General features: G+C 38.6%; 1 protein-coding gene across 1 annotated transcript; it reads left to right on the top strand.

The window, feature by feature from the left end:
* Positions 1-43,619: 43,619 nt before the first annotated feature.
* On the top strand, positions 43,620-138,944 carry LOC128364940 (EGF-like repeat and discoidin I-like domain-containing protein 3). The gene is made up of 12 exons (XM_053325556.1): positions 43,620-43,695; positions 43,900-43,929; positions 55,626-55,754; positions 79,529-79,642; positions 87,162-87,343; positions 96,947-97,102; positions 98,121-98,265; positions 98,462-98,646; positions 121,484-121,639; positions 130,211-130,305; positions 137,413-137,533; positions 138,900-138,944. Exons 1-12 carry the CDS (start codon positions 43,620-43,622, stop codon positions 138,942-138,944), a joined length of 1,434 nt encoding a protein of 477 aa, XP_053181531.1.
* The last annotated feature ends 5,235 nt before the right edge of the window (positions 138,945-144,179 follow it).

The following is a 144,179-nucleotide window of genomic DNA, read 5'->3' as shown; positions in this document are numbered from 1 at the left end:
TCATCCTGAGGTCTTAAGGTCCAGAGTGGCAAGTTTGCAAGGCTCTTTAAGCACAACTCCACACTAAATCTGCTGTGGAGAAAAAGCATTGCTCAACTGACCTCTGGGTTTACAGGTTTAACTCCGTTAGACCTCACATCAGTTGTCTGTGGTCAATATTTATGCTTTTTGCAATACCTGTGACTCTCAATAGTAAAAAAGACTTTACCACAGGTTAAAGGTCATGATAACAATAATACACTCCAAGGTAGGACTGCAACTAAGGACATTTTCATTGTTGATTAATCTGATTGTTATATTTATCCATATTAATTGATTAAACATTTGGTCTGTAAAATATTTTTTTCACAAAGTGTGAAAAATCATAATTCATAATTCCCCAAAGACACAACATGGCATTTTCAAATGTCATGTTTAACCAACTATCCAAAATCCAAATATAATTAATTTATAATAACACAAAAAGGTAGATTAATTTTCTCTTCAACTAATTGCATTATTTTTTTTATTTTTTAAAGATTTTTATTTTTCGGCTTTTTACCTTTTTATTTAGATAGTAAGTGGCAGAGAGGGTGACAGGAGACAGAGGGAGAGAAGGGGACGACCTGCAGTATAGGTCCCTGGCCCGATTCGAACCAGGGACACTGCAATTGGCATGAGCGCTAACCCTACTCAAAAAATGCAGTTAATACATTCTACTTGTGCAAAGGTAATATTCTTACACAGAAAAGCCAATAGCATCTATGATAACCACCTATGATATGATAACTGCAACCATATACTGCACACACATTGTAATGGACACACTTGTGTACATCAGACACACAAACACAAATAACACACACACACATTTTTTTCATGGTTTGTCTCACCCAACATTTCACTCGTGTAAACAGCAGACACACACTCAGGCACACCCACGGGACATTGTATACATCACAACAATTCTGCCATCACTCCCTAGTTTGTTGCGTTGTTCACATCCTGTCCCCAGAGTGAGAAGCTGTGAGCGGAGAGTGAGAAAATAGAGCAGAGACAAAACATAGCATTCAGAGATATGAGAATTGCATTGCGCAGTAAAAAGGTGTGCAGTAGCAGTGCTATTGTTGTGTCCTCAAGGTCTAAAGCATGAATGGGACAATAACATAATTGCTTTTCATATCCATGCAACAAAGTGCCATTTATCAACAAGTTGTGTCAAACCAAGGTCACTAAAGGATAACACAGACCATTTGCAAGATTTGCACATGAAGTCACTGTGAGGTCGTGTGACAGTATTTCTTACTTCAGAATACGTTGGCCTTGATTGTCTGTAATGTTTACTTAAGGTTCGAGTGCTTTAACTTTTATTTAACACAGCATATTAATTACAGTATGCATACTGAGCATGTGATACTGTTTCCTAGCCGTGGGCTCAAGGCTGTGTGAAGGGTTAGTTCTTTTCCTCCTACAAGCTGTAATTACATATAGGACAGGGACTTCACCAGCATAGTCTTATGGCGCTTTTCCACTACACAGTTCCAGCACTACTCGACTTGACTCGACTCGACTCGACTCGGTTCCAGGAACGACCTTTTCCATTACTAAAAGGTACCTACTCAACGTGGGCGGGGTCGTCATAGCACGGTTCTGCGAAACTGCCGTGACTTTGTTTTATATGCGACACAAACACATAAACAATGGAGGACATGGAGGCGATGTGTACTTGCTGCTGTATGTGGCTTTCTGTCACACACAAAGCAAGAAAACTGAGCCATATGGCTGTAACGCTGTTGCCAGTATTTAAAAATGTCGGGTTTGATTCTTGCTCTTCGGCTCATGACTCTTTTAGCGACAACTCTTCTGACCAATCAGTGGCCGGCAGTCTGTTGACGTCACATTTAAGTATCGGCTCGGCACGCTTGGAACCTCAGCAGAGCAGATACTAAAAAAGTAGCAGGTACCAGGTACTACCCAGATAGCATGCGAATGTGGGCCACTTGAGGCAATGATCCGGCACTGTAGGCATTCTTCTGGCCCGGACAAAACCCATGTAGTAAATGCTACATTTGGGCCAAATATCACAAAACGAATATGGCCCATCTTTGGCCGAAATATGGCAAGTATGGCAATGACTAATCCGGATGTGAGCCTAAAGAGGCCCACATATAAGGAAACATACTTGGCCCACTTTTGTTGAAACATATTTGGGCCAGTCTTGGCCGAACTGGTTTATTTGGTGTGTTTTTGGTTGACATCTGGCATTGTGATGGCTTGGTTATGGCCCACTTTTGGCAAACATGAACGGACCGCCCAAGTGCCATCATTCCATGCTGTATGTGGGCCGGATGAACATGTCAGGTGTGGGCCAGATATGGGCCAAAAGAATTTTGCTATCTGAGTATCCCTAGTGGAAATGCAAAAAACAAAAACGAGCCGAGTCGTGCTAGAACTGTGTAGTGGAAAAGCGCCATTAGATAATCTTATCATTTTAAGTGACATTAATTTTGCAACTCAGGCTTAGAAAAGTAGAAGTAGAAAGTAGAAAAGACAGTTAAAATGAAGTAAACAGTTGATATGCAGTTAACAGTTTACTGAGAAATTGCCAGTAAGTGGATTTTATTACATTTGGACAGAGCCAGGCAAGCTGGTTCTCTTTGTACTGAGACTGGCTTTAGGCTTAACAGATCAAACAATTCAGATATAACATTCAAATTGTGAATTTAGGAGGTGGTAGGCAGATTTTATTACCTTTGCACTGAGCCAGGCTAGCTGGTTTTCTAGTCATGCTTTAGCCTAATGTTTAACATTGGAATGACTGTAGCCTTAACTCTCCTTAAGAAAGCAAATGTTTTGTTTTGTTCCCCAAAATATTAAACTACTGCTTTAAGCTTGCTTTTCTAGTTGTAAGGAATACTCTCCTCATAAAACAGACATATTTTTTGTTGTGCGTGTGACACTTACAGTCAAGAACTGTTCAATTCATGCTCAAGAAAAAACATTGTATAATTAATATCTCTGGAACTCAGATGCTCTTTTTGTGTTGAAGCTTCTTAGTTATCTGCAAACTGATTAGACATGCAGTTAAAGAACAGGGGCAAACAGGGTTACATTTTGTATTATTTGAACTTTCAGGGCGGTGTGATGCAAAAATGTGCAATGGTGATGTTTAACGATATCTCTCACTCCATAAGATAATGACAGCTCAAGTGACTCTTCTGTAATAATGTATAGGCAACCTAACATCCGCAGAGCATTTCAAATAATCCCCAACACAGAGCTAAACCATATGTCAAATGACTGTAGTATGTGTTCAGCCTTGGTGATTGCAGCAGAATCAGGATTACCCCTGCTTACAAATATAAATTATTCTGCATGTAACCATTTAGAATTTCTGCAGAGCAGGAAATGTGTTTCCTTCAGAGACACGTGGCATTCCCTTTAGTATTCGTCAGCAACCCCCACAGTATGCAAAGGCAGGATATTGCAACAGTATCCTGGATCAACAAGAATATTCTGCCTGTAGAGATAAAACCTTGTGTATGGCAGGAGCACCCACTGCTTCCTGGATATCATGGACCATCATTGGCTTCCAAGATTAGTGCATATTCTAGGGCACAATTTACATTTGTTTCTCTCTTTTTTTTTGACAAAGGGGTCCTATATTTGAGCTCCAATATATTCAGTGTTGGTGTTGGTGTCTACCCAGTACTACCCAGTCGCTAGATTTGACACATTTTACCCTCAAGTTTGATGTCACGAGTTATTTTGTTAGTTTTGAATGCCACCACTAAAAAGTTCACGTTTCTTTTGCAATTGTTTTTTTTAACATTGTGGTTGGGTTCATAGCAACTGTCTCCGCTAATCTGGCATGTACTGCCAAAGGGAGTCTCATGCCCAGTGTTAAGCCTCAGCACTTCCTCTCAGGCTGTCTAGTGCCCCCAACATGCTCACAGCATGAGACTAAGTTCTGTCTGAGAGTCTTAATTCAGGTCAAGAAAGTCTCCCTGACACATGTACTGCCATTGCTACAAAGTCCCAAAAGGCATGACTGGTACCTGGCGAGATAAAAATGCAATTAAAAAAACCCATTTTGCACAGTGCATTAACGTTGACAGAACTAAAATATGATAAGTATAAGAGGTACCAAACTAGCCTGTTTCCAGCCTGTGGATTCTCTGGCTACTTTTTTAAATCAACATCATCAACAGTTTTCTCTCAGGTGGAAAAACAACCGCCACCATGGGCACGTATGCAAAGGAGGGTGACTTACCGATCTACAATGTGGGCTGTATATCCCAGTGTTCTCAATGGTGATGTGACATTATGCATGCAGGCTCTGTGGAAATGAGCCGCCCATACTGAAGATGAAGTGGGCAGGAAAACACCAGTTTCCAGGGTTTGAAGTCGCTCTCACGACTGAGTGCCACTTCATTTCCTTGACGAACCTCCTTGAAGCAGTATATAGACTTTGCTGTATTATGCAATGAATGGGGCACTCAAACATGTCTGCTCATTCATTTCAATGTAAGCTGGTAGCATAACGCACACAAAAAAACATTTGTTTGGTTTTTTGGCTAACAAAAATGTTTGCAATGCTCAGAAAAAGTTAATTTAGTCAACATTATAATTGCTTCCTGTTTATTGGTCGTATATAGCGACACATAGTCTAGACAAGACAATGTTGAAGTGTCCATTCTTTGTTTTCGGTCTAGTCGTAATGGACTGAAATGGCATCACAGAAGAAAGAGCATTTTCAATCATTAAGAAGGGCATTTGTAGTCATTTCATTTTTGTTCTTCTTGTTGGATTTCCAGCTACAAAAGGAACTCTGATCTCAAGACATAACATCAATTAAGTCAGTTCTCTCCACCCACCTTGAAGGCTCTAATGTTCCTCCAAATTTTGCCAGTGGAAGCAAGCATATTTTTTTTTATTTACTGCAATTAAACTGCAATTTATTTATTAGTCCGTTTCATTGTTAATGATCCAATATATACACTTTGTATTATAATAGCTCAGTGCTGTGTACACTTTCGTTTCCATTTCAACAACATACAGTATACAAATACAAATTGTACAAAGTAGACTCAACTGAAATGATAATTGTTGAAGGTGATCACAGTGAGTTTTTTTATAAAAGCATATAGTATTATTTATAATCCACTACTTGTATATAACATGAATTGTAGTATGTGTTTCAAAATGACCTTTAAAAGAAACCATCCAGTGATATTTGAGTGTATTTTACAGTTTCAACGCATGTCTTGAAAACCACATGATACTCCAGGTGGGAATAACCTAAACTGCAGAAAGACCAGCTCATTATTCATCCTTTCGTGCTAATGCCATAGGGAAAACACCAGCTACATAAAAGAGAGATGGAGTGAAATGTAGACGCTCTCTTTCAAGGCATCCATTCATTTTCACCTCATACAAACTTTCGCTTTTGACCCAAGTGGTTTTATAGATTACAGTGAATTCCTATGTGACCCTGTGGTCTGGTAGGTGGATGATATGACACAGCTCTGTCTTTTTTGAAGTGCTACATGTTCGTGTTCAGTCTGACCTACAACCGACGCAGGGGCATCTCTCCTGGGTGACGGTTCTTGGGGAAGAAGAGAGAGAAAAAACTTAAAAGAGACACCATGACAGACACATTGACAGGAAAGGAAAGAAAGAGCTCAGTTGTCTTCAGTATTAGATTAGTGTACTGTGCGTATGTGTGTTTGTGGGGGAGGCTGGGAGGCTGGGAGGCTGGGAAGGCAGAACAATCAGATCAATCAGACAGAAATCATCATGGGAAGTTGGGATTTCACAAACAAGAATAATACCCATTGGCTATAGTCTTGAAAAAGGTCCTTGATTTTAGACAAAACACAGTGTTGAAAGGAGGTTGCTGAGTGGCAATTGAAGAGTTACTCATCAGTTGTAATGACAGATGTTTGTGTGTTCAACAGGGAATTCATTTTCTTAAAAACAAAAAAAAAGCTTTGGGGATTTAGACAGTGGTACATTCATCTCTGAGTCTCTGATGTACTCAAAGTATTACTGTGCTATCTAAATTGCTGTCAACAAAACGACCTCTTATCCCATTAACACTTTTGATTCCAATTATAAAAGCTTACAATGAAAATAACTTATTGTGTATATAATCCTAAGTATTGCTTCTTTTGCATGCAAACAGCAGTGCATTAAAATCAAAAAGTTATTTCAGGTATTCTACAGTATGGAAAAATAAGACCTCATCCATATTCAACCACATACCCTATACAGTACCTTTACCTATGGTTTTATGCTGCTATGCGAAGAATGCCTGTATCTTTCTCACCTTATCATAAAAGCGATTCTTTATGCACTTAAACACACTCACACACGCAAACACATACACTCAGCACACTTGTCAGCACCACATCTGACAAAAACAAAAACCTCTGTTCAACTCCCCGAAGTCTTGTGTTCATGAGCACTGCCAACACTTCATGAAAAAACAAGAAAGGGATCCAAACTTGTGAATCCTGCATAGTTCTGCAGCATGCAAAGTAGAGTTTGTCTCAGGTCAGTGGTTCTCATTGTGCTCCTCACTGTACACTACTTTAACATACACGAGTGCATCTCAATGCTCTGTGTGGTATTGTTATTGTTATCCTCTCTTTTGGTTTTGTTCTAGCTCAACTGAACATATGATTAATGAGGTTAGCTTTTTTTCTTCTTTTTTTTTTTTTTTAGTATGCCCTCGAGAAACAAAACTCAGCAGCAGTGACATAAAGTGGAATAAAAAACATGTTTTTGTATATGTAGTAAAACATTTTATAGCTCTGTAAAATCCCACACCCATACGTATTTTAATGCTTCATCAAACTCAACGAACTAATGTGATCCCTCACTAACTTTCCACCTGCAAACACTCCACATTGAATTCTTTGGAAGGCACAGCTAAGCCAGAGGTACCACAATGAATAGTTTCTACTGGGAATTTGTACACAGATACACATTTTTGCAGTTTGGGGAAGAGTGGATCTTATTATCTTTATCTGATTCTGGTGTTCTTATTTTTTATGCCAAAAAGAAGTAAAATCAACAATCTAATTTCATCTTTGGCCCGCTGGTGTCGTCCAGAAAGACATTATCGAGTCCGATTGGCTTTAACTGCTGGAAGCACTGTTTGAATTCTATCTTAAATTCAACTAAACTTGGAGTGATATTGATTCCTGTGTTCAGCAGGATTCAAGCCAACAAGACTCTCAGATCTTTAAACAATGAAACTTGAGATGGACTCTTGGACACTATTGGACACTTGTGCACTCTTCACTCAAAGCCTGGATTTGATTTCAGACTCCAAAATACTCTCAGCCCACTTCCTTTTAATTTTTTTTTTTTTTTTTTTTACGAATTACGTAGTGGAATTGAAAATAATGAATGACAAGAATATAAATCATATGTGTGGACTTTCATAATAATACAGTAATGTCAATAATCCATTAAATTGAACTTTTAGTTTCGCTCTTATCACTGAACCATTTAAAGTTTATAATATAAAGTTTATTATCTAGGCTATGATTTGAAAGACAGTCTTTTGTCAAAGTACCAGCATGAACTTCAGATCAAAGCACATTATTTGTGCTGCTGATCATTTATTGATCTAGAGCTGACATTTAAAAAAAGACTGACTGCTTGTACTGTATACATGTGTCTCTGTGTGTTTTGTATGAGCATGTGTGTGTAATTGTGTTCACACCTGTCTGACTGATGTCATTTTTTCAAATATAATATGTAAATGGCCGTACATATCAGCCATATGGAGGCTTACTGTGAACCACATGTGGGTAATCAACTGTGGTAAGAATGCAGAACAAAATCACAGATATGAATTTGTTTTGCTGTTTACTTCATACACACCCCCTGAGATTCATGGTTTCTATGGAGACAAACGTGGGTGGAGGTAGTGGGGACTCAGGAGAGACCTTTTACCTGCTCACGTTCTGCTATACTGATGGACCAGCTTTGATTCACAGTTAGTAATGCAATTTGCATTTGCAAAATTCAAAATGATCATTCAGAGTCTGGATAGAGGTAGAAATCCAAAGCTGCTGTGTTAAATTCATTTTATTTATTAATTTAAAATGCTTTCAATCTCTATAGGACATATTCTTACCAACACATTCTTAACTTAAAATGAAATGTCAAAACTTTATAAGTAAATATCTCTACACAATGCGATCAACTTATTAAACTCATTTAAGTCATGCTGCTGTTTGTAATTATCATGTATTTTATGTTTTTTAGTCATGTTTGCTGGTATTCAACAATATCAGCAATTTGTATATGTTGGTAATGTAGAACTTAAAATCAGCCATGGCAAAGAAAAAAATGATTATTTCCCTGCAAAATACTGTCAAAATACACTGTTTATGAGCACTAGGCTGATATTAACTGAACTTTACCCCAAATGATTCTATTATTCCTTGCATTGTAACTTAAAACTAAAAGCAGGTTTTGAATCAGCAGCCTCATTTCCAGCAGCAGTGTGCTAATTACCCTGCAGCGTCCTCGGTTCCCACAGCTGTTTTCCAGATCTCTGAGGGAAAAAAGAGACACATTTTGGAAGGCTTACGCTGCTAAAAGATGCCTCTTGAATTGAAATTGAAAAATGTCAAGTGTACTGCTTTGCAAAGAGGGGGATGTGAAAATTGAAAATCCTTCTTTGCCGAGCAGAGAATTTCTCTTTGCCAAACACAGGCACAGCCAAGACAATCCCTTGTTCTGAATTATTTACATATGCCGGCAGAGGTGCATAAACATTAGTGTTAAATGCCTGGCTGGGTGAGAATGGACACAAGCATTCCTTGACAGCTATCATATTACAGTGCTCAGCCTCAGACTGTGTGATGCTGGAAGAATCCATAGAGAAAAGGGGACATTATCCACAACCAGTGTCAATATATTGATCATAACCCAGGGACCAGTGGAACTGTCATGTCAGTGGCCATCCTGGCTCAGCTTAACTTATTGATCGTTTAATAGTTTTTGCCAAGGCAGTCAATGCTGATGCAGGGATTAATATTTAACTTCTACCTCCCCACTGTCTCTGTGAATATACCTGCTGAGAGCCTAATATCAATGAACTGCATTTTTCATTGCTTTCAACTAAAAGTGTTTCTTTATTTCTTTTGGCCAAGAAATGAAATTGAAAAGTAAATACAAAAAAAAAAAGTCAGTTCTCCTCTGGTTGATTATCTATCATGAAAAGGCAGCTTTTTATGGATGCTGGTCTCTAGGGCTCAGTTCTTTATCAATACCAGTTAAAGGAATGTCTCTGTAGCTCGCCAATACAAGGGCATTGGATTGTCGAACAAACTCAGGTGCTTGTGTCCATTATAAATGAGGCCCTTGGTTTGGGATGCACACTAAAACACAAAATAACCTTGGATTATTCTCTCCTTCTCCCCTCTTCCTGACTCTTTTATTTTACAAGACACTTCTCATCACAACATCCTCTGCAGGTTATGAGCCAAAATCTCCTTGCTTAGTCAGTCAAAAAATATATAGTTCACAGTCATTAGTTACATCACAACTAAACATCCTTCCACGAATAATTGAACGATGCAATTAAAATAACAGAGGAGCTGACATTTAGTAATTTGTGACATTTGCTGTCATTAAAGTTTGGGGGGGGGGGGTGTTTAAAAAAAAAAATGTTTTCACATGTGTGTATAAGTAAGCACTGAAAACACTGGTGTTTACTTTCTATAAATGGAAGCTTGATGTAAAGTGTCACCTCTTGTTTCTCTCTTTCATCTCCTTCCTTTCCGCCCACAGAGTGACTGCACGTTGCCTTAGCTTTAGATGTATCATCATCATGGTGCCTAGGCCTTGGAAAAAACAGCTTTATGAGTGCTCACAGGTACAGAAATATTTAATCATACCTTGAGTCAAAGGTTTAAAATACCACTGGCAATCCATAAGTTCCACACAATCCAAACCCAGGTAATCGCTCTCTATTTTCAGCAGTAAAGAGCTACAGGGCCATAAGCTCATTACCTCTAACCATGGCGTGTTTTCACTGTGGTTGGCTTTTCTATCCCTGAGTAATCTTTTGAAAAGTATAAAAAAAGCCCTTTCAGTAGTTGCAGACAGGTAAAATGTGGTGCCCACTTACCTGATTGAATAAGGTAAATGGACTGCACTTATACAGCTCTTTACTATTCTATACCCTCAAAGTCACTCAAAGTGCGCTAAATCTCTATGCCAGCATTCACACACACACATTCATACACTGATGGCAGGGGATGCTGTGCAAGTTGCCAACCTGCTCATTAGGAGTGATACAGCACTTACTATCCAAAGTGCCCATCAATATTTCTATGTACAACCACACAAACACTCACACATGCCAGGAATCAAACCATTGACCTTCTGATTGGTGGATGACCCACTTTGCCCCCTGAGCCACAGTCACCCCATTTGAGGATTGATTATTGAGTTAATGTCTGGAGGAATGTGTGTAATTCAGAGTAAGGGACTATGAACTTTTCAAGTGTTAATGTAAAAATGTAATGTTAGTTACTGTAACACAAAGTGATTTTTCTTTGTAATTGCTTTTAGACATGCAGCTTTTTGTGTATTTCAATCCCATCGTCTAACCTTTATGCTGCATAGGAACATTTAACACAAACATTACGCTCAGAGACACTGTGCTCTTCCCATTTAATATTTGAGATGGGATGGCTTTTAAACTTGGTCAATTCTCTTTACACAATACGTGCTTTTAATTAGTCAAACTTGTAAAAAATTCAAACTAAATTTGAATTCCTTTTGAAATTTGTAGTTAATTCTGCCTGTTACAGTACTTAGTCATTCTGCTCTGTTCCTTCCAGCCAGAAAGCACTATGAGGCTGCAGTTGAGTAGAATCAGTTGTATTAACCACAGTATAAGATAACACTCACGCTATAAAACAGTATGACTTGAATTAATTTGTAAATGAGAGCTTCAAAAGTCTCCTATTTAAAGTGAGTGTTAACTATAACCCTCAAGTAACAATATTATCTTGTTGTTCTTTGCTATTATAGGAGGCTAAATACTTGTTTTTGTCTAAACAAATTTGCAGCACTGACCCTAACCCTATACATCCTAATGGACATAAGCAGTGCCCCCCACACCCCTCCCCCCAAAGAGTAAGGAGCTAAACAGTGTGAGTAAAAAAACAGCAGCTACATGTTCCTGGACTTTCTTTACTTTAAATAAAATGATCAACATTGCTGTCAAACTAACCTTACCTTACCTCTGAGTTTAAAGCCTTTTCACATTTTCTCATTTATTATTGCAATTAAATGCAGTATAGTGTTAATAAGCATCGTTCAGTGATAAGATGGGGGTTTGATCACAAACATGGAAGTCAAAGCAGATAATTACTGATTTGATTTGGAGGGAACAGTAGCACTTACTTTGATTTCAACCTTAAATTGACTGAGATAACATGAAATTGCTTCTTAAATCTGATATCAATATACTTATAGTGTGAATGTGTTTGCATGCAAATCATGTGTGTGAGACTTTTAGATAGGTAACTAGTTGGTGAAATGGTGAAATACTCTAGATAGACAGCTATGTGGCTCTATTATGACACTAAATACCCCACAAATACCCCACAAATACCCCACAAATACCCGCTATCACAAGCAAACAATGCACACACATACTTAAGGAATAAATACACAAATACTCATTTATGTGATTCCTAAATACCTTTTGTGTGCAGCTTGATCATATGTGAGACCCTCTGGGTGTCAGTAAATACTTTCTATGGTTTCACTGAAACAGAGGTCTTAAGTAGCCTCAGTAAGTGGTTTTATAAACGGCTCACTGAAGCGTGGTCTTCTTACCTGAAACCCCTTACCATTATCCCTCACATATTACCACTGATACAATTTATTTTCAGGCAATTGTGGTACAGACCAATGATTCCCTTGATTGATTCTACTGCATAGGCTCTCCTCCTTGAAAGCGAGCGAGTCACCCGCGTGTCTGTGCCCTTACAGCAATCCTCCAGGAACTCTTACATTTAAGAAATTCCAAATCAAAGCACGATTTCTTTGTGACTCAACTTTTCTCCACATATTTTTTATGGTCTTGGCTGAATAGAATTTAAGAGGTTTGTCTAGACTGAGGTTACTGCAGAGGGCAAACAAGGGACAACTGCTACTACTACTGAAAAGCAAACGCCAAACAAGATTTATCATCACTGTTGTTGACATGGGAAAACAATTACTTCAATTATAATACCTACATTTCTCTTCCTGTTTCCTGTCATGTAAATAAAAGCATATGAGACCATTTACAAACTCACTGAAAAGACAATTTATATCAAATGAAACACATTGCTTGAGATTACAATGTTTATCCTTTATCATTGTTCCTAGAGCCTAGATTTTTGCCCTATCTCCTGTATCTACAAATGAAAAGATTCAGAGCAAAGAGGTGCCAGATAAATTGATCAACCTGCCAGTAATGGAACAGTTGACTTATTGAAATGCTAATCAAATCTACCTGACAAGTTGTAATTCACTCAACATCCCAACAAAACAAGGTTACTGCTTTAATCAGTAAAGACTCCTCTTGGCCTATACACCATAGCTTTTAGCTGGCCTTCTGATAGTCCTAACTGTTAATGACATTTGCAGATGGGGCACAATCAAGGTGGTTGAAGAGGAGGAGGACGACAGGAGGACTTCCTCATAACTCAGATTGTTACATTATAAATCCTGGTTGTCTTGCAGAGGTGAATAGCATATTGATTGTTTCACAAGAAATATAGTCCTCCCAAGCCATTTGCCTTTTGTTGATGTGTGGTGGTATCATGGTGAGAATGAAGAATGTGTTGCAGGGGGTCTTCAGGAAGAAAATCAAACTTGCTATCACCCATTTTGTATGAAAGGATACTGTAACATTAGTTGCGGTTGTATGATTGCAGTGTGTGCTTACATAGGCTTTTTGAACTTAAGTCCTCAGAAGAGGTTTGATTGCCATCTCTATAAATTGGACCTTCAAATCCTCAGCTGGTGAAATAAAAAGCATTGGCTCAATCCCAAAGTGAAAACGGTTTGAGTTTGAGTTGCAAGCTGCAGTTAAGGAACATGAACAAAATCAAAATTTGCCAAACTATAAAACAAACTATAATCACAAGTGAATCCTAAAAAAATCAGAGTAAACAAAGCTGTCAGTAATTAAAAGCTGTATAAAGCACAAGAAATGTAGTCATCTTGTTAACTCCTCTTGATTTGAGGAATTTGTTGAATTAAGTCCAAAAGACCCTTGCTGAGCTTGACAAAGAATATTAAATTGATTGTTTGAAACATTTATTTGTTATCCTAAATTGAGTGATTATAGCACATTCAGCTATTTTTTAATCTATTTAATCTTAATCTACTGAATAAAGGATGAAAAAATACCATTGATGCAGACGTAGGCTCTTTCGGCAAATCTATAAGATTACAACAGAAATGTCTAAAATGTTAAATTCACAAATAATTAAATGATTGCAGTATGCTATAAGAAGGAAAATATTTAAATAGTGTGAATGCGCATGTCATTCATTCAATACAACCTGATATGTATCACCATTATGCATTCAGCTCAAACTGACAAAAACACAGCAGAGTGGAACGTCAGCCGAGCGTAGCTGACTACTCAGCAAACCCAGCCAAATATTATGATTTCCAACTGGTGTTTGAATAAGAAACGCAGGTTTGTAGATGTGGAGGCTCAGGCCAGTGTTTCAGGAAACCGCCAGATTGTTGCCTTGGACATATTACTAGTGGAAACAGATGGGATGGGGTGCACAGTGGCAGATCATCGCTATTATGGTCACACAGTGGGAGCGAGTTATGGAAAATGTTCCTTGTGAAGCAGTGTATCATGGTTCATTCACTCTCGAAAACTAAAAAAGAAAAAAAAGATGAATGACATTGTAAAAGCGGAAAAAAAAGGGAACACTTTCAATAGGAATGCAATATCATGAAAGCAGTTTTTTTTATTAGTTTGAAAATGAAACACCCAGTGTTGTTATAGCTTTTGTGCAATTTGGCTGATGACAAAATGGCCAAGATGCTCAAAGTAGTCAGACTGAACATTACGATCATAGCTCAAATCAAAAACTCATTGTCAGTGCATTTGTAACGTTAGCACTCGGTGTATTTGCTGCAGAAAATGTATAATAATAAGCAGCCATAGAGAGGGAAAGCATGAGCTGATGCCAGTGAGATCAACGGCCTGGGACTAACTGAAGAGGGAAGAGAGAAATAGAGAAGCCTGCTGGGGGAACATAACTCCTTTCTGTGTCCCAATGCTGAGAGAGGAAGGGAAAAGAAGACACAATGCAATATTCTCTTTGGAATTAATTCATTGTCTCTTCTCCAAGAGCATCTAATTTAGTGTTGCTTGCCTCCCTTACTGTCTCAATCTGTCCCTCGCTCTCTCCATCTCTCCCACTTTCTTCATCCATCTCCTTTACTATCTCCCTGGTTCCATCCAGCACTGTGCCCCCCCCCCCTTTCAAACCACCACCAACTCTTTCCTTTTACTGTCTCTTGCTCTCTCTTTCTCTGCCTTAGGCCTTTGTTAGACCATCTTTGTGGCAAGTGTAGAGAGAGAAAGAATGAAAGAGAGAGAGAGAGAGAGAGAGAAAGAGGGAGGCCTTGAATACGACTCGAGCAGTCTGATTGGGAAGGAGAGGACGAGAACCTGGAGACATGGGAGATGAGAGAGGGGAGTGAGTGGATATGAAAAACCCCCTTCTCCCCCCCCTCCCCCCTGTGAGAGACAGAAAGAGGGAGGGAGGGAGGAGAGGGAGGATACTGATAGAAATACAGACAGGCAAGTGGAAAAAAAGTGGTTATCCCCGTATCCACTGTTTTAAAGAGGTTAACCTCATTAAAATCGTGGTTATGAAAATGCTGAGGGCGCGATAGATAATAAAGTCTCATGCCAATAGTGCGGACTCAGTCTGAATTCATAGATTCTTCACCCATTAAGTTTCAATTTGAGATTATTTCTACGTCTTGTACTGTTAGGTGCTTAGCCCTCCTGTCTGTTTGGATGAAAGGATAACATCTTTGCGCCCTTGAAGGTGTGGATTATTGCTGGGACAGAATGAGTGGGCTCTTCCCCATCCAAGTCCATAAGTTTTGCAAGAAATAAAAACACCATGCCCATTTTTTTTAGTGGCTGGAATAAAAACAGCAGTAAATGAGTCAAATATGAGAAGGTCACTGTGTTTTCCAGCCCGTTGCTCATCCTAAATGGGTCCCCGTGGCCTAAATGAGGATGGATGTGAGCTGAAGAGGATTCACTGGTCTGAGCTCAGTCTCTCGACAAGCCAAGGGAAGACAAGGGCAAAAGAGACGAGATGAGTTTGAAGACGGACTGGCTGTGGCGAGGTTTAGATAGTGTGGAGGATTTACAGAATACAGTTGTAGGGACTGTGTAGGCTGGCAGTGAGAGACTGGGAGTGGGTCAAGGGGCTTGTACTTAGTGTACAGATTTACCAGCAAGCTTTGGTGCCGGTGGCCAATCCTCTCTGATCATGTCTCTGTTTGATTTATTTTCTCTTCTTTTTTTTTTTTTCCTCTGGCTCACATAGAAACAGAAACCTAATGAGGAGTTTTGTTTCATTTTTCTGACTGTGTCAAATGAAAAAAGAGACACTATATATAGTACATGTGATTTAAAGACTCAATTCTTAGTCCAAGTTAAAATGAAAGGTAATACCACTGAAACAATGCAGTTTAATTGATGTCTTGATATGCAGGCTTAGCGTAAGCTGTCGTCAGTGGATTCATATGTTGAGGTTTCAGGCACAGTCATTGTTTTTTCTTCTCATTAATAATCCTCCTTGGTGATAGTAACGTTTAGAGAGATTTCCCACTAAGACGGATCTGCTGTGAGGGTAGAACCCAGAAAACCTGAAACAATGAGAGGTGCAGTGATTGTAGGAATAGAGGGCGGCGTCTCATTAAGATGATAGCAGACTTTACTGTGGCTACTAGGGGTGATTTATTAGTCTTGACCAAGTGCATACACTTATAGGTCTCTATCTACATTAAGCCATAAGACACTTGATATCTTTCATGATTCATGATGAGGAGAACAGAAACACCTCAAGGTCAGACAGATTATTACGGGATGTTGGACGATGACGTCAGCTTCAAAATATCTTGTCTTGCTTCGTTCTTTTGGGCGGTTATGTTAAACTCTCACTACAGCTTGTACAAAATTAAAAACCCAGCCATAAAACATTTCAGCAGGATGCATGGTGTCCCCTAAAAATGATGCATTTGCCTTAATGACCAATTATTGACCTACAGTAAATGTCAACTGACAAGAACATCAAATCCAAAATTGTGTTTCCTTGCAAGAGGAGACTATCATTAAACAGGTTATTAAGGACAATCAATATGCAAGAAATCACAGTGTAGAATAAAGGTTGAGTTGATCCACTATTATAATGCCCACTGTGGGTTAATCAGTGTAAATTTCAAACAGCTAAAGTGAAAATGGCATATTAATTTAACCCCAAGTATCATCAAAATCCATTCAGGGGTGGCTGAAACATCACACGTGACACATGATGAAACAGTGTGGAGCCGCCTTCATGCAAAATAATCTCATTATGAAATGCCAAAACTCAGTGAGATACCTACAGCAGTGTAATCCAAGTCCTGTCGCTGAATGCATCTGAATGGATGGGTGGATGAAATTGGGCGACGTCATCATAAGTAATCAACCTTCCACCATGCGTAATTTCTCTAAGTAGCTGAAGTGACTTTTCAAGAAGAAAAAACAAGGTCCAGGCCATGAAAGTGCCACGGCTGCTACTTTCATCCATTCTGGAGTCATAAAAATCACACTACAGCTTGGACGCACACCTCTGACATCCCACAAATCAAAGTCACTTGCATGTTGTTATGCTGTGTTTGGTGATGTGTACTGCAACTCACGCATTTTCCAGTAACAATAGACAAAATCACAATACTAACAGAAGGCAACTTGAATGTTATAATGAGATACAGTTTACAAGAAAATGTAGTTATGAATGGTACTTCCTTCTAAGTAATTTTGTAGCCTTTTAACCTGTGGCAAATTTCACTGATAAAAGAGAAATAAATCATTTTGAGGAGAAGAATGACTGTTCAAAGCATGACTTCAGCACTCAACAAGACAGAGGCTTTCCAGAGAAAAAGGTACTTGAAACAGCTAAATTCATCAGTGAGCAATCCAACTTCGTGGGGCTTAAAAGAGGTACCATGTGGAATGAACAAGAGGTTAGGGGAAGGCTGAAGAGGCTGATTATACACAATTTTAAAGTCGTAACCCGGCAGGCTTTTAGAGTAGGGGTGAAGGCGAGACAGCGCCCCAGTCGGTTTTACTTTGACAGACCGTGAAGTGCACATCCTCCGGTGAACCGAGCTGGAAGCTGCGTCAAGTCACGCTAACCGTCCCGGAAGTTAGGTGTTTTTGGACCTTCAAAACTGTAGCGTAACATTTTTCACTTTGAAAACAGAGTTGTTAAAGTGCACCTAGGGTTCAGGCTTCATTGCTTTAAAAATGTTAGTCGCTAAATGAATAAGTAATGGCATGAAACGCCATTTTACTTTATATGCTTTGAAGACTTGGCATTACTGAAAACACAACAGGAAAGGAAATAAAATGTATCAATGGAAACACAATTGACCGTAAATGCCTCGTTTTTGTGTATTAACAGGAATGAAATGTTGGCGTAATCTTTATGAAAAGTAACGCATTCGCGCATTTTATCGTGGAGGTGGTAGCGGAAGTGTTGGTGGTCTTCACCCGGGGTGACTTGACGTCAGTTGTCTGGGGGCAGTGTGCGCACACGTCGGTCTCTCCACAACATCGCACCACTGCGGTAGGAGCGGGGAAAGCAGCAGCAGCAGTAGAAGGGGACCCGGCAGGCACAGTCCAAAAGAGAGGGAGAGAGAGAGAGAGAGAAAGAGAGAGAAGAGGGAAAAAAAATCCAGGTGGTGTCTCTCAGCTGACTTTGTCACACAGGAGGACTTTTCTTGAGAGGACATACACAGCAGCTCTCCGGGCAAGTCTGCACAGCCCAGCGAGAACGTACGGCGGGAGAACTTTTGGCTATTGCTCCGTGATTTTACAACATCTCCACAGTAATAACCTTGGAAGTCAGACCTGTTTATTCCGAGAGAGAGAGAGAGAGAGAGATAGAGCGCGCGCGCGAGAGAGAGGATGGGACCGCTACTCCTTTCTATCGCCCTGTGTTTGAGCGCCGCTGTCCCGCAGCGTGTGAAAGGTGAGAGCAAAAGTGACTGACTGTCATTACTGTAATCAAAACATGTTTCTATTATCTTGCACGGATGGCCTCTTTGCGTGAGAGAGTACCACAGAGTGATAGCTACACACCGAACCATGTTCCCACACTGAAGAAGTGCATTGGTTAGTTAAAATAAAAGGAGAAAGCCCACACGAATAGCTGAGTAAAATGTAACGTGTGTGTGTGTGTGTATGGAGAGCCCGTGTTGTTTGCGGATAACGGACTGCGCGGTTTGGCAATAGAAATGTAACCCTTGTGATCTGCCTCTACGCAGGGCTCCTTATTTAATTGGGTTAGTTGGGGTTTAAAAGACACTTGTTTGAGTCCAGATGAAGCGATTTTCGTCTGTGCGTAATGTCTCTATGGTATCAGCCCGTTCATCAGGCACGCACATTCAAGGTAGAGATGTGCACTGCTCCAGTATCTTGTGCGCCCTTGCAAGCTGTTTTTTATTGGCTCGTCTTTGATGCTTGCACAGGATAATAAGAAGCGTGCATAGCCCCTGTCAATCACACAGAGCACAAGGATGTCACTTCTCTCTTCTTTAACGAAGTGATCTTTTTTTTTTTAAAGAGGAGGAAAAAGAGATAATTGGAAAGATTGCACATATGTGGGTTTTAGTGAGACTCAGATGCTATCACAAAGGGGAGATAATGGTAGAGAGCCTCCTGCTTTAGTTGTAACACGTACAATCATTGACTGGGATGACACCACAAGAAGGTCCATTGTGCATTACAAGTCAACACAAAAACCAACACACAATTGTCAGTGAGTTATGTTGATGTAGTAGAAAGCTTATTCACTGGACTCACTGGATGAGCATTCAGATAATTTCACCCATCCCTCCAGTTGATTCCTAGTGATAGGAATATTTAAATATTTGACTGTACAGTGCAGAGCAGGACCTGTGGGATTTGTATACAGAAACAGTGTAGCCCTTATGGGCCTTTATAGAAGTGGGTCATGCCATCCTTTCTGTTTCTACTCATTTAGCAACAAGCTCGCCTCGGGAGTCACACATGTCAGACCTCAGTCTCTACACCAGGAGTGTGCCTTCTGCAGAGTTTATAAGGCTCCCTAAGCCTCGCCGTGTCAACTCAAAAGGCAGCCGTTACAAGACATAATACTCCCTGGTAGGCTGGTATAATGAATGCAGAGGAAAGCAGGGAGCTGTGGTGCCGTGAGTCGACTTGTTTCAAGGCTCAGCGAGTTGAAAATACACCTTGAACTAGTCCCTCAATTAATCATATCCCAGTTAAATTTGTGGAATTGTAAGGGGATTTTTGTACATCTGTTTTGGAGTACAGCTGTAATCTCCCCCACAGTCAGGACCAGGTCAGAGGAGGAGATGGAGGTAGATAGAGGATGCTAACACTGATCTGAGTATGAGCATCCTTAGAGTTGTAATGGTCACTCTGGCTGCTATTTTAGCAACATAAGCACTTAATCAGACTCAGATTGAAAATGGCACTGAGGATCCAACAGCATTACAGCTCCATGTCCTAAAGAAGAAGAAATACTTTGCCGGGGTCATTAGCATTTTTGTTTTCTCTTGGCATACAGCTGATGTTCTGCGTATCTTTATTTGTTGCTCAATGTAGCGGCTGCCTTCAGAGACAGCTGCTAACAAACACTCTATTGAGGATGTGACAGGGTGCCTCTGTCCACTGAAACAAATTGATGGGGTAGAAACATTCGCCTTCAGGTAAAACAGACTGCATTGTTCCAAGTGAGTGTGCAATACATCACTTCCTCTGGTTGGTTACTGGTGCTGACTATCACACATTGTTTGGGATGCTGCCTGTCCGACTGGACAAAGCACATGACTGCACCCGTGGGCCCCTCTGTATGGAAATGCAAGATGCTTTTGTGCATGTTTAGAGAGTCAGTTTTAATGAATTATATGCATCTTAATTTTATTCTCAGGCTTATTATAATGGCTGCAAAATTGGAGCCTTTTAGGCAAATGGAAAGCCATCTGGAGAGGTGATGTGATTGTGTGGTATTGGTGAATCATGATTAGTTTTAATAATGTTTGCCACTGTTTATTTCACTGAAACTTTTCATTTGCTTTACACAGTTGAAGACGATCCATATTGTAATTTCATTTCTACAGTGATTGTGGTTTTGAGTCGGCTTGATCAGTTGCTCCTTGTGATTTGTGGGTATACAACTTGAGGGGAAGACTGATAGATGGCTACTTCTTTGCTAGCAGGAATGACATCTAGTACATTTGGATAAGCAATAGACCACAGTGGAAATAAGAGGGAGGGGCATATCTGCTGGCTGTAACTTGGTACAGCTTGGGATATCATGGATTCACCTAAGACAAATGAATTCACTTACTTACTTTCCTCTTGAGTTTATGTTAAGTGGGTGATTTTGTCATTTGTAGCATCATTGTACTACAGTATATGCACAGCAGGCTTTAATTTTCAAACATTATTAGAAGTTGGTCAGTGCAGATATATAAAAAAATCATGTTTGTAAACAAATGACTGCATTAGTACACAGTGAAAAAAACTTTTATAATTTGCTTTCTTACCCTTGGAGAAAATACACAACTAAGTTGAGCACTTAATTGCTCGGTTATCCTTGGTTTACTTTAAATTACGTAATTTGAAGTCAACTGGTTGCCTCTGTGCTGAAGCTTGTGTTTGGGTGCATATTAATAGAAGATGGGCTGCTTAAATGGATGCAGATGATAACAATTTAAAAGTTAATTACATTTAGTGGACACTGAAGGTTATGGTTGATGTACAGGTGACTTTTAAATAACAATGACTTGCTACCTACCTCTACAGTGCCCTTCATTCTGGTTTTTAAATGGCACAGTGTTCAATCAGTGGGGAGAGGTCAGACCTCTGTCAGATCAGCAGCTATGATAACCAAAGGAATCAAAGGAGCTCAATGGATGACAACCCATGCACAGGGGGAAAGCAACATGGTGAATCAGAACATATGAATCAAAGCCTTCTGCTTTTCTGTCTTTAGTGTTCTGTGTTTATGGAATTTGATTGGGCTAGTCATTGTCAGTGCAGATTTTCCTCAATCCCATCAGTATTTCAAGGAGAGTTCATTTGTGTCCTACTGTATGCTGACAAGTTTGTGGATATAGTGCTATTTGTCTTTGCTGTAGTCAGGCCTTTGTTGTCCTGCCCACATTTCAAGCTTGACTCATTGGGAGAGCACTAGGGGGACAGTTATAGAGATTACAAGGACACACGTTAAGGAAGAGCTTACTAAAGAACTTTAGTACGGTCCTGGGATCAGAATAGGGGCAGCACAGTGGTGAAATAACTCATCGAACTTACACTCATATACACATACACTCATTTACACACTCATCTGCTTTTGAACACGGCCAGCAACAGAGAGATGGTGATCGACTTCAGAAAGAAAAGGATGGCTACACAACCCCTGTGTATTCTGGTAGAAAATGTTGGTGTGGTGGATTACAAGTACCTGGGCGTCCACATTGACAACAGTCTTAGAGGCTTATGACAGGCTTATAAGAAGCGGATGAGCAGACTCTATTTCCTGAGGAAGCTAGGATCCTTCAGCATGTGTAGCAAGATGTTGGAAATCTTTTGCAAGTCTGTTGTGGCCAGTGCATTGTACTACACTCTAGTCTTCTGGGGGAGCATCCAACTATCCAACCATCTATCCATCCATCCCTCCATCCATCCATGCCTACATACATTTCCAGACAGAAACAGGATGACTGTCTCACTGTTGTCATGTCTTTGTATCATACTAGTGTAGTGCCCATTCAAAATATGCCTGTTCAGAATAAGCTGATTTCTCAATACCTGGAGAGAACAGAGCCCGTCCTCTAAAACACCTCTGAGAAGACTATCAGTAGAACCTACAATTTATTGATGCTCCCTAAATGCCTCAAATTCAGGCTATTGGTCAACACTACAGTTTACCAATGTTCTCTAAACGCCTCTCATGCAGACCATGGGGAGACTACAATTTCGAGCTGAGCTGAAATTGATTAGAATTGAAGCGCCCGTTCAAAACGTGCCTGAGACATCCTGCACTATGTCTTTCCATGCGTGAGGAACAAGAATAGTTGAGCTCAACTCTCTGAACCTTTTCTATTCATTCTCCATGGTAGTTCTTATCACTACAGATATATTCCCACCTCTGACCACAGTGTGGGTTGCAATGGCAGAGTGGGACTGTATTTTTGCTCGTTGACTCCACTGGTAGAGGAGCAAGCAGAACAATGTCCTTTATGCGGTATTTTTAAGTATTTCTTGAGAACCTCTCATCCAAACAACACCATACTGCACTTCCTTGGGTCCTCGGCAATACACCCGGCAAGTGTAAAGTCGATCAGATGAATGGTTGTCCAGACAGACAGACAGACAGACAGACAGACAGACAGACAGAGATTCCCTCCTTTATAGTTAGACTTTGATTCTTTCTGTTGACTAGGCTTACGTTGCTCACTCAACTCGAGTATCACAAAAGCAGAGGAATAACACTAAGACTGATCAGCAGTTAAAAAACAAAACAAAACACACACACACACACACACACACACACACACACACACACACACACACACACACACAGACAAGCCTGGTTTTCTTTCATCCTTAAATCAATGTCAGATGTTTCTATTCATAAAGCACTGGAAACATTAATTCTGAATTTTCCCAGACATGTTATAGGTCCATTGTTGACTCAAAGCAGCACATAGCATTATGGTGGCTGGCTTAAGCAGCAATCTTCTTAGCATCCTATTAATGCTGGTGTCAAAATTCAGACCGTGACTGTGCCAGGAAAAAAAAATGCAGAAAGAGGCCTCTGAAACAGGAAAAAAGATCATAGGAATGTTTGGTTTGTAGCATCAGTTCATGTTGTGTGCACTTCACTTTTTTTTAAAAACTAAGAACATGCAGCAGCCCATCCCTTTCATAGCTTGAGCACTATGAGACCATATGCTGGTTTTAAGTAATCCCAGTGGGTCAAGGTTTATGACTTAATTTTTGGAGGCACAAGTAGATCCACGCTGCAGGTTCACAGTGTGTGTGTGTGTGTGTGTGTGTGTGTGTGTGCGTTTGGCAAAAATAGCACATAATGAAGTTACATCCTGTCTTGTTTCAAATACACGTATTGTAACAGCTGTAACAATAGTATTGCTAATGTGTTGGCTTAGGTTCACAGGTCTTTTAACAAATATTATATCATGAGGTAAGAAATACAGAACAAGCACATAAAAGACAATAATACAATTTTATGGTGCTGTTAGCCTTTAATTGTTGTTCAGACAAACATTTTTTGTCCTGTAACGTGCAGCAGGTGTCTTAAGATGACTGGATTAAAGAAAAGTTGAAGGACTTCTTTGAAATTCATCCTGGAACCAGAGAGTGAAAGTTAAAGCCAATCATGATCCTGTTTCGCAACAGGTTGGACTCACTGCTGTGTGCAGCTGAGAGAGGATGAATAGCACATTTCTGTAAGTCACATGAGCCGACCTCTGCCTGTGCATGCATGCAGGGAATATGGCCAAAGTTATTCTAAAATCATGATTCCTTTTATTATAATTTCCATTTGAAGCAGTCTGTGCTATGGTTTCCTATAAAGGCCCCAGTAAATAGACTCAATGAGTTCAAATACAAATACAAACACAAACATGGCTTTACATTCAAGTAAAGCTTGTTTTATTTGATACAATAAGCAGCCATGATGTGGGTGCATGGTGCTAGAAAACTTTTGACTTATCTACCATCCTCTCTGTATCCTGACATCATATTAAAAATCACAACTAAAGTGCAATTACAGCTCTCATTCTCAGACGAACAGTCCAAAGCATTTTAAACTGGCCTTATTTCTAATGCTGCATTCCTTATCCTCATTTCCTCATTCTGTTTTTTTTTGCTTGCACAATGAAAATGAGAAAGCACACAATTCATCATTTTTGGTTCTTGCTAACATATACTGTATAATTATATTGCAGGAACCCAATTATTCCTTTTGGAAATCAAGAGTAAAACACTGTTATTTGATGGAGAAAAGTCAGACACTTGCATGGGAGAAAAAAGAGAGTGCTATCTATTGATTTGTATGTCTGTCAGTTATTTGCAATTCTTTGAAAAACCAAGTGTCTGCCGTGTGTATGCCAATTTGACTGTATATAATTATAATATATATATAATAATATAATTTAATGAGTAAGGGTACAACTTAGACAGGCTGAGTATTAACTAAATAGCTATGTTCATAGCAAACAAAAAAACACATTGAGTTAAAGTTGACACCAACAACAAGGCCTGGCTATAGACAAAAAAGGGAGTCGGCCTGCTAAGATATTACTGTGTGTGTGTGTGTGTGTGTGTGTGTGTGTGTGTGTGTGTGTGTGTGTGTGTGTGTGTGTGTACTGTGCAGAAGAAGGGAGTTGGAAGGCAGGAATGCAAAGCTCACAGACGAGCATCAGGGTGGATTTTCATTGCATTCCTTATGTGAGCCAAACAATTTTTGTATTGTAGTGGGTGCGGCTGCAGAGGGCTGTGGACCCACCCGTTTTGCTTGGGAGGTGTCAGAACACCATCGACCATCATTCATTATCAGTCCACCTTTACACAGTACCGTAGATCAATAGGCAGAATAAATTATTTTGAATTAAGTGTGGGAATGCGGCAGCCTGTACATCTGAAGAGATGTGAGGAGTTTCAGCTAGTTTCAGCTTTATTGTGAGCTCAAAGCCTCAAGACAGGAGGATTAAAACTGGAATATTATTATTTTTCAGACATTGGCATATAACATGTTGATCTTTGAATGTTTGATCTTAACACAATTTTTTTCTGCTTTCTGAGAGGATAAAATCTCCTTTACCTTTTTAGTGTGTGCCTGTAATTTATTTATTTATTTTTCCATATATCTCAGACTCTTTCCTAACAACATGTGCGTAATGCCTTCAGTTTTATAGCATTGCTCTTAGCATTTATAGCCTCATAATAAGTTTGCAATAGGAGCTTTTTGGGTAATTGGAAGTCAAACCTGCTTTAAAATAAAATCAAAAATAACATTTCAAAATAAAATTGAGGACTTAAATTTAGCTTGCTTGCCTTGCTTTGCCTTGGTCTGATAAAGTCTCTCCATCGGGCTTTGGGACACCACTGCATTTTCAATAAGGCCAATCTACTTATTTGAGATCAGATGGGTGCAGGTGGCTTAAGTTCTTACTTTAAACAAGCCCTACATAGATGTGGGCCACTCAATCCTCTCAATAGTAGCAGTTAGAGCATCAGGGTTCAACAGGCAACTGTAACATTTAATAATCTTCTTTAGCAAAAAAGCAGCACAGACAACTGAATTGATCATTTGTTAATAGTCAATAGTTAAATCTTAAACTTAATTGTGCCAGGTGCCATCTATCCTATTATCTCTCCATCTATCTGTGTATCAGGTACAGGGCTTATTCCAGGATTTGTTTGTGCATTTTTAACTCATATTTGATTACTGTACTTGTACGGAGGAAGCCATGTGCTGTGTATGTGTTGCACAGCGGTGTTGATTTGTGTGCTCGAAGCTGGGAGAGGTAACCCAGAAATGTCATCACACAAATTGTAGGCAGCAGTTCTTGCTCTATGCACTGTGCGGCTGTGCAACCAAACTTCACTCATTTGCGAAAATACAAAACATCCATTTATTTATCTTGTCAGCCTGCCTGCTTTTACACTAAATTGTGCTGAATGCCAACAAAGGGGTGTGTTGGTGAGTGATTGATTGAGAACAAGAAGGGGCATATCCGTTAAAATAATTGTTTAAAAAAAAAAAAGTTTATCTGTGCTCTGAAATGACTGAACTGAAAGCCTGTTCTTCTACCACAATATGAACAACCACTGGACTAATGCCAAGTACTTTTCAGAAGGGTAATTTGAGGTAGTGGCATAAAGTAGTCTATCCATTGTGCAATTTTTCTAAGTGGGAATATCTCCAGTCCAGATGTTTTAGATTACCCTTGGGGTGTGTGGTAGCAGAGAAGGAGAAAGAGATGGGAGCCAGAATGAAAATTCCCTTTAATGTGAAGTTCAATGAACGGCAGCCACTCACCTTCAAACTTCAAAGAAAAGCCCATTAGAAAACTAAAAAACGATCATCATCTTGTCCACTGTATAATCGTAGGCCATTGTCACTTTTAAAGAAGGGCAAATGGTTTCAACAAGTTGCACCATTTTGGTAATTGTTCAGTGCAGGTACTGTATAAAAAATCATCTTTATAGGGGTAAGAGGCAATCATATGCCAACTCAAGCATTAATAAAATAAAACATGTGCAGGCTAGTTCCTGTAAGTCTGAAACCGTGACAACAATTCACTGATTCCAGATGAGAAACAAGCAGTTATCAGTACAAATGCTGGTCAGACTCAGCAGCATTGTTTTTCCCCTGCTAAAGAGCTTTTTACGACTTCAATTTAAATAAGAAATACATAATAAAAACAGGATTACTCATTTCAAAAACAAAGAAAAAAGAAACAATTAAAAACAACAGTTCAACAGCATTGCAGTCAGTTTTCTTTGTGAATTTCCTGCAAGATTTCTCAGTATGGACAGCAAAGCCCACAGAGGACAGCAGACACACTGGTGATAAGATACAGCTGGAGAGCTGCAGGGGAGAATGCACCGTGAACTTCTAAACAACAGTCTTTGTTTGTTTCTGTCTTTAAAGCCATCACGCCAAAGCCATGCCATTCTTGCAAACATCTGTCTAAAGTGGAGGATCTATGAATCCATTAACCAATTTCCTGTAGCGGCTTATCCCATTCAGGGTCACGCTATAGTCAGGACACGTCCAGGACAAGCTGTCTCCTGGTCGTGTCAGCACAAAGATAGAAAAAAATTAGATACTGATAAATACATGATTACATAATAAGATCATTATTAATACTGCCATGTTTATTATTTAAAGTAAAACAATGAGAAGGACTAGAGGAAAGCATGAAGAAGGACTAGAGGAACAAACAAGGAGCAGAAGATTGATCATGGTCTTCTTTTTTTGGTTTCTAATCCATGTAGTTCGACAGCACGGTCTATTATTCACCACTGTTTCAGGTGTATGAAATATTTACCGATGTCATCTCTCTAACCTGCCTCAGCTATTCGAGGTAGGTGTGCTACCCTGCAGACACGGGCAAAAGTCTCATTGAAGTACACGGCAAACACCGTACGGGTAAATCTTGTTTTTGGTGTCGAGGCTCTGAAGTTTCTGACAAGTTAAATTAGCAGCTGAAGAAGTTCAGTAGTTTAAATCGCAGAGTGTATTTTTAACCAGGTTCAGCTCACTGAAGTGGAATATATCACCCTGTCTCTTTCTTTCTCCCTCCTTTACACACACGCGCACACTCCAGAAGTTATAATTATACCACATCAAACCAGGGTTTTTAGGTGGCTGCTGCAGCTGGTCCAAGATTAAGTTTAATGTTATGAATACATCTGTTGGATAGGTTTTGCCTACACTGTGTAGTAGACTCATGTGTTTAATTGTGGAGCATGTGCTGCAGTGTATAGAAGATTAACAGTATTCATTTCCAATATACTGCATGTCTACTCTATGACACTAAGTCTGTGGTAAAGTATTCACATTCTGCTGCTCACTTTTGCTTTTACAACCGATCTTCTTTAAAATACCACCAAATAAGCACTGAAAAGTAACTCCAGTAGAATATTTAAATGTGCATTAATCGGCCGTGACTGTGCAACTTCATTGATAACGTTACTGTACACTGAGCCTTGTCTTGCTCAACACTGAGACTCTTTGAATGAGCAAACGCCAGCTACATGAAATTCACTGACCATGGGGTAAACAGGATGAAAAAATTCAATTTGTCAGGGTCTGCCCTTTTCAGTGCACACAATGCACAGCTTAGGCCAGTGGGTGTGAAGGATGAGTGGAACATGGATCAGAAGATATTTTGTAACTACTCCTACTTGTACTATAGTGTACTACAGTATAGTGTACTATAGTGTAGAAGAGCAACATCTTTCAGTTTAAATTGCCAGTATGGCTTAACCAGATAAACAATAGTAACATGTGAAAAAGAGCTATGTTTCTTTCATATCTCTTTCAAACAGCTGATTCTTTCTGAAGGGAACAAAAATAATCTTTTTGGGGTTTTTTTCTGAGCAAAAATGAAAGTGATAAAAAACACGAATTACACTCAACTTTCCCTGATGCATAGCAAGATACTTGAAGAGGTTGAAGGGTCAGGTAGGTAGGGTCATAGTTTGTCCTGCTGATTTGGACAGTGCAACAACATGGTCAAAAGCTGTATCAGCAGCTATGGCTGTGAACAGTATTAATAAACTAGTCCTCAGTATGACATACATGAGGATATTATTATATCTGATGTTCATCCATCTTGAATAAATATCAACAACATCTGCTCAGAAATTAAAGAAAATTACAAGAAGGAACTGCTAGTGAAATATTTATAACATTTAAATGATGCCAAATTGCTAAAATGTAAATAAATACAAGCAAAAACAAACAAATTAATAGTTGTAGAAAGATGTAGCCAACACACAATCTTATTTATTTATTTAATGTATTTATTTTTTCTTCATTATTTTTATCATTTCACTATTACCCTTTGTTATACATGGGCACTGTTGTATGATCACTGTCTCTGCTGCTGTATTCAATTTATTTGTGGTTATTGTTTTTATATATATATATATATATATATATATATATATATATATATATATATATATATATATATATATGTGTATATATATGTGTATATGTGTGTGTGTGTGTGTGTATATATATATATACACACATATATACATATATGTATATGTGTGTATGTATGTTTAATGTATAATTTATGTATGTACTGACGCACCTCATGCCCAAGACAAATTTCCCCGGCGGGACATTAAAGTATATCTTATCTTATTTTATCTTATCCTATAATACAATATAATAGTAGGAATGACAAAGCCCATTAGTATTAACTTGACATTACTAAAGCAATGTCTCATCAGCATGTTTCTTATATCCCTGAAACACTGACACTCTCCTGCTTTAATGTAATGATCAAGAAACCAAAATCTGGATATATTCAATTAAATTCCTTTCCTGGATTCATCAGACTTATAATTGGTTCTTTGAAGCTATCTCTGTGCCTCACTGTTTCTCACACATACACATACGCACAAAACACAGCAAAAAAAAGACTAAACATTTGAGTCTGCCATACTTGTGCATTCTTTGTGAATTTTTAATCAGAGGGTTGCTCAGTCACAGAGTGCATTTGTGTGGCACAATTTCCCTTTCATCCAAAACGCCACATGAAAAACACCATGACAAGAGAACTAATGAGGTAAACATTTAACGAACAGGGTCACAGAAATGCCTTCATGCACTGTTGAATATGCATAAATCCTGTGAATTAGTGACACAGTTTTCAAGTGAAATCCATTTTTCCCCTTTCCCGTTTTTTCTTTCTGTGCCTGTTAAACTGCAGTGGCACTTCCCATCACAGACACCTTCCTCTTTACCAGTTACTGTGAAGATTCAGATCAGATGTGAGCTCCACTTCTTTATGCATGTTTGATGAGTCTTTTTATGCTACTTCTGGGATACAAGCATGAATGTGGGAGATCTTGTCTGGAAAAAAGGTACAAAAGATGGGAGGTGTCCAAGTTTGTAATGAGGCTAGCAAGCCTCTCCTGGCTCACGAGCAAACTAGGGCATCTGTAATGAGCGTGCAGAGAGAGACAGGGGGGGGGGGGGTGGGGGCAGAAAAAAGGGAGAGAATCATGCTGCGAACCTGAATTGAGCCACAAGCTGTAACATCAGTTGTCCAGTGGACATTAGGAGGAAGGAAATGTCAGGCGTAGCTCCCACTCATCAAGAGATACTGAATGAATCTGATAGGTACCACTCTCTGCAGTCCTAAGCAGATTGGTTTCCCAGAACATCAGCTAGCTTTATTTTTAACAGGGCATAAAGATTTTTTAATGGATTGTGCAAGGCTCAGTGCTTCTCAGTGGAACAAAGCATAGATGCTCTCATAAACTGGTTAAAAGAAACGTTGGTCAAAATATTAGTAGATATCCTATATTTAGGAAATCAGTGATTTGTTTCAGTAGTGTTGCACTGACATGCACAGTATACATACAGTAGGTCATGATAATCAATGGTTATAGTTATTGCTAAATGTGGACATGTAAATTCAGCTTATTGGAGATATATCAGTATCATTGTTTATGTTAGCCGATAAATGACAAGCAGCTGAATTACAGAAATTGCATATTTTATTGTGGTTATTGGGTTGTAATAATAATAATAAAAATGATAATGGTAATCATAATAATGCTAATACTAATAATAACTATTATTATTATTATTATTATTATTATTATTATTATTATTATTATCATTATTTGTTGTAGTAGTAGTAGTAGTAGTAGTAGTAGTAGTAGTAGTAGTAGTAGTAGTAGTAGTAGTAGTAGTATCATACTACATGAGTGATGTCTAATTGCAGCCATTATCTTATAACTGCAACTGAATGTCACTGTGCTGCCAAAGTGAAATTATCTGGTGAATCCAACTAAATATTTTCTAAAATATATGTGAGCTTAGTTAGCAATTACCTGAAATATAGAGTGAATATTAATTTTTTGATCCATCAAAGGTTCATAACTACTTTTTATTTCAGAGTTTGGGATATACTGTGTGTCTATTTGTCATCCCAGTCTTCTAGTCACACCGTGTGCAACACATACACAATCATGTGATAATTTAAGCAGTTCAATAATCATCATTAATCACTCTCTTTATAAGCCTATAGGTATTGTAAACCTAAAATAGATGCTGCTCCAGCAGTTAACTTGCCTCTGAGCAGTTTTATCAGTTACCTGCCAAGGCCATCACATAAAATAAATCACTTTACAATGTAAAAGCAGCGAGGGGCAGGCAGAGGTTAGCTAACTTATAGCTCAAGTTGATGTTATGCTCACAGAGACTTAGATAGTATGTTTTATTGAGCCTGCAGTGTCATGGGAGGATGCTTTATATGAAAGCAAAATGCTTAGCATAGCGAGTGTACTGCAGAGTTGGAGCATGGTCTTTGCCCCTTTGGGGTTGAGTCTCAAAGGTTGCAAACTCCATGTTTTACATTCATTTGACATTCATGGAAGGAGTTTGATGCAGGCAATAAATAATCAACCTTGTAATATTTATATTAGTGCACCTAATAGTGTTAGAATTATAATGGCCTATGATGGCATGGCTAAATATCCTTTTTTAATCACCTTATGTTATTCAATCTAATTCTTGATGTATGAGTTCATATCTTTAAATTTGACCATTTAAAATCCTAGTTTGTTTTTTTAAATTTTTATTTCTTACTGACTGTTTCACCTCAGGAAAACTCAGGTCCTTCGTCCCAGGCTGCTGTGAAAGTCTGTCAGCCCTCTAGGCCCTGGGCTGAGTGCATTATCACTGCCCCTGGCCTATGATGAGGAGAGGTATCGATCTTATCCTCAGACGAAAGCCTTGCGTGCACCTCTGCAGGGCTTAGAGTTGGCTGAGGCAGGATGTACAGTAATGAGAGCAATAGAAGCCAGAATTGGGTACCAGCTTATTCCTAACAAGGATGGAGACCTACACTAAAGAAAAGAAAGAAGCTAGCTGGGTCTCTCACTTCAAGCTGCTCTGTTCTTTCTTTCAGTAGAGTTTAGATCTTCACCACCCCATGCATGCACCATACCCTTGATGGCCATGATTGGAATTTAGGACTCCTGTGGGACGATATCTCAGCACACATTTCCTGAAAAGTAAATTAGGTTTACTCCCAGTGTGAAGTCAGAGAAGGAAGGGAGGTGGTCTTAAACAATTAAATGCATTTCTCAGGGAAAGTGGTTTGAACCTCGCCAGACCTAAGAGGCTATGATACTTCTGACTGGGAAGAAAGATCCTGAGTCCCTTGAGTGCTACGGTTTGTGGCCTTTGTGGGAACAGATGTCTTTTTTTTCTGACAAGGACTCCAAAGAGAAGACTTTGTGTGTGCAAGCCTTTGAAGACATGAATACGTCAAGTCTTTAACCTCACATTGACCAACACCACCGTATTGATTATGTTTGTGGATTCTTTGCTTCTTTGAGTACTGTAGCTTTTGGTTTGTCTTACCCAGAGCTTACATCATATTGTACAGTGGAGGAAGCCGCAATGGGAGTTGAAACAGAAGTTTGATTCATGCCCAAAAACAGATTAATTTTTTAAAAGTTGTTTTTTTTAAAAATCTGTTTTACTTACTTGTCATCTCAGTCTATGCCAGTGCCATGAAACACACGAAAAAATAGTATGAAGTCCATTTTTCCATCCTGACAAAAGAGCTAATTCAAGGAAACTTAAAAGCATGCCACAGCTCATTTATGGGGCAGTATATTCTCCCACAGTCCACGTTATACACAACTGGACAATGTTACACAGCTAATATGACAGCTACTCTCTGGATATCTGTTCTCTCAAAGGTCAGCACTGCAGAGATGGTTTGAAATTGATAAGTTGCTGATATTCACATGTCAAAGTTCACCAAAATTGATCCCAACACTTTACTGACTTCAATCTGAAATTTTGCTATGATACTATAAATGCTGGTTGGGGTCAGGTCCTTATACTTTTTTTTAAAGTCAGGAAAACACTAGTAGACCATTTTTAAATAGTAATATCAGCCCATTCAACCTCACTTCCACTATCAGAAGAAATCTGTTCAACTGAGTTCGGGGAACGTTTAAAGGATTGCCCTCAGCAGTTGACTGGCTATCTGAACATATAAGATTCCTCTCATCTTCAAATGTCCCTGCAATGAAGACCTAGATCTCTTCTCTCTGGACATGGTCCTCCCAAAAGCTTTCAGAGACTTAGCGGCCGACATGCTCTCCGTTATCAATAGCCTCTTCATCTGTTTGATGTGCTCCTTTTTAAATCTCTCTCTACTGTCTCTCTTCTCACTTTCGCTTTTTAATTCCAGTTTACATTCCATAAATTTTTTCTTTTTTCTTTAGTCTTTACAGAGGTGATTGGGAACAGTAGGCTATGTACGTGTTTGGCTTACTAGGACCGCACTGTCTGTCTTTTGACTCTTCCATGGATATTTAGCATTTTTAGCCCTCAATAAACATCTCTCTCTCTCTTCTTCCCCACCCCTGAGGCCAAAGCAAGCTTATTCCCTGTAGCTATTACATCCAATTAGGAGGAGTGAGAGTTTCACCCCCCCCCCCCCCCCTCTTTCTACACTAACAATGTGGAATACAGTGGAACGAGTCAGGGTTTTCTCTTTTATTCTTTGATGTGAACAAATTACACTTCAGATACACAGTTGGCAAGGAAACAAAGATCCAGTTTATGCTTTCAAGTCCTGATTCTTTGTCATTTGGTGGACAACGAGATACACAATGGAAAAAGACATCACTTGCTGTGGATTGATGTCTTGTTTTATCTCGGCAATTCTCTCTTTAGTTAAGAAAATACGTTTTTAAGATTGAATTTGAATATTGACAGTATAAATATACATGTGTAAGAGCATTTTAATAACACTATAATCATCATAGTGCTAAGCTGTATCTCAGAAGCACATGGTTTTCCAGCTGTTCTGATCAGCTGTTCTGGTAGTCTTAAAGCCAGTTGTGCAGATTCACAGTGCTGTGGTTCACTTTGCTTTGTATTCTCTCTGCAGAACATATGTATGAGCCAAATCTCTGCACTCTTCAGTTGAATTTAAAGCAGGGTTGCATATGCACAGAAAATGTAAGATGACCTTTAAACACCTCTTTCTTTTGGTGAATCCATGGATTACAAAATACCTGAAGTTAACCGCTCCTGTTTTTATCTACAAAACAACTTTTTTTTTTCTTTTTTTTTTTTTTTTTACAGCCTGTGTTGATGAAATTAAATTGAATATCATTTTCCCACTAGTATTGTGTATCATTCTGTAGGTGTCAAGTAGTGAAGTGAGAACTAAATCCTCTAAAACAGATGGCAGCTCTGGTAGGTGTTTGTTTAAGTGTATCTAAAGCCCATGACAGCAGCTTTCTATGCCACAATTTATAAAGCTGGAGCATGTTTGACTGTTTGGTATTCTTGTAATATCATATGTGTTTACAGGTGATAAAATGTCCCTGTTTTTTTTGTTTTTTTTCCCCCTTTAAGTAAATAAAGTAAATAAGTAAAACAAAAATCCTCTATGCCAGCTCAAACTGTACGGAGCTTTCTTCTCAAAGACAATAGGACTTAACCTCTAGAGCTCCATCTTAGAAAACTGAAGTAAACAAGGTTCTGTAATCCAAAGGGGACAGAAAATTACCAGACACACATTTCTGGAAAGAGCTTTCTGGAGCACTCAGGGAGCTTATTTGCTTTTGTTTAATGGTCATATACTTGTAAGTGCAATTTAACTTGCATACATACCTACATGAGGGTGATATAAATGATGAAATCCTTTTTATTTTGGTGTGAACTGTTCCTTTAAGATAGTGCAGCTATGTAAAATGTACTGTATTTTCTTCCCTGAATTTCTTCTTCCCTCTCTCTGTCCACTATTATTCTTTTTATTGGCATTGATGTGATTATAACATCTGCTAGTTTTCCGCAAAAAGGGAAACCAGAAAAAAAAAAAAAAAAAGTAAAAATATGTTGTTACATTTCACAGTATTTTGAACAGTAGACACAATAATGGTCTTATGTACTGTTTATATACACAAGGAAATACAACACATTCACAGCAGGGAGTTGTAGGAACTCCTTTGTCCCCCTAAATCACAAAGAGGTGATCTGTATGTGACTTGACAGATTCAAACCCTCACCACCCTATCCGTATGAGTTAAGTGTCAGGTTTAAGACATTTATATGACATCTATTATAAACTGGAGATGTCTGGGTTTCAAGAATATTTTTGCTGCACCGTAGGACACAGAGCAACAAGTAAGACACACACACATACACACACACACACACACACACAAAAACAACTCCCTGCTGAAAACAAAAGGAACACTTGCTAAACTGCCATGCATGTCAGCCCCCTTTGCCAAAGCATCTGGCCGTCGCTCAGCACAACAACCGTTATTCAGCTTGGAATTATTTCTGGAAGAATAGCAATAATTAATCTGTAAATGACTAGTTTTGTTATCAGACCGTATTCATGCAACATGCTCGAGTTGCTTCAGGAATCTATCAAATCACACATCTCCAATTACTAGCATCAGGGAATTCATTTTAATGACAATTGTCAGTAAAATTGTCAATTCTGTTCATTCTGTATTCTAGAGGTAGCATCCTATAGGGTACACATGATCAATACTGACAATAACACTGTATAGAACATACATTCTTTTCTGACACTTGGTTTCGCACACTGACACTTAAGAGCAGGCTCTAAAAACATATTGATTGTGTGTCGAAAACCCAGTGTGAATCAGGCCTGGATATGTCTGCACTATGTATTGACCATATTACAAAAACACTTCCCACAAGTCCATCTGAGCCAATGAGTTTTGCTTTATCTTATGCTTGGAATAGCAATCTGATGGTCTGTTTAACATGCAGTCAAAAACAATATACAGTCTATCATATTATGGATTTTTAACAGTTTTATGATTTCCTTCATTTTGGTTCAGGCACGCTTGTCAAAAGTAAATGACTCTGAAGTCACTGCTTTGTTTTTGGCCAGAGCAAAACAATATATACACCATAAAGGAGACAATAGTATTAAACACTATAGCACAAGGCCAAATATCCCATTTATGAAACGAGTGGAAAGCCTGTTACATTTATATAGTTTCAGATGTTACAGTTGGCAAATGCAATTTGAAAAAGAGAGAGGAGTCATTTTTCATGTTTGCATTATTTACCACATGCTTAGGAGAAAATAAACCTTTTTGCTGTTCATAACGTTATATAAACTACAATGATTTGTGATTATTTACTGTTCCCTCCAGTATAAGGCACAATTTATTAAGTTGATTCTTCTACTGCCAATTTTAAAATTTAATAAAGTAATATTAGGATTGTGAAACACATATCATCTGTTACTACTTTACAAGGAAGTGCATATCTCCCCATCATAAATTGTTTTGGCAGTGCTTCCGCAACTGCACTGGGAAATACAGCTCCAAAGCAAAAATGCTATACATTGTAAACCATACCACAGCTTATAGTGAGATATGCAATAAGATCGCAATAAGATTTATTTCAATCTGTTTTTCATAATGTTTTTATGCACAGTATATCCACTTTCATGGAGTATTACTTACTTAAAAGAGGCTGAAATAGCGTGTGAAGCATCCCCAGGAGCCAGATGACTTGCAAGGGAAAATCTCTCATCTCAGTCTCAGAGTGTGGTGTATTTTTCCCCTTCCTAAACCACATGTCAGAGAGCCACTTGCTAATGGAGGACTTTACCCCTACACTCCTGCCGCTCCGCTGACAAAAAAGTAAAACAAGTACGGATGGGTTATTTACTTACAAAGAGTGAGTGTTTACCTCTCCACATGATACAAAGAAGTATGCTACTGCACTTCCTTGTCATTAGTTGGAAGAATATCAACAATGCCTCCCTAATTATTGTCGGTATTGTGTGTGAGTCATTTCACAGTTATCCACCCACTCCATAGATGATTTAATGTTAATAAGCACAGTTATGATGGAACAAACACTTCTAAGGGTGATGTTATGTGGGAGATGGATGCAATGAGCATCTGTTGGGGGTTGGAAAGTGAGAGTATTGTGTGTGTGTGTGTGTGTGTGTGTGTGTGTGTGTGTAGGTGGGTGGGTGGGTGGGTGGTTGGGTAGGTAGAAGGAAAGGTGATATCTGTCGTGGTAATGTAACACATGGACACAGATTACCATATGTGCCACAGTGCGGCTGACTAAATCCTCATTTGCTTTTTTAATTTCCCGAAGAAAAAGCAAAATGAGATGAGATGAATTCTGACAGTGTTTATTATTCTTGAAAAATGTTGTGAAAAAGTGTTCACACATGCAGTGGACTCCTCCAAATATTCCAATCATATAATACGTGAGTGAAATTCAAATATAAATAGTTTAAATGCTTATTTGGTAAATTGTGTCACTGCTTTTTTATGATAGCTCTTAACTAGATTTACCTTTCCAGCTTGTGTGTGACAGTTCAGGTCATTCTCAAAGTTGGTCATGGTAATTGATGCTGCTAGATTATGGCTGATAAAAACAGAACATTTTAAACTTGCAACTCAATATGTGGAGTAATTAAACACAGTCCTGTGGCAAATCAAACCAGTGTCTGTGTTTGCTCTTATCTCCTACTCACTTCCAAATGCTGAGAAGAAACCAGAAAACTGTGACAAAAAAAAAAAGTTTTACTGCTTGAGATTCACAACAACAGACACTTGACAGACACAAACAGGATTTGTTAGCCCCAGCGAGTTTTGTCTGGGCTGCCAGCATTAGCAGTGACAGCCGACTGTCAGTCTTAATGCTACACCGCTAAATGGGAATACAATCCATTACCAAGGATCGTTTTTGACTTTGTCATGGACCAACTGGCCATGAAGGTAAGAGAGATCAGCTTTACAGAGACAAGTCGGATGTAGCTCAATGTTAATGCTGTCCAGACATTGTTATATCCCAAATAATCAATAAAGGTTGGGAATACAATACAATACAAAAAAGTTTCCTGCAACTAACTTTGACAATTCTTGGTCATAATATATGGTCAGTATTTTAAAGATCCTCTCCAGACATATTAAAAGACTTTAAAAGTTATCTAGTTAGACATTCTTAAAATTGCATCCAATTCTTCCCCTTCATTATGAATTCCAGGACCCATACATATGCAAATATTTTTAGAAAATAGAAAATTTAACTGCTCGACAAAAGATAGTCACTATAAAGTCCATGTGTTCAGGCTTCAATTTACCACATCGCACTTGTGTATCTTGTATGGTGGACAACGATGGGCTCCAAACTAGATGTGATGATACAAGTCATGCTTTTCAGGTGAGCACAGAGAAACTTTCCCTTCAAGTAGATGAATTGAAAACAGCCTGGTAGTGTCAAACACTGCACACACATCATACTGCACTGTGAAGCTCAAACATTCAGCCGTTGTAAATACATAAGAAGATCACATTAAATATCATTGTACTCTGATGTTCTGTGTAAAAATATCCACAATTATCCACATAATCTACAATTATCTGTTTGTTTAAAATGAACGACTGGTCATCAATAAGCTTGGTCTTGTAGCTAAACATTCAAATGAATTTACTCAGACCTCCCAGTATAAAACCATCTAGCAGGTCAATGCCATCAAACACTGTTATATAACACACAGACGCTGGCTCCACAGCTGTGTAATGGACTGCTATCCTAATTACAATTACTGCAATCATTGCTGTTACCCCTGACCCACACAAATGTTGATATATCAAAACAATACTTTATCTTGATTATGAAAGCCTTACAGGGTTATAGGGTTAAATGCTATTGTAAAGGAAGCAGTACTGAAAAGGTACAAAAAATATTCCATGCGACCTCATCCCACTCAAAACCATCCAAATGTATTCACATTACATCTAATGGATAATTATCTCTTAAAGTATTGATATTTTTCTATTTAATGAAACAATTAGAACGGCACGTCAATCCCACATCTACACATGTGTTCATAAAACCTTTACAGTGCTGGTTTATTCTCTTCTAGTAGCACACGCTACAGTCACATTTGTATCTCAGGCACGAAACAAGTGTTGTTTAAAATCTTTGACTTGTCAGCATGTGATGTTAAAAGAAAAGTAGACATGTTGTCTGTATTGCACTTGTAATGAACTTGGATTATTTGCTAAGACACAGCTGTGAAAAATTTACATAGTGTTTTTTTAAATTGGAATTGGCCACATAAAAGAGAAGAAATTGAATACGGCCACAGACCAAATGAAACACTTTTGTTTCACACAACTTCTATCATGAGAAAAATATGCAAGTTAACTTTAGATAATACAAGGCTTAAGACATCCACATGAGTCAAATCAAGAGAATGTCTTCCAAAAGTCATTTTAACACAACTTGACCGGTTTTCTAACTATTTCTCTCAAGAAGAAAACACTGGCAGACATCTGTCTGGGGGAACACAAAAACTATAATTAAACTAAGTGGAGGCTTTTCTGTTATCAGACAGATTTCACTGCTAACCCTGCCTTCTTTACCTCGCACTTACTACTTTCAAAAGTAATCGTAAGATGATGACTGGATTTTGAGGTCAGTCTCAGCTACTGATGATTTTTTAGTTAAAATATTGAGACACGTTTGTAAATGAGGCTCAGTGTCACTTTTAGAGAGGGAAAAGACAATTATTCTACACTACTGATCAGTATTTTAGTTTTTAAATTGTCCTGTAGATATTATAGTTGCTGATTTTATATAATATGTGGTCAGATGTGAGTGTGTGCATATTAAATTCAGTTCCTTGAATTGAATGTTGTATTGAATGTCATTTTTGTTAAAGGGCAACACACCCTGTAAAAGTTATATAAACAATAATTTGTTAGTAGGCAACTTTTCTTTATGAATGAAAGAATAGATTAGATGAACACCATTAACACAGCCCCAACCCAAACCTGTCACATTACCTGCAGTAGCCTATGTCTATATTTGTGAGCACCTTAATACATGTCTTTTAATATATGCATACATATCCTCCTCCCTCACTGAGTGTACTGTGTGTGTGTGCGCGCTGTGGGTGTGTTTTGTACGTATACGTCCTGTTCACCGGCCCCTCTATCTCCACCGAACACCTTGAGGTCATATCAGCCCCGTGCTGGACAGGCTGGCTGGTTCCCATTTAGATTATGGATGGTTATTACTGCCTCCTGGCTGTCAGTCAGATTAAACCAATATGTCCCAGGATGGAGGCTTATCGTGCTACAGAGAGCACCTTCTCCTGGGAAGAAGGAGGGGCCATTTAAATAAGTCATCTCTAGAACCTTCCATGTTTTACAAATTTATTAGTGCAGTCTAAAGATCCCCCCACGTGTCAAGTATTTATTGTACAAAATGAACAATATGTAAGGTAATGTCCTTTTCTGTTTGTGTCTTGATCACTGTCTCAATAACATAAAGACCATAAAACTTGCTTTGCTGTACACTCCCTGCACCTGGTGTTAAATACTGCAAGAAAAACACAAGAAAACATGCACACAAGCCTCTAATAGTCCTCCCATGTAACACATTTAATGGCTTCCAGACTAATTTGTAGCTTGTTGGTTAGACAGCAGAATAGCTGTGTCGCTAAATAATGAAGAAGATTAGCTTAAGTTGTTTGATGTTTATATTTGTTCACAGCTCAGGGATTATGATGAAGGCCAGTGCTTACTACACAAATATGTGCATGGGGGTTTAGCTATCACCACTTTTTGATGATACACATAAGATTTAACTCACTGCTTGCTGTCTGTGCTTTTTTTTATCACAGCATTCATTGAGATACAATATGAAGCAAGCACATTGGAGCGGTACATCACACCTGTTTCATTATAGATTTGTTTATAGCCCCCGCCGCTGGAGCAGATACACTTGCTTGATGACAACTTTTATGAGAATGGAAATTGAAAGATCTGTTAGATTTGAAGGATTTTATAAACAGAAACATTTTAATACGCAAAGACAGAAATAATAGGACACTCATGTTGTCAATAATGTTGCCAGAATCTGACCAAAAAATAAATAAATTCACAATTACTGGCTTAATGCCTTTTTTCCCTCTTTCCTAGTTTTGGAGCATTTTTTGTTGTTGTAATTTTTATGTGGCTTTGCAACTTACTATTCAAAGAACATCCACCTGACTATTTTTAGAAGTGGCTTTAACAACAAGATGAGAGTTAATCATTAAAATCATACTTCAAAGCCATTTACTGACAAACCAATTAGCGCCCACCCTGTGTCCTCTCTGCCAGGCATGGATGTTAATAAAAAATAACTCACTTAAAAATATTTGTTTTGTTTAATGGACACACTTAGAAAACAACTTTTAACTTCAACTAAATGGGTAATGACAAAATTGGTCAAATTTCAAAAATTGACCCAAACAGTACGACAACTTAAAAAACTATTCTTGCATCCTCTGCGACTAAAGTCTAGTTAAGATTAAGCAACAAAAATGAGTTGAATTAAATAAAGGCTGGATCGTTGTCATGGCCAAGAAGAAGACAGTATGGACTGTTGATATGAGACTATTTTCTCCAGTGTCAATGCCACATGTTTTATTGAACCCAACTTCCTTTCTAAGTGTTTTTGTAAGGTCACTTGTATTGGTCACTTTATGTGTATAGGACGAACATCTGTTGTTTTAGTGAGTGAAGTCTTGTGAGGGCACGCTATGACCTACGACTTACAGACTACATATTTCTGTCATATGTGAAATAAAATGCGGTGACTGACTGAGTAGTTACAAGTTTCCTGTTGCACACATTTCAGTGAAGGCAAACACACTTCTCATCTTCTGTTGAAATTTGCTATTGTTAGACAATTGCAGCTAAATAGTGATGTTCACTGTCATGGGAAATAAGTCATGTGATGTAACTTTTATGGATTGTTTTGACTCATTTGAGGAACATCTGCAATTATAGACATTGTACATTTTTCTGGCCCAGTATATTGTACAACTAACACTCAGTATATTATGCACTCTTATAATTCACCACTTCAACACTTGGATAAACAAAAAAAAAAAAAGAAAAAAGAAAAAAAGAAACATCCCTTTTATCTCCATCTCCTCATTGTGTGTATTTATGTGTGGGTGTGAATAGTTGCTAACGCTCGGAGGCATATGTTTTTGTCTTCTTTGTGCGTGTGTAACTGTGTGTATTCACTACAGTATATACAGTATGTGTCTGTGGGCTTTCATGTGTGTGTCTTGACCCCTATGGTAAGAGAGGAGAGGAAACGGCAGAAAGAAAACCGCACTCAGCGAAGCGTGGAATGTGCTTGGTTTGGGGATTACATTGGCCCATGTGCATGGGAAAATACAAAGGGGAGCGTCTGCAGCCAGACAGATGAGAGGTTGGGAAAGTGCTTGGCTTCGGCTCCTAGTGACTTCAATTCAAGCTTTCACTCGCATTTAAAGCACCGTTAAAGGCTGTGGTTCGCTCTTTAATTCCGTCTTTTATTCAGTCTAAGTGAAGAACAACCCCCCCCCCCCACCCCCTCACCCCCTCACCCCTTCAGTTTTCTGCGGCTATGAAAAGACTTGTGGCTGCCGTCTGAGATGAAATCATATGTTCCAGGGGTGTCCTAAGTTTGACAGAAACAGTCAGCTCAGCTTTTCTTGCTAGACATTTACTAGATAAACTGAATACAGACCCCCCAGAAATAAGGTACCACATTAAATTAGATTGGCATTATAAAAGTTTTTAAAACCCACTTAGAGCACTTTATTTTCATATCTAGAAACACCACATGGGAATGCAGGCTGAGAAAGCACCAGTGTGTTTTTGTAAAGAGGAAAAAGGTCTACTTTTTCTGTGTTATGAATGGAAATGAGATGTGATTCATTTCTTAATATTGGTTTGGATGCATTTACAGCTGCATGAAATGCCGGCATCCATAACTGTCTCTCTGTCTGCCTCATGATCTATGTGGCCTTAACCCTCTCCATATGTTAATAACTCATTAGAATTCAGCACTGTGGATGAAAACATGGACATGGCATTGAATCATACTTTAATTAAGCTAGCGTACTCATTGGTAGGCAGCATCATTAGCTATTGAGAAATAAAAGACATGCATATTTAATCTGGTCTTTAGAGCACCATATCTGTGTATATCAAAGCCTTGTTTGCCCATCTATCCATCCATCCATCAAGCAATGCATACATACACACACACAGGGCTTCACTGATATTACACTGGGATTATTTATTTAGATTTTTTAGAGTTTATGAGGAAATTTGTTCATCCAGTAACACCCCCACAACAGTAATGGCAGTCTAATTTGTCATCTCATGCATCTGATGCCCTTGGTCTTTTGCCACTGCAACCGTGTCCAGATTTCTGGCTCATTTTTTGGAGCAATTTTACATGTGATGATGGAGACAGAGGGTTGTGGTAATGACAGTAGACAGGCCAAATCTCAGCCACAGAGCTGAACTGGAGCTTAGGAGCCAGGGATGCAGCAAGGAAGTATGTATGCCACGGGGGCTAATCCTACACTGGTCCAGAATGATGAACACGTATTAGTCAGAGGCCACCGACCAGGACGTGGCATAGTTTCCTATGTATGAATGGGGGATGGGCTCTGACACAGTGCCAGGTTACGTTTCACAGCATCAGTGTGTGGTAGAGTCTTGCACCCTACAGGTAGCAGGTGGGTCTACGTTTATGCTCCCTTGAATTTTAATGGGAAATGTTACTACCCATATGGTAGTTCGTAGCGCGATTAATAATATTGTTGAATCAGGTGTGTTACATGCAGCTGCAGCATTGAATCCTGTGCCATAGTTGTGATAAAGCTAATCTGAATTTCCTTTTCTTCCCCTCCTCCCTCTTTTTCTCTTCTATGTCTCCACAGCGGCAGATGGCGAGGAACCGACTTCAGCAGGTGGGAAATTTTTATGCTTGGTAACATGATTTCCTTTCATTTGTGCGAATGTATGCATGATTGTGTGCGTATGTGTGATAGAGAGAGAGAGAGAGAGAGAGAAAATCTTGGCCAAGCCCTTTCCTTCCTTCATTATCAATGACTCTAATATCTGTATCGACTCACTGATCATGCCTGGTCATCAGCATGATTATATCATTTTATAGTATCGTGTTCATAAGAAAGTCCTGTTGAAACCTTTTCTAATAGTGTGACTCATGAGAAATGTCCCCTTTCTTTCTGGCACAGAGTTTTAAGTCCAGTTCAGTCCAGTGATTGCTTTGCTTCATTACTTTTCACTGTGAGTGAAATGTTCTGAACATCTGAGGATTTAGCTTCATTTTCAGGGATGTGTGTGGAATTTTTTCTTGGTGTGCTTTAATGTTAACTTTATAATCCATTAACTTGAGTGTACAGCTATCTCAGATGCTTTCTGTCATTTATCAAGAGCACAATGCCTCACAGCATTAAATGCAACCCATTACCATCAATTTGAATTTACAGTGTATCCACTCTCTAAGAAGTGTATGATGCGTTTTATGTCAACCACGAAAGATTGGTTTCCCCTCAGATTTGCTAGCGAAATGACGTCATGTTTAGCATCCCGACCCATCTCAACATATCATGTCGGGTGCTCGGCTCTTGGCGAGACATAGTGGCATACTGGATGTAAATGGCTTAAAATTGTTGTAATTTTCGCTGTAGGACTATTGATAGTTTTAAACAAATATTCGGAACGCCTATTTGGAAATGCTTTGAAGTTTTCGGAAGTACGAGGGGCCACCGGCTGGGTAAAACCAGCTGGTGGGGATACATTATAAAACACACATCAACAGTGTTTATGTAATTACTCTCAAAGCCAGAAGGGGAAGTCAAAAGTTCCGCACTGCAGGTTTAAGTGAAGATGTGTGAATTATTATACAGTAATGTTCTTGTTCCTTGGAGACCATATTTGGCATTCAGAAGTACTGCTTCTCATTATTAAAAGAACTCATGTAACAGGAGTTTTATTACAAAAGCAAGACCACAGAGGACAACAGTAAACAAGAACCTGCTTTATCTTCATCAGTGATGCAATTAAAATGTCACTTCACATCCTGGAGAAGTACCGTAACTGACTTTCTAGTGCATCCTCAGCATCTAATTGTCTTTGTCCGTGCCTCTGTCATTAATATTCATCTCTGCAGGTCTGTTTGAGATCAAATGGATTAAAACAACAATGATTTATTTAGATAACACGTAATAACCAAGAAATCAAAGTTCGTTATTGCAGTGCTGTCATGTTATCTCAAAGTCATATGAAAAAATAGAAAGGCACGTATGCACCGGCATGCGCACATAAACACACAATAAATAGAACACCAATGCTAACTTTTTCAATTAAAGTTTAATTTCACACAATAAGTTACAATTGAACATTTTAATGTAAATGTCAGCATTAAAATGTCAACTTTTTCTCTAGAATACACATTAGAGTTTGATTATCTGGTGGCATAAATGTCACAAAATAGACTGAAATTCACACGACAATGTGGATGTGGAGATCAGTCACAATTGGAAAGTATGTAATCTTTGCAGCATAAGAAATATATGACATAATAACAACTGTTATTTATAATGTTTATACTGTATTAACCCAGCATGAATATAAATAGCATAAAGATGTTTGCAAGAATAACAGCAATAAATCCCTTGTTCTGAAGCTTTACACATTTCAGATAACAGGGAGAATGAGAGAAAATGGCACAAGAAATAATTATCGGATAACGACCCGAATTAGGTGTGACTTGCGACCACTGACCTGGAACTGGACTCAGAAAGAAAATAGGACAGGCTGATGTGGAAAGCCAAATTACTCATGACAGCTTTGAAGAATTTAGCATATCAGCTGTCTTTTTCACAGTCTTCACATCTTCAATCTACATATTCACACCCTTTGTCTTGGCTCATATACTGTAAAATGGGCTATTCTTAAACACATTTGCCACATATTTATTTTTAGTTCCTGTGTGCATTATACTCTGTCTATGATTGTATATTCTTGCATAGTCTATGAGCATTAACCCACCATCTAAACTGCAGGCGGTCTATACCATTTAAAATGAAAGTCTGAGGTTGAGGGAGGAAAATCTGCTTAGTGTGCTAAACATGACAGACTATTGGATTTCATTGTGTCGTCTGTCACAATCCAATAATAAAATGAAAAAGAACTGGCTACATTTTATCTGCTTGAGCTAAGGTGGGATCCTTTCTTTACCTCTAGGAAAATATATTCACATTGTGCGATATGGAAAATTCCTGATTACAATAAAACACAAATGACATGAGGATCTTACTGTAACTTTACATTTTTGCTCCCATAAAAATAGTTCAATAATAGTTCAGCTGAGAGTAACACTGACAAACATTAATTGGTTTAACTGTCTTTTATATTGTTTAATGACATAGTGTGAGGCTTTAATGTCACATAATTATATTACCACCACTGTAATTATTTTAATTTTCAGCTTCTTATATAGTAAATAGGAAGTGATTTTAATGGGCACTAGTCTTTCATTATGCATTAAGATCCTTTAATGCTTAAAAAGCCACATTGAGAAGAAAATGTTCCCCTTCAAAATCAACTCTGAGAAATTTGTCCTCTCAGACTGTCACATGCTCAAAGCTCTACAGGGGCTTTCAGCTGCAGTGGATGTGCTCATCATATGCATAAGAGTGTCTTATTTTATGCTAAGCTGGAAGAGGCTTATTTTACTTAATCAAGACTGGGGGTGAGTCTGTGTCCATTGGGAAAAGCCAGGTTTTGTTTGCTTATGGCTTCAGATACTTTGGTGCCGCTTTACAGATTGTGTACACATGGCGAAACACCTTCTGAGTTTTCACCTATTTATTCTCAAATTACCACCACTCAAGTATGCATTCAGCATATTTTCACATGAATTAATCTTGTGATTAGTACGATTATCAAGTGGGGTTTTTTCCATCTTATGTACATTTACATGTTTTTATGTTCATTTTATGTCTTTTTTATGTGAAGCACTTGGTACACATAATATCTTTTGTTGTAAAAAAAAACAACAACTTGTAAAACACAAATTAAGTTGTTATTATTATTACATGGAAAATAAAATAGTTGTGCTGTCATCTACTTGCCATTGTTCATTTAAATAGATATGTGTTAGTTTGATGTGTTCTTATGGTGGTTGTACTGTATATCCCAGTACACTAAATGTTTTGCTTCACGCACATATCACACATGCTAACTTGCATTTAGACTTAATGTCTTGTTTCTAGTAACGTTCTCAGTTTACACTGAATGAAAGGGAAAATCAACATCTTAACTGCGTAATTGTCTTCTTGAAGTAGCATAGAAGAAAGGGTTACTTTATTGTGGCATTTCTGTGTGAGTTAAATGTTTCATAGACTAAGACTCTTGAGTAAATGTCTACCTTAACAACAGCCATTCAGATCAACAGGGTGTCTACTATCGGTAAAGCAAACCTTACATTATGCTTCGAGTTGCCTCACAGGTATGTAATGTGCAGCTTGAAGAGGCTCTATGAAGGGCACATACCTGCTCACTAGTTTTATTGCAAAAGGTCGGGGATAGAGCAAGCTGGAGGAGTGGGGATGGGGGTGGGGGTGGGGTGAGGTCCCTCTCTGGGATGAACTTCACCGCAATGCTGCAGGTGCCCCAACAAATCCTATAAAAGCACAAGACCTGTGGTCTCAAAATACTAGCGGATGCCACTGAGACTGCAAGCAGCAGCATAATTGGGCCTTAAGGTTAAGTGGATAACTAAGATGTGGTCTCAAAGCAGAACACAGTATAACAATATAACTCCTTTGAACAGGTTGGAGCCAGTCTGTGTCTGATTGTTTGAAATCCTATTGCGTCTTCAAGTTAATTGCTTTTAGTATATACGATATGACATCTCTCACTAACATTACAATCAGGGAAATGCCTTCTTTATAGACCTCTGGGAGACAAGCACACCGCTCTGACATTTCCATGACATTTAGTCTCTGAGAAGACAACCTACCTGTCTCTGGATCCTTCAAAAATGATGCTGATTACCAGCGTGACCTCTCCATTTGGATATTTATTTGACATATTCCAAACCATTTTGTTTCTGCACGATTGTTACTGGTTTCAACTCTTAAGTGCATGTCTCTGACACTGTCAAATGCTGATAGATTGAAATGGCAGAATGGCAAGGGCACAGGAGAATAGGAGGCCATGGTCTTACTAAAAGCTTGAACCTACAGAGCTTCATGCTGAGAGCACTGATGTAATATCGGTGGTGAGGTGCCAACTTTCATCAGGCAAGGTGAAGGTTGGGTGCAGTGACCATGAGCATGTGAACCACTGAAGCCATCACATAAAACGGGGCTAGGTTAAAATAGATTTGACACAATTAGGCCATGTCAGATTTCTCTGTGATGTGCCTGGGTGCACATTCAGAGCTTGAGGAGCTTCAATGTAAATTTCACACTCTTGTGGCACGTGAAATATGTTCTTTTAAAATTTTATAAAAGTGTGACAAGGCTGGCTTGTCTTTGTTAACTCAGCACTATGTGCGAGGCAGAAATTGCAAGTGAAATTCAGCTAGGATAGTTCTTCCTGCAGGGGCAGGGACAGTGTTGTTCGGTGCAGCCGTCAAGGGAAGATCGAGTTGCGTGCAGATGCTTGTTTGTTGTTAGTAAAGAGTATTAAATTAAAGGCACTCTGTATTTGATCATCTGGCTTCATAAGCTGACCCACTTCACCGGGATAAGTAGAAATCTTTAGACAGACATCTAGTCAGTCAATAATGCTTTGTCTGACCTCTTCATGACCTCAATGATGTAAAGGATATTGAGAGCAAGTAAACACTGGGGATAGTAGTAGCAAGACTTAATTCTTTTTTTCCCCCTCCTTCTTTCAATTGTCATTGTCAGCTGTTATATATTGTTCCCATTGTTTTTACAGAGGAATGTTTTCTCTGAGACTCTCTAATAGAAAAACTGAGTGAACAAGAGGCTTGGTACTTAATTATATTCCTCTTATGAAGTCAAGTGAGTATTAATACCTCAAGCTTTCCAGCTTCAGTGGTGCATTGTATTTTGTTTTGTAAACTGTATCATTCATAAGGGGCTAAGTTATAAAGTGCAGTATAATGAAATTAATATTGCTCATAGAACAAGTTTGAACAGGTTAACGTTTGCGACAGCTGTCGGCTCAGATATAGGAGCACATGTGTAGCTTTAACCCTGAAAATGTCATGCCTTTTGTGATTGATCCGCGAGGAAACAAAGGATGCATACTGTGTTTAACCATTGGTCAGGTTTTCACAGCTGATTGATTGGACTCTCTTTGCAGCCAGAAAAGAAATCACAGTGCCCATGCCGGGCACAACATGGCCTCACATCAATCACAGAGTGAGCGTTGGCTTCTACGGAGAAGCAGCTGACATTCACGCAAGAAAGCTGCCAATGTTTCCTTCAGATCATGCATCTCCCCGACACGTCTTACACAACTTACAAGCAGAGTGAAGAGGCATCGACCGAGACACCAATGAGGTCTTCTCAGATGACGCACAATATCCACTTCCTTTGCTCTTCTTGGAAAAAGCAGCTTGTTTTCTTTTTAAAGTGTTGTGATGTGCAGCTCTGAATCCATAAATACCTGCTGGTTCCATCATGCATGTCATTTGTTTGTGCATTCATACTTTACTAAAAATGGTCTGTTGGTGAATTAATCAGAGCATAATAGAGCTCTTTATTTCCCAAAATGGCGTTACATGAATGGGAAATACAGCACTGCTAATATTTGCAAGCCTTGTATCTATGAATATATGTATTTTCAGTCCAGCAACCACAGATTTATTTTGTTTGTTTGTTTACTTGTTTTTTTAGGCACTAAACAGTCAAAATTGCATCCAGACTTTTGCGTTGGACAAAGGGATGAAAATCACGTTTGATCTCATGCAATTTACATTTAAAGGCTTGTGGTCAGAGATTCAAAATATGGGAGGAGTGACAGGAAATGTATACGAATATCCTCAGCACCTGATTCGTCATTATTGATTGGCTGCTGTGTCTGAAATGTTGCCTCTGGGAAAAGCAGGTGTAAATTTGGACAAAGAGGGAAAAAAGAAACGTAAATAAAGAAAATAAAGAGCAGCAATGCAACAACTTGCTGTGTCTCTCATAATTGTACCTTTCAGAAACAGCTTATGTTTGACAGCAGGTCCAGTCTAGACTGGCAAGTAAATATCCCCCATGGTGTTTTCCTATTGGCAAATTGGCATCCTCAGGCTGTGGATTAATTTCTATGAATGCCACATGTCCTAGTGGGATCCAATCATGTGGCACATGATCATTCGCAATATTGTTACAGCCAATCAGGGTTTTTTGTTGCTTTTTTCCCCTTTTTCAACAAACTGGATGTAAAAATATGCAGCCTTTCCCTCATTCTCAGTTTTGAATTGTCACCCAATTCTAATCAAATCGCTGTATCAGCAAATCACACTGTTTAAAATATTGCACTGTAGCATTTTTTCTTTAATATCTAAAAAAATAACAAATTCCTGACTAAAATGTAGCTGTCTCACAGAGCACACTCTTTCAGTATCTCTCTCACACATTCATTTTGACTCTCTCTCCTCCTTCCTCCCTTTGCCTACTTTCTTGGTTTTTTGCTCCTTTATCCACTCTCCATTAGGGAGGCTGTCAGTACGCCTAGGTTCGACTATAGATCGTCACGTCAAAACAGCCCTGAAACCTGTCACCCCCACTCCCTCAGAGAGCAAGGTCTCTGTGAAGCTATTATACGTTCCTCTGTTCAACTGATTAGCCACCGCTCTCATTATTACTGATACAGGCCCTGCCTTTGAAATGGTATGACTTCGATAGGATTACCTTGTTTGTAATTCATGTCCAGAGGCCTACTAATTCCAATGAGAGAACAATAATAAGCTTGCTTGTGGTATTTGTTTATTTATTTTCTTCGCTGACTTTATTTTAAGCCTATATATTTTCTGGGTTTAGCTAGTCTTAAATGGTCGAACGGATGATATAGCATACAAGTCAAGGCCACACCCGTTTATTTGACATTGTCAAGTTTTTTGCTCATGGCTGTTCATTTGTCAGATTGACTTAAGAGGGCATGATAGTCTCACCCTTGAGACTCATCACTTAAAATGAAATAAGAGCTTTCAAAGCACAGTTTACCTGTCAACAGTAAGATATTACAACCCAGTCTCACAGCAACATGTATCACAGCTACGTTGGTCCACAGTACAATTTTTCTGCCCTATTCTTTTCTATAGGACTGCGTTCAAATCACGTGACATTCAAGTTTTTGTCTGCGAAAACAAAATTGTAGGAATACAACGTTTTGCTCGGCCACATGCTGTAATATTAAATCAACAACCTTCTTGCCTTTATTATTTTTCTGTGAATATTCTGAGATGAGAAGAGATTTAGAAGTTTCAAACATTCACAGAAAAGCAAATTATTTTCACCTCCTCTGGTTCTTCTGTCAACCGACTTTTAAAACCTTTGGACTGACTGTACGTTATCATATAAACCACTAGACTTTCTTTTGTTAGTTCAACGTGCCCTTAGCTTTACCCATGCTTACATTACTATCCAATGGGGAAGCCTTCCAAACTTTTTCCATCCAATATCATTCCACAAAGTTTTGACAGCCTCTGCACAGTTGTACAACCTGATGTATAAAAGATGAGACAGCTAGGCAGGTCCTTGAGTTATGAAACCAATAACCCTGCGTCAAGGCCTCATCATTTACATTTGGCCCCACGCTGCAGGTTAGCCCTAGAGGGAGGTTTTAGATGGCACTAATATGGCACCAAGCTGTGGGCACTGCCAGCTAAGTAATGTATTGCTATGAGACCAAAAAAAAAAGAGAGAGTGGTTAGACTCCTACTTTACTTTGTGATCAATAAATCATAAACAAAAAAATACCAAGCCACACTGCTTTGCAAAAATTAAAAAAGCCTTTAATAAATGAGCTCAGTGCCTACATGTTTCAACCATGGATGTATAATGAGATACAGTGTTGGGGGTAAGACACCATTCATTCATATGAAAGTTGCTCAGTAGTGCATTGAGCCAAAAAATCCACTTCCTGCTGTAAAGACAAATTACCTAGATGAAAATACACTGTGTAAGCTTTATGGGCCCAATGCACCTATAGAGCATGCTCACTAGGGACTTCTGCTGGGTGAGACAGCTAACCTCTTACTAGTCCTCCGGCTAATTTGAATGGGGATAAAATTACTAAATCTTGCAGCTTTTCTAGACTTAATAAATGTGATCCAATTCTGATATTGAAACTAATCATTTTGGCGAGGTAGAGACAAAGCTGATTTTCAGACATCTCTTTGAAAATGTAAGACTATGAAAAAAAGTATTTTTGGTCCCAATACGTTGAAATTACAGGGTTTGGTCATCTTCAGTGTCCTGTATCCTTGGCTGAACCGGCCACAGACCAGCCTAATAACCCCGAATGTCCGCCACTGGGTCACTGATTGAGTGATGAAGTTACACCATTGGTTGAACAGCCCAGTGTTAGAGTTTCTCTGTTGGCCTTTAATTGGTGCAAACAGTTTTTATTAAGTCCTCAGGACGCTTTTACTGTGGCTCCCCAAGCGCAGCTCACTCTGAGTGGGACTGAAAGTCTCAAAAATAAGTTATAAGAAAACACATTTACCTACTTAAGCATCTCACATGGAAGATAGATACAAAGACACAAAATATCAATTTTACCAGCATACATGGCAGTTAGCAGCTGGTTAGCATGGCCAACATTATTAACATGTCATGTGATATGCTACTTCAGTATATATAATTTAACAAAACATATTAGAGCAGAAAATTGTAGATCAACATTTGATATTCAGGAACATTTTTGACATTACCACAGACTATCCCTGTCACAAATTGTCACTGGTCCAGCCACACGCTAAGTTTTGACCAGGTCTTGTTTGGTTATGACTTATTGATAAACTTAATTCAATTTTGTTTTATTCATATACTACTAAATCCCAACAAAAGTTATCTCAAGCCATTTTTCACAAAGAGCAGGTCTACACAGTACTCTTTAGTCACGAAGCAAAGTAAGTAAGCAAGTCTAACCTCTCTTTTTGTTTCATATGTCCTTGGATCCAAAGAGCACCTGTTTTTAGATACCTGCATTGTGAAGTAGCACTCCTCAGCCAATCTACTGGCTTTTACTCTTTGTATAACATATTGCTGTGTCATATGCATTTGGCCATTATAAGTTTGAAAGCAATGGTTATCATCATTGGCCCCAAAGAGATAACATTAAGAAGGGAATGTATTAAACACACACACACATACAGTACATACATACACATACAGAACACACTCCAACTGAGTTATTAATCATTACCAGCATTACTTTTTCTTTCTTTGTTTGTTTTTCTTTTATTGATTAAATTATTTTCTTTTGTTTTTTAAATCCCCAAAGCATGAATTCACTAGCGGCTACAAGGCTTCCCAGTGTGCTCTACACCCAAACACTGAAGAGAAAACAATGGTGATGATGAATGGGCTGCTGCATACAAAGCAAGATTGCATATGCATAGTGTATATGAATATGAATCTCCATGCAAATTAGTTTTTGGCACATTGGGGCCATTTCTGTACCGAACTGCACTGACCCCTGGACAGTGCACAGCATACATTGAGAACCCATTGATTTTAGGTAGGAATGATTAACTCTTGTAGTCTATGTTGTGTGGAAGAACAACATGTGGAAACTTTTACAAAGTGGGCCAGCAATCAAAATGACTGGAAGCTCTGAATACAAATAAAAGCAAAAAGGTTTTTTAAAAAAAAGCAAGAAAAAAGAAAAATCAGTCAATATTATTTGAAGGTAAGTTCTGTTAGCAAAGGAAGCCTGGGTGCAATAATTATACTTTCCATACTAAGTTTTCTAATTAAATGTAAAGTAACTAAATTCAATGTATTTCTTAAACTTCTCTGCTTGCTATGGTTTAATTTCCATTCCACACTAGCTACTGATAATAATCTTCTCTAAATGTGTTTTATATCCTACACACAAGAATACACTCGTTGTAACCAAGCTTAGATACATTTTTAAAAGTAGAAACAAACATTATTTTTGAATGTTTAAAGTTATCAAGCAAAAACGGTCAAACATTGATGTGAGGGCTCTCAGTAGCATCCAGGGCTTTTTGTAAAACTGTCTTGCACTGTCCTGTTACTGTATATTAAACCTTATGTTATTCAAAGAAGAAGTAGCAGCATCAATGGCAGAAGGTCAGTTATTAATTATCCAGTGAGCCTGTGCCTCATACCCAGTGGAGCAGGAGTCTATGCAATCACTCAAGCAAAAGCTCTTTTAGAGAAAATCATGTTTTTCACTGTAGAAAATAAATACAGTGAACTACTATAATTGGCCTTCTCGGGAGATGCTAAGACCAAAAAAAAGGTAGATTATGGTGTCTAATTCTCTAATTATTTAAACATAAACACTTGTTTCTATTGTCACAAATGACCTACTTAATTGCCTACTGTGTTTTGGATTCATTGATATCATCTTACTCAGGGTATTCCACTTAGTATTCTGCCGACAAAATGTGGTTGAGCAATTCTCCTCTGCAATCTCTGTTCTCGTATGCATGTGTTGGCGTGCATACTTTTCTGCATATATAGCTGATACAGCTGATACTAGCTTGCAGCTAGTCCTTGCTCTCCATTTAGCACCGCGAGAATGAAGTCTTGCCTTCCTGTAGGGGACATATTCAATGATCTTTAGATGGTGCCTTGGGCTGCCGTACTACGGTGGCTGACAAGGGCAAATGAACAGCAACGGCCAAACGCTGCAAATACATAAACGATGCAGAACCAAAGACATACTAACACACAAAACTACGGTGGCTGACTGGGGCCAACCGCTTCATTTGGGGGAAAACAGCTGCAAGTACAGAAACAATGCAAACTCCAAAACACAAACCTACAGGGGGCGCTCAAGGTTGTCTTGACTCAACGGGAGGCGCTTTCATTCACAGCAGCATGGGCATGGCACTGACCCGCAGTCATCTCACTCTTTCCCTTATACCTGCCTCCCGTTTAGTTGAGACAACCTGGAGCGCCCCCTGTAGGTTTGGGGCGCGTTTGACATTTATGCATTTGTTTTTGTTCCTTACAGCGTGTTTTTTATTTGCAGCGTGATTTTGTAGTTGCATTTGTTTTGACTTTTGTTTGTGTTTTGGAGTTTGTATCGTTTCTGTACTTTCAGCTGTTCTTCCCCAAATGAAGCGGTTGGCCGTACCCTCCGGACCAAAGAGACCAGCAGCAGACACTGAAAGCCGGCCACCCCTCGCTCTCCTGACATCCTCAGTTTTCTGCCTGTCGAACACTTTTACTTACACTCTGTCTCACAAGATCTAACTCAGTATAATTTGCATTAAATTTTTTTTTTTTCAAGTAGTCCAATATACACATTTGTTTTTTGTTTAGTTGGGTTTTTTTTTTTTTTTGGCGTGCTACATCTGAGTGAATTTATTACCTTGAACATTGTGTGCTTTAATGCAAAGTAAATGAGAAAGTAAAAGTTGTTGGCCAGTTTTAAAAAGTGACATGAAACCTTTTCCATGCAGGGCCATGCCATCCAAACCCTTGCCACAACAGAGGGACATGTGAGATCAGTGAGACCTACAGGGGCGACACCTTCATTGGCTACGTCTGCAAGTGTCCACCAGGCTTCAGTGGAGTTCACTGCCAACACAGTAAGTTAGACCACTTTTGTTGTTTTCTAAAACCTTGAAAGAGTGAAATAAAACTCTCTCAACAGTGAATATTGAATAAAAGAGATCATAATATTTATCCTTCTACACATTCCTATGATGAATGATTTGTCTGTTTGATATGGAAGCTTTTCCAACACAAAAAAAAAGACCTTGAGCGGTGAATAAATGTTGAACAGCTGACAGGAAGTAAATCATTTTTGAAAGGATGAGCTCAGCAAAATGGTCAAGGGTTTGGTACTGAAAAGAACTGCTGAACTTGCTTCCTTTTGTTGAGCATGCTCTTAATAAAGGTTAGTGTCAGAAGGTTTTTGCTGCCTATGAGATAATACTTGAGGTTAGGCCAGGAGCATTGTTCTCAGCCGCACCACAATTTATGCTCCATCTTTAAACTGACTTTCTGATCTCTGAAGTGTCTAATGTCCTGAAAGTCTAATGTCCTGAAAGTTGGCACAAGGGTAATCACTAGCATAGATGTAGGGTAAAATGATGGGGATTCTTGCAAGTTTGGTAATCAGAGGATGATCATTGGAAATCATCCATTATTCCATTGCATTTTGCTAAAACTTGCATTTTAAATTTAAATGGGATGAAAGTAACTGGCAGCAGGTGTATCAAAATGAAAGGGTTTTTATTAATGATCTCAAAGAGGGTATGGTATCTACAGTATGTACTTCCATCTAATACTAATGTTGCTATTTCTGCTAGTGTTTGCATTATACCACAATCAGACTACACAAATTCAGCCCGATTTTGTCATTACAGACAATTTTCCAACATCAAGCCCAATTGTTAGTTGTTGTTGTCTAGCATGTCAGAACTTTCTGTAATTTCCTGCCTAGTTTGACATCTCCTATGATGTGTTCCTTGATGTTGACCAACAGGATGACAGAGTGCACATAAGTAATCAAAGACGCAGGAAGCCAAAGCTGTCTATCGGCTGTCCAGTATTATTGTCTCAGACATGTCAGATGATTTCAGTTACTTAAGTCACTATATAGTTTTTCAGTTATAACCGAAGTCAAGAAAATGACCACTGATGACTGACAGCAGGTTTTCCTGCCTGATACCGTCTGTAGAGGAGGTATACTTGGAGCTAGGAGCAATTGTAAAAAAAAAAAAAAAAACACAAATCACATAAAAGTGGCAATTGCTTGCTAAAAATTACAAAATAAGAGGCCCTAGAGCAACTGGAGTGAGGTTTTTTGTGTTTGGTTTTTTGTGGTTTTTTTTTTGTTGTTTTCTTTTCAAAAAATCCAAGTAATTTTTTTCTAAAGCAGTCTGTTTCACTTTCAAGTATTTTCAGCAGTATTTACTGTCTCAGCAGTTTTGAAATCAATTTCACAGCAAATATTAGAGTGTGTCAAGTCTTGCTTGTGTCAATAGAACTTGCAGCGTCTCTTACTAAACAGTCTGTTATTTACTGTCAGGAAGAGAAACTTAGATAATGTCTCAATTTATATGAAATAGAATGACTGTAATATAACAGACATAATCATCAACAGCAAGCGAGAAGGAGTACAAATACACTAGTAAAGCATAGAATTTATACATTCATATCTTGCCTTGTGCATTTGTAAAAGATCCCAGGATTTGGAAATAGCTTGTAGCTTTGTCTGTAAGTGCTAAATCTTTCTAAATCCTGCAGTGTGATATATAGGCCAAGTCCTGTGGCTGCCCTGCCTGTGTGTGCTTGGCTGAGCATTGCATTAGCCTGCACAACACAGTTGTCCTTCATCCCAGGTGTGCTTGTCAGTAATGGAAAATGATATTAATATTATGGTGCAAACTGTGTCATGAAATTGATCCTTATTGGTTTGAAAAAGACAGATTGATATATATGCACATACATACATGAGAGAGAGAGAGAGAGAGAGAGAGAGAGAGAGAGAGAGAGAGAGAGAGAGAGAGAGAGAGAGAGAGAGAGAGAGAGAGAGAGAGAGAGAGAGAGGGAGAGGGAGAGGGGGAGAGAGGGAGAGGGAGAAATAGATGTGTTAAACAGTACTTACAGAAACCTTTTTCTACCTTAGTTCTGCCACACCTACAGTTCACCAAGGTTAAATAAGACAATAGTTTAGGAGTAATATGTGCTATTATTTTGAGACATTACTGCCATTGTTTGTTTTTTTTTGTATTTGTCTCAGGCCAGAATTGTGAGCAATTGGCTAGCATCCATGTCATAATTCAGTTATTGTTTCCTATTAAGCCCTTAGGGTGTTGGAGAAACTGATTTGATATGGGCTGAATGCACTAATGTCTGCCAATTTTCCTCACGGCCATTACAGTTGAAAGCAAGCAAGTGGATGAGAGAGAGAAAAAAAAAGAGAGGGAGAATTCTGTATCTAAAGGCATTAATAGTCAAATCTAGTGCCTGGATAATTACTGCAATTAAATGATAAAGGCACATAAATAATTGTTCCTTTTTAGAATGACAGCTGAACTGACTTTGTTATGGTATGGTGTTGGCTTTTAATTGATGACATGCTTAATAGAAAGCATAAAAGTGGGGAAAAAATATTGGTTAGATACAAGGTGACAAGACACAAAACAAAAACAAAAACAATAGCTTTCAGTCATGGATAATAGGTGTTGAATGAATAGCTCCCATTATAATGATTAGATTATGATTTGCTAATTTTCATTGCTAATGACAATTCTGAATCAACTTCAGATTTCAGGCGCTGGACTTTTTAAGATTACTGGAAAATACAGACACATTGGATAAGAATACTTGGCAGGGCCCCATATGTATAGATCATGTTATGTTTAGGTTACTTCTTGGGAAATACCTGACATGCCAGAAAGACTAGATATGCTATGCTGTTCACTCTCGGTCGCCGAGTATCATTACAATTGTATCTATTCTACATGCATGTCTGATGATCCGGGCTTGTATTAAACATGCATTAAAAAAGCCGACCCGCACTTTAATGTATAGAGTTGTCTTTTTAAGATTGTTACTATGTTGATGCAGAAACTGCAACTATGCAGGTTGTAAGCATGTGGGTTGAAGAGAGAGGTTAATGCGGGTAAATGAGCTTTCTAATTTAGTGGAATGTATAAGGACATGTTCTCAGGAAAGTGACAATGGATGCTCATGAAGGACCAGGAGGACTGTCCTTCACCGCACGAACTGTGTCCTTCGTTGACTCTTGTTGCTCACCCGTATGCATAAAGGGTTGCATAAACAGGAAAAGGACTATGGAAATACAAATTTGGTATTTTTGTGCTGTTGATTCTGATGGAAATTGCCTTTCCCAAACAAAATTAAAAATTAAAACAAAAAAAGACGACCTGATTCAACTCATCTTTGTATCTAAAAATCATCTCAGAAACATCTACTCTCAATTACCTTCCGACAATGTTCCAATTTTACTTAATTTCAGGAGAGAAAAATGCCATAAAGCGAAGTTCAAGTTCAATGGGACATAGGTGCCAACAGGCAATGCATAAAGTACATGGAAGTTGATTTTTTTTCCCCCAGTCTTACCAGGTGCACAGGTGTTCATAAAAGCTCCTTTGTAAGCATACTAGTGCAATACCTGTGCAAAATCTGTTTTTGCATGTGTTTTTACTATATTGTTGGTTTGATGTGTTTGAATGCTCATTGTTACAATTACACAACAAAAGTTCACATTCTGTCTGCCACTTGTTGTCTGTAGCTGGTTGTGCTTTGCATGTGTGGGATTCTGAAACGTCCTTAAATTGGGGACCATTAGGCCTATTACTCGTTTCAATTTGAAACCTTGCTATCGGAATTGTTGTTTGTTTATTCAAAGTCTAAAGAGCCTGGGCTATTTGAAGGGTTTTCAGTTTCATCCATGTTTTGAGGGTCTGAAGTGTATTTCACATTTTAGCTGCCAAAGCTCTGCTGCCTTATAGCCTCTCTAACTGTGGTCCTGCGCCGTGCTCAGTGTGCTGTGTGAGAGGGGGAGTGGCCAGGGGCTAGAGCAGCAACAGCAAATGTGTGCTTCTTTTACCGATATATTTATCTATATATTTTACATTTCTTATCCAAACAACATCAAACTTGGCACTGCACTTACTCGTGCCTGTAGCAAGACACATGTCACGTTTGAAATCAATCAGATGAACGGTTTGAGAGATATGCAAATAACAGACAAACAAACAGACAGACAGACGTTCCTGTCATTTATAGATAGATGCTAGTCTACTGTTTAGCTGTAATCTGACAAGGTCTGTGATGTGGTCGCCATTCTGTAAACACTGAGGGACTTCTATGCACTAACCTGTATGTGCAACCTGACCAGCTAGCAAAACAAAGAGCTCAGATAACATGCACAGAGGGGGTATGACTCATTCTACGCTCAGGTCGCCATTACTGCACTATATCTTTACATAGCACATAACTGTTTACTGACATCTAGTGAGGCTTTAAAGATTGAGAGGGACTCTGGGGATGGATAGACGGAGTTCGGTAACTCATTCCAACACTACAGAAGAGAAGAGTCTGGCCAGCAATGTAAGGCCCTGTTGTAGTGGCTCTACCTTCATGTAACATCTAATCAAATGTTTTAACCTCAGTGTTTGATGTTTTGTGCACTCTGTACTATACAGACATATAACATACAGCATGTGTAGGCCAGCCCTGGCTTTTCTACTGTTGCTCTTACTGTCTCCTTGCTCTGTCAGAGCCAAATCCAATTTCACACCTTGTAACGTTATCCTAAATACACGCACTACATATCCTGCTTGTTAGAGCTGTTTTATGATGCTTTGCCAGGATTGGTGTTGCATATGGACAAGTAGGATAAGTACAAGCTATTTCAGACTTCTTTGATGAAGAGCTATTGTGTATTGTACACAGCCGCCGCCTGTACCTCACAAAAGATGTTGAGATTTCAGCATTGAAGAAATATGTCAGACAATCACAGCTGAAAGTGATGGCAGTGTGCAGTCACAGCAGGCCCACATTAAATCCAAAATGTTACATGTTTTAATTTCACTGAGGACTGTATTTGCAATTTTATATGCATACGTAACTTTATATGCAACTAAATCTCATAATATCTTGTTTCCAGTTTATAAAATCTCATGGATTAAATATTAAATTCTTGTCTTGTAGATTTGTGTTAGTAATATTCCTGTGCTTCACTAACTCTTTTACTCAGTTAGATACTGTTTTATACCTGTTTTAAATCAGTCCAATTCCCAACACCATCTGAGAAATCCAGGGTTAGCTTTGCTTTAATGTCATTACTTGTATTATTAGAGCCCTTATTGTTGCAAAGTCATTCATCTTTCAAATAGTGTAGTATCACTTCCCTGTGGTGAAAAACAGAACAAGTGCCACATTATTGGGAAAGGAGCCAAACACTGTAATGAACTATCACAGTGTGAAGATAGGGACTGATTGCCTCAGTCTCATCACAAGGTTCCAGAGCATCTTTAGGGTGCGTGTTCTCAGTTTATCAAGGGCAGAAGGAGTATAAACTATTTGTATATTTATTGGGGAAGTGTTTTATTTCTCTACACAGAAATTTGCAGTAATCTCTCATCACATACATATCTTGTGTAATCAGGTTGACACAAAGAGCTAAAATCCTATCTTGGAAAGTTGGCATATCAGATGAATATATAACCCTGTTCTCTCTTTGCGTATCGAAGCTTGATCACAAGTTTGTCTGGTTGCTTGTTTACACTTTTTCAAAGATGTTGGTTTTGTCTGGTTCGTTTTAGTTCTCACTTAGTAATGCTGAATGTGGAGTTCAGTGAAAATCACACTGAAATTTAAAGCTCACTGGGGAACTGTTTCCAGATAGTGTGAGCCAATGCGGTAAAGCTTGTAATTTATGCACATACACACACACTTAAAAAAGAATGAAAGAATGAACAAGTTAATTTGGTCAAATTGTCTCTTAGATGGTGCTAACTCTGTGACTCACTTTCTTTCCATCCGTGATGTGGAAGTTCTTTGAACAGATTCCATCTTGCTCTGTGATCAATACATGTCTTTGCCTTTCTGAAACACACCAGCAGGGCAGGATTGACTGAGGTTAAATGTAGGATGTATGAGGATTTTTTTTTTTCAGAGTGGCTGTTTATTTGATCATGTATCGACAGTTGCTATCATGCTGTATTAGCCCCGCTTCCTCCGCAGCCTCTTGCCACAGGATAATCAGCCAGTGTTTATGGCTTCGGCCAAATGTAAAGCCGCTAGGAGCCATTACTGTTAGTCAATTCACCTGGGGCAGATCACAGACTGCCTTTCATCAGCACAAGAGAGAGAAACTCCAGGATAGGAGAGACTCCATAATGGCTCACTTTGTGCTTACTCTTACTTTGGTACGACATTTAAGACTGCATTAGTGACCTATTCACTGTATTTTGTAGCTGCTAAGGAAGTGTCCAGTGGTGCCATTTTCTATTCCTGTTTATCCCCTCTGACCACTCACTTTTATAGAGAGTTTGACTTATTTTTTACCCTCATGTGTTTCTTCAGCTAACTTTACTGCTTTAGAGTAAGATAATAGCATAGCATAGCTCAAGGCAGCACGAATGTGTATCAAAAAGACAGTTATGTACATCTTAATCCTTAAACATTATACAACAATAGACTCTATTTGTCAGGCAGAAGGCAGTGGCAGACAGTCCTTACCCTCTTAAAACCCACCTCTTCACTTTACCAGCACTCCCTTAAGTGTTTACCTGCGCCTCTTCAAGCGAGAAATGACTTCCCCTTCTCAAACCTGCCACTGGAGGTGACTTTGTAGCAGCAAATCTACACTTGTGGCAAAGGGAGGGGGCTCTTGTTTGTCGGCTTATCTTCTGCTCCTCCCATGAAGGCCACTGATGGGGGGGCAGTGGTTGAGGCAGAGAAAGATTTGCGGGCTTGTGGTTTTCTGCTCCTTCTCACTCAGCGGCTGTTAATCTCTTTCTGACTGTGAGGCTCCACCGTGGAAGTCACTTACAGCAAAGATCACAGAGTAGAATGAAGATTTCCCTCTTAAAATGTTAATCGCATCTCACCTTTCCTTAAAATTGGAGAGGGTAGTTTTCTGGAAAAGTCAGGTTGTTGTTGGGGTGTAAGGAATCTTTTTAGAATCTAAAATAAATTGCCTGATCTAGCTTTAAATAAGTCTATATGCTTTAAACTGTGATACAGTATGTAGCAGTAAAGTTTTAATTAAGGTTGAAATGATTCATACTGTGACAAGATCAATTCTCACAGACCTATTAATATGTCTGGAATTGACACCGCATCAACAGTTTTAGCACCATCACTCGTGGAGGCAGCATACAGGAAGCCAAACATGTGAACTGAGTGTTTGTTTGCTCTTCTGTTCTTAGTGAATGTTGTTTTGCAGCAGAAAATAGGCCCATAATTTCAGCAAATGATTTTGCAAATTGCCACTGTGTCCACAAAATCAGCTTCCTGTTCATCTCAGAGGTGCACCTCCACAAAGTGCTTGTTGCTATTTTGTTTGTTGCTCCAGGGAAAAGTTGTTCATGTACAGAAATCTACTAACTGTCTTAGATCGTGTGAGCAGTATATAGCTGAATTTTGTTTTAGGGCAGATTTCCACTTTTGAGTTTCAAAAATGAAGTTCCGGGGGCAGGCTTAGCTAAATGGATTAAGATTGATTTAAGTACAAGTAAAAGTTAGTGGAAAAGTTTGTTAAAGAAAAACTTTTTTTTCCCCCCCATGGTAAACAGGCGGAAGGAGTACTTTGTTTGAAAGTTAACCAATTTTGAAAATAAACAGAGGCATAGGTTTAGTCATAGTGCCCGAGGTCTGTTCTTGTAGGTATAAATCTCTCTCTTCTTAAGAGCCTCTGGGTTACAAGAGTTGGGAAGTATTACTGAAATTATGCTAATCTTCACACCAGTTTTATTTTTATATGCATAAATTAGCATGGATAACTTTTTAGCACCAGTTAGTTTTTTTCAGAATAACTTATAACTTATACTTATTGCAAAACGATGGATTTTAAGCTCTTCTTTGTCAGTAAAAAAAACTTGCACACAACTGGCAAGTGTGTTTCTTTAATTTAAATGAACTGTCTTTAGCAGCAGCTTGCCAATACAGCAGTATTTCATAGTTTTTATTTAGGTCATTCACTCAAGACTCCCATATGTATTTACTTCAGTGTCCTATTTTGTAAAATTCATCAAAAAATGTTTATCTTACGAGTGCAGATTCGCTCTTGCTAGTTTCCCAAGGTCATCATTGTATCACAGAGCTAAAAATGTGCCTCACGACTTTAAGTACCCACAGAACTATTGTGAAAGCAGGCAGCCTGGAGACTGTCCCCACTGCTCCATTACTGTGATGTAGAGCTGTGTGGAGGACATGACCATTTCCTGACAACCTCTCAACATCTCATTCACAATCCCACAGCCCACCCATTGCTGCTCACTCTGTGGCTAGAGAGCTGTATTTAAATGAACAGATGAGTGTAGAGGATCCTGGGGGAGGGTCCGTAGTCCAAACATCCAAAGAAGCAACCACAATCACGCAGCCAAACCGACAGACGCCATTGATCAACAACTCATGGCTGCGTGTGTGTCTGCACCCTCTCTGTCTCACAGGAGGTTCTGCAGATCAAAATGGGAAGACGGATGTGCTTGTGGGCTAGCCGTCCTGTTGTTTTAGCTCACTGAACAGTTTGTCTTTCTTCCTTCAAAGCACCACACATTTCTGTCACTGTAAAGTACCTTTTTATGTGCCGGTTCAGTCATAATCTGGTCAGGCAATACAGCGTTTAGATGATTTGTGTGCAGAAATAGAGATTGGTGTCTAAAACAACTTTAATACTACTCGTGGGATCTTCAGAAACAAAGCATCGGCCTCCACTTTTCTTTTACATCACATGACTCTAGCAGTTCTTTCTTTTAGGTTTCATTTCAGGTTCTATCTCTTATTTGGGTGGGGAAAGACTAAATAATGGAAGGAAAACAAGAAAAAGAAAAAGTGAAAAAAAAAAATCAGTTGCATTTGTTATAATACTGTCAGTGAATAGTTTGACCTCTTACTACTTCATTATATTTTGCCTAAATATTTATTGTAGGCCGATAAAGATAAAATCAACAACAATATTGTAAGGGTGAGTATCGGTGCTTTCACAAAATATTTGCACAATGATATTTTTGATAAATAATCATCAGTAATTTGGATGTAATGACAAAGTAGGTAAAGGCAAGTAACAGAACAACTACATCAGTCTGGTAAGGTCAGCAAATGACATCATTTTATTGTAATGCAGCCTTTAAAACCAGGAAAAGACAACACTTCTGCCGTATCATGATATTACGATATCCAAATTCTAAGACGAAATGTAATCTCAATCACAATATTGATATAATATCGATATATTGCCGAGCCCTAATTTATTGATTATATTATTTTGTTAGTATGTGGTGGTGGGTAGTCTGTGATAACTGGAGCTAAGTTAAATAGATGTAAACGAAGGAAAGGAATCTATTAAAGTATATCCATCTATTGTATGTGTATGAATGCAGTACTCTTTTTTATTTTTTAGCACTGACTCTTTAGACACACAGTATAACGACCAAAACACCAGGCATGGACGCGGTATGGCACATCTGTCACAGCATAGCTAGCCACGGAAGCTGCACAGGTATCACACTGTTCATCTCTATTTTTAAAATGCCCACCTTTTTTTTCTCTCTATGCAGTGTTAAATGGCCCTTCAACATGGAAAAACTATATAGAACTAAGTAAAAAAAAACAACCCCAATTTGTAAAAAAAAAAAAAATGTAAAAATAAAAACCTCATTGTAGCATTTACAATGAGATACAGCAGTGCAACCATGTGAGGTTGATTTTTAACATTGCGTCTTAAATGATCAATAAAGTCAACGTGTATCCATGATTCTGTAGTTAAAACAATCTAGTTAACTAGGTCAGTACCAGTTAATATAGCCTGTGCTTCCAAACCCTGAGTATTCAACTGCATTGTCACTTGGCAAAAGACAGTGGAGTATGACTATTCATTAAAAAATGGTTAAAAAAACCCCAAAAAACCCAGCTTTATCCTGCTTGTGTGTTGCGTTGTATCCGTGCCTGGAGTTTTTTGGCCTTAAGAGAGAGACAGAGTTGTTTCTCGGGGTGGCAGACTACTACTGTCTACTGGTGAGTTGGCTACTGTTCAGACACCTGTGAAAATTGGCATATTGAAGGCAGATGTCTGCTGTTTTGCTGAATTCAGCCAGCACTGGGTTACTTGACATATGCTTAATTATTTCCATTGTTGGGCTAGTAAAGGTGTGCCTGGCATATACCTCTGACAAAGGGTTCACACTCCGCAGGTAAGGAGGCTTCACTCGAATCCAGAGTGGGGTTGAGCTCTCGCCCACACTGACTGCTGTGTGCTGTTGACAGTTTTCTGTTCCTTTCTAGCTAAGAAAAACTAGTAAAGGTGTGTCTAGCGTATTGCCCTGACTTGATGGTCAAAGGCCTTATTTCCAACTTTAATTGTGGATGTTAACAGTGTAGGTGTCTCTGTGTCGCTGTGAAGGTGTTAGGGCACCTCTTACTTGTGGCATCCATCCACCTTCATGTCACTGCAGGCACCTACGCCAAAGCTGTGCGCCAATGCTTTCCTACATTGATATATTTAATGGCATCCCAGATTGACCACAGTAAATCAGTAGTGACAGACGAACGATGACCATTACTTTCCGTTTGGTTGCTGGGAAGAACAGGCTGTTCAGTCTGAATCAGCCTTAGTGTCTTTCAAAGCAACACTGTGGTTTCTGGCACTGATTTATTGTCTGTAAATGTGTATGTAGTGTAAATATAGTTCATTTGCAACCAATGTCTGCTCTGCCAACCAGCAAGTTGGTATTTTCTTTTAAGTACAAATTGCTTTTAACCCTTTGTTGGAGCACTGGTGGTGGCCCCATCTTATTTGAAACTGTTACTTCTCTCATTGTAAATTGTTGAAGGGCAACACTGCTTCTGTCTCCTTGCAGTGTGTCTCAAAGGGCCGCTGTATATATGAAATATCAAGGTGGGAGGAAAGATTACCTCGATACAATAGAGAAGTGATTCTGAGGGACTGGGATGTGACTCTGAACCAGGTACACAGTGAAAGAGTTGGCCTTCAAGCATTTTTTTCCCTTTACATCTTTTACATTTTGTCTTAAAGGAAGCAGAGAAAGTGATACTCAAAGAAGTTCAACATTCATCATTATAACTCTAAATCTGCCATAAGAATGAGTCTTGTTTGAATCAGAATAAAGACAGCATACAGACAGTTACTCGACACTAGCTGTTAAAACAACACCCCTATTTAAAACAAAGTCTGAGTATAATAATATAGAGCGCAGCGTGATAGTAATATGTCTTTAAAGCTATGTTTTTGTTTGCTTTTGTAGGCTATCTGAGTGTATGTGTGCCTCTTTGTATGTGCAGCTGTGTGTGTATACATGTGTCCACAAAGTGGAGGAGACCTGGTCAGAGATCAATGTTGTACTTCAAATGTCTATTTTCTCAGGTATCCTGCTCCCTCTTTCCCCTTCCCAGGAGAAGCTGACCCTATCTCGTCTCTGTCAGAGGGCATTTTGGATAACAGGCTGAGGAAACAAGCTAGAATCAAAGTGTTTAGGGCCATTTCTTTATGTGCCACTGACATTGATATTTTACTTAGCCTTTTAGGCTGAACCTTTTCCTTTGTGGATGAAAACAGCAAACAGTCCTTTATGCTTTGGTTCAATGTGCATTTGACATAATTTTTCACACCACGGTCCATCTGTGCTTGGCCCTTATTTAATCACCGCCGGCCTCATGCAAGTTCTCACATCCTCTTCTGTCAGTACTCAAGCCTATCACTGATTATTTTAAGTGATCTGTCACCTTGTCCATATGCTTTCAGTAGCCACTCAGTGTTGAAAGTCCTGCAAAGTAAAAAATTGCTGTACAAAAATTACTTTGAGTAAGATGACCTTTCTTCTTTGGGAAGGTGATGATTTGCTAGCAAAATTACAGTTTTTTGTTGTTGCCCCCACCCCCCTCCCGGAAGCTGGAAGTGCAGTCTTGTCAGCAAAATATACTCTTCCAGAGAAAAGCTAGTGCTTTTGAGAGAACGTGGAATGTGTGGAACGGCTTCAAGAGGGTTTTGTTAAAGCCTTGATTTCTTCAATCATGTTTGTTGAGATTAAAAGAGAAGATGACAAGAAACAAGAGTTTTAGAAATGTGTACTTTGTGACCAAAAAAAAAAAACAGCAAGAAAATAATGAGATGAGAATAGGCAAGATGGAGCCTGGATGTATTTGTTTAACTTGTTTATTTCCCCCTCCCTTGTTCTTAGTCCCTGAGCACGCATTCACCTGCTTTATCCTTCTTGTGGAGAAGCTGTTAAAATACAAAAAAAAAGAGCCGTTACCAGGGCCTAATTGTGTAAAGCCCCTCAGTCACTTGAGCTGCGCTGTCACCTCCTAGTCTCTGCAGTATGGATGGACCTGTTGACAGCTGGCGAAAGCATAAACAGAGATGCATTTCCAAATCCCATGTGGTGGAAAAGAGTTACACTCAGTCCTGCCCAGGGCTTTTGGCTGGCACTGGCAGCCAAAACAGAACACTAATAAAAGTTCAGCTTGACTACACAGAGGTGCATTAATTTAGGATGGTCAGTGTGTGGCTAAATTAGTATCAGTGTCCTGTGCTGCAGACCGAGTTCATTTTGCGTGACTGAAAAAAGGGATCCAGGTTGACAGTGGTGAGAATGTTCAGTTTGCTTTAGCATGCTAGGGAGTATCTTATTGCCGCACCTCTGATTTAATGATAAATATGACTCAGTGTGGAGGAAATGATATAGATAATGTGAATGGGCGTTATGGGGATTATATTACTTTTTCACTAAAGCATTATGGAATCTCCTCTTGTGTTCATTAGACACATAAAAGGATAGTTCAGAAAGAGGGCCAGCAAGGAAATGAATTAATAAAATCAGTATTACATTTCTCGACTGAAACCACCGCAGCATCTTAATATGGCAGCACCATCGATATTAAACTCTGCCTAAGTCATTTAGAATCTGACCCTTATCAAAACAGTTTTCCTTCAGTGGATGTAAAATTTTTCTTAACATCTGTCTGAGAGTCTTCTCACCTTTAACGCAACTATATTTTCGCAGCCTTTTATTTGATTGTGAAAACAACAGGAGGATTGATAACTACTGATGTTTGATGAAACTGTTTGCGGGCCAGTGTTGTCACCTGCTTTCTCAAGAATTAGATTCAATACAAAACTAAGTATCAGTAGTTGGTTATCACTCTTAAATGTTTGTATAACCCTGTTGACATTTATCTGTAAATGCAACCAAAGTTATCTGTTATTGCATGTGTTAAATGCGATACCTCTATATTCAAATAATTAAGATCATATGTCTCTTATTATCCTTATCCCCACCCCAAATTAAGCCCTTACATGCTCTTCCCTCATCACCGCCCTCCACTTACTATCATCTTAATCTTATACCAGCTAATGAACAATCTAGAAAGTGTACCATGGTCATGTTAAAGAGCTTGTGGATCATACTCCGTTGTTCTGGGATAGATCAGTATTCCACTCACACACCTACTGTGGAGGCTCCATCTGTAAGCCTAAAATGACACTTAAGGCTTTCCTCCGTGAGTCATTCTGCCTCCGAGCCGAGGGCTCTTCACATTCCCCACATCCGACTTCGGCACAGCCCCCTGTTCTGCATGTCTTCGAAATGATGAGTGTTTTGCTTCTCAGATACTCAAACCTCTCTGCAATGCATCCTAAGATACCTTTTCAAGGGCTGCTGGAGTGCTGCTGTGAATAACTTCTCGGTGGGCTAATCCGACTTCAAAAAGTATGTCCTTGGAATACACTATTCTTAATCCTGCATTCACAGCTTCATGCATCATCATATCCCCAGAAACATACAGCAAGTACTGTGGAGAAACTAAACTGCATATGGAAGACGGTTTTAGGATTTCTGTACAGAGAGATCAATGAAATCAATACTCATGCTAAGCCTAGAAGCGTATGACATATATCACTGTGAAAACACATTTCAAGGATAAACCAGGTGATGTTAAATGCCTCGTCCTTTTGTGACTTCATCAGACCCTGGAAAGGACTCCTGTCTTATGTGGTGATTGTCTGTGTATGTGGTGACTTCAGTGGCATGGGTAAGGCGAGGATAGATTGACAGGATAGATTGACAGTGGAGACAGGCACTTCCTTGTTCCATCTTCTATCGCTGACTGAACTTGGGGAGACAGGGTTGTCTTGGCCTTGTGTAGCGCAGACTAGACACATTTCACTGCACCGGGACCTGTCAAACACAACATCCAAGGCTGGTCACCCGTACACTAAGATGCAGCTTTGAGGACGTCAGCACTTCTTGGAAGTACTGTAGAGCTACCTAGACTTAAATTAAAACAATAATTAATTCAACACGGAACAGAGTACAGTGGATATATGTACAGCTTGTGTGTATAAATCTGTATTGCATCTACACTACAAGTTAAATCTTGTATGAGCATTGAATCATGAAAAAAATGACACACAGACAGATGAGGAAAGATGATGTGATGAAATGAAGGTGGACAAACAGTGTGTGTATCTCACTTTCACTGGTAATAATAAATCCCTCGCTCTGAACATACAACCAACTGAGGTGTCCTGTCTCTCCCGCTGAGACGTGAGCAGATGGCTCTTTTATCTCCGCCTCTTTCGAGTGGGTGCCGTGTTACATCAGAACTGCCAAAAAAGAGTAGGGTTGGGGAGAGGGGGGGTTGTAATATCCACAAAAGAAATAAATGAAGAGTGGGGATTGCATCAAATGATAAATGAGCACACTAATCATAGAGGAAATGGAAAGCAGGACAGCATGAGATATAATGTTGTTTTCAATACTGCAACTCGATCATTGCCTGAAAATATGTTGATACTGTACTGTTCCCTGGGTGATATTCATACATTCACATGCATATAACATGGATTTTGCAGCAGAGCAATATGTGCTGTCTCATATCTATACTATTTTTGAGCATGGAACAAATTCTGTCACATGTAATGCTCTGCTCCCTTAGATCTGGGTGGTCATGTGATGATGACATGTACTGCTTATATAGTATGTATGAGCCTACAATAGTGCTTTTGTTGTATATTATGTCCTATAGGTGGATCGCATATAAATAAGAATCTTCAAAAACAGAAATTCCCATAAGTTTTATTTTCTCATAACGTCATGAATAAAGTGCTGTTGCAGAACTTATAAATTAATGATTTACATTCTTCCTACTCAGCCTTGCCTCCAAGTAATGTTAATCATCAGCTGTGTGTTTTTCATTTTTATCCCTGATGAATTCATTCTATGATCCCAAGGATTGTTATCTTTTTTTTTAGTATCAAATCCAACATCTGCAGGACCACCATGAATCACAGGGCATCAGCGGCCGCAGCCGCTCCCAGGGGAAAACGTAACTGCTTTAAAAAAAATAGAAATAGGATGATTACTTCCAAGCAAGTACGAGTTTCCGAGGTCAGAGGTTAATTGTGTGGCAGGCATAAACAACCATTTGCCTGCTTCATTGCTGTCGATCACTGAGCATAGAGGTCAAACTGCTTTTTTTTTCTTAGCTAGATAGAGAGGTCAAGAGGATCAGCTTGCTTCCTGGGTCGGCTGGCTTTGTGACAGAAAAACAGATAAGCTTCCCATGGGGTTCCTTTGGGTTAAACTGAGTCCAGATGTGAAGATGAAACAGGATGAGACATCTTCTCATGAAAAGAAGCCTTGACTAGCCTCTACTTGTGTGGCTTATGCTGTATTGGCAGAGGAAATATGAATGCTTTACACAGTTTTACCCAACATCTGATTGTAATTTAATGAAGGAAGTGGGTAAGATGTAGGGGCAATACTGCTGGGACATCACCTTTCATTCTGGTAATTAAGTTTGCAGGCTTTGTGTGTTAGAGGATTACAAGCTATTAGCAAGCATTAATTTCAATCATTTGTGTGATTTATGTTGTTGTTTGGACCAGTGGCTTTTTGATGATATTGAATATATATTTACTGTATATACACAGTAACTCCAACTGAATGCAAAATGCTTTCATCTTCATATTCTTGTGAATAGCGCAGTAAATCACCTCTAGATTAGGTGTCTTCCTCTGAGGAAAATAGTCACTTTAAAGCATGTATCCAATTCAAAAGCTTGTCATTTATTCTTTTTAAAAATATGTTTATCTGCCTAAAGCAATATTCATCACATTCAAGTAATTGGTATGATGGTGTCATTGACAGGCAACCAAATAGAGGCCTGTCACAGACAAAAAAGAGCCATGAGCCATGGACCACAGCAAACATGAGCTTTCCAGCTGCAATGCCATCTCTATAACTGTGGTCTCATCTTGCACCATATGTCTTTTAACAAGCAAGCAAACATCCACTGGGAACATGTGCACTGGCAAATGCCATTTTACAGGCTATATAAATGCTGTTGCAGTTTAAACAGTGTGAAACTTCACATTCACAAATGTACATCTGCCATTTTAGATGCTAAATTGTACAGTACTGTCCCCTTTCTCTACTATCATGGCTAAAATGTTACATGTCCTTGGTTTAAAAGCTGCAGTTATCAGAAGTCAGGTCACTGCCTCTCTCATTTCCCCTGCTGGAGCAGTTGTCAGTCAAACACTAGGTAGATGCTTGGAGGCTAAATAGGCATTTAATGAGTCTCCAACAACATTGTTTTCATCTTGTTAATATAATTTAAAGAATCAATTGTCCTTCAACTGTTTTTGTTTTCTAACTGTAAATATTATCTGCTTCAGTTCTCTTACAATCAATGACACATCTTTGTCTAAGACGCAGTAGTTCTGCAGTGAAATGGGAAACTGACTTTCTCAGGCCATGTGTTCTTGTGGCTGTAGCAGGTGCAGGTGCTGTAGAGGTCAGTGCAGCCCAGTGGAGAGAACACAGGTGACCCCTCCCACTGCAGGGCTGTTCCTGCTCCTAGGACACACCATAGCCAATTTAGCACACACAGCCAATGTTAGCTCCTGACACATAGCTCTATTCATTGCTCTCATTATTGTCCGACTGAGACACTTTTCAGAGAGCAATAGAGGAGCAAGGCCAGGGAGTAAGATGTTCCACTGAACCGATGAGAGCTTTGTGAGTGTTGGACAGAGACTCAGAGAGACAGAGATTTCTTATTGTAAGACTCAGAGAGGAGACTTTGAACAGGGGATAACTATGATGGTGATGATGTTATTAATAATGACACAATATTTAGCCCATAGTATTTCATTAGGAATATGTTTAACAGACACAACAACTTAATTTCTAAAATGACTCTCATGTCTGTTACATGTAAGGCTAAAGCAATCAGTCTGTTAGCTTAGCGTAGCATAAAGAATGTAAACAGCTGGTAACAAAATCATGCTACAAGCATCTCCAAAGCTATTAACATGTTAATAATTTAATAGGTTAATTTATTTAGCAGAAAAATTGAACTGTAAAAAACATCCATTTGCTGTATTAAAAATGACTTCTTGGTTCTCCTGGAAGTTAATGGCCCCAGAAAAGAAATAGCCTGCTACGTAAACCCCTGATGTTTAGACATTTCTTTCCAGTCTTTGTGCTACGCTCAGCTAACTGGCTGCTGGGTGCTTAATATTTAACAGACATTTAACAGATATAAATGACAGTGGCAGCCAGAAACTCTGTAATAAGTACATTTCCCAAAGTGTCAATCTATTACTTCAGTCTAATTCTTAATTGCTGATCTGTATATTAGGGATATAAATTGCAACTGTAATGAATTGCAGTTTGTCCATCACTCTATGTACAGTGGGTTCACAAAATACCATCCAACACTACACCACAAAATACAGCCATGGGTGAATCAACATTGTTTTGGCACTCTCTCAACAACTGAGCGGCACATTATAAGCTTCACTAAAGTGCTGTTATTGGAGAGCCATTGTGTTGAACTGCATTAACTTGTACGGCTAGTGGTTTTACTGTCTCCATCCACTGTAGAAATCTGTACTCAAATTGTCTTGTTAAATCATTAACACCAATATAGCCCCATCTCTGTTAAAGTTTACTGAAGGCATCAGTGGCAAAAATGTACTTTTATGTTTAATGATTTAATGATATGTTTAAATGCAGAATATAAAGACCCAGGCTACTGTTAGCGAGGGGAAATCTTTGGATACGAGCCTGTTAGTGTGGCTGTGTTGAAGAAGTCGTGTAAACAGTTTATTTACCTGACCACTGGGCTTCCCTCTCATCTGTAGAAATTACTCTCTTTCATCCTCTCACTCTTTCACCCTCTCCTCTCTCTCTCTTTATTTCACCGTTTCCATCTCTCCCTCATCCTCTGCACGCTCCTCCTCTCTCCTCTAGTTTTTTTTACTGGGTGGATTAACTGCATTCCCTGAGGTAATCCCTTTTCTCCCACCTGATTTACCGGCAATACACAGCTTTTAAGTCTCACTTTCCTGGCGCTGATCTCCCAGGGGCTGATGGCCTCTCATAAAAGAAGCAAATTGTAAGATGGGCTAGCTGTGTTTTCCCATCTCTGTAGTGTGTTGTGCTCCAGGCTATTTGAGTGGCTTGCCCATTTTGGCTCACCTTTGGATTTGAACCCAATGGGTGAACTTTAAGTATAATAACAGCATCACTTATATAAGTAGCGTGATTGCAGTGGTGAAATAATGGACTGGATTGTGTGGTCCGCAGAGTGAGCTTTTTATTTTTTTTCCCAGCTACATGCCCTTTTCTAATATATATATAATTTAGAGAGTGTACATCTCACTTTCAACATATTACAATCAAGTGATGCCCAGTTAAAATCTAAAGCAAAATTGGTGTCATTTATGTTAAGATATTCACATTAAGGCTGCAGCATTTACAAAAACAGATGGACTTACATTTCAGTTAATGCATCAAATCCATTATTTCTCACTGTTTACAAGTGGCTATAAAATCCCATCTCCATTTGAGTGCTCCACCAAGGCTATTAGTAAAGACCAAATACTCCCTGTACAAATTACACTGCTGTGAAATGCATGAATGATGTTTGATGTGGGTGTGCTCTACACTTAATTAATAAATATATTGTTTGTTGTTGTTTTTTTGTTTTTTTTATTGTTGTCATACTTGCTAACAATTAGTGCTTCTTGAGGATTTTAAAAAATGCTGCATGGTTTAATGAGGACCGGCCACCGTTATAAGGCAGGCGCTATTTGACATTTCTTCAGGTTAATCGTTCTTAACAGGATCGTAAGCCCCCTCAAACTGGAATTAATTAAACACATAATCCCCCTTGATTTCAGTAACCTCCCATAATCAAGATGTTTCCCTCTGACAAGTACTCGTTTGTTCATCTCTGTATGGATAATGCGCTGTCAGTAGGAGGCAAGATTGTTGTATTAGTCATGCTGGTTGTTTTTGGGTTTGTAATTACATCAGATTGTCCTGTACCAGCTCATTAAAGCTCAGTTTCAGGCAAGGCTGGAGCATGAGAGAGAACACAGGTAAATATGCGGAAACGGCTGGGTGAAGTTTGATTCTGAATCACATTTGAAACGTTACTGGAATAAGATATGAAGAAGTACAATAACAACTGATTACTCTATGCTTTGTATCTGATTATAAAGCAGTTACAAGCTTGCAGTATACACCAAAATAGCCAAATCCACCCCATTAATGATAGACATTGAGCACTTGTGTGATTGTCTCTTGTGTGTACCAATCAACCATGATTTAGATTATGACAAATACCTGACCTTGGAGCATTTTTCATCCACATTTCATGGAATAAAACCGTTTAAGTTCCTCTTCACGTATCAAAGTTATGTGTAATAACTGTAATTATTTTGGGTTAGATAATTGAATCTTTTTTTGTCCCTTTCAAAGCCCGAATCCATATTTGGTATACATTGTGTCTCTCCAGACAGCTCATCAAGGTGGAGCCTCTACCATGCAACACGTAAACTCAACTACACGGTCCCGATTGGATGTTAGACAATTTTGATCCAGTCATGATGTAATTTTAGGGTGACAGGGAGGGGGTGACTTTGTAATAAAGTGCTTCAAAAATATCTTGGGAGACACAGACTGAAAGACAGACTGACATAGACACACTCAAACTCCATGTGCCATATCCTTGAATAAGTGGGCAATTATGTTTCACTTCTCTCTGTTCTAATTTATAAATACAATAAGAATCAAAGATGAGTGGTCCCTGCAGTTTGTGCCTGATCATCGTACTTTGTGTCCAGTGTAGATGTATGTTGAAGCAGTTTGTCTTTCAAGTCTAGTGTTTTTAGTTCCAGCTGTGAAAATCAGCTCTTTTGTTGTGTTCTGTAAAACATGAGACAACATGCTGTCTAATAAAACTATTTTCTTCAGTCCTTCCCAACATTGTTGCCAGTGCTAAAATATACCAGTTGACTTTTTTCACTTTCCTTTATTCCTTCATGTATAGTGTTTATTGACTGTATTTCACTAAAGAGGCTGTACAGCAGAGGAGTCACTACCAGCGGGAATTATCTATCATCAACTGCATCTGAAGCAGGATGTACCCTGTATACAATATACATGCATGATAAACACACACACAGTAACACAAGCACCCAGGCTGACACACAAGCATCTTATCTCCTTGTGTCTAATATGATCTAAATAGACGTGTGTTTCAAATTCAACATGCATGGCTCTTTATCGTCTTATGGTAAAGATGTTACGGCTCAATTTCATCAAACGTCTTCTGAACCAAATACAGTTGTCTTCTGGGTAACTGATGGACTTTTAGGTGAATCATAAACAATTTCTCATCTCTCTTTTCTTTTCTTTTATTTCACTTAATGTATTTATTTCTTTGTTTTGGGTTTTTTTGGTAATCTGCTCTGATTCAGATTAAAGGTGACATAACTTCTAGTTACAACACCTCAGTGACCATTAAGTGTAAAGACCATGACTGCATTTCTCTGGAGGAAAAAAACACCCACAGCAAAACAGATTGCAAATTTGCCCAAGTGACTAATAGAGATATTAAAGATTTAATCTCAGAGAGATGAAGCTCCGTAACAGACTTTACTTTAATCATGTTTCACTTTCTTAAGCTTTCCAAATCTCAAGCATGGTTACATATTCATGGAGCCAAAATGTACCTATGAGTCAGTGACGACTCAGGGTACGTTTTGGAGGATTAAAATATGTGTCGCTGCCATAGGCAAGTTTGGAAATCATTAGAAATCTGTTCAAAATTGTTCAAAAGTTCATTCCATTTCCTCCATCCCTTCTAAACAACCTCAATAATTAGCTTTAAATGTACTTTATATGGAACAGATTGTACATTGGTGTTATGGATTGGGGTTGGGAGTCTTTAACCTTCTAAAATAGCTTTGATGAATAAATCAGAGAGGAGCTGTTTGAGAGAGTATTTAAAATATGTTTTTTCAGTAGATGATACATTCTGTGACAGTTTCTCATATTGGTTGTTGTTTCTTATTTTTGGGTGTCTGTAATATTGAAATGAGGAGATTAAGAATATTTACCAAACCTAATACTGATTATCATTAGTGGTTCAAATTGCAATTACTAATAGCTTTAAAAAAATAAGTCTGATGTCAGTCAGTTTAATACTAGAAGCACCACAGGGTAAAATTAACCCAAGGTGCTTTTTCCAATCGTCCAATTGTCAAAGTCCACCAGTCTTTGTCTTTTCCTAAAATCATTTTGTGAACTGCCCCCTGTTGTTAAAAAATAGTGACGATGAATCCAGATTAAAATGCATTTATTTCCACAAGGGTTATGTTTAAAAATGCAAAGCTAGCTAGGTCAACTATGTCAGGTCATAATTCATTTATAAAAATACTAGAGAAGAATGAACCAGCATGGTGAAGACATGATGGAAACAAAATAAAACCTTCACCAAGTGTCTGATGTGCACGAAAGCTGCAACCCTAACGTTTTGCCATGTTATTGTTGATTGTTTTTAGGATTTTTAGTCTAATTTGCCATTTGCTTTACTCTGTTTTCATGAACACCAAGAGAAGAGAAATATATATATAATTGCTTTATGATATCAAATTTTAAGAGCTTAAACAATCACATCAAGGTTCTTTGTGATGTTATTCATACATTGTTGAAAGGCCTAAACTAAAGTTGATTCGGGGGAAATTGTGTGCTTGACTTCATTATTTCAATAATATTGCAAAACTGAACCACTCATAAGTGCAATTGTTGTTTATTATTATTATAGATCATTATTATTTATTTAGGGTATTTAGGCTAGTTTGGTCATTAAATATCTTGTGTCTTTTGTAATGAATGTCTTTTTACACCAATATCTCAAGACCCAAAAATGCAAATATTTCTTTCTAATACTATATTTTTGGTGTTATTTTACACCGCTTTAGACTGACAGCCATGCAAAGCGACTAGTACGGAGCCCGTAAAGGGACATGGTAAAAACAACTCGTTTAGTGTTAGGGTCAGACACAACATAACGATGACGACTTGCAAGTAAAGCATCAATGTCCTTATAATTAGCTCAAAATATAGCTGAACTAACTCCTGTACTGTCATTTTCACACAGAAACACCAACTGAAATGCAGAGGATGGTCTTTCTGACATCATGTGCACATGCAATACTTTTTGGTGAGCACAAGATGCTTTCTCGTACTCATGAGAAAGCATCTTGTGAGCACGAGAAAGTATCTTGTGCGCACCAGAAACATTTATATATATTTTTTTTCCCCATGTCCCTTTACAGGCTCCGTAGACTAGTGTTCTTAAAGATACTTAAATTATAAGACAACTAGACCAAAACACAGATGATGATTAAACCATTTCCTGACTTTAGATATTCCTATTAGAAATTGTATATTTGACCTGTTGGCAGTTTTTGGTATACAATAACCCCTGGCAGTTCTAATATTAACATAGGTTTAAGATTTGCTCATATTTAGAAACCAATGTAGCACAAAATAGAGTCTCCTCAGCTTCTCAACATGAAAAATAATTGAAGAGAGGATGCGCTTGAAGTTTTAACCACACACAAGGAAATACATTATGAAATATTCATATACTATCCAAATGTTCAAATTAAAAGATCAGCGATTCAATTAAATTGGCCTCACAAATGTATGAATAATGAATGTGGAAATACTGTATTCTCTAAACCTTTTCAACTAATTTGACTAGATTATTGCTTAGAAAGTAAAAACAGCAAAAAACAAAACAAAACATATACAAGCTGGGTGTTTAGCACCTAAAAAGGGCAACATGACATAACCCTAAGTAGATGACTCAGCAAGTATCTTCACTATTGCAGGTTTAACTCTTAATCATCAATAACACATATAAATATTTGCTCACACTTATTATACTCAACAGGAGTATTCACATAGGTGTATATTATTACTTTCCTCAGCTTTGCAGAACTTACTAAGAATGGCTGGCATACTTAAACAATGTATGATAATTATTTAAACTGCAAAGAAAGTCTACTTTGTTCATTGTTCTTAACATTTCAAAATGTTGGCCAGTGTGGTGGCATTAATGGTCTCCTGGGGAAGTATTTGATTTATTAGTTTGAATAAAGCAGTGTCTTTGTGAGAGTTTCTGTAGGCAGACTGAATCAAGTAGCACACACATTCAATATATACTGCCTTCCCATGCATTCTAATGAGAATGAGGTCTTTCTAATTGCCTACATGTCTGCTTCAAATAAATGAATGCACCTTTTCTTGTTTCTTGGTTTTCCCAGATATTAACGAATGTGAAAGAGACCCCTGCAAGAATGGAGGCATTTGCACAGATCTGGTTGCCAACTACTCCTGTGAATGCCCAGGGGAGTACATGGGGAGAAACTGTCAATACAGTAAGTGCTCATACTTCTTTTTTATGTTTGTCTTTTAACTCTTTTAAGACTACATGTGCCCATTGATTTTTTACAGCACACCTGATGCTGCAGGTAATTGTACAGCCTGTAGTATTAGTCAAGCAAACCAATTGATCACGGGAAGTTTGTTGGTAGTTCCCATGAAGAATATATAACCATGTGTCATTAGATAATATACAAAACTCTGAAATTATACATGTTTATGTTTGTAATCATTTTATTAAATCTTGAAGGTATTTTCTGACTTATCCTGTGTCAATTATATTATATTATTATTATAATTACAGTCTGTTTTCGTATTGTTACTGAAGGACTCATTATTTGGGTGGGAGGGTGAGCAGTCAAGTATTTACATTAGTTGATGATGGATATGTATAGAAGACACTATGTGCTCAGTGTTCCTTACTGCAATCTTTCAATGAATGATTTCAGTATTTTTCTTAAACAAGTGTTTTGTGTCTTTTAATTTATTTAGTTGTTATACTACTGTATTATGATGTCAGATGTCCATCTTAAATATGGTCAAAGGTCCAAAACATGAGGTGAATGTATGTAAAAATGCTCCCTGTGAGTCAAAATTCAGGGCTTCAGTCTGCTCTGAACACTTTGGGTGCTTTGTTACTTGTACTCCTCATGATGACATCAGATTGTTCGCGCATGCTTACAAATGGATGCCCATTCCATAGCTTTTGCTGCGAAGGTGATTCCGCAGGTTGTTCACATTGTCCACTTACATGTTTTGGATAGTATTTTGGCTCAAACATGTACAGATGCAGTTGATACGTTTTAAGATAAATAAGGAGATTTTATATATATACGCACACACACACACACCCCTTTAATATCCACTTCTTATTATATTCTAAAATACATACGGCATATAAAGTATGAGTTCATCTTCTGTGATACCGTGAACAAGACTGATTCCAGTGAAAGTCCACACATTCACTACCATTATTTCAATGTATTTTTAAATATATGGGGATATAATTTATTTTTTAGAAGACTGGAGTCCAAAGCCACCCATGAGTGAACATCACATCCTGCACAAAGTTCATGTTTTCTGAATTTTAAGACATTTTCCATCCTGAAATCCATCCATTGAGATCTGTTGCAACTTTGAATAATTGATGTTTAAATGCTGTAGCTACAACCTGAATATGTGATTTGTGTTTCATTTATTTAAATTGTGTTAACATCATAAAAAATGAATCAAAATTTCTCCTTATACTAATTTAATAGAAAACATGCTCAAATGTTGCATATTTATACAAACACAATAAAGCCTACAGCATAAGAACAATATACGTACAGTATATGGAAACATTTGACTGCTGAGGAGTCACAGCCTCTTTGTGCTTGCTAGCCCTCTTTTTTTCTGCCCAGTGGCTGTATAGCAAGAGAGAGAGAGAGCTTGTGTCTTATCAGAAGTGGCTTTCTTTTTTTCAAAATGCCAGAGAGCTCAAAGGGGCTTCATGTGTTTATTATGCTTTTGTAAGGATTTTGTCTGCTCAGTCTAGGAACATATTAGGATTAATGTATCAGTGGACTCAGCCGTGAGCCACCCCTGCACTACTACTCAAAAATTAATCCATCAGATTTTCAGTTTTAGGTGTAGCAGTCGTTCAGAAACAGACAAGTCTACTGCAGTCTGGCAGTCTGAACAAGTCTAGAAGGAGAGAAAAATTTGCAAAGGTTAGAGCTTTCTTAAATGGATGACACTGTGAACCGAAAAGCAGTTGCTATAGTTGCTTTTGTGAACTGGAAAGATAAAAAAAAAAGGGCAGAGAGACATTTTTGAATTGTGTGGAGTCCAGAGGTACAGCCCGACTGATGAAAAAAAAAACATGCAGAAAAAAGATTTAGAATTGAAGTAGTCTTGCTGATTGAACATCTGCTGAGCTCCATTATTTGTTTAATGGTAATATACATCTTCCCATATAAATTCAATATTTGTACAGCATGTTACACACTTCATCATTTTTGCAGTTTACAAGTATTAGTTTTGAATTGGCTCTGTAGTCCAACACATTAGATTTGAAATGAAAGAATGAGTGTATGGTTGAAGTGCTGACACTGTGCTGTACTTTTTTTTTTAAATATACCTTGTTATACGCATTCCCTAAAGGTAAAAAGGGCCATAAGTCCTGCACCGTTTACCCAACCCGGGACACCCCTTAAGCTTTGTTGTGCTGGAGTAGAGCCAAACTACTGTCCTAACACTTTTGAATGGCACTGTATCTGTAGGCTGTACTAGAGGTGCACCGATCCAACTCTTTCAGTCCTGAGTACTGATTCATGTGTAACTTGAGGTGGACATGTGTAAAAATGTTCCCTGTAAGTTCAAAGTCAGGGCTTCAGCCTTCTCTGAACTGAGCTGAAACGGCCCATTTCAAATCATGCAAAGATATCCCAGTACAGTACTAAAATATAAATATACACCTGGTTCCCAACCCCATAGCTCAATCTGACTCATACCTGACAGGATATTATGTGGTTACTGTCACCAGGCTTCCCAGTGACAATTTACTACAACTATTGATCTTGAATGCTTAAAGTTGTTGACTATGTTGCAGCCTTGTCATAATGATAACAGTCAATAGAGCATACACAGGAAAAGGTGGAATGCACTTTTATGCAAGGACTCATAATCTCCTCTGACTTGTTCCTTCAACCCACATTGTGCGTGGGCCAGTCCTGCACACATGTTGGATGCTGCAGATTATTCAGCTGTATATTTTCTGGCTGCACTGTGCCAGAAAGCAATGTTAGAATATTATGTGAAAGCAGCAGTGAGCTGTTTGCCATTTCCCATCTGTTCAGTGATCCTACTGTTTTTATTGAAATAATTACAATTACAGTGAAAAGAAGAATCATATGTGTCACTTGCTGGCATGAATCATATTATTGTAAAATACTCATGAAAGAATACAATTGAGTTAAAATAACATTTTGGCACAAGCTGCCTCAGTCTTCCTACGTAAACACATTTTGGATTGCTAATAGCTCTGATCGTCCAGAGACATTAACACTTTCAGACACTAATGCAGGTTAAATGGTCGGTTAAAGATCTAGTATTGAGGAAAGACAATGGCTGTTAAGTGCCTCATTTCCCAAAAGTATCTTAAAGCTAAGTTCTTTGTAGAACATCAGCAGAAGCAAAATCAATTCAGTAGTCCAAGTTTACCTTTAACTTACCTTCAACCTGTTACATCACATAAAACCCTGTGACTCTGGATCAAATGAAGATGCAACAAACTGGAACCTTTGCCTGTTAACTGCAAAGTAAGCCACACTTTATAAGGCAGATGAGTATAGTACAGTTATGTGTTTATTAAAATAGGTATAGCTGTCTTGCAGAGTGCACAGTTATAAATACAGTAATATATACAGGTGCATTTAATCAAGTCTCAGCTGTCACCTGTTGAAGCTCTATTGTATGGCTGATGTATGGCTAGTGTGTTTATTATTCTTTTCCTCATCCCCACATCCGCTGCATGCTCATTAGTATTGGTGTTCTGGCATTAATTTCAGTGGGGCTCTAATTTGTTTAGGCTGTAGGTAGGGCTTGTGGGAGATGGATTCAGCTGTCACATCACGGTAGTGGTGGTGTTAGTGATGTGTGCTGTCTTAGGGCTGATATATGCTCAGGGGCCAGCAGGCCAAGGCCCGGGGGCTGGCTGCCTCTGCCGCTCTGACGGACGACTGGCAGGCAACTCGTTAAGAGTGGCCCATCATTGCCGCAAGGTGAGAGGGACTGCGGTGTTGCAACAGTGTCTTACCACAACATCCACATAGAATATCTTACAAGAGAGCTGCTCAAGAGGTAGAACATAGAAGGAAATATGATACTGTGATACCTTAATGTTATAGATTCCGTTTCACTTCAGAAGTTAAATCGGTTATATGTCTTTTAGTGTTTGTGCCAGAATAGCATTTGTAAATCCACACAGTCCCTGATCTGAAATCAAGAGTGTTGTGTTGCTGTTAGTTCATTATTCATTTACTGATTTGCAGTCTGAGAATATCAATCTCAGCTGAATTAAACCCTCCTAAGATCAACATGTGCAGACACACCTGCACACACAACACAAATTCTAGTCATCAGATCATTTATTTAAAATAAATATGATGGTCAGGTTAAAACATGCTTCACAGTGGCACTCCTTCAACTCACTGTTGCACCTAGAGACTGTATTTTTAAGTGGAATTACTTGCTAGCCTACAATGAGGAATCCATGTGTACGTCTTTTTTTGTGGAAATTTGAGCTATGAGACATCTTGCTCACAGACCTAAAAAACAAAAATAGAGGCATTAAAACATACTGCAAGTTTGTATCACGTTTTTAAAACAGTCAGAAAATGTAACAAGTCAATTAGCTAACAAGTATTTATCGTATAATTTAACACTGCAAATGGAACAGTTTTTTGTAAAGTCCTGGTCTAGACTCTCTAGGCTGCCATCTTTCCAAGCCTTGGGTTTAAACTGCTGTCTCAACTGTCTCAAAATTCAAAACTGTTTTATCTTCGGTGAGACTTGTTGAGAGGACTGAACGAAGCTCATCACTCAAATATCAGAAAATCAGATGCTTCTGTGAGCGGCAGCAGTAGAATTTCACATCCACCTACACCATCCTCTCATCAGTCTGGAAGCGGTGAGTCACACACAAGAAAGAACTGGTGAAGCGAGAGTGATTTACCATAGTGGAATTCATAAACACATCTCTTTCAGTGAACACACACATACACACAGATAATCTTTGCTCTCTTCCAGCCTCTATTCGATCCCCCTGGACTGTCCTCAGACATTACTCACTGTCTCCCTGGCTCCCCATTGCCTAGAACCCTGCTGTTTTAGCACTTGGATAAGTCGTGCTAGGGTTATTTTCACTGTTCCATTTTTCTCTGACTCTTTGCTTACTTCTGCTGTGAAAGTCTTCACACAGCTCTCAGCGCTGCCAGTTATACTGTCTGCTGGTACTGTGTGTGTGTGTGTGTGTGTGTGTGTGTGTGTGTGTATGTGTGTATGTGTCTTTCCTACCTGTGTGCCAGTGTTGGCAATAAAATACAGGTGTTTTGCTTAAATGGTGTAGACGAGATCACAGCCTTCTGGTGACCATTGCTCCAGGCTTACCCTGAAGGCTGGTTTACATGGACACTTATAGTTCAACTGGCATGAGTAAGCAGCGCCTCTGGCTGAACTCTTGGCTCAATATGTCTTCGTTCTTTTGGGACACTTCCAAGTTTCCTCAGCTTCCCCAACACTTGTGGTTTTAAGACTCTTAAATATTGCTGTTTAATCATCTGTGACTAAACTAAAAATAGACATCACATGGGCATTGTAAATTATATGATCTTTTTTATTATTTTATCCTTGCTCTCATTTGAAATATACAGAAAATATCTGAAGAATTCCCCTCATATAATTTACATCGTAAATTAGATTCAACTTATTTAAAGTAAAAAATGCACATTCTACTCCTCTGACTATCACAACTATTTGTTTACACTTGAGGTTCAACTTCATGACTTTCAACTTTGATAGAGGATTAATTGTCAGACTGTTATCAGGTATTTTCTGTGTGTATACAGTATATGCACACAGTTTTTCCATTAACATTCAGTAAACTCCTCATAAAGATATCCTCTGTTAGAATCATGGGAACTGTTCTTCACCATATTTTGTGATGGATGTTTATCTTTTTTTCTGTCGGACCATAAATAACTGAAATACTGTCAAGCAGCTTTTTTGTCTTCAGTGAACACTATAGTCTAAATGGCAACAATGCAGTATTTGTATATGTAACTGCAAATCATGCTCAATTAGGAAATATATTTTAAAGCAACAAACAAACAAAAATGCTCAGCTATAATTCCTACCATTTATGTCAACTAAAAAAGACTAATTAAAACGTGAGAGTCTGTCACAGCTATTGCAGCAAATCTTCAATACATCTGTAATACTGTTTACGTTTAGGAGAAAGTGTGGGCTAGAAGAAATGTAACGATGCAGAGGTATGTGCTTCCAGACTGATGAGCACTTATTCAAAGCAGCTTTGTCACAATTCAACTGTTTTGTTTCCATTAAGCAATTTTAAGTGAGTATGTTACACATTACAACTTAAGAGTTGAATCATATCCACTGGGGAAAGTTTTCACAACTCTGCAACACAATTTACTCAGGCTGAAGGATTCTAGACCTGCAGTCACATCCGATTCATGTGTGATGGCAATATGCCACAGCTGTTTGGATCAACAATTCAACTCCAGTTGAACTATTTCGCCTGTTTTCCTCAATCATAATGTTTTCCACAGCCTGAGTTATCTTCTAATTGTAGAGGCAAACTATACAATTTGCATACATATCACATTCTAATTGAATCTGTCCTGAGCTGATGGAATCTCACAACATTTGAGGGGTTTTGATAGAAAAACCAGATAATTTGTGTATAAATGAGCAATTATAAAAATCACCTCAGGAAAAAAGTGCCAATGTTCAATTTGATGTTTTTAGACGTATAGACGGCAATAAAATTGTATATTGCAGTATGTGCTGTTTTAATATATTGTATTCTACATTCCCACTTTCCATCTGTGTCTGCATTGAGTTTTTGTTCGAACACGTTTTCTATCATTATTATGAATCATATAATTTCTCAATGAGTCTGTTTTAAACATGGAAATACAGACACACTTGTTTTCCAACACAATAAGTCCTCTACAGGTTAAACATTGCCAGAATCCTTTTCACCACAGGTCTGTCTATTAAAACACTTGTGATGTGCCTGGACATAGCAATTAGGATTAAAAGAGGGATGCAAGCTACTTAAAGAAGAAAGGACAGGACTTTGACCTGAAAAGATATTGCTGTCACGCTTCTCCGCTTTAATGTTGCAGCCTGTAGGTTATTTAATGATGCTACAAAGGTTGTTGATTTTGAGGATGATGCTGTCTAGAAGTGGCTTCAGCTCCTTGGAAGCAAGCCTGAGGGTTCTGTTACAGATGGAAGAGATGAAGGACCAACTTGTTAATCCATTAGATGTGGGCAGCATGAAGGCAGACAAGAGTCATCTCACTGACTGCTGCAACTGAAAAGGATTTTACCATAATGGAAACATTAGATGATATCTTGTGATGAATCGAAGCAACACTGATAGTGAGAGAGATAGGAGTGAAGGTGCACAAGTTTATAATGATCTATAACAGAGGGTCTTCATAGGGGATTGTAACAAGATACAACAGCAGAGATTCAAGAAGTTGCAGTTTTATTGACCATGTCTGATCTAATGCAGCACAAGAAGAAGAAACTGAAGTTTTTATCTCTGGGGCTGAGATAAACATAGACTATGTTTCAAGATATGGAGGACAAAATCATTGACATTACAAAATGTGCTCTTTAAAAAAAATCATATGCATTCCAAAGATTGAGTTGAACATATTTTTAAGTGCTGGAAATATATGAAGGCTCATTTGTCTCTTTCGCCCTCTCTTCACTCAGAATGCTCTGGACCATTGGGCATGGAGGGCGGTATAATCTCCAACCAACAGATAACAGCCTCTTCCACCCACCGTGCTCTGTTCGGCTTGCAGAAGTGGTACCCGTACTTTGCACGCCTCAACAAGAAGGGTCTGGTCAATGCCTGGACTGCTGCCGAAAATGACAGATGGCCATGGATACAGGTAAAGTGCAGTCACGGGACAAGCGACACACAAAGCCAGGCCTCACACAATCTTAATCACAGATAAACCTTCATGTGTTGTTTGGCTTGATTTATGTTACAGTAGGCTCTCTACTGTAGACTATAACTGAGCTGTAATTTATGATTAGTATAAATTGTTTACTGTGAAAATGCAGCAGTTTCAACTTTAGAGTTAATTACCGATACTGTAAAACTGATGGCTCACTTACTGGTAATAAAAAGCAATTAAAAGTGTAAGCTAGGGGTTGAACAGATGCAGGTGTAGTCAAGCGTGAGGAACAATGTTAAAGGGTATAAATATGTTCAGCCAGTAGTTGTTGCTTCTCACTAATGATTTGCTAACAGTTACTCGACTGTGCCAAGTGCCAACTATTTCAGCTTTATTTATTTTAGGTTAATATGCTTATATTGTAACTGCACTGACAGTTAGAGCTGTGTTTTGTGTCATAATTTCAGTTTGGCATTAGAACAAAATCAACAATGGTGAATGTGATCATTTGGTGCATTGATTTTTTCTCTTTGTTATGTCCCAAATGGAATCTGGTCTACAAATCACCGTGCTGTCAAGAGAGATCTGATATATAATCTTACACAACATTCAACTGTATCATTTTTCTCTCATCTGTAAAAAAGATTGACTTCTGCCTCTTTTTGTCCTTATAAATACCCCAGATTGTTTTGAAAGCTGCCATCTGCATGAAATGAAGAGAAATTAGACGCTTACCGAAGAAAAAACCCTCCTTTTACCTCAGCTTTGTGAAAGTTAACCTTCATACTGTATTGTTAGGCCGTGCTTATTGTCAAAGAGCCATAGGCAGATAGATTGGTGATCCTGAATTATTTCTGCACATCACATCCTGAGCATCTGTTTGCCAGTCCTGTCCTGCAGTGATCCCATTAATTGTATTCATTTGAGACTGTTTCAGTCCTGAATAGTCATTCCACATGTTGAGTATTACATCATTTTAAACCAAGGATTGTATGTGCAGTGAGGTCTCATTGCACAAGGCAATGATTAAAGTGATTCTGTTGAGTCTTCTGCACCTCCCTCACCTGCAATTCATGATCCCTAGACCTACAGTGCCAGTCAAAAGTTCCAACACACTTTCCTATTCCCTTGAATGAGAAAGTGTGTCCAAACTTTTGACCGGTACTGTATACCTAAATCATTTTCTGGATTTACATTGAGCAAATAGTCGTACATCATGCCAACCAGCTGTCGTATATTAAACAACTGTCAGATGATGTATAAGTATGATATATACGGTGTATTTTTTTCTTGACTCAAGTTCTATAATATAATAGATAGAAAAAAAAAATACAGATAGTGTAATGCAAATGAATTATTAACAATAATTAATCAAGTATTGTATTTTCTTTACATTTTCTTACTCTTGAGTCCCTTCTGACAGAAATGCTGACAACAAACTTTGAAGTGGGCTGTTACCAGATAAATGAAGCACAGACACTGAACCGTGAACAAAATGTAATAGAAAAACATGCTATGCCGTGACAGCATGATGGAGAAACAGAAATTGTAACCAACAACAAGAGAATGGTAAGACAGGGCAAAAAATTGAAAAAAATGGATTTGTAAACGGCGAGCGAAAAGTGAGAGAGACAGTCAAACACAGTCAACAACATGAGTGAGTGAGAGAAGGAGCCTGGCAAATGCAGAGGGTGAGGAGAACGGGACATGAAACATTCAGTCGGTTTGTTTGACTTTAATGATGCCATGTGGGATGTTGCGCCGGGTGCTTTAGGCATTGTGTGTTTCTACAGAGGGCCCAGATAATTGGGACGTGAGTACAGAGGTGTACAGTCATGTCAGTGCTTTGGGATTATGCTAAAGAGTCGGCAATGTGTGCTTTTGTACTGTGGAGTGATGCGCTGGGACTGTTTACATGTGTGCCATGTGAAGCAGGTTATACTGTAGTCACAGGTGACAACCTTATCAGGATGAGATCAGATTTATCTGGCTATTTGTAAGATTTTCTTTGGTACAGTATGCATCTTGCAGCCAGTTTAAGCATGTTTCCTCCCTAAGCCTCAGGAAATGAATCCAAACATACTTTGAATAATACATTACAGAGCTGCAAGCAAGCATGCATCTAATGTATATGTGTTTGTTTATGTTCATGTCAGTTCTTGTGCTTGTGAGTTGTGCACGCGTGAGCTGGCTACTGTTCACACATCTATGTTGCATGATAATATAATTTTTTTTTCACAGCCTTGCCACGACAGGCTCACACATAAAATTGCATTTGAACACTCCAGGGAAATATACTGCAGGTCTGACCAATATTAGCAAACATATAGCTACAGCAGGCTGTGTTTGAGGAATGAAACAATCCAAATCACTGGTGAAGGCCGACGATGTCTATACAAAGTTTAATAGGAGTTAAACAGTTCATGACATAGTTAATTTTCAGATGCAGAACTTCATCACATTTACATGTGCTGATACAAAACAGTACCAGTCAAAGGTTTGAACACACCTCCCCATTGCCTTGAATGAGAAAGTGGTGCTGTTTAAATAAAACCTGCCTGGTTTCTAATTCAGTGTCTGTCTTCAGAAATGTTCCCTTTTCATTCCAGTATAACCAACTCTAGAGTCTGTTATTTAGTTCAGATACAGTATGACCCTGACAAATTCTTTTCCATCACAGTTTATCTCAGAATCACAGCATGACTGCAATTTGTGATAATTGAATAAAGCTTTTGGATAAATACACCACAGAACAAAATGTGTTTTCTGCTACCATATTTTCTACCTGAACCTATTCTTGGATAAAAAATGAGTCAGGGGTTCTCAGGTTTAAACTTAATTCAGCACATTTAGCGGTGAAACCATGTCTACTGTGAGGAATTCATCAGTCTCTTACACAATGTCTACAACAGCTGTGTAGCATGTTATCAGAGCAGCAGAAGCTTGAGTCCTGTGTCAGCGTCTACACGGGCTGTGTTGAGGCACAGTAGTGAGTGTAGGTCAGCTGTATTTGGCAGAACTCAAAGCCCACCACACAATCGCTATAGTTACATGCAACAGAAGCATACAAATACGCTTGGTTAGATGTGTATAGGATGAGTGAAACATGAACTGTCACGCAGGCTGTGTGAACACATGGTAAAAATACATGTGGACGAAAAGCCTTAACAGTACAGTGGTAGCCATTTCTTTCCAGGCAGAACTGTTACAAATCAGTGACAGGCTGCCTATTTCTGGGCCTGCCACAACATCTCAGTGGTGTTTACATCTTAAATTTTTGTTCATGCCGTTTCACATCCTTAAAGCTTTTGTGTCACAACCAACTGAGGAGCACAGCAATCCCTTTGGCCAAATACAATGATAACATGCTTGCATTTCACTGGCTATTACTGCAAGGTTGTGACACTGCCAGGATCATTTTTACACACTGAGCTCTTGGAGAAATATTGGCTGGGATGGCCACTCTTTCAAAAGAACCTCTATTATCCAAAAACATGACTTGTTGTAAGACTATGGCCAGGTACTATATAGAGTAAAGAGGCATGCATTCAGAAGGAATTAAAAACACACAAAGCTGTAAGGTGTGCTTTCTGTTTGCATGTGTGCGTGATAGCATGAGAATATAAAGAGAATGGCAAGGTTATTTCAAATGTGTGTATAAAAGTGTGAGTGTGTGCATGTGCTCACTTACATTTTTGTTACAAAACAGTGCCACAGGGCTCTTTGTTTCAAGGACACAGGGCAGTGTAATTGTTACAATATCCCTGCAAGTCTTTCACCTGTTTTGATTTCAGTGTGCATCTTAGATACAGTCACTCCTTTCAAGACCAGAAAATCTAGTCGCTTCTCGATGGCCTGGATGATTGAAAATATTCAGGAGCTGAAACAAAAAATGCCACAAGGTGGAACGTATGTAGAAATCATCTTAACTCAGTTCATTTGGAACATCTTAGGTCTTTTCTTATTAATTTTAAAGGTTAAAAATTCTAGCTCTGCCTACTATGTTACTCTAATTGAAAACAATTAGTCCAACCCAAGATTACTGTTCAGCACTGTGAGCAGTGTCATTGATCCTCCCTCCATCCAGATACTAGATGCCACCCCTGAGACATGCAACACATTTCTTTCCTTCTTTACCCAGAAGGTCTCAGTTATTATTAGCATTTCGCCCGCTGGTTCTCTGAGTATGTTTAAAAAGCCCTGCACAGTTTCCCTCTGCTCATTCAATCCAATTCCACCAACTTCACTGACTGATATGATAATGAAAACGTAACCCTCAACTTCTTCTTTAGATATTCCTCATGCAAAAACTCTAAAGGTCATTTTTATTACAGTTTCTCTGTCTAGTCTGCACATTTTAAACTGCTCTTTGTTGAAAGATTCTGTTCCTGAATTTGTTGAAACTCCTCTTGTTCAACCACTTTTAAAAACTGTCTCTTGATCCTTCTGATTTTTACAATTTTAGGCATATTTTTAATCTCAAGATTTTAGCTAAGGTTTCGCAATTCATGAAAATAATATTTTTGAGAAACTCCCATCTGGTGTTAGACAAAACATAGCACTGAAGCCACTTTTCTCAAAGTTATTAATGACTTATTGTTGGCAGCAGATGCTCCTTGTTCTCCTGGACCTAAGCACATTATTTGATACCACTGACTATGATATCTTGGACCATCATGAAAACTGTTCAGTGGCACTGCTCTGAAATGGTTCAGGTCTTACCTAAAAGACAGATGTGTCTATATTGCTATCGCTGATTCTAGGTCAGCTATTATGTGTTTTCTCTGTGCGGCGCCCCAGAAACCAGTGCTAGGTCCAATCTTTTTTTTCCACATTTACACAATACACATTCACACACTCCCTTATATTTAGACATATCAGTTTTCATTATTACGCAGACAGTCCTAAAAGTCCCTATAAACAACTATTAGAACAGTTCCAACCTGCTCAACTGCATACATTTCCTGCAGATGAAATGCTAATAGGTGGTATTATCATAGGTCAAGATAGTGCACTATCTCATTCAATAGCTCAAAATTGCAGAAATCTTGACATAATTTTATATCAAAACCTCACCACAGATAAACATTTTTATTCAATTGTTCAATCCTGTTTTTATCATCTCTGAAACATTTCAAGGATTAAACTAGTTTTTTTTTTCCAAAATTCTGAAAACTGTCATTCAGGCTTTTATAACTAGTCGATTGGGCTTTTGTTAACGCCCTGCTCCCTGACGTCTGCAAAAGATCCTTCACCTGTCTCTGCTGCCAGGACTTTAACTCGGTCTAGGAAACATCATCGCATTTCACCGATCCTGGCTTCCCTTCACTGACTACCTGTTGCTCTTAGAATAGATTTTAAGTTTTTATTGATTACTTACATAGCCCTGAGAGGCATTGCCCCAAGCTATCTATCAGATATCTTATTGCCCTGTGTACCTTTCCTCTCCCTGAGATCATTGGATACGTCACTTCTTGTTGTTCCAAGGTCCTGATTGATATATAAAGGGGATAGAACCTTTGCAGTCAGGGCTTATAGACTTTTATATGACCTGCCTGAGAAGACCAGGGCTGCTAACTCTGTCTTGTCTTTTACATCACTGTTAAATCACTCGTTTAAAATTGCTCCTTGGTGATATTATTATATTTTATGACTCATTTACAGTATTTGTGTTTCTATAATGTACTTAGTTTTTTTTATGGTTTTTAGTTTGTTTGAAATGTTTTCTTTTATTTGTAAAGCACTTTGTAACTGCTTTGCAAAGTGCTATATGAATAAAATTTATTATGAATTATTATTATTATTATTAGTATTATTATTATTATTGTTATTATTATCATCCTTATTATTATTATTAGAGTGTGATCAACATGTGGTATCTCTTCACTTTCTATGTGCTTGACCTTTGTGTGTGTTTGTGTGTGTGTGTGTGTGTGTGTGTGTGTGTGTGTGTGTGTGTGTGTGTGTGTGTGTGTGTGTGTGTGTGGGCTCATTTTATTGATGCCACATGTCTTGCTTGTTGATATGATTGTACTGAGTAATAATGAATGGTCACAATAATATGAGCAGTAGACAGAGAGTGGGCTCTCATTGTAAATTAATAAGCTCATGCTTGTTGTTTTGGTTTTAGTAATGATTCATTATTCTAATTAACTTCTGACATGACTTTCTGTTGTGATACCATGCTCTAAAATTAAAACCTAAATAGCAAACATTGTTGAGACCAAAATTTCCTGTGCATGTTAATGCATATATCAAGTGTCTTTGCTCCCAATGTAACTGGGCCTCTGTTGTTGCAGAGACCAGTGGGAAGTAGGACCATGACGTAAAGTAAGATTACTGTAGAAACCAGGTCAGAACAAATCAGTGATGAGTGGTAAATTACAGCCACAGGACATAGTCAGTTCCAAGATGTTGCCGATAACAACATGCTGAACATTTTTTTGCAGTAGTCAATGTTTTCCAGAGAGAAAACAGGTTAAATCACACCACCAAAACAATTGATATGTTCTTTGTGCTGCAAATAGAGATAGCAAAAAGAAAGAAATTGATGTGGAAGTTCTGTCTCTCCTTCAGAGGCTCATGCATTTTACCTAGAGCACTTAGAGGAGAAAGGAAAGGGTGAAATGGGGAAAAGGGTAAGAGTTCATTCTAAACTTTATATTCTGCATTTTTATTCACAATCTCTTTTGCACAAGGTTTGCAAAACTTTGAGAACATGTACTTCTGCTAAGGATACACATTTTAACAATAGAAAGATTTTAGATGTTTTGTGATGATTGATCTAGTGCTGCACCAAAATACAAACAGTGATACACACTTTTGCCGACTTTTGAAAAACATCTGAATCATGGTAATAGCTCTTTGTACAGAAAAAGTGGACTTGTTTCTCAAGAGTGTCATTTTTATACACCTGTGTGCACTGAGCAAATTTCCTTATATCTGACACATATGATGAGTCTGTGGGCAAAGGTCTGTACATGGAGGATATTTGCAAACGATGCCTCACTCAAACAAATAAATCACCATTAGCGTTGAAGTGACAGAGGTTTGTTTCTGAGTGGTCATTAAAAATGTGAAGAATCACCCCAATTACCCCAGCAGTGGCCTTTCGGTGACAGGGCCTCTAATTAGTGAGAAAAGTATCTGTCTCTATGGAGAAAACTGAGAAGAACGAAGAAATGCTGTGAATGAGAAAGAGTGGGTCATTGCAGCTCTGAGCCTCTAAGATGGGTCCTTATGTATAATTAACTTGATACATTGGTTTAAGTATGTAGAAAAAATATGTGTAATTGAGTCTTGTCTCTACAAATGGAAATTAGCGAGGAAATCCACACTCCAGCAGAATTATTACACATTACTCCATTGGTTTTTGACACTTCAGACAAGGCTGGTGAACATAAACAGTTCTTTTCTTGTGCTCTATCCTTGAGAGCCAATACTCTAATCTGTTATGTCCTCAGGAGATATAGCTTTTAGTTTGTTTCTTTTTCATTAACAAAAGGAGAATATAACTTATTGGGCTCTGACTATCTGTTTGAGCCTTTGCACTCAAATATTTTACTTGTAAATTGCCTTATTTCATAGTAATGCTAACATTTCTGCACCAGAAAATGAGCTCAAGCCCCCCAGAATACCATCCTGAGCACGGTCACATTGTCGGTGAATACAGACTCCTATTTCTTTTGGATGAGCTTTAAAAGTGGTCATTTTTTTTAAAATAGGACACTGACTTTTTCCAGCTTCACAATTATACACTCAAATTCAGACATGTTTGTTTGCATTTAATCAGTAATTGATTTTTTTGTCTGGAGACTACATGATCTTTTAAATGAGACTGTGAGGATAAATTCTACCTTGTGCAAAGCTGTTTGTTTGTTTTTTTTTCATAGGAGTAATGCAAATTGTCTTTTAATGTAATCTGCTTTTCATTTTTGAGGTTTACCATTCCAGTTTAATGAAAATCTAGAAAGAACACATAAATATGTTGTTACATTTTGTCAAAGGGTGAGATACAGTTGCCAAAGAGTTTTAGTGGCTTGATGGGAACATTGTGCCAAAATGATCAATGAATAATTCTCATCAACACTTATTTGCTTTATCACATTTGTCACAGACTACCACAGGTGTGAAAGAATATTATAATATTGAAATTGCCTTGTGTAATCCTGCCCTACTTTTTGTGTTAGTATTAAAGCGACCCTTACCTTTGTTACATTTTTACATTTTTTTGTTTAGGTTAAAGTGCTATTAATAAGGTAATGGGGGGCATAGGAGGGGGGAGGAGTTATTGCTGTTCAAGTTTTTTCGAAGTGCTGTGTGAAATGCAAGAAAGGTAAGAGTCGCTTTAATATTCACTGAAATATGAAATGTGTGTGAGTCAGGGAGTGAAGTACATGGGTGTATGTGTGACTAACCCATCACAGTGCTTAGTCACCACAGACTTCCTCATGTTTTCTCAGTGAAGTAAGCTGTCATCAGCTGTTACCAAAAAACAACAAATGAGTCTGAAGAGACTCTCATTTTTTTAGACAAGTTGACCAGAATTACAGGGTGAGTAATGGATTTTTGTAGTCAACTAACAATAATGGTCTTAAGTCAGACTGTTGTTAGACATTACTCATAGGTCTCTGAAGCTCTCTGCCATCCTTGACAGTAATTGGAGATATGTGTTGCAATTTTTGGTAAAGATGTGGGAGTCTGGATGGAGTTATGAAAGAACCAACGGCTGCTACTTAAGTGTGATATGCTGTCAATCAAACGAGAATGCTGCAAAATATATTGAAGTGTATGACTCTTCAACTTTTAACCATTTTTTTCTACAGTTTTGACCAGTCACTGAGACCTTATTGAGAGAAGTGAGAGAGATAATTGCTGGTAAAGTTTTAGCCACACAATAATGTGAGCAAACTTTTAATATTAAACCTGCGCTTTTCATTTTGAAGGATCATATTAATTATCAACTTCATTATTGTAACATAAGCATTATAGATTTGTAGTAATTGAGAATGCTGGCAGCATGTCAAAACAAAAACCTAAATTAAACATAAACATCGAAACCCATCCACTAATTACAATATCTGTAACTCTGCCAAACATATTGCTGCTAATTTGTAAGAGAAACATTTGTTTAAAATGTGCATTTCAGTGCTGAAATTGATAAGTACTTTATTAAAGTGGCCTGTCAGCGAAAAACATGCCAAAGCCAATCTTAAACTGGTGTGAAACGTGTCGGTTGTGCTTAGATAATAATGATCTTGCTTTGTGTGTGCTAAGCAGGATCTATGGAAGCATTCATCACTTTCCTCTTTCTGAGCTCTCGCTTTGCCTCCTGGCTCTCCAAGCCGCTTTACATTGGCACCATATTGACAGTCTGCACAGGGTTGACAGACTGGATCTGGAGCGTGAGGATTGATTAAATGTTCCATTTGATCACAGACTTTCTGAATAAGATGGATGGCCCTGACAAAAAAGATACAAGGGAGTGAATTGATTCCCATGCCCACACTGCCCATGCACACATACACATTCATAGTCTCTGAGAAGCCTGTAATTTCTTGATGTTTTTTTTTTTTTTTTTTTTTTTTCCCACAGATTAACCTGCAGAGGAGAATGAGGGTCACAGGCCTAATTACCCAGGGTGCAAAGCGTATTGGCAGCCCGGAGTACGTGAAGTCTTACAAAGTAGCCTACAGTGATGACGGGAAGACCTGGAGAACATACAAAGTCAAGGGCAAAGATGAGGATATGGTGAGACGCACACGTCGGCACACGTACACAGGCGTACACGCCCCATGTCATTTTCCCATTCTCTTTTCCTTTACCCTCTAAATCTGCAATAAATAGACAAAGCTACACACACACGTGCACACACAGCAACTAGAGGCACTCAGTCAAGGGCAGGGCGGAGGACATGATGAGATGGCTTTTTAATTAGCTAGCACACACCGGGCCCATCTTACTGCCCCTTACCCCCCTCCACTTTTATGACTTCTAGATTGAATTTTTATACTATTTGGGGATGAAGAGCCACCAAATAGGCCACGTGGCGTTCTATCATTCCTGACAGCAAACCACGGCTGTCCTCTATTTGGCTGAGCGTCAAATGACCCCGACCTCCAAACTGCTTCTCAAATGTATTACACGGAACAATGAGCCTGGACTTGAATATCCTATGATCTCAGTTTTCTTGTCTTGTCCGTCTTGTATTTCTCTTTTTTTGGCATGTCTCAAACGAGCATGTCTGAGTGTGCATTTGTATATAGTATTTATAGAGCTTAAGGTTGTGACTGTATGAGTGACCCCTGACCTAATATATATATTTTTATCATTGACCTGTTGCCTTTCAGTGACAGATTACATTACCGGGTGCGCAGGGAAAAGACATAGCTCTATGTCTCCATTGCTTTCTCTCTGTTGCCCTCTCTCTGCACCTCACACATACAGTACATCAGTCACTCAAATCAGAGTGTTTCTGTCAGACTGTCTCAGGTCATTTGGATAAAACACTCCAGAAGGTATAACAATATAATTGGACCACTAATTTAAAACACACCACTGTTCTTATAAATTACAGGCTCAAATGGTGCGAGAAATTGTCTATTTTTCCCTGTAATTCTAGCTCATTGACCTTGAATGACAGCAATTTGTTGAGTGTGGAGTAGACACTAGAGACAGCGCCGCAGACTGACTGCTACATTATGGTAAAACTGATCTGCTGCACCATCCTCCACAACCCCATCTGCTGTTATTTCATCCCCTGCAACAGATTTTCAGAGGAAATGTCGATAACAACGCTCCATCAGCCAACTCCTTTACCCCTCCTGTTGAAGCCCAGTATGTGCGCATTTATCCCCAAGTCTGCAGGAGGCACTGTACCTTACGCATGGAGCTGCTTGGATGTGAGCTAACAGGTGAGTGAGCTAAACTTGCCATCCAACTGTACATACAAATTATTCATAAAATGATCTGAAAATCCATTTTAGAATGCCTCCAGCACAGTTGTTTTATGCTCTGTTTGATAACAACACTTAGAAATATACTTATTTTGTTTGGATTGTACAGTCAGACTAATAAGAAATAAATCTGCTTGTTTGTGTTGTTTTCTAGGCTGCTCTGAACCACTGGGAATGAAGTCAGGACATGTCCAGGACTATCAGGTCACAGCTTCCAGCATCTTCAGGACGCTCAACATGGACATGTTCACATGGGAGCCAGGAAAGGCCCGTTTGGACAAGCAAGGCAAGGTCAATGCTTGGACAGCTGGACACAGTGACCAGTCACAGTGGCTACAGGTAAGGAATGATCCGAGCTATATCTGTTGTCTAGTGTAATTATTAGATCAATATATTAGCAGGGAAATTAACAACATACGGCGGGTTTCTTGCAGATAGCTGGCTTTCACTCTGCTGAAGGATTAGCCCTTACCTCCCTGGCATAGGAAACTATGGTGTGTAAATGGTAATGCAAGCCAATGGAATCAATTATATTTTATACAGAAAGACTTAATTTATGTGTACAGTGTCAGCTGTGAATGAAATTATATCTCAAAATCCTATCCCTGTTACCTTGCTCTCAGTATTATTCTTAGAAACAGTCAGTAATCTGTAGTCATTTCTTTTTCTTTCTTTTTTTTTCATGGAAGTGGGTTTGAATCCAACACCCACAGAGGCTCTGTTGAAAGAGTTTAGCCCTGTTATCTTTGGCTTTGGCCCAGGATTTCTATCTCTTTGAAACCAGCCAATCCATTTGTTTTCATTACACTAACTGATGGCTGAAAATGTCTTCTGAAAGGGACGAGACACGTCTCTAAGTGAGCGTTTACACTCTAGTCTTTCTGCTTAACAATATGTGAGATTGATGGAGGCCCAAGGAGTTTAAGATACATATCAATCAGTCTCAGTCATACCCAGTATGCCCTCATATATGGCCTCATATATAAGATTTTTTGGTGTGTTTTTTAAGATAAAGGGGAGTAAATGCTCACTGCTTTTAGAGCAAGAAACCACATCTTACTACAGGCTGTAAAACAGATAGCATAGAAGGCATTGTGATGTAGATCATCTTCTCAGGGAATTGAAGATCAGAATGATTTCTTTGATTTCTCACCCTCTCTGCTGCACTCACTCCACGCATACCACCTCCCAAGTGGTGACACAGTAGTCACACTGACTTATCTGGCCATTATTAGATTGGCTGGGTCTTGAGTCAGATATGTATTTTATTACACTGAAAGATTTTTTCACCAAGGATGAAGGTATGCAGGGTTGTGCGTTGGAGGAGACAGGTACTTAGGCAGGCTGGCCCATCCAGGCCAGGGAGCTCAGCTAAGCAAAATTGATTGCTGTGGGTAAAGGAAAACTTGTGGTCTCATATTACATGCTGTGCTGGCAGGAAAGGGGAGTTGCCATACAGACGCAGTGAGAAAAATCAATGAATTCCACTGCCAAGGACCACTTCTGTACACACTGACATATACAGTATCCAGCTTTTGAAAGGAAAACATTAAGACTTATGTACTCTGTCGTGCTGTCTCACGTTTACACTGATACAGCTGTCGGAAAAGACCAATGTTGTTGTGATTGCCCTCATATGCATTTTTTTTTTTAACACTTCCACAATCAGCGTCATCTTTATGCTTGTTGCCATGGCAAATAATTGATTCTCTGTCACGTTACTGAACTACTTTAAACCTTACTGATTAATGGAATTAATCAGCCTTAATGACAAATTAAGTATTCCTATTAATCAAGACAACTGCTGTGCCGGGCAGTGGAAGCAGTGGAAATCTCTTTATAGACACCAAATATCAAACTGGATTTCTTGATTTTACTAAAATAGCTAACAGTGGAGTCAACGACTGAAAGAGATTTTGTTCTCACAGCCTGCTCTGAATACTCATCTGTTGTTGTTTTTCTCTATATATATTATTATCTTGTCATTTTATTATTTCTAAACAATTCCATATTTCTGAACACAATACATAATGGCTAGCATCCAAGTCTGTCTCCAAGACATTGACAGTTAATTATATTTCATTGTTTGATATTATGGATTAAATTAGCACATTGCTCCACTGAGTTATGTCCATCAGAGCAATGCATGGCTCAAATATTTGATGAGTTGTTTGCATGTAATGATTTGGTTAACATGCTGAGACCATTCCAACTGACACTTGGTGCAGACAAAACACAATAAAATCTTGAGCAAACACCAAGAACGGAGCCTGTTTGGGAACTGTCCAAGCTAAAGTTATTCTGGCCAGGCAGGAGATAAAACGACACAGAGGGAGACTGAATGAGAATCTTTCGAGGTGTTTTCAAGAGCGGAGCTGACGCTGTCACACTGAGCTGCCAAGTGTTCCAGCTGACATCAGCTGATTAGTTGATTTTGCACATTAACATGTCAACATAGCAAAATGAGTTCGCCAGAGAAACAGTAGCTTATTTATAGTACTTTATATTATATATATATATTATATATATTTATAGTACCTTATTTCAGGACTGTGGAGAGTTTTTGGGTGGATGATGGTAAACATTCCTCAGACTAGTGTTATTTATGTCAGCTTTTTTTAATTATTATTATTTTATTTAGTCTTGTCCTTAGGCCTGTGTCAAAATGTCAAAAGTCAACCTCTTCATTTTTGTTAAGTCAAGTTTTTGCTGACTAAAGGTCTAGGCATGTTGGTCTCATCTTAGTTTAAAAAAAAACATAACTATTTTTTTTTATAGTTTTTTAGCCATTTTATTGACAATTTATTCTATCCAAAACCTTTTTTTTTGTCATTTTAGTAACCACCAAGATGTTAACCTAACTCAATTTATTTGTGGTGAGCCTTAATGTGTCTCTTGGAGTTAGTGGTATTCTTACCAGTTATTTTATGGCCACGCTGTTTCCCTCCTGATAAAGCAATGCATTCAATTTCTTTTCTCAGCCTAATTGTGACAAAATTGAGCCAACTGCCTGTTTCTTTCTCATGAGCCCTGTTGTTGTCATTATTAATGTTAACTTGCTCTCTGTTAAATAGTTGATGTATTCCTCACTGTGCTCATTGTGTGGGTGTAGTCCTGATATGGCACGTGCAGCACAGCCTCTTCTTATTTATTTATTTTTTTCTTTTCAGTCTCATGTTGATATAGTCACAGTTAGTGTTTAGTGACGTTGGCGCTGCCAGTCAGCATCTCGCCTTACTCATGGAAAAAAAGGTTGTTGACGAACATATTTAGTCATCATAGTTTTTATTAACGAAATTAACGCTGCCTCAGACAGAGAAATGTGGGTGGCATGCAGTGATTGTGTCTCTTCACCTCCTCTTAATTGTACTGCAGCCTCCAAAGGATTCACTTTTCTGAATCACGATGCAGGATTCTGAATCACAACTCATCCTGTGGGTAGCACTGGACGGGATCCAGTTGGTGTATAAATGGACAGGAAGTGAAGAATTGAAAACTTGAAATATGTGTCGTGCTGTCTGTCCACAGTGAACAAGCACTCCATTCAAACATACCTGAACCCATTCACATCTTCTGCCTCTGCTGTGGTATTATTTATATACAGAGTAACATCACTGACAGGCCAGGGCTGTTAACATGAGGAATGGCAAGCGTGGTACATGATTTGCATTTCATTTAAATACGACATAAAACTTGACATTATTCCACAAAACTAAGTTTGTATAAGTTTAACAGCGATCCACTTTGTTATAAATTCTGACATTGATCTGAGACCAAAAATACTGTTTGTGAACAGGAACTATTTAAGATACATTGTGAATGCTGAACACTGTTCACTCTTCAGAGACTGCAGAGAAGTTTTGTGTGGAGAATACATGCCTGATTGAATTTAAAATAATGGTTACAATGTTTGTGTTTCTACAAAGGCAAACTCCTCACTTTCAAGAAATGCAAATAATAAAGATGACTAACAGAGCAGGTGATGTAGTTAGTGGTGGTATTATATGCACTTCCAGTCTATTTGCAGCTAAACATACAGGTGTACAGTACATCTTTATTTATCCACTAAACATTGACATAATTGTAACTCTTTGACATGAAAAGATATAATTCCATACAGCGCTAGGTGTTGGCTGGTTGACAGTGTTTAAAATAGGTTGACAGATCACAGATCAAAGATCAAATTGCCTCCACCTGAATAAACATTATGTGTGTCTTCTCACACTCTTACACAGTAGGCTTACAAAGCCCTGTGGTAAACATAGGAAATAAGATGTGCTCCTTGAGTTTGCTTTGGTTTGCTGCCATCTCTTAGCTTTGTACCCAACTGTAGCTAACCCTTTAGCTTAGCTACAGTGCGGTTTCCAGTGTCCCCTAAGCTACTGCACACTCTTAACTACAGAAGATATATTCTCAATCCCTTAAGACTTTACAGACTTTAAGACTTTACGTTATATTCGCCTAAATATAGAGCCTATACTGTGCATTAGTGGTAGACTGGTTCACAAGTGAAACAAAGAGAAAGGTCTTAATATTATCGGATATGTTCCACATGCTGTAGCTGCATTTTATGTCATTATATTTAGCCCCTCTTTTTGTCTCTCACAAGCTCAGTTCATAATAAACTGTACCTGCACCTGTCCGATATAATTCAGTACAATAAAAAAAAAAAAACCTAGCTGCCTTCGACATCATTATAATGTATTTTATGTACATCTAGATGAAGATGAGGTTTAGGGTTTTTTTTCTCTATTTCTACATTTAAATGTAATGTACCAAATGTATGTCTTGTGTTGAAATGGCCTTGAGCAGGCACTGATAGCACCAAATGAAACACTTAATTTTTGTAACTTGTTAAATTAATTTTCAGCCCTGCAAAGGTTACAAAACAAGCTATGAAGTAAATCTGTTCTGGTGGTTCATTTGTTATCCCCTGTCTCAAAGGTTTTCACACCCAATTGTCTCCTTGAGGTGATAAATATGTGTGCCGTGTGGCTGTGGCAAGCTGATAATCACCCCCACCTCTGATGATGCAGAGTGAGCTCCAACTTTAGTGTGAAAAACTATGAAGGAGCTACAAGAGCCCCTGTGCGGTATGCCGGTGTTCATGTTAAATTCATCATGCAGTCACACATCAGCTAATGCAGTAATACGAGCAGTAACATGACATCCTTCTTTGCTGACAAGTCATTAATGTTCCATCATAGATAAGTACACCAACAATTTACTTTACCCAGCATCTATAGATACAAAGACAGTGTTAGGTCCCTAGTTCCCCTACCCCCCACCCCAAAAACAAAACATTCAGCTGCAGGAACTTGAGCATACAGTATGTAGATTAACATATGCAGAGCAGTGTATACATATCAATTACGCAAATTACATCTGTGAGAGTGGAGGTTTGCATAGGCAGCTGCTGAGGTGCACTGTGACCAATAAGAAAGGACAGTGGGAGACTATAAACCAAGAACAGGAAGACAAAGACAAGTAGAGAGAGAGTAGAGAGAAATTACCTGTCACAGTCACAGCTGTTTTCAATCAGGAGAGACCAGAGATGAAGTAAAATAACATTTATTATGCAGATGATATTAATGATTAGGTATTGTGATATGATAGATCCCCCCCATGGAGTCCAGACATTGGTGCTGGTGGTGACTGATGACTTCAATCAATCAATCTCGGGCCAAATCACAACAAAGTCATCTTGAGGCTGAAACTGATCAGCTGATGAAGTTGAAGTGATGCATTGAGGAATCTGAAGACTGGGTGGTGATGAAGACAGCTCCAATATGATAGGCTGACAATGAAGGTGTGTCACTATGCTATTGGTTAGACTTGACCAGGTGATGTGAACAACTGATGTGTCAATTGATGCTCCAGAAATAGCAGCAAGGAAAATATAAGCTTTGATAGAGATCAAAAGGGTCTTCCTGTCTGTACTTTCGCTAAGATTAATTACTCTAGAGCTAGTTAAGGAGCATAATTTGCTGATTGTACATATCTCAGTTTCTGTTCACTGGTGTAAGCATTCTTAAAGATGTAGTTTCTGATCATTGAGGGAATAGTCATACCCTCACTCTTGATGACTTCAATGTAGTCAAAGTCGATTACAAACACAGTATATTGCAGTTCAGGTAAATAGGTTGTAAGAACAATGAATGTGCAATTCTTGATTAAGCTGTGTTGGATGTTGGCAATCCTGAAAAAAACATTGCAGCTGTAGGAGAGAATTGGGTTTCAGCCATTTCCCAACTTTGGCAGAATCCATCTGTGCATTGTCAACCAAGATGATGAAGTCCCGCAAAAAAGGGAGTCAAGACACGTTCACACTTTTTGGCTAAGACAAGAAACCACCTCTGCACCTCTGAAAGAACTTGTAGACACGTTGAACATGGTCTGAAGGGATCAGTAGAAAATTACACCCAAAAACAAAAAGACAAAGCATTTGAGCTTTTGAGTCATGTAGAGGATTGTTGAATGCAGCAAGAAGACTTGAATGATACCACAAAGTATGATGGTGTCTGTGTGGCCATCTTCCATTCATTCACATTATGAATGAATATGAGATGATAGGTGTGCTCACGACAAGCTTTGTGATGGCTTCCTACAGGAGCTCAAGAAAAACATTGATGTCCATGGTGTTTATAGTGTTAGAGTATTATAATTCATAACCACTGCAGTGCCAGCTGGCAAATACAAAGAAGTATTTTTCGACAACTATCACTTTGAGCCTTGTAGAAGAGCACAGTCTAACAGAGATAATGCCTCACATTAGATCACCAGCAGGCTGATAGAGTATAGTCTTGTCATGTTCAGACTGGGCACAACACAGGCAGCGCTTCAGCTGGAAGTTGCCCAACACTTCATGTGAAATGATCAATCTTGTACTGCCCAGCCGCACTGGGTCACCTTCTTCCTCTCACCCTCTCCTTATCTTGAGAGTAAAAACCCCCTTTTTGTGTAATTAATCAAGTTAATAATGACAGATGGTAACTCCTTACTGGTAAATGTAACTTAACTGAGGAACTTGAGTAACTGCAGAGTAAGAAAATATAAGTAAGTAGCAGAGCAGAAGAGAGCACATATAACAATCCAGCATATGGTCACTGATGAGTTAATAAGTGGCACTGAGAGCCAAGATGTGTATGGACATATATGAGTCCCTCTGTGCATCAGACAGGGTCTGAAGGGTCCAGGAGAGGGATTTTGAAGACAGCTGAATCTTAAATGAAATTCACAAAAAGCTATTATATTATATATATTATTTCCCTCATACTCCCTTAGATTTTAAACACTAATTAATAATATAAATAATGATTAATTAAAATAATGGTAATGTTTTGTTGCAAAGTAAAAAGCTTGCAGCAATTTGGTCTATTTAGTTTATAAATTTAGTAAGTAGTTATTTAAATAATCCTGACTGTAAATGAGTGTTCTTAAATGGTAATAATATGAGGTTTGGAGTAAAGAAATGTCAACTTGTAATAGAAATAATTATATATAACAAACAGTGAATCATTTTCATAAATGTAAATTAGCTTGCTGAGTGGTTTTAATTGCATTAAATATGTTCATCAACCTGGAAGCATTTTGAAATGATTCATTTAAATGTGTAATTCGGAATGTGCATCACTTAATATATTATCAATCTTAAATGCACCAGATGTTTGCTAATGGCCTCTAAAACATCAGAGCACCTTGATACTCAGAGCACTGTCCCGTGTGGAGTAGAGGCTAAAAGGTACAATAAGTGGACGTAATGCAAGATTGATTCCCTCTCAGTGACTGTGAGCAGGCATTTGTTGTAATCAAACCGGGTATTATCATTACACCAGTTTTGTCGAGCGCAGCTTCCTAATCAAATCGCTACCTCAAATACAGCACTGCTGACAACAAACTCTATTTCTTTTAATCAATAGAATTAGCCGGATGTTTGTTTCATCAAACCACAGTGGAGAACGCCTTTAATTTGTCCCATTGAAACTCTCATCTCTTCTTGAGTGTTTATGCAGCAAAGATGAAGCGTGTCCTTTCTAAAAACAGAAAAGCTGCCTCCGAGAGAGTAAAGGCATTGTAGCATGAAAGGATTTAAAAGGGATTTTGATCATGTGGAATAGCAACAATCATGTCTTTATTTCAAGAAACAAGACTACAACTTTGTCGAAATTATTTGCACAGGAAATAGACAGTAAGAATTTATAGGGGTTCTTTCAAGGGTGAGCTGTCTTTTATGTCATTTGAGTTTGATCCCCCCCCCAGCGGAAAACACACTCCTTACAACTGTGAATTGTTAGCTGTAAAATCCAGCATTTCTATTACTGGCATGTATCGATCTGGTCAAAACTAGATAAAGACACTTGTCCCTGCTGATCTGACTATTCAAAGTTCTTATCGCATTAAATACATCTGTCATTCTACCAGCTGCTCTGCATTTTATCATCATTTGTCCCACTACTCTGCACACAAAACTGAATCAATAGGAACAGCACCTGCAGCCAAGTTTGGGTACTGAACTAATCAAAGAAACAGAATGCTAGAAGGACAACGTTTCCAGGTGGTTTCTGTCGCAATCACTGAGAATCACAAAATCATCTAGCCACAGCTGTGAGGCAGAAAAAAGTGTTAAGTATGAAATATATACAAACACTTGAGCATACCTTGTAATCTGTCTTGCTTGCATCTCTATGTTAGTGCATGTAAATTTCATCTTGATTCAATCTTCACAGGAATTAACAAGAGAATATTCAACACAGTTTTTAGCCTCGGTGGGATAAACAGTGTTTCCAACTGAGCCAAACAACTATTAACATTTTTTTTGTTTTGTTTTATTTTTTTAACACCAAGTTAGAATCCTATATCCATTATCTGATATCTTCTTTTTTTGTTTGTTTCACAATTTGTTGACAAGATCTGAGCTATGGCACTGCTCACTGATACACAGCTTGGAAGTCGGGATAACAGATGTAACCATGACTGCAAATTGCTCAGCCAGCACTTGTTATGGCAGATGTGCCAGCTCATTTTCAGAGAAGCAAGATCAAATCTGCACCAAGTTACTATGTACAGCGTGTGCATCATTAGACATGGCGACATTTTGAATACGGAGGATCATATTAAGGGGATAGTTGTGGGTCATTATCAGACTTCTGTGGAGAGGCGTGTCAGATGAGACCCGTCTGATATCAGTTCTCTGACTGCTGGCAACCCAGTTAGAGACTCCCTTATATTACAAAATGTAGTCCAATTTGAATCGACATAAATACAGTACGTTGGTTCAGAACTGTTGCCTGGAGCTTTTGCTAATTCAGTCATCTTGAAAATATTATCCAAGAATTCAAGAAGAATCTTAGAAAGAATCCACACTAATTTGAAAACATGTCTGATGCAAATTTCATTAAGGCATTATCGTCAGAGCCTCATTTTAATCCTGTCCAACATGGCTCTTTCTTCGCTCTATTTTATTCAATTTCCCTGCAGCTAGGATGCTGATTCAATTAGCTTCTAAATGAAGTTACGGAAGGGATGGTAAATCCATCTGCTTCCCTGATTCAATTGGCTGGTTTTTAGTGTACCCTCCCTTCAACTACGTATATCCTTAAATGCACAGGTCTGCTTGGAACTAATGTAATGTTACTCTTTTGTTTTCATTAGGAAGCCATCTTATCCTTCAACACCACGTACTGATCCTCATCTCCCTTTCCCTTTTGCTCACTCCCTCTTAACTAACGTAGAATGCATTTATCCGTTTTATCTTGGGATGATTGATTCATGAGTCTGCAGCAGCGCCAGCTGTAATCGTAGGATCTGCAGGAATTGTCAGAAGTCAAGGCGCCAGCTTAAATCAGTGCAGCAGAGACTGGGCCTATGTGTATCTTGCATGTGTATCTTGGTGGTTTCAGTGTGTCTCGTAGCCATCTCTTGACAAGCACGGTATCCCCCACTCACATCCATACATTTAAATCAGACATCTTTATGTCATGTACCCAGGAGAGAATGGACTGCACTTAAGCAGCATGCATGCTACATACTAGTATTATGATTAATTCAGAATAGTACAAAGTTGAGCCAGGGTTCTGCAGAAAACTGGGCATTGATTCATTTCATGGTAAGTATCATATTTCAGTGACCACTTATGTCCATAAATGTTATATATTTAGTAATTTCACAGTCGCCTTTTTATTTCTTGTGCAGTGCAGCATGGTTATAGCGCTTTGTGTGTGTGTGTGTGTGTGTGTGTGTAGGTGTGTGTAGGTGTGTGAGAGTGCACATGTGAGAATTTGTCATGAATATTTTATATACCATGCGAGATGCAGGAGAGGAGGGAGGTATGATGAGCTGTACTGTAAGTGCAGCAGGCAAAGTCAAAAACGATTTTATTTTTAACTCACCTATTTTGTAGGACCTGTAAAAACCTGCATAGCCATTGTTAGAATATGAACTCCATACTTTAAATCATTAAATCATTTTACACATGCTTAATATTCCAACAGAGCTTTTCCCTCTATCACATGAACTACAGATTTAATTCCAGGCAAGATCACACAGGGATACTGACTACTTCAGATTTTATCAGTGAATAAAGTGTCCATCACGTGTCTAGTCACAGTGAACATTAAACGGACTGTGGAATCCCCCAAGTCCTGTAGTAGTGCAGCATCAAGGCCGTTTTTTCTGCACCTGGATCTGAGTCGCTCACTTCACTCATACCGACATGGGATGAAACTCTCTGGGTGTACAGATGCTGCTCTCCTTGCTGTAATAGCTCTAAATGATCCAGACCACCATGGTTGATTTCCTTCCTGTTCCTTTTGCCATGGCCAATTCCCTTCATCTGTTCCTGCAGCCATTTAGAGTTAACTTGACAAGCTGAACTGAGGCTCCATCTGTTATGGCTTTATGTTCTGAGTGGTCTCTTAGAATTTTAGGTAGTAATGTTTGTGCCTTAATGCACTGGGTGTGATGAAAGTCAGCTTTTGTTTTGTTTTTGTTTTTTGTTTTTTGGAGGGGGTTAGCAGGTAAAATAGGAATTTAATATTAGTTTAATGGTCTAAATGTACACTTCCTTTTTTAAGGCACTCAAGTTATTTGTGTTCAATTATAGATGGAAAAAACAAATTTGACAAAATAAAAAGCTGACCAGGCATGCAGTGTTGAAAGTAGTTTAAATAATGGTTTCTTTTATATGCAGACTTTATTAAAATGTTATGTTAATACTTTTAGTTTTGAGAAGCTCACAGGATATTTACATGTTTTTTGATCATCAAGACTAAGGGCAAATATTTACTAAGGATTTGCAGCTATGTTTAGACTAACACCCAGATTAAGTTTTTCCTTATTTACTTTCTTGCTGGATGAATATTCTTCTTTTCAACCAATATTTAAAATCTGCAGCAGAGAAGACTTTCTTGTGTGTGCTTTTGCTTTGCTGCAAGGTGAGTCAAAACAGCCAGATATCTGATCTTAATTGGCACTTAAACAAATAAGAAAGACTGCATCTGGAATCCTTGTATAAATCTTGCTAAATTAAAAATTGTTGTGCCTCTGACAGTAATTTGTGCCGGGCTTAGTGAATACAACCTTAATAGTGACTGTATGCTACCATCGATTTGCAAATATGCTCACAATAGCAACAGCACTAAACACAAAGTACAGCTGAGGATGATGAGAATGTCTGCGGTATTGCAGATTTATGGTCATAAACTACTGATTTGACGTGAAAATCTGACCTGAAGATGGTGCCAGATAAAAAGTCATTACAATTAGGAACATGAATGCGTGTACCAAATTCATTGGCAATCAATCCAAAAGTAATTCAGACATTTCACTTGAAACTACAAATATGAACCTCTTGATGGCACTAGAGGAAGAGTCAAGGGATCACCAGGAGACATCCACTGTTAACTATGAATGTCTTGTGCCAATCCACCTGGTAGATGTTATGTCACTGGACATGTACACATTTTGACCTGTTGGTGATTAAAGACTTTAAGACTTATTCTCTCTGCATCACAAATGTATGGACAAAATTTTGTAATGTCACTTCATCCAATTGCCGTGGGCAGATGAGCTAACTAACTGATAACCAGTCCTATTTGCTCATGCGGTTAAAATGTTTGACTGAGCTGTGAGCATCCGTTGAGTAGATTTATTCTGGTCTTTGCTTACTGTAGGGTTATCTATATGCAGGTGTCATTCGGAGAAGGGGAAATTTGAGATATTTCTTGACAGAATAACAAAGAATTTAAATTCAATTACATGCAACATTGCTTCATGCGAGTGTGCTGGCATGAGGAGAAAGTGAATGTAGTAGGGATAGAGTGAAGAGGATGGGGGAAGGAAGAGAGAGGGTGTTTAGTGCGTAGTGATGTCCGTGCCATATAAAATGGTTTGGCTTACAAATGTGTGTGCTAGCCACCATTCTGACTCCACCTTAATGTACTGCCAAAACAAGTCACCTTGCTGTGTAATGAATACATCTCTCCCCATGTCAGGACAGCTCATTCCATATGGAGTTGCTGCTTTTAGTCACAGTCCACATTTAGCACTTTTAAAAACGCTGCATACGGCTCACATTTCAAAAAGGAGATGGTGTGTCCGAAGACTTCAGGCTGGTAATGAATGTGGTCTGTGCCACACTGACCAGGCTGAGTCAGCATGATACTGCCATGAGGGGACTTTCTTTTTCTACTATCCTCAATACTCGGCAACCACCCATTTCAGATATAATCTCTCAATTGAATGGGTATGATTAATTGTTATCAGCCTTATAAATATGGATTAGATGGGGCTACACCTACTAGTAGGTACATATCAACCCACAGGAATGAGATCATGGTACCTACCAGCAGGTAATATGCTGTTACATGTTATGTTATATGTTACACTACAAAATAATTATGTTTTATGATGTGACAACCCTTTTGTCAAACCCTGGTTAGGTTTAGGCACAAAAACCCTTTGTTATGGTTGGGAAAAGATCATGATTGGGTTAAAATGATCATTTGAAACATTGTTAAATGTGGCAACTGATGGTTATGAATGCAGTAAAATGCTGAGAGAATGTCCCAACAGAGGTCTTTAATTGTTGTCGTCTATTGCTTGCATTTGGCAGGTTGCACCAGCTAACTATTAAACCATCCACCCAATGTCTCCTCTTAACAAGGGAAAAGTCATCTTATCAAGTCATCTAATATAGATGCCATATGAACTACATCACATCCCCAAGTCATAATTACTACAACCACTAGATGGGGGAGTGTAACTCAAAAGGTGACCTCCATCCTTCCAATCCATATCTAAAAGGCAGACAACCACTGATCAAGTCCATACAATCAAGTGATAACATTCAAAGCAGGTAAGGGAACTGAGTCACAATTCAGACTGCTGAATGTCTTCCTTTTACTGTGTGAGTGTTCAACAGACATTTATACCTTCTGACAGCTTGCCACCCCTTGTGGCAACACCGGTCACTAAAGGTGTCAAAAAAGGAAATTTAGTCTGTGTCTGCAGCATGTGTATGTCCCATATGGGCCACAGTGAAACTGAAAAAAGTTAACATTAATTTCAATCACAGATTTTGATTGACTTGATCAATTGATAGACAGAAAATTAATCTTAATTTTTTTTTTTGAAGAAATATGTCAAAATCTTCTTGTTCCTGCTCCTTTAATGTGAATATTATCTTGTTCCTTTGTGTAGTAGACAATTACAGTAAGGGACTATAATATTTAGTCAAGCTCTCATCAAGCCTGAAAATATACATTTCCAAACAGGGTATGTCGTCATTCCATGTAATTAACTTGTAACCCAAGGCACAAACAAAAATCTTACACATCATTAATTTTCGTCATCTTCATATTCATCACCATTATCATAATCATCGTAGTCGTCATCGTCGTCGTCATCATCTTATTTATTAAAAACCTCAGAAAATGCACTGAGGGAGAATCCTCTCTTTCAGTAGTGTCCAGATACAGACATACAATAATGCAGACAACTATAATCAAATAGCCATAAAAAGTATACATAACTTTTAACTAAATATCCAAAAAGTACACCCTTCCCTTCATGCTCCTTCAGATGCTCCACCACCCAAATTCATGGACATGCATTGCCAAGGCAATCTTCAAAAGTGAAAAATTGTGGAATTCAGACAGATGCATAAGCTGTAGAGTCACTTCTGTTCCTCACACACATTATCACTAAGAGACAAAAGATTTCATCTCATGTGAGCACAACAGTCCATCCACGCTCTCCACCTCTCTGAGGCCTTCACAGTTTTTCTCAAACCACTTGTGTGCAACATCTCTGTCCACAGAAGCAGCTGCCTGTCAGCTCCAGTTCCTGAGAAGCTGAGAGAACAACATCCAGCCAAACTGCCTTCACCAGGCTGATATTGGCAGAAATGTACTGAACCAAAATAGTTTGTATGTCAGCTCCACAAGAATAAATCAGCAGGATTCATTGCTTCATGTATATGGTTATTAAGCTCAAAACACATATACAGCTAGATATTTGTGTGATTTAATTAGCTGCCTGCTCAAATTACACTTCATTAAACATGACAGAAACAGACTGAGAAAAACCCTGGGGGTGTCTGTGTGGATGGATACATTCAATAAAGTGGAAGCATATCTGTTCCATGAGAAAACACTTACTATGTGAATTGGCCACAGACTCTCTTTCTCCAGTTTGCCAGCCCTCCACCACTTTTATACAGGTGTTTGAGAGAGGAATATGAATGCCCTCTGCTACTGACTGGCTGGAGTAGTGTTGTGTGGCCCACTCTGAACCACTGTGTTTACGGCACTGAGGGCCAGTGCTTTGCCAGTATGTATTAACATTGGATATTATTTCAGCGCACAGAACAGAGAGATAGTGGACCGTGAGGAGATATTCACTGCATTTGACAAACATGTATTGGATTAGAATCACTGACCTTACGTTTTAAGTGATCATGTTTGTTATGATTTATGTATATTTGGATGTAAAAAAAACCCGAAACCACTCCTAGTCTTAAAAACCTGTGCATCATTTAAATTATCACCTGAAGTGACAAGTGAAGAAGCTCCAGAAGTAGTCGGCTTTAGAGTGGAAAGAGCTGAAAGAGCTGGCTTCAGGTGATTTTGAGGATGACTATTAACAGTGATGAGGTTCTTGTGACATGATTGTTGGACAGCAAATTTCATATAGGGTATCTATAAGTGATTATCACAGGGATCTTGAAAATATTTGTGCCTGTAGGATTCCATATGCTAAATTAGTAGATAGCATCTAAACTCCAGCTGTGTTCAGATGGGAGACCATCTGGGCCAAAAAATTCCCCTTGTTCCCAGAAGATGTTAAAATTATCAATAAAATTCACACTGAGAGTATCACAAGCAGAGGACAGCCAGGTGTTCATGCTAATCAGCCTGTTCAAACACCCCATTCCACGACCATATGTGGGGATTGGTCCGGAAATATAGATTTTACCTGTAAATGATTTGAGGATGTTTAACAGGTGGGCTAAATCATGCTTTAAAAGTTCGGACTGCTGCTTGGGAATGTCATTTGTGCAGACATGAATGATACTATTATCTATTTCAGGGTGGGATTTTATTATTACTGGCACTTTGTCCGCAAAGTCAAGCATTTTGGCACTGGGGAAACAAAGAGTATGAGCCTTTCTAACTCTCACGTTTCTAATAATGAAGTCTCAGATTATTAGTGTTATCAGAGGCTTACGCCTGGTTGAGACCGGACATGGAAGCACCGCACTCGGAAATTCTTGCGCGTGCCACAGCTCTTCAGTTCACCCCAGACGCGTATTTCTCCGCGCTGGTCGGCAAGCGGCTCTGCTACTCGGCTCCTCTGTCGTCACACTTGGAGCTGTTTTTTTTCCATGAGTAAGTAAATAGTTGCATACAATTATAACGTCATGTTTTCCTGACAACTGTAAATGTATGTAACTGAAAATGGCTCCGCTCCTCGGCACTTCGCAACTAGGCACAGCGTTTCTGCATCCGGTCTGAACCAGGCCATATGGGGACATTGTGGAAGGGTGGCACTTGCAGTAGACTGCTGATCAACAGCAGCATCCCTGTGATCTGCAGTATCCAGGTGAGCCACTGCTGGATGCTCTACCCAACAGCTGCACAAGTAGAGCTTGTGGCACTGAGATTGGCATGCACTACAGGTGCGGAGACTACAGAGAGGAGCCCATTGCCAGTCTGGGGCACCAATGCACAGCATGCATCTGCCTGGGTGCAAAAGACTGACAGGCCAATGAGGGGAAGTCCTTTAAATCCACAATGTTTAATTTAATTTTGGGGTGGAGCTCCTGAGTTTGTTGAGAGTGATAAGATTTTTTTGCTACTGTGTTAATCCCACCCAACGACAGACCAACCTTTAGCAGGCTCAGTATGAGGGTAGAGTTGGCCGGGGCTTTGGGTTTAGCTCCCAGGAGCATCCGAGAATCTTCAGAGCTCTGGCGGGATGGTGGTGTCATTATCCATCACTTCTGGAGCTGAAGAGTCAGGGTCGCGGGTCAGGCTGGTCCTTTTCCAGACAATGCAGCCAGAGGAGCAGATGGTGTCTAGTTTGAAAAACTTTACATTTGTTTGTTAATATAATGAAAAATAGTCTTTATCCGTGGGAAGCTTGGAGTAATTTGTGGGTTTTCATGTTGCAGTTCCTTGGGTGCTACCCATGCTGCCTCATACTTCAATATGCCTGAAGGAAGAAAAATGCGCTTTCTCAAAATATTTAAATTTGACCATAAGCAGGTTTTTAACTGTCTAGAAAACTTTTTTTAAATTTTGACCTGCAGCTATTTATAATCAGCTCCCCAGATTTTACAGTTTAGTCATTAGGGCTTCTCTGTCCACCAGGATGAGTCTACGAACAAGTACAGGCCACATTACTCATTTATATTTGCCACAGTAATAAACCAAACAAACAAAATAAGTGAATGCAAGTTACAATCTAATTTGTTTGGGCTGATGTGTTTGCAATGAAATGGCTTTAAGTATGCTGCAACACATTTTTACTGTATAGCTGTTCATTTCTCCATGAATGTTGAGATGGGATTTAATAATAAGTACTTGTACCACCTCCTATCCATCCATCTATTTTTTTAATTGCTTATCCTCAAGACAGTGGCAAGGGGACTTGAGCCAATCTCAGCTGACTTTGGGCAAGAGGAGGCATACACCCTGGACAGGTCCTCAGTCAATTCCACACCTAACATGTAGAGCCAGACAACCACTAACTCTCACATTCACACCCACGGGCAATTTAGAAACACCAAATAACTAACATGCATGTTTTTGGTCTGTGGAAGGAATCCAGAGTACACGGACAGAGAACCTACACAGGCTCAGAGATGACATGCAAACTCCACATACAAAGGCCCCAGCCGGCCAGTGGGTTCACTCCTTTTCGTGAGGGGACAGTGCCAACCACCACCTCCATTGATTAAAGAACCAATCCATTAATTAACTAATACATTAATTAGGAGGAAAATGTATTAAATCAAACAACTGGCCACAAAAAATGGACAACACTAAGCATAGTATACAAACTGACAACTAGAATGAATGAATGAATGAATGGACAAATTAAATTAATAAGTTATTGAAAGAAGAGTAAGTGAATTATTGTATGAATGTTACCAAAAACATGTCAAAAAAAAGGTATGAGTAAGGAAGACTCTTCACTAAAGACAATAAAATAGTTCTTGTATCAACTCTGAGCTAGAAGCATGGTAGATGGTTCCTCCTACTGCTTCTGTACTGATGAAAGGCTGATAGGCGAACGTCCTGGAAAGCGTGAAGCAAGACGAAGCAGACTCAGTTATCCTCGGGTCGCCAGAATGACAGCGAGATGAGAACTGTTGCATTAGGTTCAGTGAAACAGCTTTGGTTCACTGCTTCTCAGGAGGATGAATCCAGTCTCACACTAGCTAAGGCCACGTAGTGGACACACTCAGTAGGGAGGTGTCCAAGTCTTGGTGCATTCAGTGACAGGCTGCAGAGTTGGATGCATGGAGCTCTAAACTAATCAGAAAAGTCCAGGGAAAAGTGTTTAAAAAAGCTTTACAACACGATAAAAATAGAAGATTACAAAAATAATGGATTATTCAAATGGCAACGGATGTGGTCTGGCTTGTGGCTTAAGCAGTTTTTCTTCTTAGTTGAGAATTCTTTCTGGAGATTGTATCTCTCAGGGAAAAATGAAAAAGACAAGACCCGAAATGCAACACGGGCCATCACTGCTGGCAAGGCCAAGCCAGACAAAGAGTTATAAACTTATAATAGTCTAGGGGTAATGTTTTGAAAGAAGAAGGATTGGCAGTTTATTGGGGAATCCCTTATTTATGTTGTTAATTAATTTCTTTGTGTGTGGGGAAAATGACCTTCAAGTAAAAAGGTAATAATTCTATTCTATTGCTATTGAATTTTTGAAGACTATACACACTTGTATTCATTCATTCTTGTCGTCAATGCAATCAACACATCATGAAACAGTGAGAAAATGCTTAGAAATTGTACTATTGATTAACCAAATAAAATACAGTATAAAATTATTAGACCTGCACTTTCCAATTTGTAATCAAAGCTATTATGAAAGCATTATTCTAACAATCGAACCATAGCTAAATAATGCACGTAACACTGGTTAAATCATGTTCACTCATGAAAGAATATGCGTGACTGAAATTAATAAATATTGAAGCAGAGTTTGAATTTCCATAATATTAAACTAGTTAAATTGTTCTAAAACACAGTCAAAGTTAACATGGGTTAGACAAGTCAAGATACATATATACGTATACATTTAGTAGCATTTTATGACCAATTCAATTCCCTCTTATTGTGCGTTAAGAAAAAGAAAGAGAGGGAGCGACTCAAAGGAATGTGGCTTCTCCTAAACTTTAACACTTGACAGATAGTGAGCTAGAAGAAGAAGGGAGTATAGTTCATTCAGGTTGGTGCAGACTGTATCTGAAGAGTCTGTGGTGGAGGGAGTTGCAGGTTTTTAGGTTTGTCGTGTTCATGTCTCCATAACGCGCTGCTCCTGCACCCATGCAAACAGACTGTTAGACCAAAAAATAAAAACACTAATGTTTCTGAAAGTATTCAACTTTTCCTTTTATTCCTGGGTACGTTATCATACAGGGTTAAGGGACTCTTCTGGAAAAAAGGATTGCTGCAGCAAAAAAAATAGTATGCTTTGGCATGTGTAATATAATACTATGTTCAAATACCAGGCAAATCTGGCATTTTCATGTAAAGGTTCATGCAAACAGGACCCAGAATCAGTCAGGTCATTTCTCACAGAGGGCCCGTGAAACAGCTCACATCTTTTCCCTATCACAAGAGAGATAGTATGCAAACATTCACAGGGTCTAGTGCATATATTCTATAATGCCACTGTAGAAATACATTTCACAAAAATGACAGTAGAGCACATGGCTATTTTTGAATCATGTCACTTCAGAGTTACAAAAATATCTGTAATAGACCCAGTCCCATTTTAGTTGTAGTTGAATATATGTGAAGCGATGTCTGTGTAGTTACTGTAGTATGAGCATTTATTACCATCATCTGTTGTAGCATGGTTCTGGTCTTTCCAGAAGACTTTTCCAGAGCTTTTGCTGTTTAAAATGTCACATTTACTATTACGATGACAGTGTGTTTATGGTATTATTACATGATGTTTACATTGTAAAGCTTTTTACAGCTTTGTAATGCATTTCGGCACATTATGAAAGAAATACATCTACCGTAGCTTTACCATACCATAGCTTTTTTAAGACTTCATGTGGAGAGAAATGTAGTAGAACGGTATTTTTCAAGCCACTGTTTTAAGCTTTAACAATAGCTGCCCTGTTGTGGGGTTGATGGGCCATAGCACTGTCCTCCTCATGTCTCGGTGAGTTTTGTGCACGCAATTCAAAGTTCTGCACTGTGACCTAAGAGAATAAACAAAGTATGCCTTATACATGTACACACACACAGAGACACACACACACACATTTCCTACATGCTGTGAAGATTTAACAAGTGTTCAGCACATACAGTTAATTTAGCACAGCTGGAGGGAGAATGTCAGTGGGATGCTATGTATGCATGAGATGTATTCATAAAATAGGAAGCTGGGCCTCATTCAGCTCCTTATATCCCCTCCTCTCACTGCATTAATCTCTTTATCCTGCATTGGAAAAGCCACTTCAAACAGGGGCATATGATTTAAACACCAACACTCGCCTTAATGAGTCCGGGAGAGTTTGTCTGGCAGAAGTGCACCAATGTTACTCCTGCACAAGATGCCATCCAATAGAAGTACACATAAGTACGTTGACCCTGCCCTTCTTTTGAATGTGTAGCTATATTTTTGAGAAAACTGAGAGATTAGAGTAGAGGTACACGAATCTTATTTTTTAATCTCAGCAAGCAAAATCCTGAAATTGATTCTCGCCACAAGCATTCAGGGATTGCTACAAAGACTTCACACGCTCCGAGTCAGTCTGGGTTAACAGCTCATGGAGGAGGAAATGGGGTTGAGAGTGTGATGGAGGAATGAACAGAGGGTGGGGGCTGGAGGAGCAGGCTTGCTTTAACAAGCTTATCTCACTCCCTAATTTAGTTTGGGCCATCAAAGTGTTGAGTGCCGCCGTCGCTAGGGGCAGTCGTATTTTTTGACCGCTACCTCTGACAGCAATTACAGGTTCTCCTTTCAAGTGAGCCTTTGTTTTGGTGGCGGACTTGACTGTTTGGGTAGAACAAGATTACCCCAATGTTCTGCAGTTGGAGCATAATCAATGCCTCACAATGCAAGGTGTTGTGCCCCTCTAAATCAACCAAGCAGCCCCTGCCACTGTTTCTTTCTGCCCCCTTTATCCAGCCTGATGCTGTGACATTATTGTCAGTACAAAAGCACTGTTGTTTAAAGGCATTCATATACATCACAGGGAAATATCCCACACAGCTGCCACTGCACAGCCGCTTTCATAAACAGAAATGAGCACTTTACACAAAAAAGGGAAGAAGAGCCTGCTTTTATTTCAATAACAAACTTCATGAATACTATAGTGTATTCACAACCAATGAAGCATGAATACATACTGTGCAGCATCTGCATAATTGCATACCTGTAACCACAGCATTGTTAAGAGTTACATTTTGTCTGCCGCTTTGCAGCACACAAACTTCAATGCTTTTTGCCCTACTTTTATTAGCTTTAACAAACCGATAACTGAGTGTTAATCCACTCGGATGCCTTTTTAGATAGCTGAGTTTGCTTTGTACCTGCTAAGGCATGGCTTTGTCTACATGTGTCTCAGGACCCAGGTCTATGCCAGCTTCTGTGCACAACAGAGGGTCTGCATGTACTGTAAGAAGGCCCCGAGGGAGCGGTCCTCAACCTTAAAGTAGTTCCGAGCAAAGAGGAGCTCTGGAGCAGTATTGAAAACTGTACGAGTGAGCTCATTCACACCACGGCCCAAAAAAAAAAGATTGTTTCAGGGTTTGTAACATATTGCAGGTAATAAAAGTGTGGTGTGATGTGCTGAGATGCACTGTGGTGTTTGGCAATGTGTTGAGTCCGGGAGGTGGAATGAAACTGAGCCATACCTCATGTATTATATCAGTTTGTCTGCTTGTTTGTGCAATCAACGCAGGGCCCTATTTTATTTGTCAGATCAGTTTTACACAGTATATTTACACCAGGCACAGCAAGAATAAGGCTAGGAGAATCATTAAGGATCCCAACCACCCGGATAACGGCCTTTTCTCCCTGCTGCAGTCAGGAAGAAGGTGCCAGATACCCCTCCTCCCTCAAACACATCATTATTCCTATTCTATTTAAACTCTTTTTAAAGTACAAACTGAAGGAATTACATTTCACAGTGAATGCACCTTATTTGATCACATATGACAAATACACCTGACTATGACCAGGCCAATTAGTGTGATATATGATGCATCATTGTTGTGTATATTTAGTACAGGAAATAAATCTGCGTGCAAACATTTCTCTCTCTCTCTCTCTCGCTCAATGCCTCTAAATTTCGCCACTATCTTCCCATGTGACAGCACAATGCAGAGTCGCACCCTGTTTTTCATTCTATACTGACTGCATATTTGTGCTATGTAGACATAGATTAGTGATGAGTGAGACAGTTTTACATGGACATTTAGGCTATTAGCATTTTAAGGATTGAAAATGCACCAGGCAATGTGTATCAATCATTTAAATCTGTTTATATTAGTATTAAACAACATGCTCTTTAAAAAGAAAGTGACTCACATTGGAAATGATTAAAGTTTCACATCCTTATTTTGTCATATATAGAAGTATTAAAAGATGTATTGTTGGACATAAAACAACAATAAAGCTGTTGTTCAGTGTGCAACAGAAAACAGTACTTCTACATCACATCTGCAGCTTTACTCTTATCAAAGATCAGTAGGGGTGACTTATTTTATAATTGTACCCCTGATCTCCCAATACATTATATAAACATACTTTAAGGGTTTTTTGGGTTTGCTCATCATAGTAGGCAAAGTCTTCATCTTATCTTCTACTGAAATCGTTATGTTTACATTCATACATTGTTCATTTGACATAATCAACACAGTGTAAAAATGACTGGACGTATATGAATATGTTTTCTTCAGAGCAGAGTGTTCCAGGTAAATGTGTTGGCCCTATTTAACATAATATTGTCATGCATTTGGGGATTCAACTCAACTAATCCCTGTGTACTCATTTATAAATAATGAAGCATAATTGAATCCTAAAATGTCAATAAAGGTAACCGTTGATGTGTTTACTGCCTCGCACCCTTGTGCTGTAAATTATTTGCGACAAATGACGAACCTATTAAAAATTAACCCAAATGGAGCAGCCCGGGCCTCAGAAGCTGCTGCTGCATTTCTGTTTTGCTGAGACGAGTTTGTGGACTTAGCCTTGTTGTTCAATATTCTGTGAATAATTGAAACTGACTTCTTGCGCCTGGTGTCTTTGTACAGTTAATTCTCTAATCTGACATCAAAAGGAGTAAAAAAATGCTTACAAGTTTGTGAAAATGTTGCATCTCTTATATAGCTAAGTTTCTAGAGCAATTACAATTTTTTTCATTCATCTCTCTTTGTCTTACTTTCTCTCTTGTGGCCTGTTCCTCTCTCAGGTCGACTTGCTTGTGCCAACCAAGGTCACAGGTATCATCACTCAGGGAGCTAAAGACTTTGGCCATGTGCAGTTTGTTGGCTCGTACAAACTGGCATACAGTAATGACGGAGAGCGGTGGAATATATATCAAGATGAGAAACAAGGGAAGGACAAGGTAAGCTTTCACACCCCTTAACATCTTTGAACAAACAGGTTCAAGCTGTTATCTGCCAACCTTCAAACTAACAAGAAAGCACATCTAGAAAAAACAATCTCTATTGTCATGGACACAAAGCTATTACATTGAAAAGTCCAGTAGAATCATAAATGCATGCTTGTGGATACGGTGAGTACCAATGTTCTGAATTATATATCACACCGTGATGGAAAGAATTCTGGGTAGAGAGAAGCAACATTAACAGAGAAATGCACAAAAAGAACAGAACAGTCAGACAAAAACAGACCAAAAAAATAGAAAGCAAATGTCAAAAGGACAGGTATTAAGTGTGAAAATGTTCAATCTGGACCCTCTGTGTTTTGCCTTTCCACTTGCCTTCAGCATCCGCTTATCTGTGGCTCAAACAGAGCTTGCCCGGTCTTTCCTATTGCCTCTTTCTGCTTCGAGATCAGATAAGACTGTGCTGTCACCAGGCTTGGCCAGTGCTATGCTGAAAATCTTGTTTACGGCCCTTCAACGGAGTACACATGTCCATTCCAATCGCCCACAACAACAGAGACAGTCCAGGGCTGCAGTAGCCTCTCTGCTGATATCAGTAGAGCTGCAGGCACAGGGCTGCAGCTGAAGCTGAAGCCCCTTGTCTTTCAGATACTGGTGGCAAGTGAGGTAGTGTTTACTTTTCTCTCTTGCAGTGTTATTGAAAGATAAGCAACACTTCGTCTGCTTATTTGGATATTGCTGATTCCTAAAACTCAAGAAGCCAAGATCTAGCATAATGATGTATGTATGTGTGCATGGGTATGGGTGTATGTACTGTATCTATATGTGTATATATTTTATCTATTCCTTTTATTTAAGTATGATATGTGTGTGTGAGTGATGACCGAGGATGGAGCTGTTTTAAATGTTGTTGTATTGACCTCAATGTAATGACAATAAAGACAATTCAATACATTATACAAATTATACCATAAGCAAATAGTGGTCAGTGGTTGAAATCAGTCTGCATTACAGTATGGTGCAGTGAGACAATATAGTATTTACTGTATAATCTGTTGCAATGTTAATGTATGACTTGATTATAACTGTAAAAGAAGTGTAAATTAATTTGAAGGTGCCATACAAAAAAGTTTCAGGTTTGAATTATCATAAACTAATTCAACAGTTTGAATGTGTGAATATTGGTCACCCGGAATAACAGATAGCTGTGCATAATTTTTTTGTAAGTGGAAAAGTTTGCACAGATAATTGAAATCTGAGTATGTGTAAGATATAAAGATGCATACAGTATGTACTCGATTTCACGGCAGTTAGTTTACATGAAAGTGTCAGTTATGTCTGGCTTTCTCATAAAACAGACCCCAGTTTGTAGAGGGGTTTGTGGTAACTTCCACTGCCATTTAAGAATACAGTTTTCATAAAGAAGGCCTTTTATTACATTTGGCTTAATGTGATAGCTCTAAAGCTGAAATATCCAGATATAAATTTGTGCCCCTATCCTTATCCTTAGCCAGTGCCTAGGAATATTTTCCCATATCTCCAGTTCAAATTCCTTGCTTGAGGAATTTACACCAATGATTATCTCTGAACACGGGCCACTGCATTCTCAGCAAGAGTTTCACTCAAGTAATTTCAATGTTGAGCACTGGATGACTTCCAGAGAGATAGCAAATGGTTCCAGTGATATCTCAGCAACCTAGTATTATCATTATTATTATTATTATTATTATTATTATTATTATTATTGTTATTTTAAAATCTCATTTTCAGAAGCAACTCAATAGAGCACGGCAATTTTGTCCAGCTGCCCATGGATTTTAAAATGTCTTTAAACTAGATGCAAGCTTTTTTTATCACCGTCAATAGCTTTCCCTGTGTTGTTAATTCAGAGCAGAACCATGGATAGGTAGTCAATCCGAGTGTGTGTGTGTGTGTGTGAGAGTGCTCTGTATTAGAGGGCAGGCGTGTTTAGCGAGGCTTCTGAGAATGTCAATCAGTTTGTCCCTAGACGGAGCCAAGGGGCTGTTCAGATGTATGATACTTCAAGGTGTTTTCCCCCTTCAGTCAGCTGAAGCAGTCATTAATGCTAGAGGACACATTTGGCTGTTGGACCCCCGAGGCTCCTCCTGCCACACCACAATGCTTCACTTGGCAGGGATATACTGTGTGTGTGTGTGTGTGTGTGTGTGTGTGTGTGTGTGTGTGTGTGTGTGTGTGTGTGTGTGTGTGTGTGTGTGTGTGTGTGTGTGTGTGTGTGTGTGTGTGTGTGTGTGTGTGTGTGTGTGTGTGTGTGTGTGTGTGTCTGGGTGTCTGGGTGTTTGGTTCGGGCACAGTGGTGGAGGCTTGTAAGTATTCTTCTCAGCTCTTCCCTCCAGCTCCTGTGTGGCAGAGGCTGCAGGCAGTTAAGATCTAGATTGAGAGAGGAGGCTCTGTCAGAATACATATGTCGTCAAAGGGGGGCACAGTGGCGCACACCATATCCCTCTGCAAAACCCAAACTGTGCCTTGTTTGCCTTTTCTTAACACAGATCCCACATACCTGTGTACCACTCTTATAAATGAGACAAGTAGCAACAAAACCCATTGTTTAAACATAATTCAACCAAGATACATTCCATAATTAAACATACCGGCTCCGCTGCATCCCACTTGCACACTATTTCCACACCTGGGACACTACTTGGCCTAGTCCTGCGCCACTGCACTTTCCTGGGTGTCAATATTTACACAGTCAGTTGATGGGGGCAATCAAGTACAAAAGTAATTGATTTATGTGTAATACTGTTTCACTCGGGTGACACAGGGTTAATTAGCCATTAGAACCTTCAATCCCCTCCAGGTCAGAGAGTAACAGAACATTAGATAGCTGTGAGTACAACCATCTGTAGATTAGCCACTAATAAAGGCATATTTTATTTTTCACCAGTTTGGGATAATAGTGTTTTCAAAGAATTATCTAGATAATATATAGCAAGCCACTTAGGAAAAAAGGCTAGTTGTACATTTGTTTTTGATAGGATGTAAGTGCCACTTCACAGGGGGCAGGGCTCTCTTGACCTTTCACTGAAGATGCAGCTGAGATTTCAGCATGGCAGGTCTCAGGCAACATGAGGGCAAGGAGCAAAGAGATCTGAGTGACCTGCTCTCTTAACCTGTGCAGTGGGTTTAAATAATGGAGTTTGGGCAGTGTTGTATCTCCAGAGGCATACAAGGCCTCTTCTAGTAATGTGTACCCGTCACTCTACTAGCTTGCACAATCAATAATTGGGAGCAGAGTTGACTGCTGGGTCAGTCTGAAGACAAACAAAGAAATATATCCTTGTGACCCAACTATTGGATATTATACTTGGGGGGTGATTGACTGAAACGTACCACTTGCCACCTCCCACATTCTTGACAAGAAACTAAAATCTTAAGGGAAATAAAAAACACAGAGGATGCTTGTTTGTAAGTGACCAGAGAATGTATTTTCCCAGTGCTACTGCCACTCAGACTGGCTACAAGTCCGCTAGGCTAAATATTTTGTTGTTTTTTTCTTTTCTAAACTATCAACAGTACTGCCAGATTTTGTCAACAGAATTCAATATAGACTAACAGTTTATACTGAAACACAATTACATTTTTTCAGTGGCCACTGGTTGTCCATTAACACAAATACAACCACCTGCACTGGCTTTTCCATTATTCTCTTAATGCTACTGCTATCATTCCAGCTGGCCACAGGTTGAGCTCCAGCTACAGCAGCTGCCTCTTTTATACACTGCTGTACCTGGATTTTATTTTCTATTATTTGAATCTTCCCACATCCCACAAAATCTATTCCTTATTTTAGTTGCTCAATAAAACATAGTTACACCCATTCAGTTCCAGTGCAGTAAGATCACCATTTACAGCAGCCAGTCTGCCATGATTACTTTTCAACTAGCATGCATGTGAATCACCTGTCCACACTGCAGTAATAATAAAAATGAAAATGATTCACAGGAACTACATCATTTTAGCACATGTAGTAAAAAACAAGAGTTTAGATTAATGGTAACTTTGAAAGTAAAATATAATTTGAGTTAAAAAATATCATTGGGAAGTCACATTATAATAAGATGTAGAGTCTGTAGCAATGCTAGCAGTTCATCATCAGCATGTTAACTGTTAACATGTATAATGGTTACCATGTTCACTATGGTGGTTTAGCACGTTAGTGTGCAAATGAGTGTTAAAAAATAAAGTACAGCTGAGGATAACGGAGTGTCAGGTATTTGGGCATATACTAAACTATTGGAAAAATGTAGTGTTTGAACAGGTGATCAAAGTAGATTATGTTGAGGTATACCACACAGCAAAACTTTAACTTGCTGGTAGCAAGAACAGTCAGTCACCACAGTCAGTGGGATTAATCGTCTGGGGACCATGAACGTACACACACTACCTCACAGCAGTCTATTGAATAGTTGTCAGGACAAGCTTGTGTGCCTTACAGTACAGTACATACTTGGCAGCAAACTCTGTCTCTCACAAATGCTGTGGCAAATGACAGAAGATGGCAGCATGTTACATACTGCTGACTGAGCTGAAGGTCATGCATTATTTACAGAAAAGTACCTTTATATATGTTTAATTGCCAAACTAAAGTCCAGTGAGTGGAAATGACTGCACTATTCTCTCTCCCGTTTGTATGTGCTTGAATTATTTTACACATACAAAGCTGTTTGCCAATATGCTGTTTTTGAGGATATGTTCATCACATTGCTCATCTCTTTTCTATCTTTTCTTTCTGACATTGTTTGTCCTTTTATTGTGATTCCTCACATGTCCTGTTTCAGACACTTTATTTTACTGACATTGCCTCTGACACTCTGCAGGTCCCCAGACAGTGGAGGAGAGATTCTTGTCATATTTCAATCAGCTGCTGCTTTTATGGCCCTCCTGGCCTGTCTTTTATAGTGTGCTATCATGCACCCTTCTTGTCACAATTCAGTTGTGGCAACTCTCCTGGAAGTGACACATCTCTTGCTTCCCAATGTCAAACGCTGCATCTCTAAAATACAATAAAAAAGTAGAAAGAGCAGGTCAGCACCCAACGGTTTTAGAAACTGGTCGAATTTTAGGTTCTATGTTGACTGACTTCCTTTACTCAAGGTTTCTTATGTTGCCAATAAATGTGAGTGGTGTGCACTTTAATAAATTGTTGCAAAATTGGGAGAGCAGACACACTGCTTTGTTGGCTGTAACCACCACTTCACCACTGTGATACTCAAGGTCATACTGTTGTAATACCTTCTACAGATGTTTCTAAACTTACAAATCGTAATTTAGAAATGGGTAAAGATGAATGTTTTTTTAATAGTGAGTAAAGGAGACAACACACAACACAGCAGGAGAAAAGTGAGACTGGCTGATACCATAAACTCTAAACTGAAGTTGTACAATTATTAAGTCAAGTTGTCGATTTAACAATTCACAATACAGAGAGCAATAACATGACAATGACATTATCACCTTCAGATTCACCTGAAACTCAGAGTAGGCTATGGTCTATTTATTACACATTCATGCTAAAATGATCTTTTCACATTATACAGGGAAGTGATTTTCAAATACTGAGCAACATTAAACACTCATTAGTTTCTAAATAACTTTAATTGTGGTTATAATTTTATAGGAAGAAAACATGACATATAGAGAAATAGGAGAAAAGAGTTGAGATGACGGAGGGCAGAGAGCCATGTGATGTTGTGCTATTTGCTTGTCTGCACATGTAGACCCTGTCTGACTTCAGCCTAAGCTCCAATAGCTACACTATAGATGAGAAAGACAGGGGAGAGAATGGGGTTCACTGTAGGAGGAAAATGATGAAAAAGAATGTAGGATGAAAAGGTGGCCTGCACTCGTTTATATTAGACATGTGAAATAAGGAAAGCGATGAAAGAGTGCAGCTGAATCATAATTTCAGTTTCAGTCACTGGAAAAGACACTGGAAATGACAGAGAACAACAGGACCAAACATGCGCTGAATAAAGTATTACAAGTCATATGAATAGAAACAAACGCACACATACAGTACTAAGGAGAAGGGGTAGAGGTTTGATAACTCTCAACATCATTTCGTATTATTTTGGGGTAATTATGTCTCATATATCCAGCTGCCATACCATATATTTTATACTACATCTTACATGAGTACTCAATACTTATTGAGACCCATTATGTGTTTCAATAAGATTTGTTTTATAACAGTTTATTTTTACAATAACCAAAGTGTCATTAGGTTCAAAATAAAATTGAATTTCCAGTCATATTATTTTAGGTTGCTAACTACATCAAGCTGAAGTGGCCTCAGTGGAGCATGTTACCCTTAATCCTATATACTGGGGTACCTGCAGACCCCAGAGGTATACTTTTTGTCTCACTGGTCCATTATTCTATCATTCCACTTTTTCATGACTTGGCCAATCAATTTGTTCCTAATAACTTCATATCATTGTTTTCTGTTTCTGTTTTAATTAGTGCTTTTAAAAATAGCAATGCATTGCATTGGAGTCCTGGGGGACCCTAGTCTAAGGTATAAAATTCCGCCTCTGCAGTTTTAATAGATGGAACTATTTATTGAGTTAATGTTTGCAATGAGTCCTAATTTGAAGTATCACACACTACTGGGGGGAGGGGGGAGTCTGAACTCAGTCATTTTGAAGGTGGTCAGACGTGTGGGCTGTTACACCTGTAAGCAAACAGTCATCTCACATCTTCCTGGAGTAGGCTACATTATATTCAATGTAGCAAAGTGAGAAGTTAATCCACTAGAGGGCAGCAAAAATTAGACTTTCAGAGGGTGTTAAGTTACTCTTCGAATACAAGAATATTATTTGTGCAAACTGACTTAATGCCTGGTTCCATTTTAAAGTTGGATTCAGTGATATGGTAAACGAAGTCTTTATAGGATATTCTAGCTGTCTCTGGACAGGTTCGAAAAATACTTAATTTCATTGCCTGGGTCATTTGGAAATCAGTATGCCTGTAAATGTTATGTAATCCCATTTGTATAACCAATTATGTTGACACACTAAATATAATTCAGACCAATTCCTATTGTCAATCCTATCATCTTGTTTCTTATCAGCATTTTCTTGATTAATTACTTCCAGTTGGCGGGATGTATACCCTATAAGAGGCACTCCCCCTGAAATCTCCTCTTGGAATCAAACACCAGCCACTGTATACTCAAAATATGGCAAAAAAGTGAATTGTCACTAAATATGAATAGTCTAATCTTAAAAGCTCTTCTCCTTTTCTATCTTAGGATATATACATACACACACACATCTTCAACTTAACCTTTATGTGGTACGGGTGCAAGTGTACTTGTCACAATGAAACCTGCAAGATCATGATTGCATAAACGCCTATGAATATTTGAAAAAGAATTGGAAGCTTTACTTTAGAAAAGGTCAGGCCTCGTCTCATGCACCTGTTTGGATGTGGCTCACTGATTTTCCATTCCGCACAACACTGAATCCCATTACATCCAAATTACACAGGCACAATCATGTCTGTTTAATTGAAATGATCATATCCTTCAATGGAGCATTCCCTGTAGCTACATTTCTTCCTAATATACTTAATTCTACTGTCTATTAACCACACACAAAGGCAGATCTTGCAGTAAGAGCTTGCATCACAGTGTGGCACTTATGTTTGTTTGTATGTAGTAATCAGTTAACTCTAAGACTTTAAATATCTTGTAGCTACAGTTGAATTGGTACAAAAGGACAGCATACAATGACATGTGTCTGCTGACCAGAGTAATGTTTAGCTTGAAGTAAAATAAATTGGGTTTTCAACAGGATGTCCTAGTGGCTACATGACAAGCCAATACTAGAAAGGTTTGACAGAACAATTTCTGGCAGCAACCAAAGCCTTTTCTTTATCGTCAAGGTGAAAAACCAAGACAACACAACTGAAAGAAAACAAGAGCAACAAGCATAAGGACACGTAACTGAAAATGCCTGTTACTAATTGTGAAGGTGGGATTTCCAGCTGTGCCACTCTAACAATGCACAATTTTCCACGGGGGTAACTGGTGATGTACTCACGTGTGTCATATAAAAGAAAAATGACAAGAATAGGTTTGAGTTGAGACAATGCGCTGTTATTGGCAGAGTGTGAATTGACATCTTGATTGGATTGCACTTTATTCGGTACCTGTTCAGGCATGAGGCCTCCGATGTAATAGGCTGGAAAAGTGAGACGATGTTCTCCACCTTTTTAATAGACAGCCGTGAGACAATGACGTGTTTGATTTTTTCGCTGAATATATTTCCTGCAAAATGTTGAATTCAAAAGTACGCTGTGGTGTTTTCAGATCTTGAATTTGATTGTCATTCTTCAACTCTTAAAAGCCTCATAATAGTGCTGAAGCTAAAAAAAAACTCTTTTATGTGGTGGTTTGTTTTTGAAAGGAAAACACCATCATGCAGACGAAATCTTCACTACAGTTCTCGTTTTTGATATATATGGAATCCGTATCATAAAGTTGCCAAAATAATAATGCTCTTTGGTGCTGTTTTTTCGTAGGTATTCCAAGGCAACTTTGACAACGACACGCACAGAAAGAATGTGATAGATCCACCCATCTACGCTCGGCTCATCCGGATCCTTCCCTGGTCATGGTATGGCAGGATCACTTTGCGTGCAGAAGTACTTGGATGCACAGAGGAAGAATGAAGCCCTTTCCTCCATCTTTCTGCCCCTGCCCCCTCCCCCGCCCCCCCCACCCTCTCCGTCCCTTGGCATACTGGAGGATCTCTGCCAGTACTTCAAAAATAAACTGTGCAACCTGTAAAAAGAAATTGATTTCCAATGGATTTTTCAAGAATAAGTGTTTGGTTGTGGTGGGTTGCTGTTTGTTCTTTTGTACAATGATTTAAAACCTGCCCTTGTTCCACTTTTGTCTTTTCATTTACTCTTTAAAAGCGATACGTGTCTTTTTATTCTCCTCGAGATTTACCATCCTGTTTGGAATGAACTTCTGTAATATATATGGGAGGGGTGGGATTTGGGGAGTTGGGGAGATCGGAAAGGGGGGTGTCACTGTGGTTTTAACTTGTTGCCATGGAAGCTATTGTACAGTGTCACTTTTTAACAAAGATGTGAATTCTGTCTGCCGTGCTTCATTGGACATGATTAACCAATTTCATTCCATAACTAAACTGTCTAAAAATACTATGTAGAAATCTGATGTTATCACACTATCGATTATATTTTTACTTTGACAACTACACTTCCTTAAGCCATGCTTTTACCTTGACGGACACTGGCATTACTACATCAATCAAAACACTATTAATGCTCTTGTATTATATGTAAAAGACTAAAGAAACTGCATGGTGCGTGAATTATAAATGTATATTATGACAAATCATTTAAAACCTGCTGCCCTGAGAGCAATGGCTTTGATTTAGGGACCTATTTTTATGTGCATTTTTAAATAGTTCTGAAACATTACAACACACTGCAAAAGCTTACTGAAGATGACTGATATGTGAGACGATAAACAAACACTGCAGTTAAAAGTGATACTGAGACTCATACAGGCTGTCTCTAGTTGAAATGTCTTAATGCTCTCATAAGGAGTTTCCATTTTCGTTTAATTTGTATCTATTTGATTTTCTGTATACTTTTTCTAAGATGTTTGGATTATTGTTTGTGCTTGTTCATTTTTTAAATATATTTATTTAGATTGATCTGTCTCAGCTGTCAGACTCATAAAATCTGTGTTTAATGTCCTCTTGTTGTCTTGGAGATCTAAGTTGAATCAATTAAAAAGCTCAGGATAGATTTCATTGATAACAACCCACACATGTAATTTTTGGCCACCTATTTAAGATATCTTTATCATTATTATAACAAAATGTCAAATGAGTCAGAGCAGTTATTTAATTCATTGGCATTCATGCATAATTGGAATATTAAAAGCAGTCTTCTATTTTCTGTGAATCCTTTGATATGATATATGATAAACGCTAATTAATTTCTTTATTTTCAAAAGAGAGTAAATGCCCAAGATAAATTATATATTAATATATGTTATCTCAAATCTGTAGTGATGATGGACCACAGTAAAAGTACAGCACTCCAAATTAAACATGGACAGTGTGTTTATTCCAGGGGGATTAATCTTTATTATTATTATACTGTATAGCAATGAAACATTTAAGATGTAGATGTTTTCTCATGACACGACGGCAGTGCTCTGCATGTTCAAGTGCTTTCAGGGTGCTCAAAGTATTTAGATACATTAATGTTAGAGGGGATAAATATATGCCGGTGTTCCAATCAGAAAACTGTTTATGCAATTTTCACTGTATGGGCTCTGCAACTGGCTGCAGTAAATGAATACCAATGCTTGGTTGGTTAGAAAATGGAAGTAAACATATAGCTGAGGTATTGCAGCAGCGTCAAACTTTTACAGTCCGTTCAACACGGATTGAAAATAGGATCGGATTACTCTTGTAATTTCCACTCTTGACTAATTTTCCCAAAGCTCTCATGTGCTACAATAAGTGCTGAATAGAAGTGTGTCTACTTTTAGGCTCCCTATGTGAATTAAAGACGTGTTAGCTTTCAGTCACTTAACTGACCAATCTTTCAGTATTGTAGAAATGCAATACATCTGTTGTGTGATTATAGCACAGCCTGAAAGAGGAAAAATTGTTATGCTTCAGCCTTTCCAAATAATATCAGTTCCCTGAATAGATAGAAAATACAAGAGTGCCACTGTTATTTCATTCACTTTATTTTTCATGAATAAAACTTCTTTGGAAACACAACTTTATGGATTTAATTTTACACCTAAAATAACAAAAAGAACAGCAAAAAAAATGGAGGAGAAAAAAAACGAGAAATTTGTCACCACCCAATGTTTTGGAGCTTACTTTATATTGCTGTATGCCAGGACATTTGAAGCTGTCCTACCTTTACCATGGATGTTGTTGTAGTTGACAAGTAACTGTATGAAGTCTGAAAACAAAACTTAACCATTTGGATCGTTATCTGGATAACAAATAGCCAAATGTATTCTGGCGTTCTACATTATGATATAGTATGATGAAATATACTATAATGGCCGTGATGTGTCTAAAGATAGGAAGATCTTGGAGACTTTGCTTGTATTATGTTGCCAAACTCAAAAAACTGTACTTCAATGTAAGTCCCACTAAGAGACTTTGCTATAGATTACCAATATGTGAAAATTGTTATTGATGTGAATCAGTGACTGTCATGCTTTAGGTTCATAGACTCAGAATAAGCATAAACTAATTATTCCTCACAGATTAATTGTATTGAACATTTTCCATTTGACTTCAATTGTTTATTGCCAAATACCTTCATCATGGCCAGGGTCTGCTCTGATTGATCTTTGTAGTTGGCTGCCTGTGAGCACTGCTGCAGAGCTTTAAGGGAAGTTTGCATGATGTGAGTTTGAACTGTACAGTATAACAAAGATGTCCACAGGCACATTATGTTTTTTGTATATCATAAAGATCTAATACCCTTTACTTTGTACTCACCTTTGATTGTCTTGTGCATTGTAAAACTTCATTTCACGGGTTAAAAAGGGGGAGCAAAGTGGGAACTCATCCTGTCTTTGTATTTCTGCGTCCGCTGTTCACATTTTACATGCTCAGAATGAGTGTCAATCACTATCTAGAAAAAGTACCTATTATAATGCTGGTTAGGTTTAAGCCGGCAGAGGAGAGCGAGAAACTGTGTACAGGCAAAAAAGATGATGCTTCAAACAAAAAGCTCTTTCAGTTTGACAAATAAAAACATATCTGTGAAAAGGATGTGACAGCAGTGTTTTCTTTAAGTGTCTGATCACTCATTCTCTTAATCCCTTCAAATGATGAATCTTTATACAGGAGTCTTTGTTTATTCTTTTTGATAAGTTGGTTTATTGAGGTCCCTGCCTCAACAACTGTCACTCATCTTGATGAGCTGAGAAGACCACCTACGGTAGCCTGAAGCTGACATATCAGGCATTCGAAGTGTGACTGCAAGTGTTGAAGTTACAGTTACAGATGAGTCATTAAAGGAATAGTTCGACATTTGGGGGAATATGCTTATGTGCTTTGTTGCAAAGTGTTCGATGTGAAGATTGATACCCACTAAGATCTGTTTCAAAATGTAGACTACCTGGAGCCAGCAGCCAGTTAGATTAACTCAGCATAGAAACCAGAATCAGAATCAGCTGTAGTTTCCAGTGGTGCTCAAGGTACTCATACAATGTACGAAAATATACACATTGAAGACATACAGTTAAACAAGTGTAACAGTCATAAACAGCTATTATGTGCAGGAAAGTAGGTGGAAAAAAAAGAATAAATATATATAAAAATGTAGAAATCACACACACAGAGAACAATAGACAGCAACATGCATGCAGTGTCTAGCCTACAGGGGGGTTCCACTAACCTTGAGTACAAAGGTATAAATATCTGTGACTGTGAACACGTCATTTATCTTGGCCTTGAAGAAATACAGCAACCAAAGTGTAAAATTAACAATTTGTGGTTTTGAGGGTGCTATGTACAACCTGCCCGAGGAAATAAGGCTCACAGATTCAGTACCTTCTTTCAAATCACTTCTCAAAATTCATTTCTACAGACTAGCTTTTATGTGATGTCATTTGTTTGTTTGTTTGTTTTGTTTATTGCTACTGTCTTTTATTTAATCTTGTTTTTACTTTGTCTTATTTATTTTTATATATTTTTATATTCTCATTATCTCCTTACAGTATTCCATTGTCCTCTACCTTCATCTAGTCAATGTCAGTCTTGTTACTGCTCTCTGTGTTGTGTGTCTTGTTTTTTATTAATGCTTTTGCCTTAGCACTTTGTTAACTCTGTTTTTAAAAGGTGCTATATAAATAAAGTTATTATTATATTATTATTATTATTATTATCATGTGTTGGCTGGGACCAGTTGCCAGGCAACCAGCAGAGACTCCAATAAGTTACTGGTCACTATAAGCTCACCAGGTGCTTGCGTCAGACTTTCTCAAATTGTTAAATGATTCATTTACATTACACATGAACATTGCAGTAATTCTGTGTGTAAAATAAAGTCAGAATTAAAATAAATAAAATAAAATAAAAAATTAGATCACTGTCCTCTTTTTTTTCTGTCTGCTTCTTCTACTGTGCTGTTTTAAGTCTCAGTATTATGTGGTAACACAACAATAAGATCAAAATGAAATGAATGTGTCTAAATTGAAACTGGTTATGATAGTTTATAGGACTGTAACAACGAATTGATAAAACGAAAAAAAATCGATTATTAAAAGTGTTGGCAACGAATGTCATTATCTATTCATTGTGTCGTGCAATTAGCATCACTCGCTATGCCACAGAGCAGTTTACTTCACCTGCAGATGGAGCCGAGCGGAGCCGGTATCGGGAGAGGCAGAGAAAATGGTCCAACTGAAATATTCGAAACTGTGGGAGCACTTTATGCTACATAAAACTAGTAAATGTGTGCAGCATGTTGCCGGGGGCAGCACAGAAGGATATAGTTTGTGCACTTTTTTGCAGTACCAACTTGAAATAATGTTCTGTCTGGAGTGGAAATGAATTTGTTTTTATCCTATTCATCTATTTATCAAAAAAATGATCAACCGATGAATTAGTTAGTTAGTTGGTTAGTTGCAGCCCTGTTCCTTTCAACTATATTTTTTGCTCTGCATTATAATATTTCACTTTGAATTTCAACATTGCACATGCTCACTCCACAACTAACAGTGCAGCTGCCACCATGAGTTGGAGTGTGACAGATAGAGTGGTGGCATGCATCATTAAAGGGGACATTTTTTTAAAATTGGCCAGGCAATAAAAAAAATTCAGATCCTGATACAAATACAAATATATATATATATATAATATACACAGCCTGGCCAAAAAAACCCACACTCTAATATTTCGTTAGAATAGAATAATAGAATAGATCTTTATTGTCATTGTCACAAGTACAACGACATTTTAACCACTTAACATACGCCCCTGTTTTTTATGCTGTTAGCCTAAACGACATGCCCAAGTTGTGAGCAGCACAGATCCCACATAGTTTGAGACTCAGAGATGTGTCTGGTATCATTGGAAAGGAAACACTCTCAGGATTCTTGTAAAAGTGTCTGTGTGATTCTGTGACTTACTGACAAAGAGTGGCAGAGGTTAGAATAATGGGGTTGTTTACTCGCCCATAGGTTTGCCTTTACAATGACATGTGTACAGACATTCAGGGACCTCTCAGCGAGATATAGACACAATGAGGCCACAGCCACAGGTCTTGGCTTCATGCAGTCCAAATTTAAAGTCAAAAGACCAAAAGATGAATTTTTCAGAGTTATTTTTCAACAGGTAGCCTATGTCCATGCGTTTTCCTCAGGTCCTTTTTGGAGACTCCAAATGGACACTTGGTTACCAAAGCTGTATAACCGCAGTCAAACACCTATAACTTCACAACCCCTTTGCCTACAATCAAAATCTTGGTCTCTAATGAAAGCTGACGCCATATTATTATTATTATTATTATTATTATTATTATTATTACATATAACCATATTTGTTTTGTTTGGCCATATCTGTCTATCTATCCATCAGTTTATTTTGGTATAAGTCATATGTTAAGTCGAAGAAGAACCAACCGTGTACCAAAATGCCGTGTGCGTAATGATATATGGTTCAACTCTTTTACGCACAGGGCGCACGCCGGTTACGCTTGGAGTTTATTTATGGACAGGCAAACTGATAGTTTAGTGTCATACACCGTTGGAAACCTCAGTCTATTGGCTAAAAGGTTATCAACTTCATTTCACCGAATATTTCCATAGGCTAAAACAGCAGTCAATCAAAGCCATGTCGTCATTGTTGTCGGTCACATGTCCTCATTGGCTTTGGAGACATGTACTGCCTAATCCTAAACACCGATTGGCTTGTGTGTGGTGTCGTCAGAAGCAGGAGAGGCAACGTATATGGTTTGTTGTTTGTGTTATTACATTACGTGTTGGACTAAATACATGGACATATTGAGGAAAGTATTCCGGTTTTATGGAAACGGATTTCATATTTCACAAGAATGGATACTTGGCGAGCTGTACAGAAAGTCCTGTGTCATAAGATGATCGTTGTGGATAAAAGGAAGACTTTGAAGGTATGTAGCATTATAGCTTTTCTCACTTAGCAGTGGCTAGCCAAGCTAATCGCTAATACTATTACGACTGTGAGCAACCATATGAGTCGTGAGTGGTCTTGAATGAATCAGGACAATCTTAGCTTTCTAACAATGTACGGCATGAGTATATATGTTTAAGGGTTGGTGTTTAAAACATTCAGAAGAACGTGTCGCTACCTCTTAACATCCGTCACGTTCCGTAGACGGAACAGCGTACGTTAAGAGGTTAAAGTGCTCACCAGTCAGTGCATCATTCATAAAAAAAAGAAAGAAAGAGATAATCAATAAATACTATACATAAAAACAGCCCAAGTATACCCACATACGGTTACATCCTGTCATTGCACAGCCCTATTTCAGTCAGCTATAAACAATGTTAATTAGCAGTGTTGAGTGTAGTAATAGCTGTAGGATAAAAGCTGTATTTGAATCTGTTTGTCCTTGTTTTAACTGATCTGAATTGTCTGCCTGATGGCAACAGTTCAAACAGAGAGTGTCCAGGGTGAGAAGAGTACTTTATAATGTTCTGCGCTTTTTTGATGCAACAGGAACTGTGTAGTTCTTCCAGTGTGGGAGAGGGCAGCCGGCGATCTTTTGGGCCGTGTTGATGACCCTCTGGAGTGCTTTCCTCTGAGCCACTGTGCAGCTGGTGTACCATATGCAGATCCAGTAAGTTAGTATGCTCTTGATGGAGGCTCGGTAGAAGGACACCAGCAGTTTCTGTGTGATGTTATTCTTCCTGAGTGTTCTCAGTCATTGGACCGCCTTTAGCTTTGATTACGACACGCATTCACTGTGGCATTGTTTTGATAGACTTCTGCAATGTCAATAGATTTATTTCCACTCAGTGTGGCATTAATTTTCACCAAGATCTTGTATTGATGATTGGAGAGTCGGATCACTGCGCAAAGCCTTCTCCAGCACATCCCAAAGATTCTCAATGGGGTTAAGGTCTGGACTCTGTGGTGGACAATCCATGTGTGAAAATGTTGTCTCATGCTCCCTGAAGCACTCTTTCACAAATTTAAATCAAATATTCTATATCTATTCTACATACAAATAAGTAGCTTTATATTTTCATTCGAATTAAGATCTTCTTAGTAAAGCAGTCTGCTGGCTTTGCCCTGCTTGGCCCTGTACTCCATCAAGCTTGGCTCAGTGTCAACATGATTTTACCACATTAAGTTGCTTTCATCGATTTTCTTTGTCCTGCCATGGCCAGTCTCTGTGTGTCTCAGGTGAGTTCTCTTAGTTGTCACAGGGGATCAAAGTGTGACTTGCAGGACAGACACAGTGGTGGCACCTGAAATGTCCAGTAATGATTGTGTTATCAAAGTGTTGTTGCTGTTGGAGATAATTGCCTCGTAACTCAGGTGAGTGAGGCTTCTCTGCAATTAAAAGCAGAAGACAATTGGTTTAGTCTGGTTGTCCTTTCCACTAAAGCTCGATCAGTAAAGATTACATTCAAAGAGAGCTTGACCTCTTTTTTGGTGGTCTTTGAGGAAGATTGTTCCCTCTTTAAATGAATGTCTCCTATGTGGTATTTTACTACACAACACAAAGCTTTTCCTTATACATTTCCTGTCTAGCAAAGGCCTTTTGAATGAAAGTGATTTACTCTTGCTGTCAAATGAAATGAGTTCAGAACTTATGGTGCCATTTCATAAGCAAGGTACCGTTATTACTGCCAACTGCAATGTTGTCAAAGTATAAAAATGAAGTTTCATGTTTGTTTAATCTGTGCATTTATCTTGATTCAAGAAGCTGCTGTTTTCATTTGAGAAGTGCTTTGTGACATAAAGCAGCATCACATCGTTTGCCATTTTTAATATTTCTGCAAAGACGTTTCTGTTTTTCTTGACCTTTCTTTTCAATTTGACTTCTTCTATCTTTTGTCATGCAAGGAGCATAATTCTATTACCACGATCAAAAGGCAAGTCAAATTTATTCTGATGATCCACTGATTAAATTGAGCTTTGCAAACTGATTCAAAGACTCACCAGACTAAAGCTTCTCTGCACTGTGTAAACCTCAGGTGGAAGGAGGCTATGACACGTTCATTTACAAAATAGACCTCTAAGAAATTATATTTTTTACTAATTAATGTATGTTATTTCCTTAAAACTTCACAAAGACACTAAGACACAGAATGTATGTGAAGAGTGAGTCAGTTTCAGTAAACGTTTTTTTTTTATTGGCACTGATGAATACATAACCATGATACTGCTGACCAGGCAGATCAATTAAATTAATTATAAGCATTATTAAAAGTGTAGTGGTTCTAATTTGACTTGCACCAAACTCCATTAAAAGAAATTCTGCTCAAATGGTGCGCAGTGGCATCATCAAACTTAATAACATAAAATATGTACAAGGTCTTGCCGGAATCCATTTCAAACACTTTTCTTTTCCCTATGAATCCTTAAAAGTTTCAAGTGTGACGCTGCAGAGCCCAAGAGCCCTCGCATTTTTTCATACTAAAGATATTAAGAGTAGCATATAATGATTCAAAAAAGGCCAGAGTGAAAGAATAAGTAAGAGGAATAAAATGCTCACAGAAGAATGTAATCTGGATTCTCCCTGACTGCCCGTCTATGGTAGCCTATGAGCAGAGCTATTTGTAGAAACATGTAGAGATTAGAGGTTGTTCCCATCAGTAGTGTGTCCACCCTTATGCTGTAAAACATTACATTATCAAGTGAGCTGAAATGGCAGGGCTTGGATCACATTAAATGCACTCCTGCTGTTCCCATGTGTAACTGAGTGACAGGGCCGTAACAGGATTGACCAAAGAGGCCAAAGGAAAAAGTGTAGCAGGAGCTGGAGGGTGGAGAAAAAGCTCAAATGTAGAAATTCTTATTTTAAATTAAAGACAGAAGATGAATACTTGCTATAAGTCAGACTACAAAAGTAAAACATATCTTAACTGTATCCTAATTTAGTAGTGAGATGGCCATTTTAGCACCATTCAGTTTTATGACGTATATCCTATATTATGTATCAGTTGATTGGTGTGCTGGACTGACTGCACATACACTAGTCCTGCACTGCGATAGAAAGGGTTATTGAAAAATCCTTTATATGTTGTGTCATCTGTGTCAATGCATGTTGCGATACTTTATGCATCAGTATTTAATACCACTAAGACAAAATCCTGTAAATTCAGTTAAAAGGATAAATAATACATGATGGATAACATTACGCTTATTGAAGGTTAGACTGATGTTGTATTGACATGAATCCGGGCAAGGGACACGAATACTGTTTGGACCATAGGCACAAACAACAGTCAGGATCCGTCCCCCCACCCGAAGGCGGAGGGAGGCTACCCTCTCGTCTACTGGGGTAAACTTCAACATACAGGCACCAAGCCGGGGGGCAATAAGTATTGCCACCCCTGCCTCTCACCAGAGGCAACTCCAGAGTGGACGAGAGTCCAACCCCTCTCGAGAAGACTGGTTCCAGAGCCCTTGCTATGCGTCGAGGTGAGGCCGACTATATCTAGCCTGAACTTCTCAACCTCGTGCACCAGTTCAGGCTCCTCCCCCACCAGAGAGGTGACGTTCCATGTCCCTAGAGCTAGCTTCTGCAGCCAAGGGTCGGACCGGCAAGGTCCCCGCCTTCGGCTGCCGCCCAGCTCACAATGCACCTGACCCCTTTGGCCCCTCCCACTGGTGGTGAGTCTGTGGGAGCAGCGTCCCATGTCCCCTCTTCGGGCTGTGCCCGGCCAGGCCCCATGGGCGAAGGCCCGGCCACCAGGCGCTCGCCCCCGACCCCCACCCCCAGGCCTGACTCCAGGGGGGGGGGGCCCCGGTGACCCGCGTCCGGGCAAGGGACACGAAAAGCCATTTATCTTTTTCGTCATTAGGGTCTTACAGGAAGCTTACTGATGAATTTAATGAAACAAGTGTCATGCTGGAGGAACATGTAAAGCAAGCCAAGAGATTATTCATAATTAAGTTATCAACCCAAAAGTTGTTCTTATGAATATCTTACTGCTGATGTATAGAGTATTAGAGGTGATTTGTTAACCATTAACAAAACAATTGGTCACAACCCAAACCATTTATAAAGGAAAGCTTATTAAAGAGAGGTACCATCATAAATGATCACATGAGGAATGTAAACCACTGAATCACTTTGGTTAAAAAACAGTCTTCATGGTAAAGAATACTAACTTTGCAACTAGTGTTTAAGTAAGATGTACACCTCTCCTTTCTGACTCTTTCTGACTCTTTCTTAAATGATGTATTATTCACACAAACAACCAGAGCTGTGTTATTTTGTGAGGATAAAGGGAAATCTCATTTGTTTGATATGATATGTCTTTTCTGCCAGTAGAATGAGCTCTCTTACTACAGATGGCAAACTATGCTTTCCTCACCATGGGACAAATCTTAACCATAACGTCCATTCAGTAATGATCTTAAATGGTTTTGACGTGTGGTTTTTTGGGGTTTTTAAATAAAAAAACACTGTAACAACAAATTCGGTCATGCTTCAGTCTGAGCATTTTATAACTAGAACATTAGAGCTCCAACCAGTGTTAGAGCTATATTTAGTGTCACTTATCATATCTCTCTTGTTATTTTGTTTGTTTAGTCTTTGGGGAGTTTTTTTTTGGCAGAACTGGGCCATTCTTCTGTGCACTGTTCACCCCTCTAATGAAAATGATGCAAATGTTATTTTGGTTTCAGTTATTGTACCTGTGGAACATTCAATTGGGACAGTAACCACAAAAAAAGATTCAGAAAACATTGAGATAACTCTCGTCAATTGTTATTGAGGTCGTCTTGAATGCCCTATTACATATGTGTTCTGCTGCAGAAGTGTGCACCACAGGAATTATATATGAACAAATGAACACATGAACAAAAACCTAACCTGGGCACAGTAAACATCACAAGGGCATCTTGGGAAGAATCTGTACTCTGTAAGTCAGGCCAGTTTATGTATTATTTTATACAACCTTTCCATGGAGGTACATGTCTGTAAGCCAATTTAGACTACATGGTTCCCCTGATGTCCCCTAGATAAGTCATTATTTCACAGTGTGACAACATGTGGTATCTGCTCCCAAGAAAAACCTTCTGAAAGGTCAATGCCAAGCTGTTCAGCATTAGTTATTTTTATGAAACTACAGTTTAACAAATCATGCCTAATCATATTAAAACACAGTCTGAGTAAACACACACTTTAAACTAGATTCTTGATATATTTGCAAGACTTCATCTACATAGCGAACAAGGATATTACTAGTGACCTGTCTGATTCAAATGAAAGCTGCACTAATGAATATCACAATGGACGGTTAACAATGTGTCATATCAAAAAGGTCATTCATAGTAGCGAACCCACGGAGAAATCAGCAGACTCTGTACTTTCTCCTCCTCAGACTGTTTTAGTGTATTTCACATTTACTGTCTTGGTGAACTCTCAGAGCTCTCAACTATTGTTTCAGCTGTGACACGCAAGCTGGTGAACATAGGGGAGCATTTAGCAGCTAAAGAGCACAAATATTTCTTCCAAGTGTTGATTGAGACAAAAGCAGAGCTAAGAAAAGAGTAGATACTTGATCTTCTTCCATGAGTGCTAATTCTCCTCCATGTCAGCTGGACTGTTTGCTAATAATCCATTTTATTATTTCATATTATTTTTAGATGTAGGATTGATGGTGGTGGTAATACTACTATTAGCAGTAGTGTTAGCAGTATTAGTAATACTATCTAGGAGTTAATACTAATACTAGGAGTTATGAATGAATACACACTTTACATCGATATATTAATAATAATAATACATTTTATTTAAAGTAGCCTTTCTTGGCACTTAAGGACACCGTACAGAATTATTGAAATTAAAAACACATGGACACATGATGAAATAACATCATCACAGCAGGAAACAAAGGATGTTTTGTGTTTCTGGATTTGGACCAGTCCAAGTTATTATTAATAAATCGTAGCTATGAAATGATTTAAATGTTACATTTTATTCCTCTGTATGTATTTAAATGCTGAGCCTTATGTATCTCTAGTTATGCAGCCACAGAATGCGCACGGTTAATGAGAAAAAGTATTACACAATACAGTAGAGGATCCCAGTGATTGAATTGAAATATAATGAAAGAAGCAGATGAGAAAATTGAATAAGAGACTGAAATTACTTTTTAACAGTTTAAACTTGAACAGCAGCTTCCCATATTCTCCTACATTTTCACTTAATGGGACTTTCAAAAGATAAGGAACATTTAATATTGCATTGCACTGGCTTTAAAACTGCAATGTCTTAAGCTCTTTGGTAGGTACTAGTTTCACGTGCCTCTGAGTACACTCTACTTTGTAAAGTTGAGAACTCTGCATTTAAGAAAATCTTTGCGGTACTAACTGCATTATAACCAGCACACATTGGAAAAGAGACAGAAACCAACGTGACAATCGAAGGTTTGTGACGGAGATGACGGGGGAGTAACAGAGGTGAAGAAAAGGAAGAGGAAGAAGCAGTTTCTCTTTCATGACAGAATGAGATAGATGAGAGATGTCTGGGGATGTGGTCCTTGTCCCTCAGTGATGTGACTGTCTGATGAAGGTGACAAGAACTTTGCTGCAGAATCTATGAAAGATACATGAGCTGAGCTCTGGTGGACCTGCGGTCCATGTCAAGAGGAATGTGAGAGTCAGGGCCTGCGACAGTCATCTCTTTAACCACTTTCACAAAACCTGAGCAGAAATATGGTCTAAACTGCTCGGTAGTGTAGACTTAAAGCTTTGTGAACTAAGGGCAAATCGTCCTTGGAGTTCCAGGCAAAGTGCAGGTTTAGCATTTCAAACTGTTTTGTCCACATACTATATTTCAATTTTTACAGCCAAATCCAAATTAAATGATAAACTAACATACAAGATTAACAACATTGAAGATAATCATGGTGGGCATGTGATGGTTGCTGTATTATTCTTTTCTCATGGCCACTGGTTGTGTTTATATAAAAGCTAATTTCACCAGAGGGAATATTGAGGGTGTGATATTGAGAAATGGTTTGATGTGATATCTGAAAAATCAAATTAATTCATTTCTCACACCTCACCATCTTTCTGTCGCTCTAAAGAGAAAAGTACACACACACACACACACACACACACACACACACACACACACACACATACACACAGATCTCTTGCTTTGCCATCACTGACTTTTGAATGGAGTTTGGTACTTTTGAATAGTGATAGTGTTTAGTTTTGGAATAAATTATGACAGCTGTTATCTTTTGCTGATCCTGTGGGCTTGTGAAACATGTTTAAATTACTTCTTTGAC

This window comes from Scomber japonicus, chromosome 9 (genome assembly GCF_027409825.1).
Source record: "Scomber japonicus isolate fScoJap1 chromosome 9, fScoJap1.pri, whole genome shotgun sequence".
Classification (NCBI taxonomy): Eukaryota; Metazoa; Chordata; class Actinopteri; order Scombriformes; family Scombridae; genus Scomber; species Scomber japonicus.
Note: the sequence above shows the minus strand (reverse complement) of the source record. Positions and strands in the feature narration are given on the sequence as shown.

Coding starts and splice junctions, on each gene's coding strand:
- LOC128364940 (XM_053325556.1), top strand. CDS start 43,620: ATGGGCTCTGACACAGTGCCAGGTTACGTTTCACAGCATCAGTGTGTG. Junction 55,755..79,528: donor TGGAGTTCACTGCCAACACA/GTAAGTTAGACC, acceptor TGGTTTTCCCAG/ATATTAACGAATGTGAAAGA. Junction 98,647..121,483: donor ACCAGTCACAGTGGCTACAG/GTAAGGAATGAT, acceptor TTCCTCTCTCAG/GTCGACTTGCTTGTGCCAAC.